We start from the raw sequence: 131,140 nt of genomic DNA on the forward strand, positions 1-131,140 counted from the left end.
CCAAGGTTTAATAGTGCCATCATCACTGAACAGAGCAAGATTCAGCCACCTGCCGCCAAACACAGATTGGTGGAGAAGGAAAAAGGTCTTTATTAAAATGTTGCCCAATTTTGGGGGTGGAGGACTCCCTAACTCTGGGCCAATTTCTTCCACCAAACACAGAAAAAAACCGAGCCACTCCCAGAACCAGAGACAATGTCCAGAAACCCCACTCCATCCATATCTGTCCTTCTGGAGCCCAAGGCTGCTATGTGGACAGCTCTCTGAGCTCAGGCTCCCTCCCTGCAGTAGCACTTGCGGGGCCAGCGATGCCATTGCCTTGCTGCAGCTTCCCTTGTCCGGGCTGCTGCCAACCACTGCAACCAGTCCTTCAGGGGCTGCACCCACGGGGCCTGGAGCCCGAGGCTGCTCACACCCCTGCGGCTGGCGAGTGCTCTGGTCCGCACGTCTGTGCTCTCATCTCAGAGGCAGAGAAGGGCACAGTCTGAAACCTTCCGAGCTGTGCAGAGCCACAGCATCCACAGGCCGCCTCCAGGGCTCTCATCCCTGTGGTGCAGCCCAGCGCACTGGACTCAGCTTTGGTGTGAGCTAGCTCCCCAACTGGGCAAGTGAAGGGAAGAAGAGGCACACTCTGCCTACCTCCAGTTTAAATATCCGGCCCCCAATTCTGGTTGCTCAGGAAGTGTCCTGCTTTCTAGCCAATCCCATGGTCTGGGCTGGCAGGTCAGCCCCTCCTGGACCGCCATGTTAACCTCCGTGGTACACAGTCGCTGTGACCTCCCCAGCCTGTGGAAACTCTGTGCAACCTTTTTCCTGCTGTGTCATGACCCATGCTATTTTGTTTGTTCTTACCAGGGCTAGGGAAATCTATCACGCTCTGCACTGTGGCTATGTTTCCTGCAATGACCCCTCCCCCATTCTGGGGTCTGGGCCCTCCTGTACTGCCTCTGGTTCCGCCCCTCTCCCCAGTGATCCCACCGTGGCATACATAAGTGGGTGTCATGAGCAAATGTGTTCTGACATAGTCTTTCCTGTAAGTCCTCCCTCAACCCCTGTTCAGGTCGTCTGACCTGGGCCTTAGGACCTGAAAGCGCCCGGCCATCCATATTGCTACTCACCCTACTGGTAGTGCTGGCACCAAGGAATGACAGTGAGTCAACACAGGTGACTACGCTATTGACTCAGCTTTTCTTAATGCAGATTCGACCCAAACCTACAATAACCTGATAACAATAATAATCACTCAGAAACAATCAGCAGTAATATCCCACAAGAGATTTGGGGGGTAACAAACCCAAATCCCAAGAGTCTGGATCAGACTCCTGGTCTGGGAAGCAGCTCGTTAGCATCTTGCAAAAGTCTGTGCTGCTTCAGAGTCAGCTAGAGCAGAGCTGAACGGAGCAGGGTGGCACTACTCTCTCCCTTTCAGCTGTCTCAGCTGTCCAGGCCATTGCACCTGCTTTCACGCTCCTCTTGGTTGCAAGGTTGTGTTGTTTTGCACAGTTTCTCGTAAACATATTCTTCTCAGTCTCAATAAGCACACATTAGTTTACTCGGTCCCCATAGGCATATGTTGTTTACATCAGCTCTGATAGGAACACGTTGTTCACATTGGTCTACTGCGCATGCTCTGAGAGGGTCGCGTTACCTTTCAGATAAGCAGTTTACCGTGCTGTACTGCGCATGCTTGAGGGATTGCATTATCCGGTCACTGCTCTATTGCACATGCGCTAAACATGGCTTGAGTACTGGTTTCCACAGTGGAGGAGACACTGGGTCCTTGAGCATCCTGAGTTCATGGTGGCCTACACAGAATGCGCCTTGTTTTCACTGGTTCTCAACTGCTCGCATCTCGGTGGAAACACTTGAAGTAATCTGACACAGTCTTTGGTTCCTCAACATACTTCTTGTCCTAACACTGAGGCCACAAGTCAACCAGGCCTCTCGGCCACTACTGAAGATATAGTGATATTTTCCTTGTTCCTCTAAAACTATAGGTGATTGGGTTGTGGCCCTGCCCTGGTGTGGTCCAGGACCTTTTGTGTGCCAGGTGACCTCCAGGTGTTTGATGGTCCCAGGAAAAATTGTAAGAATGAGTCAGAGTGAGAACGAAGCAAGTTTTATTCAGGCAAAGAAAGAAAAAGAGACCAGGGCACAAGCACTGCTGTGAAAGAAGCAAAAAGCACACGTTCAAGTGGATGTTGGCCAACTCGACTCAGTAGCACAGCATGCGGTCAGTTAGTTCTTGGGATTTGGTGTGTTTCCAAGGGGGCAGTGAGGGTTGTATCCAACCTTTGTAGTGCCAAATTGTGACTCCGCTGTCAGATTGGGAGGGGCGTCCTTATTCCTAATGTGGTCCATGCTGGAAGTGCTATGGTGGCGTTGGTCCCCCCTCTGCCAACTGAGAGCTGTATTTAAGGAAGAATAATATATTGGTAGTGTGGGTCCCATTCTACCTGTGGTGTTAATTTTAATCATATGATGATATAATAAGCTTTGGGCTTGTTCTCTGGTCATTTTTTCCTCCATTTTGGATTAGCCTGGATCTAACTGGCTTTTGTTATCCATCTCTTTGACTTTGGTGATTTAAGTCATCTGCTCTCCAGGATCTTCATTTGCGGGAGGGTAGGGTCTTGTGACTTATCAGCTGGTTGTTAATTGCTCGGCCATTCTGGTTGTTTGTTTGACCAATTGTGTGTTTCCTCATTTGACCTGCCAGGGAATTTCCCTTGTTTTTTACTTGTCTCAGGGTAAAGAGGTTATCTCAACCCATCCTTGACTAGATAAGTATCATAACCTTGGAGAGGTCTGCTCAAAGACGATTTGGTTGAACTTCCCTAAAACCTCTAGAATTTCTACCCATTACTACCATTTAAGAGGTGGGCACGAGAAATTCTCACCAGCATCTAATGCTCTTGCTTTCCTTTAAGACTCCCTTCTGTTCCAGCACAGACAACTCTTATCCACACTCTCAGAGGTGATGGTAGAGGCAATGGGGGTACAGTTTAGAAAGTGGCAAGCCATCCAATTAGGCTGAAACTTAGAATGGATATGGAAAAGCAGACAGGAAGATCAGATAGAAATGAAGTTGTGGAAAGCCTTGGATGCAGTAGGAAGCCATAGAAGTTATAGAGCAAGAAAGAGGGATAGACTGAGAGCTGTAATTAAGGAAAAATAATCTATTGGTAGTGCGGATCTCTAAAATATTTTTGCAACACACTTGGGAGGATGATAACCTAGATTTTTTTTAAAATCACATGAATAGAACACGTAGAACAATTCATTCATTTTCTTCACTTAAAAAACTTAAAAGCCATCTCCATTTGAATGTATGATCATTTTAATAACACACGACTAGGAAGTTTAAGAATATAGAAGAATTTTCTCTAAAACTGATTATCCATGATGACTGAGAAAGTAAACTAGTGGGTTATGCCAAATTGCAAGGAATTCCCTCAGTACAAGCTTCCCCGATTCACCTGTTCTTCCCTTTACCCCCACCATCATCAGAGGGAATAAGGGACACCTGTCTTTAGAAATTATTAAAATCATTTATTTGTAATACAGGTTTTTATTTTACAGTATATTAAGATTTTGAAATCTTAAGATAGGAAATCCCAGTGGGGACAGGTAAGGAATTTGGGACAGGACTCTGTTTTTCTATAGAGCACCTAGATTACAATCCTGAGATGCCGCTAGAAGTTAATAGGAGGATGGGCCCAAAGAAGGAGCTTTTAAGCAAGCTTGCCAGGTGATTCTTATGCAAACTAACACCTAAGAAATTACTACCATATAAAATCAATAGCCCTTGGGTATCATTAAGAACTTGATCTGGAGGCTTATGGAGACTGGATTTAATGACCTGATGGAAAAGAGGCTGGTAGGAGAGGTATCATTTGAGAAAGGAGTGTTTTGGGGGAGTGCTGCATGCCTAGAGTTTGTCCTCCGCGATTGCCATTTCTTCTCCCAAAATCATTTCAATTTTAACAAAACCTTTTGTGACTCCACCTCACTCTCCTCAAAGGTCCAGCACCACTTCATTTCCCTTGAAAATACCACCTCCATACAATTTTGAACAGTCCTGTGTATATACGAAAGCTTTGTTTTCCCCACCCCAATTCTATTCAAGTTCTTTAAAAGTTCAACCATTTTTTTTAGTGAAAATGTGTGTAACTTCTGATATAAGCCCGTGTGTAGGAGGAGTGGAAAAGAAAAACAATATTGAATTTATGAGTTATTTGAATGTAATTATTCAGATTTATTTTTATTTCTTATAATGATGTCATATTTATGCAATAACGACAGTTGCAAACAATCCTTGTATATTAATTTTTTGGGAAATGAATCATTTTTACTCAAAAATTAAATCATTGACTTGAAAAATTAATTTTTTTATTGGTGAAATTCTTCAAAAATCTACTTGTAAGAGAAACTTCCCTTTATTTTTCTTGCTCCATCATTAATCATAGAGATGAGTACGTTCAGTTGACAACATCCATGCTGTTTCTACACCTTTTTTTCCCACATTTTCCACTTTTTATACTCTTTCCTTGCTCTCTCGTCACTATCTCCACTTTGTCATCCCTTGACAAAGGATACTCATTCCTACAGGACTCCGTCTCTGGTAGCAAAACCAGAGTTTTGGAAGCAGTTACTTAATTAACGCATAGATGCGGTAAACTCCGCCCAATAGGAGGAGCCAACACAGGCGGATCGAATTAGGTGGTCGGTGGTTAACAAATGAACCCTTAATCTTTTCAGAGGAGCTACTCGCACACAAAGGCCCAATCAGAGGCCGCGGTTCTAGTAGCTCTGAGGGGCGGGGCTGAGCAAGCGCCCTCCCACCTCTCAGGCCTCCCGCCGCGGCCCTCGGGGCCTCGCGGGCTTCGGCAGGCCCCGCCCCCTGGCCAGGCGCGAGGGCTATTGGGCGGTGCGCTCCCAGTCGTCGTCTCAGTTGCCGGGAGAGACGGCGGGGGCGGGGGCGGGGGCGGGGACCGAGATGGGCCGGGGCCCCAGAGAAAAAGCGGGGAGGCTCGGGTGGGTTGGGCGGATTCGACGAGCGCCGCGGCGATTGGCGAGGCGGTCGGAGCGCAGCCTCCCTAGTGCGCGGAACGGTCCCCGCTGACAGATCCCCTTTTTCCGGCCGCGCTACCCGGGAGGCGGATCCCCGGTGCCTGAGGAGGCTTCCTCCGCCCGTCCGCCCTCCCTCTCCCGCGGGTCACCCCAGCCGCCTGTGAGGAGGAGGAGGAGGAGGTCGTCGGGGGCGGCGGCGGCGGGCGGAGACAGCGCTCCCCCTTCGGCGGCGGCGGCGGCGGCGGGGGCAGGACAATGGAGGTGGCTGTGGAGAAGGCGGCGACGGCGGCCGCGGCGGTTTCGGCGGCGGCCCCCGGGGGACCCTCGGCGGCGCCGAGCGGGGAGAACGAGGCCGAGAGTCGACAGGGCCCGGACTCGGAGCGCGGAGGCGAGGCGGCCCGGCTCAACCTGTTGGACACTTGCGCCGTGTGCCACCAGAACATTCAGAGCCGGGCGCCCAAGCTGCTGCCCTGCCTGCACTCCTTCTGCCAGCGCTGCCTGCCCGCGCCGCAGCGCTACCTCATGCTGCCCGCGCCCGTGCTGGGCTCGGCCGAGACCCCGCCGCCGCTCCCGGGCCCCGGCTCGCCGGTCAGCGGCTCCTCGCCGTTCGCTACCCAAGGTGAGAGGCGGGCGTTGGGGAGCCGGGGGAGGGCGTCGGGGAGTCCCGCGCCCTTGTGCGGCGCGACCCGCTGTCACGTCGCCGCCGTCGCCGGGGGTGCATGGCGGGGGAGGGGCGGAGAAGAGGGTCTGTGTTGGCGGCGGTGACACGGGGGGCCCGCGAGCAACTTCCACCGGCGCTGTGGACTTGGCCGCCCTGCTGCCGCTGCTCCTGCCCGGCAGCGGTCTCCTCCAAGGCTGGGTTGCCCGTGCGACCCGCACTTTTGAAAAATCACTGGCGAAGTCTGCTGTTGTGTGCATCTCTGGTTCTTTACCAACTGCATCGAGTTAAGGGCTACCCTCTGCCTCCCCAAAGCTTTGTCCAGGTGCATATGATCCTAATCATCCCATCTGTACCCACTTTATGTGCGCGCGTGCGTGCGTGTGTGTGTGTGTGTGTGTGAGTGTATGCTGGAGAAGGAGAGGGAGGGATAAAGATGAAGTGATGGTGACTTTGATGATTGATTACAGATCAAATGCTGTCTGTTTTCTGTCTTTCATGATTCGGGCTCTTTATCTTAATGAGAACCCAGCTCTCTTCTCTCCGCTGTGGACAAAGGGATTAAAAGACGGTGTTTTTATCTTTCGAAGATTTTATTTTGAGACGGTTAAGGGTAAAGAGAAATTGAACAAAGTGATTTGGGGGGTGTAGGATTTTGTTGTATTTTGTAAACCATAACTGGAAATGTTGAAGCTACTATTCTCTTTGTGCTTTTTTTTTCTTTAACTGTATGAGACTTTTGACAGTTTCCATTGCTAACGTTAACAGGTTTAAAACATTTGAAGTTAGTTAAAGCAAGCACAGTAATTACTGGTTTCTAGTAGACTGCTTCAAGTTTTTAAATTTTAATACTGCAAATATTTTAGCACGTCCTTTTAAAATACAGAATAACTGGAAAAGTGGAATTCATTTTTAATGTTTACTTCCTTTATAGAGGCACTAGTTGATTTAATTTGAGATGAAATGCTAATTAAATAATTGATCCAGGTCAAGGGGTCTGTGAAATTAATGTTTTAAATAGATCGTAGTGTTAGACTCCTCATTTAATTATGTTAGGAACAGTATCTGGTTGAGGGAGACGATTTTCCATGGGTCTTTCTCTTTTGCACGTCCTGCCCTCAGACTGACTGCCCTTTGTTTCTGTTTTTAAAGGAGGATGCATGTGTAAGGAACAGCCTTAGCAGATAGTGTCTTCCATCAGAGCAAAGAGCAAGCGTTTGTATGGTCCAGTACAATAAAGCTAAATGTCTCCTTCTGGAGTAAAAGGCAGGCATGCTTATTGCTCGTCCTAAAAGATTAGGGTTCCCTAAGTGTAGGTTTCTTTGCATGTTACACAGCCCATTGCTTGTGCTGGTGTCAACTGGCCTTTTTCACCTTGCTTAATGGGAACTGGGATTCTGGGAACCAGTGCAAAAATGTTGGTGCTTTGTCTTACGTTACTCTTGTAAGTAATAAACTGCCCTTTGTCTGTGACTCCTGAGTCTCGTGTCTTCTACCAGTGTCCATGGCAAGCTACTTCCTTAGCTTGTGAGTAGGGTTATATCTCAGATCATTCACACTACTTTTGCTCAGATGTGGCCCACCTGTTAGAAAGTTAGTACAGGGGAAACAAATCTTAGTTCTTAATTTTTAAGATATTTTAAGGTTTCTTTTATTTATATTTTAAATGGTTAAACAGGCCAGTGGTCAACTAGGACCTGACTTATGCATAATTTTAGAATTAAGATGTATTGTGTGTATGGCCATGACATTCAAACTGGAATGAATGAGAAAGTGGGAAATAAAAACTGATTCTCAATTTTGAGGCAAGTTTGTAATTTTAGATTTTTCAAAATGTTCTTCGTAATTCTAGTCTCTAGGTATTTTTTTCTTTGTGTTTGAATTGTAAGCAAGAGTTCAAGGAAAGCATTTAAATGGGAAGATAAATCTTTTTGTTTTATTCTAAGAAAGGGCTTTAACAAATCATACATTAGAGGTGCATACCTCTTTAAAAAAGCTAGGATTATCAATAAATTAAAGATGTTATCCTGAATCTTATTGATTTGAATATTTTCTCCCTTCCTCTCTCCTTACAAACTCATTTTAATACTCCCTAAAGCAAAAGTTTAGACAATATGTTTTAGAACTAAATAAATAGGGTTCATTTGATCATCTGTTTTTCATTTCCTTAATGAACTTGTGGGTACAGACATGAGGGATCAAACTACAATACCTACAGAAGCTAAGCGAGTAATCGAGATGGAGAACTATGAGTATGGGGTTAAAATAATAGGGAATGGAGGGGAGGGTGGTTGAAAATTCTACTTAGCTCCAGCAGATTGTCATGTGAGGGTGCAGGGCCAGTGTTGAAGGATCTTTTATTTTTTAGTTTTTTCCTTAACGAGTAGTCAGAGTCTGGGTTTTGTGTAAAATTTCTCTAATGCTAGACATTGGCAGGTAATTAAGAAAAAAATAACACACCCACACAGGCCCACTGTGTAGGCCCAGCAAAAGGGTTTGGTTGAGGCCACATAACATATTCCAGTTACACTCTTAACTTGTAAGTTTAGACAGGGCTTTTAGCTGCACTAGAATCATCTGGTGTATTTTTAAAATATATATATATTTTATTGATTATGCTATTACAGTTGTCCCATTTCCCCCCCTTCACTCCACTCTGCCCTGCACACCCACTCCCACCCACATTCCCCCCCCTTCAGTTCATGTCCGTGGGTCATACATATAAGTTCTTTGGCTTCAACATTTCTCATACTATTCTTACCCTCCGTCTATTTTCTACCTACCATCTATGCTACTTATTCTCTGTACCTTTTCTCCCTCTCCCCCTCACCCAATCCCCTGTTGATAACCCTCCATGTGATCTCCTTTTCTGTGATTCTGTTCCTGTTCTAGTTGTTTGCTTAGTTTCTTTTTGTTTGTTTAGCTGTGGTTGTTAATGATTTTGAGTTTGCTGTCATTTTACTATCCGTGTTTTTTATCTTCTTTTTCTTAGATAAGTCCCTTTAACATTTCATAAAATAAGGGCTTGGTGATGATGAACTCCTTTCACTTGACCTTATCTGAGAAGCACTTTATCTGCCCTTCCATTCTAAGTGAAAGCTTTGCTGGATAGAGCAATCTTGGATGCAGGTCCTTGCTTTCATGACTTGGAATACTTCTTTCCAGCCCCTTCTTGCCTGCACGGTCTCTTGAAAAATCAGCTGACAGTCTGATGGGAACTCCTTTGTAGGTGACTGTCCCCTTATCTCTTGCTGCTTCCAGGATTCTCTCCTTCATTTTTACCTTGGCTAATGTAACGATGATGTGCCTTGGTGTGTTCCTTCTTGGGTCCAACTTCTTTGGGGCTCTCTGAACTTCCTGGACTTCCTGGAAGTCTATTTCCTTTGCCAGATTGGGGAAGTTCTCCTTTATTATTTGTTCAGATCACTTTTCCACTTGTTGCTCTTTCTCTTCTCCTCCTGGTACCCCTATAATTCGGATGTTGGAACGTTTAAAGCTGTCCTGGAGGTTCCTAAACCTCTCCTCATTTTTTGAATTGTTTCTTCATTGTGTTCTGGTTGGATGTTTCTTTCTTCTTTCTGGTCCACACTGTTGATTTGAGTCCCCATGTCCTTCCCATCACTATTGGTTCCCTGTACATTTTCCTTTATTTCCCTTAGGGTAGCTTTCATTTTTTCATCTAACTTGTGACCAAAATCAACCAATTCTGTGAGCTTCCCGATCATCAGTGTTTTCAACTGTGCATCTGATAGTTTGGTTATCTCTCGGTCGCTTAAAAGGATGGGTTCTGCATAAGTATGACACATGGACATGGCCTAAAGGGGGGAATGTGGGTGGGAGAGGGGGTACAGGGGGGGAGGGAAGTGAAGGGGGAAATGGGACAACTGTAATAGCATAATCAATAAAATATATTAAAAAAAAAAAAAAAGGATGGGTTCTAGGGCTTTCATGTGTTCTTCTGTTTGAGCCCTCTTTTGGGGGGGTGGGGTGTTCTGTTCACACCTATTACATATGAGGGGTGGAGCCTTAGGTGTTCACCAGGGCGGGGCAACCCCAGTCGCTGGGTTGTGACGTTGTATGTGGGGATGGGGTCTGAGAGGGAACAATAGCAGTTGCTCCACTCTCTGCCGATTTCAGTCCCTTCTGCCACTTCCCCCAAGCAAACTGGACCTTTCTGGTGGCGAGTCCTGTGTGCACGGGCTTGCGCACCCCTTGGGTCTTCCCAACGACCTCTCCTGTGAGGCTGGGAGTCTCTCCCTGCGCCTCAGCCCCCACAGGTCTTTTCAATCAGTGCCCTGAGGCTCTATTTTTCAGCTCTGGGACCGCTGGTCAGCCAGCTGCCTTGTGTGCAGTGCCTTGCTTCACAATCTCGGCCTTGCTGGGTCTGCCGGGTTGCCACCCCTTGGCTAGGGTTTGCCAGCCGCTGCTTGAGCACCCAGGGTCTGCCCGCTGTGGTCTTACGCACCCGGTCCCAAAGCTCTCTGTGCCATGCAACCCCTCTCCACCCAACTTCCCGACTCCGCCCCTCCTACTGGTCTGGATGAATATGTCTTCTTTAACTCCTTGGTTGTCGGACTTCCATACAGTTCAGTTTTCTGTCACAGTTCAGGTTGTTTTCTGTTTTTAAATTGTTGTTCTTCTTTTGGTTATGGGAGGAGGCAATGTGTCTACCTACTCCACCTTGGCCAGAAATCTCAGAAAGCTGATGAATTCTTATATTTCACACTCCCTGGACAAATAATGTGACCCCTTTCAAACATTTCTGAGAATTTATAAATTATAATACTTTTCTTCTTATAAGTTAGCATTATTCCTTTTTTAAAAAATTAAGTCTTATGTTGATTTTGATTTTTAATTGAATTTATTGAGGTGACATTGGTTAATAAAATTATGTTTCAGGAGTACAGTTCTCTAATACATCACCTGTATACCATATTGTGTTTACAATCCCAAGTTACATCCACTCCCATAATCATTTATCCCCCCATATGATTTTTAAAAGTGTACTAGGAAGAACTTATTTTTTAAAAATATTTTATTTAGAGAGGGAGGGGAATAGAGGGAGAAAGAAAGAAACATCGAGTGGTGCCCCTCCACCCACATACCCCGCAACCCAGGCACATGTCCAGATAGAGATTGGAACTTGCAACCACAATCTCCCACCTCCAACCCCCACAACCCTGGTCCACAGGATGACACCCAATCCACTGAGGTACACCAGTCAGGACAGAATTTATTTTTTTATAAATTTCAATTAGGGTAACAAAAGCAGCACTAAAAAGCTGAGCAGAAAGGGAAACCAGGCCTGAGTGCTGAGAATTCCTATTCTATACTTGAATTTTGGTATTAATTTTCTAAAGAGTTCCCTTACTGTATTTTGAGCTAAGGAAATGCTATGGTTTCATTTTATACTCTAGAATTCTAAACTATGCCAAATTGAGCTCTGTGAGGAGAGGGACCTTAAAATCTAAAGCTTAAGATGTATACCAGGAAGACAATTCGAGACTTCCGGCCAGGATGGAGGCGTAGGTAGACACACTGTGCCTCTCGCACAACCAAAAGGACAACAACAATTTTAAAACAAAAAACAACCAGAGCTGACAGAAAATTGAACTGTATGGAAGTCCAACAACCAAGTATTAAAAGAAGAAACATTGATCCAGACCGGTAGGAGGGGTAGAGACGGGCAGCCGGGGTGAGGAGGACTCCTGGCAAAGTGGCAGCTGGTGGACCCAGCAAGACTGCGGATTGTGGAAGAGGGCACAGTGTGCAAGGTAGCTGGCAGACCAGGCAGTCCCACATTCACGGGCAGATAAACCAGGCAAAACTGAGGAGTGGGACAGACCAGGCAACCCAGGGTCCTAGGAGGGGGAAATAAAGCCTCAAATCACTGATTGAAAACACCTGTGTGAAAACACCTGTGGAAGGTTCCATAGTGTAATGATTAGCACTCTGGACTCTGAAAACACCTGTGGGGTTGAGGTGCAGGGAGAGACTCCCAGCCTCACAGGAGAGCTCATTGAAGAGACCCGCAGGGTCCTAGAATGTACTCAAGCCCAACCACCGGGAATCAGCACCAGAAGGGCCCAATTTGCTTGTGGGAAGCGGGAGAAGTGACTGAAATCCAGCAGAGAGTGGAGCAAGCGCCACTGTTTTTTCTTAGACCCCTTCCCCACATACAGGATCACAACACAGCGACTGGGTGGCCCCGCCCTGGTGAACACCTAAGGCTCCACCCTTCAGTATGTAATAGGCGAGTCAAGAAAAAAAAAAAAAATAGCCCAAACGGAAAAAACAGATCAAAGCTCCAGAAAAAATACAACTAGGTAGCCAACCTATCAGATGCACAGTTGAAAACACTGATGATCGGGAAGCTCACAGAATTGGTTGATTTTGGTCACAAGTTAGATGAAAAAATGAAAGCTACCCTAAGGGAAATAAAGGAAAATGTACAGGGAACCAATAGTGATGGGAAGGACATGGGGACTCAAATCAACAGTGTGGACCAGAAAGAAGAAAGAAACATCCAACCAGAACACAATGAAGAAACAATTCAAAAAAATGAGGAGAGGTTTAGGAACCTCCAGGACAGCTTTAAACGTTCCAACATCCGAATTATAGGGGTACCAGGAGGAGAAGAGAAAGAGCAACAAGTGGAAAAGTGATCTGAACAAATAATAAAGGAGAACTTCCCCAATCTGGCAAAGGAAATAGACTTCCAGGAAGTCCAGGAAGTTCAGAGAGCCCCAAAGAAGTTGGACCCAAGAAGGAACACACCAAGGCACATCATCGTTACATTAGCCAAGGTAAAAATGAAGGAGAGAATCCTGGAAGCAGCAAGAGATAAGGGGACAGTCACCTACAAAGGAGTTCCCATCAGACTGTCAGCTGATTTTTCAAGAGACCGTGCAGGCAAGAAGGGGCTGGAAAGAAGTATTCCAAGTCATGAAAGCAAGGACCTGCATCCAAGATTGCTCTATCCAGCAAAGCTTTCACTTAGAATGGAAGGGCAGATAAAGTGCTTCTCAGATAAGGTCAAGTGAAAGGAGTTCATCATCACCAAGCCCTTATTTTATGAAATGTTAAAGGGACTTATCTAAGAAAAAGAAGATAAAAAACACGGATAGTAAAATGACAGCAAACTCAAAATCATTAACAACCACAGCTAAAACAAACAAAAAGAAACTAAGCAAACAACTAGAACAGGAACAGAATCACAGAAAAGGAGATCACATGGAGGGTTATCAACAGGGGATTGGGTGGGGGGGAGAGGGAGAAAAGGTACAGAGAATAAGTAGCATAGATGGTAGGTAGAAAATAGACGGAGGGTAAGAATAGTATGGGAAATGTCGAAGCCAAAGAACTTATATGTATGACCCACGGACATGAACTGAAGTGGGGGGAATGTGGGTGGGAGTGGGTGTGCAGGGCAGAGTGGAGTGAAGGAGGGAGGAATGGGACAACTGTAATAACAATAAAACACATTAAAAAATTCATCAGTTTTCTCAGACTGCTTTACTTTCTGGCAGTCTGTAAGACATGGAACTCAGTTCTGAGAGCTGATTTATTTTGGTTCTTGGCAAAAAGTAAAAATCATTTTGAGTACAAAATAGAATGACAAAGGATTAATAGTATTTAAGGCTGGTTCATAATGTCTGTATTAGTTTTTTTATACAAGCTCTACATAAAATATTCACCTGTTGATGGAAATTACTATTTAGTTTCGGACTAGTATGAATAAAATGTTTATAAATATTTGTAGACTGGTCTTTGTGTGGATATTTTCATTTCTTTTGGTAAATTCTTGGAATTTCTTGTGTGCATTATAAATGTATATTTACTCTGGTATACCATTTTACATTCCCTCCAGCAATGTATGAGAGTTCTTGGTTCACATCCTCGCTACTTGGGTATCATTATTCTCTAATTTTAGCCTTCTAGTGTGCGTGAAGGAGTATGTCATGGTTTTAATATTTAGTTCCCTAATGAATAATGATGAACATCTTTTCCTGTGCTTATTGGCCATTTATATATCTCTTTTGGTAAAATTTCAGTTTGTTTTTTGCAGATTTTAAAAATTAGTTTGTCTTACTTAAAAGTAAAAATTCTTTGTATTTTGTATCTGTCTTGGTCCTGGTAGGTATGAGTATTCCAAGTATATTTCTCCTATTCCTTTAGCATTCCTGTTCATTTTTTTAAATGATATCTTTTGAAGAGCTGAAGTTTTAGATTTTGATTATTTGGTTTACCAGTGTATTTTTAAAGGTTTACTGATTTTGTGTTCTAACAATACTTTGCCTACCCCAAGTTCCCTAAGATTTTCTCTCATTGTTTCCAGTATTTTGATAGTTAAAATCAAAATATTTTCTACTTATATCTGTAATTTATTTTGAGTAATTTTATTGAAAAAATTCTTTGCCATTTTATTACTTTGGTATTTTATGAAAAGTCCATTGAACATATATGTATGGCTCTATTCTGTACTTGGTTCTTTTCCAATGATTTGTCTGTTCAGTACTATCTGCCCATTACTCTAGTGCAGCGATTTTCAACCTTTTCCATCTCATGGCACACAGAAACTAATTACTAAAATTCTGTGGCCCACCAAAAATATATATTTTTTGCTGATCTGACACAAATAGGTATAATTTTAATTACTGTTGTATTGGCTATTGTCATTTTTTAAAAATTTAAAATCTAAAGGAAAAGAGGTCAGTGCCCCTGACTAGATAGTCAGATAGTGCATGTTTTAAACATTCTTGGTGGCACACCAGTGCATACTGGTTGGAAATTGCTGCTCTAGCATTTTAAGCAAAATTTGAAATTGGACCGTTCTCTTTCAAAATTTTTTGGCTCTTTGAAGTCATTTGCAATTCTTTGTACATTTTAGAATAATTGCCTCAGTTACACACAAAAGCCTGCTATGATTTTGATTGGAATTGCATTGAATTTGGATACCAATTTGGGAAGGATGGTCTTAACGATAATGACTATTCTATGCGTGGACATTTTTTAAAAATTACATTTTGATTATTCTGTTACAGTTATACTGATTTTTCCCCCTTTACCCCCCTCCACCCAGCATCCCATACTCCCTCAGACAATCCTCTCACCAATGTTCATGTCTGTGGGTCATGCATATAAGTTCTTTGGCTACTCCATTTCCTATACTGTACTTTACAACCCCACGGCTATTCTGTAACTACCTATTTGTACTCTGTTTTTTGGTTTGGGTAATACATGTCTATTGTTTATTATTATAAGGTTTTGTGACTGTTACTATTTTTTTATTGTTATTCCGTTGTCTCCATTTTCCCTTCACCACTTCCCCTGCCCCACCCATTCCCACCTCCCACCCTTGATCCTGCCCCCCTTTGGCTTTGTCCATGTGTCCTTCATACATGTTCCTTGATGACCCTTCCCCCCTTTTCCCTGTTATCACCTCCCCCACTCTGGTTGCTGTCAGCTTCTCTATTTCAGTGTCTCTGGTTATATTTTGCTTGTTTGCTTGTTCTGTTGATTTAGGTTTCTCTTACAGGTAAGCTCATGGGGTATTTGTCTTTCACTGCCTGACTTATTTCACTTAGCATAATGCTCTCAAAATCCATCCATGCTGTTGCGAAGGGTAGGAGCTCCTTCCTTCTTTCTGCTGTGTAGTATTCCATTGCATAAATGTACCGTAGTTTTTTGATCCACTCACTTACTGATGAACACTTAGGTTGCTTCCAGCACTTGGCTATTGTAAATTGTGCTGCTATGAACATTGGGGTTCATAGGTTCTTTTGAATTGTTGTTTCAGCATTCTTAGGGTATAATCCCAGCAGTGCAATTGCCAGGTCAAAAGGCAGTTCCATTTTTAGTTTTCTGGGAAAATTCCATACTGTTTCCACAATGGCTGCACCAGTCTGCATTCCCACCAACAGTGGACTAGGGTTCCCTTTTCTCCACAACCTTGCCAGGACTTGTTTGTTGCTTTGTTTATGATGGCCATTCTGACCTGTGCAAAGTGGTATTTCATTGTGGTTTTAATTTGCTTCTCTCTGATGGCTAGTGATGCTGAGCATCCTTTCATATGTCTGTGGACCCTCTGTGTGTCCTCCTTGGAGAAGTGTCTGTTTAGGTCCTTTGCCTATTTTAGTTGGTTGGTTGTCTTCATGGAATGGAGTCGTGTGAGTTCTCTATATATTTTGGAGATCAAACCCTTGTCCGAGGTATCATCGGCAAATATATTTTCCCATACAGTTGGTTTCCTTTTTGTTTCGCTGTTTTTTGTTTTTTGTTTTTTTTTTTTTTAGCCATGTAGAAGCTTTATTTTCATGAGGTCCCATTTGTTTATTCTTTCTTTTATGTCCTTTGCTCTAGAGGACATAATATTGCTACTTGGAATGTGAGATTTTCCTGCCTATATTCTCTTCTAAGACTTTTATGGTGTGGTGACTTAAGTCTTTTATCCATTTTGTTTATTTTTGTGTATGCTGTAAGTTGGTGGTCAAGTTTCATTTTTTTTGCATGTAGCTGTCCAGATCTCCCAATACCATTTGTTGAAGAGGCTATTTTTACTTCACTTTATGCTTCTCCCCACTTTGTCAAATACTAATTGATAGTAGAGTCTTGGGTTTATTTCTGGGCGCTCTATTCTGATCCATTGATCTATTTGTCTGTCTTTAAGCCAGTATCAGACTGTTTTGATTATTGTTGCCTTGTAATACAGTTTGATGTCAGGTTGTTTGATTGTAATCCCTCCTACTTTACTCTCTTTCTCAAAATTGCTGCAGCTATTTGGGGTCATTTATGGTTCCATATAAATTTTTGAAATGTTTGTTTCATGTCTGTGAAATACCTCATTGTTATTTTAATAGGGATTGCGTTGAATCTATAAATTGCTTTGGGTAGTAAGGGTATTTGGATAATATTAATTCTTTCAATCCATGAACATGGTATATCCTTCCATTTGTTTGTGTCTTCCCAATGTCTTCTTAGTGTTACTAAGTTCTTAGTGTTACTAAGTTACTAAGTTACTTAGTGTTACTAAGTTCTTGTGTACTTTTCTGCATACAGGTCTTTTACCTCCTTGGTTACATTTATTCCTAGGTACTTTTTCTTGTTGCTATATCAAATGGAACTTTTCCCCTGATCTGTTTTTGATACTTAATTGTTGGTATACAAAAATACCTTTGATTTCTGAATATTGATTTTGTATTTGACTGTTTTGCCAAAGTCACTTTAGGTCAAAGAGGTTTTTTTGGTGGAGTCTATCGGATTTTCTATGCACACTATCATGTCATCTGAAAACAATGACAGTTTTGCTTCCTCCTTTCCAATATGAATGCCTTTCATATGTTTTTCTTTTCCTAGTCTGATAGCTGTGGCTTGGACTTCCAGTGAATAGAAATGGTGAAAGCGGATATCCTTCTGATCTTAGTGGGAAAACTTTTAGTGTTTTCCCATTGAATATGATGTTTTATGTTGAGAAATGCTTCCTCTACTCCCCCTTTACTGGGTGTTTTTATCATAAATGGGTGCTGCACCTTATCAAATGCTGTTTCCACATCTATTGATAGATATTGATATGATCACAATCATGTCTTTCCTTTTTGTGCTTCTTTTTTAAGGTTTTTTTTTTTTTAAGATTTTATTTTTAGAGAGGAAGGGAGAGAAACATCAATGTGTGGTTGCCTCTCAGGCGCCCCCTACTGGGGGCCTGGCCAACAACCCAGGCATGTACCCAGACTGGGAATCAAACTGGTGACCCTTTGTAGTGCAGTCCGGTGCTCAAGCCACTGAGCCACACCGCCAGAGTGCTATTTGTAGTTCTTAATACCCTCACCTCTTCACCCATTCACCCCTCCCCTCCCCCTCCTTCCATCTGGCAACCATCTGGTAACTAACTTCTTGTCACTTCTAAGAGTCTCTTTTTATCTTTTAACCTTTGGCCTTTTAATTGTGATGTGTCTTGGAGTGAGCCTGTTGCATCTATCATGATTAGGACTCTCTGGGCTTACTGGAATTGCTTGTCTATTTCCTTCACCAAATTAGGGAAGTTTTCTTTCACTGTTTTTTCAGATTTCCAATTTCTTGTTTCTTTTCTTCTCCTGCCATCCCTATGATGTGAATGTTGGAACGCTTGAAATTGTCCCAGGGGCTGTTTACACCATCCTTGCTTTTGAGGATTACTTTTACTTCTTATTGTTTTGGTTGGTTGTATTTTGCTTCTTTATGTTCTAAATCAATGATTTGATTTTCAGCTTTATTCACTCTAATGTTTCCCTGAAAATTATTCTTTATTTCAATTAGTGTATCCTCCATTTCTGATTGGATCCTTTTTATGCTGCTGACGTCCTCACTAAGTTCCTTGAGTATCCTTATAACCAGTGTTTTGAATTCTGCTTCTGATAGATTGCTTTTTTCCACTGTGTTTAGTTGTTTTTCTGGAATTTTGGTTTGTTCTTTCATTTGGAACATGTTTCTTTGTGATCTCATTTTGGCAGCCTCCCTGTGTTTGTTTCTGTGTATTAGTTAGAGCTGCTATGGTTCTTTGTCTTGGGAGCATGGCCTAATGTAGTAGGTGTCATATAGGGTCCAGTGGCACAGCATCCCCTATCACCCAAGTTGAGTATTTGAGATGTGCCTTTCAAGTGGGCTAAGTATACCCTCCTCTTGTAGTTGAACCTTGATTGCTGTAGGCAGGTCAGTGGGAGGGATTTACCCAGGCCAGTCAACTGCAAAGATTGGCTGTGACCACTGACCACCAACAGCCATTCTCTGTGGAAGGTCAGCTGTACAGGGGCAGGGTGGTGGCACTCCAGCATGGTCTGTGGCTGTGCACTGGGTGCACAGGCCCTGGGGTTTTCCAGTTGGTGCAGGCCAAGGTCAGCCCCCATCTGTGTTCTGCCCACCACCACCCTTGCCTGAGCTGTAAAGCAATCTGAGATCACTGCTGCTTGTGCAGGGCTTGGAGATTCCCAGACAAAGCCAAGCTGTAGATCTATACTGGCTGCTGCTAGTGCCTGGGGCCTGGGGCCAGTTAGCAAGAGGTATGGGCACTGGGGGCTCACTGAGGCCAGCTGTTGCTTTTATGATAGGGTTTAGAAAGTTGTGAAGCATGAACCAAGATCAGCGATTCATATGGAAAAGTCATGGTTAACAGTTTGGGTGGGCCAGTATATTGGGTGGGATGCAGTCTCACAATTTCCAGGGCGGGGCAAACAGTGTTAGTCAGATTGTTGAAGTCTCAGATTTGACACCTGCCTGCTGGCTCTGTGGCTCTGTGTCTCTATGAGAGGTTTCAGTAAAGGGACAGTGACCTCTGTCTGCCTTTGTCTGGGGAAAAAACTGCCCCCCAGCTCCTGCCTTGATGTCAGACAATTCAGTTTCTCCCTATATGCCACTGGTGCCTTTCAAGCTGTTACCCAGGCACTGGAGCTCAGATGAAGTGAATCAGATTAAGCCAATGGGTTCTTTAAGGGAAACTGTTTGGGATTCCAACAGTTTCTTCTACTGACTCAGTCCCCACTGTTTTTTGCAGCCAGAAGTTATGAGGACTTATCTTTCTGGTACTGGAACCCAGACTGAGGACTTGGTGGTGTAGAGCTGGGACCCCTTGCTCAGTGATATCCCTCCTGAATTTTTTTTTTAAAGATTTTATTTATTTTTAGAGAGAGGGGAAGGGAGGGGAAAAGAGGGAAAGAAACATCAGTGTGTGGTTGCCTCTCATGTGGCCCCCGCTGGGGGACATGGCCTGTAACCCAGGCATGTGCCCTGACTAGGAATCGAACCGGCATCCTCTTGGTTCCCAGCCCGTTCCTCCTAAATTTTTATCTACCATACGTGTATGTGGAACCAGCCCATTCAGCATCTCCATCCTTCCTACCGGTCTGGATGGATGTGGTTTCTTTAATTCTGTAGTTACCAGATTTCCATTCAACTTGATTTCTGATGGTTCAGAGTAATGGTGGTTCTATATTTTAGTTGTAATTTTGATGTGGTTGTGGGAGGAGGCAAGCTGTGTTCACCTGTGTCCCCATCTTGACTGGAAGTTGTCATTCTTTATAATTGTGATTTTGTTCCATTATTGCACTAGCTAGAAACTACAGTACAATATTGAATAGAAGTTTAATTTCTGTGTTAAATGAGAGGTAGTGTTATTATTGCCTTATTCCTGATCTTAGGAGGAGAACATTCAGTTTTTCACTTAATGTGTTAGCTGTTAGTTTTTTTAGGTGCCCATTATCAAAATTAAGAAATTCCCTTCTCTTTCTAGTGTGCTAAGGGTTTTTATAATGAATGGATGATGAATTTAGTCAAATGCATTTTCTATACAGTATCCATTAAAATGATCATTTGATTTTTCTTTTTTTTTTTCTGATAATGTGAATTACATTGATTTCCAGATGTTAAACCAATATTACAGTCTTGGGATATACCCCTACTTGCTCATGATGTATTATCCCTTTTGTATATGTCTGAATTTGATTTGCAAATATTTTAAGACTTTTTAATGTTCATGAGGAATATTGATAATAGTTTTCTTCTACCTTTATCTGACTTTCACATTAAGGTAATACTGGCCTCAAAATGTGGTGTGAGATCTTCCTTTCCCCTCTATTTTATGAAAGTTTTGTAAAATTAGTATTAATTCTTCCTTAATAGTTGATAGAATGTACCAAGGAATTCCACATCTGGGTTTGGAGTTTTCTTTATGGGAAGGTTTTTGATTAGGAATTCAATGTCTTTAATAGATACAAGGCTGTTCAGATTTTCTGTTTCTTCTTGGATTCTATTTTGGTAAATGGAAGAAAATTGCTAGTGTCACCTAAATGGTACATTTACTGGCATAAATTTGTTCACAGTCATCCCTTATCAGGTTTTCAGGAACCGAATGATGTCCCCTATGTTGTGTCTATTATTTGTAATTCATATTTACTGTTTCTTGGTTACTATTCCTAAGGACTAATCAACTAACTTCTGGCTTTGTTCTATTTGTCTCTGCTTTAAAGGTAGTTTTCTCTCTAAGCCACTTCAAATTTTGTGTTGTGTTTTTATTAACATTCCATGAAAAATATTAACATTTTTTGTGATTTTTTTTTTCTGTGACCCATGGGTTACTTAGAAGTGTGTTAATTTATATGTATATATTCTAGATAGCTTATTTTGTGTAGTAAAAAATAGTATGTAAGATTTAAATTTTTTGAAGTTTATTGACATTTTATGTCCTAGCATATCATCTGTCTTGCTGAATGTTACATGTGCATTTGAAAAGAATTTAAATTCTACCTTTGTTGGGTGTAGTTTCTGTAAATGTCAACTAAGTCAAGTTGGTTGATAGTGTTGTAAAAATCTAATTTTACTGGGCTTTTTCCCCGAAGAGGAATGTTAAAATTTTCAGTCATGATTATTGATTCATCCCTATTTAATCTGGTTAGTTTTTGCTGAAGATATTTTGAAGCTTTGTCTTACTGCTGAATTGCCTTCTCTTTTTAACACTGAAATGTCCTTTATCTCTCATACTACTTTTTCATAAAGTCTACATAGTCTTATATTATTCATATAGCTACACTAGTTTTCTTTCTTTGTGTTTGAATGATACATTTTTCCATCCTTTTAGTTTTCAACTTTTATATTTAAAAGTGTCTGTTGTAGATAGTACATAGTTGTGTCCAGCTTTTTTATCCAAGCTGTAAATTTTTGCTTTGAATTGTTTAAACCATTTACATTTTAAGTAATTAGTAGTATGTTCAAGTTTAAAACTATCATCTTTTTGTTTTCTCTTTATTCTTGTTGGGCTTCTATTATCTTTGTGTTTCTCTCAATTCCTTAGCAGCTGCTCTCTGGTAAGCTTTCCCAAGTCTTTCCCTGAACATGCCTGGTAGCCTTCAGCCAAGGGCGTGGGGAAACCCTGCATGTATATATATACTACTGGTGCCTTTTCTCTGTGCAGCTTGGTCTCTCCAGTGCTTATATTGTTTCATAGTCCCAGATTCTCTGCCTTGTTAGCTGTGTTCTGCTTAGGCTGTAGCTCCCTGTACTGCAGTCAGGAAATAGTCCAGAGGCAGAGAAATCAAGAAGATGTTTTAGGGGCCCCTAAGTTTCCCCTTTTTCAGGGATCAAGAGAAATGGCATTGCCTATTGGCCAATGCCTGAAAACAGTTGCTTCATATATTCTTCCCAGTTACATACAGTTGTTCATGGCAGGCCAGCTTTTCTGGGTAGTTGTTACTCTGTCCTGATAGAAAGCTGATGTTACAAGACCACTGTTAAATTGCATTGCACCTTTTTTAGATATTCAGATGTTTCTAAGATCTCATCAAGTTAAACTATCACCTAGATGCATGCATCTCTAATTTCTTCCTTGTGACCTTGACCCTTTCCTCAAATTTTACTCCTGCATTTTCAAGTACACAATATATACAAGGGTCTCCAAAGTGGGATGTGTGCCACATTCTGAGGTAAAATATGCTCCATTGATTCTAATGAAAATGTTAGAACTTTTTTGCATAAATTAAGCTTTTTAAAAATCTTATCCGAGGACATTTATTCATTACTTTTTTGGGGGGGGGGGGGGAACATTGATCTGAGAAAGAAGTATGGATTGGTTGCTTCCCGTATTTGCCCAGACCAGGGACTGAACCTGCAACTTAGGTATCTGCCCTGACCAGTAATTGAACCTGCAACCTCTTGGTTACTGGAGGACACTTCAACCAACAGAGCCACACTGGCCAGAGCATAAATTAAACTTAAAAGTACTTGATATGTAGATTATCATGGTCACATGAATAAGCGTGTCAGATGGCTACATTTCACATATGGTATGCAAAGTATTCTGAGGGAGTAGTCCAGATGCCTTTGGGTGAGTTAGGAATAAGCACCCCCTTGGCATATGCAGCACTAAGAGATACATGCCTTAGGAAGTGGAATGCACATTAATCTGCATTTGCCCTCTTAAATTAGGCAGTCCCTTGTGCTGTACAACCTGTGATATTGTGCATAGTTGCCCTGGAGATAATGGGATTTCTGTTCTGCAGGATTGCAGACCCCATTGTGTCGTGTGCCTCCCCCACCACTCCCCATACTATAATAGTTTCTATGTGTTGATAAGTAGGTTATGGATTTTAGTATGTTTTTATCTAAAATGACTGTCAAACAATTGAAGATCATTCAATTGAAGATCATGGTAGGCTATTACCAGCACCCAGGCATAACTCTCTCTCAGTTCCTAGGGAAGTCCCATATGGAGGCCACTCAAAAAAGCCCCTCAGTATCAGTAGTCTGGAAAGTCCCTAAGTTGTAGGGGACATGTGCAATAGATATAAAAAGTGTACCCAATTCCAGTTAATAGCATAGAGACAGTTCCATTTAAGTGTATAATTCAAGGTTAGGAGCTGATGACTTGGCTTTTCCCTAATTTAGAAATACAGGGCTGAGACCAGACAGATCAGAGCTGCTCATATTTGATGACTTCTTCAGTTTTGTGTGGAGGAACAGATACTTGCCTTTCCTGGCACCTGACTATGTGACCAGTGGTGGATTAGCTGGCAAGGAGATCCATGTTCTATAGAAAGCTGTAACCGTTGCCCCATTTTATCGTGTGTATGGAGTTGATGGAGTTGATTTTCCATCAGTCTTAGTAATAATCAGAATCTTGCAAGACTTCATTTTCAGCTGTGATAAAGATAGTACTACATAATTTACAAGCATGACACCAGAGTGGCAGAATTTATACTTTGTATTTGCAGGCCCTTTATCATTCTTACTGTGAGGTTAACAGCAGTGATTATCTAACAAGAACTAGACCAAAAGTTTTAAGTTAACAAGAAGTCTTTTTGTGATTGATTGACATCCTCTATGTTAACAATGAACCATACTTTAAGTATATGTTACATCCTGGGCCATTAGCTGATAGTTGTTGAAGTTATCATATGAACAAGACATTTAAAAGTATTTTATCTCAGTTTTTTAAAAATTTATTGATTATGCTATTACAGTTGTCCCATTACCCCCCTTCATTCCCCTCCACCCTGTACACCCTCTCCCACCCACATTCCCCACCTTTAGGTCATGTCCATGGGTCATAAGTTCTTTAGCTTCTACATTTCCCATACTATTCTTGCCCTCCCCCTATTTTATACCTACCATTTATGCTACTTATTCTCCATACCTTTTCCCCACCTTTTCTCCTCCCACTTCCCTGTTGCTAACCCTCCATGTGATCTCCATTTCTGTGATTCTGTTCCTGTTCTAGTTGTTTGCTTAGTTTCTTTTTGTTTCTGTTTTTAGGTGTGGTTGTTAATAATTGTGAGTTTGCTGTCATTTTCGTATATGTGTTTTTTATCTACTTTTTCTTAGATAAGTCCCTTTAACATTTCATAAAATAAGGGCTTGGTGTGATGATGAACTCCTTTCACTTGACCTTATCTGAGAAGCACTTTATCTGCCCTTCCATTCTAAGTGAAAGCTTTGCTGGATAGAGCAATCTTGGATGCAGGTCCTTGCTTTCATGACTTGGAATACTTCTTTCCAGCCCCTTCTTGCCTGCACGGTCTCTTGAAAAATCAGCTGACAGTCTGATGGGAACTCCTTTGTAGGTGACTGTCCCCTTATCTCTTGCTGCTTCCAGGATTCTCTCCTTCATTTTTACCTTGGCTAATGTAACGATGATGTGCCTTGGTGTGTTCCTTCTTGGGTCCAACTTCTTTGGGGCTCTCTGAACTTCCTGGACTTCCTGGAAGTCTATTTCCTTTGCCAGATTGGGGAAGTTCTCCTTCATTGTTTGTTCAGATCACTTGTTGCTCTTTCTCTTCTCCTCCTGGTACCCCTATAATTCGGATGTTGGAACGTTTAAAGCTGTCCTGGAGGTTCCTAAACCTCTCCTCATTTTTTTGAATTCTTGTTTCTTCATTCTTTTCTGGTTGTATGGTTTTTTCCTTCCTTCTGGTCCACTCCATTGATGTGGGACCCAGCTTTCATTCCATCACTATTTGTTCCTTGTGCATTGTTCTTCATTTATTTCACTTAGTGTAGCCTTCATTTTTTCATCTAATTTGCGACCAAAATCAACCAATTCTGTGAGCATCCTGATCACCAGTGCTTTGAACTGTGCACCTGATAGGTTGGCTGGCTCTCGGTCACTTAAAAGTACTGGTTGTGGGGCTTTCAATTTTGTTTGAGCCATCTTCCCCCCCCCCCTTGGTCTGGTTGCACCTGCTACATATGAGTGGTGGAGCCTTAGGTGTTCACCAGGGCGGGGCACCCCAGTAGCTGGGTTGTGAGGCTGTATGTGGGGGTGGGGTCTGAGAGGGAACAATGGCACTTGTTCTGCTCTCTGTTGGACCTCAGTCCCTTCCGCTGCTTCCCCCGAGCAAACTGGCCCCTCTGGGTGCCAACTCCCATGTGGGTGAGCTTGTACACCCTGTGGGACTTTCCAACGACCTCTCCTGTGAGACTGGGAGTCCTGCACCTCAACTCCCACAGGTGTTTTCAATCAGTGCCCTGAGGCTCTATTTTCCAGCGCTGGGACCCTGGGTTGCGCACAGTGCCTTGCTCCACAATTGTGGCCTTGCTGGGTCTGCGGGTTGCCACCCCTCGGCTGGGGTCTGCCAGCTGCTGCTTGTGTGCCCAGGGTCCACCTGCTGTAGTCTTGCTTGCCCCAGATACCTCAGGCACACCCGGTCCCAACGCTCTCTGCTCTGTGCACCTCGACCCGCGCCTGGCTGCCTGACTCCGCCCCTCATACCGGTCTGGATGAACATGTCTATTTTAACTCCTTGGTTGTCCGACTTCCATACAGTTCAGGTTTTTGTCAGTTCTGGTTGTTATTCTGTTTCTAAATTTTTGTCCTTATCTTGGTTGTGGGAGGAGGCACAGTGTGTCTACCTATGCCTCCATCTTGGCCAGAAGTCCTTTATCTCAGTTTTATTCCTTAACAACATCTTACATTTATGTGATTGAGATACACTAGTATTGTTGTATATGTACATGATAAATCTATAGGGTACATGTTCAAATATTTGTGTTTAAGACAACACGCAAACAAATAACTATCAGCTGAATTGCCTAAATGTTTTTGTACATTCATCTAGCCTCTTGTAACATTTTTCAGATCCTCCTTTTTTTAGTCTCGTCGAGAGTCCGTGGATGCAGGTGGCCAACTTGTTTGCTTTGTTGTATGCAATTTTATACAGGTAACTTGAGCACCTGCAGACTTGGGTATCTGCGAGGGTCCTGGAACCAATCTCCCATGGATGTATAGGGACATCTTAAGTTTGGGGGGAGTCAATTATATGTGAATTTCCAACTGTGTGTGTGGTGGGTGCCCCTAACTCCCACGTTGTTCAGAGGTCAACTGTATAAATAGTCCATAGGTGTACAATAACAAAATGTCTTAAATGGTAATTAGGAGACCTGACTACCAGAAATTCATCTTTATTTTACTTTGCTTATTTGGATAGTCTCCCTGGGATCTCTGGATTGTCTGTATTCAACATTAAGCATAATCAGGAAGAGAGCCTATAGTGCATGCAACTCTTACTGTCTGTCTCTGTAATGGTGCATAATTTATGTTTCTTCCTGTCCTCCTCATCTTCTAAACTTGTTTGTCGTGTGTCTTGCTTTTACTAATCTTCTCAACTCAGCTTTCCCACCCGTCTTTTGCTATAAAGTTCTCCTCCCACTTCTGTGACCCTTCTATTTTGGTTTCCTTGTTGTCTTTCCCCTATTCCCTTCCACTGTGAAGGGTAAAGTGAGGAGATCACCCAGGACAAACCTTCAGGAATTCTGATATACAATGACTACTAGGTAAGGATGAACCTACAAAGGAGACTGAGAAGTGGCAGGAGAAAACCAGGAAAAAGTAGTATCATGAAAGCCAAAGAAAGAAAGTATTAACAAAGGCAGCAGTGCTGTCAAAACACCAAAGTGTGAGCTATGGCTGTGCCTTTTCCACCAAGGTCTGATAACAGGCGTGGAGGAAAAATTCTTCCTTGTGCGTTCTGTCTCGGCCTTAGAGATATTATAATCATACATTGATTCAGGTCTGCTATATACCTATATTCTTGAGAGTTCTCTACTTACTAGCCAGTTCTTGTTAACCCAGTTTCTTGATGTAGTTGATAATTACTTATGTTAAACTTCCATTTTTCAAACTCAATGTGTGGCTTCTCTCTCCTTATTATATCCAGATGGTGCGTCATTTTGAGCCAAAGTGGTGTGTCCTTTTCAGCACTTTACATTAACAAACACGATCTCACCCTGGCCTGTGTGGCTTGGTTGGCTGGAGCATGGTTCTGTACACCAGAAGGTTGTGGGTTCGATTCCTTGTCAGGGCACATACCTAGGTGGCGAGTTTGATCCCTGCTAGGGGTGTGTATGGAAGGCAAACAATTTTTCTCTAGAAGAAATGAGAAAATGTCCTCAGGTAAGGATTAAAAAAAAGGATCTCATTCTGTCACATTATTGTTAGTGTTGGTTTTGTTCACTTGTTTAAGGTAATGAATTGCCATATTTCTCCACTCTAAGGATAGCCCCTCACCACCTTTGTAATTAATAAGAAATCTCCTGGGAGATACTTTGGGAGTCCTTGTGAATATTCTGTTTCCCAAAAGACCTTAAATTGTCATCCACTGATGATTCTTGCCTTTGTCCATTATTGCTGTGATGTTGTAAAATGGTGCTTTTTCTATGCTTATTAGTTGTTGTTAGCCTGCCATATGGGTGACATTTTCTTTTCTATTTGTCATTATGGGCTTGTGAAATTTTTTAATATAATGTTCTAATTCATTTCTTTATTTTGATAATCAAATTGTTCCCATTTGGACAGTAGGAACCCTTTCAAGTTAACATCTTGTTCTTTGACATGCCATTGCTCTTTTTGAGCACCTCTTATTTTCTGCCAAACAGAGTTTCTAGTTTTCATTTTTGTACTTGTTCTGCACCAGTCTTGGTCATTTCTCCAAGGAATCTCCCCTTATTTTAACAAAGTCCAATGTATCTATGATGAATTTTTCTTTCATGCTGTATCTAAGAAATCTTAACACAGGTAGTTTCTCCTTGAAGTTTCACAGTTTCAAATTTTACATTTAGGTCTGTGACCCATTTTGAGTTAATTAAAATTTTCTTTTTTAAATATCAATTTTAGAGAGAGAGTGAGACACAAGAGAGAAACATCAGTTTGTTGTTCCACTTATCTATGCATTCACTGTTTGATTCTTGTTTCTGTGCTGACAGGGGATCAAACCTACAACCTTGGTGTATCAGGATGACACTAACCAACTGAGTTACCTGTTCAGAGCTAGTTAATTTTTTATGTGGTATGTAGTATGGATTCAAGTTCATTTTACATTTCAAAAGGCTATCTTTTACTGCATTGCCTTTGTCAAATACGAGTTATCCATGTATGTCTGGGTTTGTTTCTCAGTTCTCTGTCCAATTCTATTCATTTGTTTGTCTTTATGCCAATACCACGCTGTTGAGTCTGTATACCAATGCTAAAAGATCTTATGCCAGGAAAACAACAGGAAAGATGTTTTGCAGGGAATTCTTACATTTAACTGTAGAAATGAATTTAATGATGGGGATAAGAGGTGATACAACAGTACGTACTTATTATATGCTCTGACAATGTAGGTATGATACCGTTGTTCAGGAACTTAAGGAATATAGTTCACCTGAGTCTTAACTGAGGAGGCTATTAGAGAATTTCAGACAACCAAGAAATGGCTTAATAGAATTATTGATTGCCTTATAGGAATTCACCAGGAAATCAAAATATATTATTTATTTTATTTTTAAAAGGTTTTATTTATTTTTAGAGAGGGGAAGGGAAGGAGGAGAGGGAGAGAAACTTCAATGTGAGATTGCCTCTCATGCACCCCTCTTGGGGACCTGGCTTGCAACCCAGGCATGTGCCCTGACTGGGAATCCAACTGGTAACCCCTTGGTCCACAGGCTGGCACTCAATCTAGTGAGCAACACCAGCCAGAGGAAGATATTATTACTTTAAATAGATTCTGTAGGATGCAGTGCAGGAATGGTATGAAAGGAAATAAAGAGCTAATTTCTGTGTTGCTCATACTAGGGAATTATTAGTATCTAATAAAAAGAGGACTATGGTCACGGAAAGGTATTAGTATAAAGATAACCATTAGGAACAAAACCTAAACCTTTCTATCCCCAAAGAAATATTGGGGGTAAAGGGAGGAAATAAAGGAAAGAAACAGTGAAATAATTTATATATTTTCTTTAACAGAATTGAGATTATATCAATAAATGGGGTTAACTGGCCTATAAGAGGAAAAAAATATTTTCAGGTGAACATAGCAAAATCCAACTTTGTGTTCTGTGCAAAAGATTTAACTACAAAACTGAAAGACTCAGGTTAAGAATAAGAGGTTAGGCGAAGTATAATGCTGGACAAACATATAAATAAGAACCCAGAAAGTACTCTTTGGATCATGCATAAGGTAGAACTCAGGCCAGAAATCACTAAGAGCCCAACACATTATGAGGCTATAAGCTGTATATCTCAATGAAGATGTATTTTTGGATACATGGATATTAATGACAACTTTGATTTTTTAGAAAATGTTCAGGAGAGGCAATAAAACTTGGAAACATTGATAATAGAAGAATTAAAATCTCTGTTGCAAATAGAGCGAGTGGATATAAATTTTTTAAGGCTATCATAGATCTAAATAATACAACCAACAGGTGGATCTCATGGTTGTGTATTGCATATGAAAGAATATACCTTCTTTGCAAATGTACATGGAACACTGAAGAAAACTGATTATCTGTTGACATATAAGAAAATTCCTCTGATCTGGCCAGGTGTCTCAGATGGTTGGAGTGATGTAGGTACACCAAAAAGGTTGCTGGGTCAATCCTCTGTGAGGGTGCGTGTGGGAGGCAACTAATTGATGTTTCTCTCTCACCTCTCTCCCTTCCTCTCTAAAAAAAAAAATGAATAAATACATCCTTTGTTGGGGATTTAAAAAAAGAAACTGCCAAAAGCACCCCCCAAAATAGATACTTTTTGGGGACTAAAAGTTAGTTTCCACAATTCAAAAACACACTTTAACACGTTGCCAAACAACTTTGACTAAAGTGAAAACAGGAACAAAATTGCTAGGTTTCTTGACACGATAGGTCAGAATCAATTGGTTATACAGCAGGGGTCAGAAAACTTTTTTTATAGAAGGGTAGATAGTGAATGTTTTTAAAGTTTGTGGACCATACATTGTCTTTTGCAGTTTTGAACTCTTCTGTTGTAGCATGAAAGCAGTCATAGACAATATATAAATAAGTGGGTATGGCTGTATTCCAATAAATCTTGATTTACAGGAACAGGTGGCATGTTGGATATGGCACATGGACTATATATAGTTTGCCAACCTCTGTGTTATAGCCAAAGCAATCGTGATAAGAAAGTTCTTAGCATCAAATGCTTCTATTAGTGAAAATGAAAATAAATGAATACTCAAAAAGGTAGAAAAACAACAAAGTAACCAAAGAATGCAGAAGGAAAGGTAATAATGGGTTTTAGATAGCAAAAAAATAATAGAACAAATATGACAATACTTTGGTCCTTTGAAGTTTTTTTGTTTGCTTGTTTTTTGGTCAGCCAATCCATTAACTAAATGTTTATTTTTATTTTGTTTTTTTTTTAAGATTTTATTTATTTTTAGAGAGAGGGGAGGGGAAGGAGAAAGAGAAAGAGAGAAACATCAATGTGTGATTGTCTCTCGTGTCCCCCTACTGGGGACCTGGCCTGCAACCCAGGTGTGTGCCCTGACTGGGAATTGAACTAGTGATGTTTTGATTCGCAGGCCCAAGCTCAGTCCACTGAGCTACACCGGCCAGGGCCCATTAACTAAATTTTTAAAAAGAAACCTTAAATACAGTGGGACTGTAACCAAAACAGGAAATTCAAACATTCACAAATATAACTTTATGAAAATGTATGCAAATAGACTTGAAAATTGGTATGGATCGTTTTATAGGAAAACAGTTTGTCGGTTGACCCCAGTAGAGTTGATTTAAGCAGGTCAAATTCCGTAGGGCAAATAGAGAATACTACACACTGTCCTGCACCAATTTCAAGCCCAGATGGTTTCATTGTGGAGGTTCAGTAAATCTGATAACCTCAGTGCTACTTCACTTGTTTCAAGATACAGAAAAACTTCTAAACTTTCAAATTATTTTTTCTGAAGCATTTATAGTATCAGTATTAAAGCCTGGAAAGTATTTCACAAATACACAAAACTACAGAGCAGTTTCACTAATGAATATGAATATAAGATGTAAGTAAAATATATGTAGTATCACAGAGTATATTGAAAATCATGTCAAAAGTCTTTTTTTCTAGGAATGTAATATCTGGATTACATTCAATATCTGGATTTCAGAGCTAAGGAGACAATCATATGATTGTAAAAAAGTCATTTGGCACATTTCAATTCTCCATGTTAACACACTGTATGCGGGAAACATATTTATACGTTTTACGTTGACTGGTAGTAGAGCGCACGATAAAAACTACCCGCAAACAATGTGTTAATCAGTAAAACAGGAATTGATAGATCCTTTTAAAAAATACATATATTTATTTCAAAAGCCAGCATCTTTATGGAGGAAACTCTAGAGGCTTAACCCATAAAATTAGGGATGGGGGAAGGGATGCCCATTATCTCTATTTTCAGGGATATGAGCATATATGAAACTACTACAAATAACATGAAAATTTAAGTTGCAAGATACAAAATTATACAGAAGTCAGTAGCCTTCACATATATAATAGTAACCAGTTGGAAGATAAAATGGAAGAGAAGATTTCATTGTAATTGTAAGAATTCAAAATAAAAAAAAATCTAGAAATCTAACATGTATATAATCTACATGGTAGAAACTGTCAGTTACTTATAAAACACTTAGAAGCAGACTTGAGCCAAATGAAAAGGTACTCCTTGTTTTTAATAGTAAGGATTGGGGCGGGTATTAAAGTATAAAAGCTGTGTAATTGAAGTTGCATAGTACTGGTGAATGAGTAGATGGACCCAAGGAGCAAGAGAAAATCCAGAAATAGACATAATGTGTATGAAAATTTAGTATGTGATGTGCCATCTCTAATAAGGGGGCAGGAGTACTTTTAATAACAGTCCTATTATTAAGACAACTGCTTAGTCATCAGGAAAAATAACATTGGATCCAATTTTCCTACCGTATACCAGTATAAATTCCAAATTGATCAGAGGTCTAAAATGTGGAAAATGAAGTACTAAAAATAAATAATGAATTTCTTTATAAACTGGAAGTAGAGCAAAAATTTCCCAGCCATTCTGGCAAAGCTAGGAACAAAAAAGGGCAAAAATTGACAAAATGGGAAAGTTATAATATAGTAAACACCATAAGCAAACAAAAGGCAAGAAACAAACTAAGAGAAATATTGCAACTTATGTTTAAAATGTTTCAAAGATAGCTAAGAAAAAAAACTACAACCTGATAGAATAGGGTAAACTATATGTAGAAGGTCCACAAATAGAAGTGAGAATGGTCCTTAAACATGAAATGTGACAATATGCTCACAACAGTAGAAATACAAATTAAAACTGTAGTTAAATACCATGTTTTCACCAACCAGACTGGCAAAAATACTAGAAGTTTGGCATTGTATTTTTGGGTAAAACTGGGGGGAAAGTAAGACAGCATATTGCCAGTGGGATGCCAAATGGTGTGATTCCTGTGGAACAGAATTTGGCAACATGGAACAAAATTGCAGTTGCATTACCTCATTGACCCCACAGTCTTCCCTGTATTCCTAAAGATAGATTTGCGAAAGTATCAAATGAGGTATGTGCAAAGTTGTTGCAGGATTGTTTGCAATAATGAAAGATTGGAGTGAACAGCAATAGACAACTAGTGGAATAAATCATGGTATATCACTGGGCGGATGTACAATAGGAATGAGGGAGGTCTCTATAGACTGCTGTGGAGTGCATTCCAAGATGTATTGTTGAGTAAAAAAATGGCAAGATGCAGAAGAATGTGTATTTGTATTATATGCTAACTCTTGTGGGGAAAGGGATGAAATTGTGTGTTTTAGCTTTGTCTACTGAAAAGGCCTCAAAGCGGAAATATCTCAGTGACAATGAGGGATAAGAGAAACAGAACAAGTTTATATTTTAAAAAGAAACAATTAAAAACAACAACTAAAAATGGCTACCAGTGGAGGCAAAGGAGAATAGGGAAGGAATTAGGGCTGTAAACTGACCCAGGTAATGTAACTTTGTATTCATTCCAGTATTGACTTCGGAGCAATGTAAGTATGTCATTTAGCCCTGGCCAGTGTGGCATCCTTCTGCAAACTGGAAGGTTGCGAGTTTGGTACTGGCGGATTGTCAAAGGCAGCTGCCTTTGCTCGATGTTTGTCTCCCTCTTTCTCCTTCACTTCCCCTCCCCTGTCTCTGAAATCGATGAGCATGTCCTGGGTGAGGTTAAAAAGTAAATAAGTAAATAAAGAAGCAACTCTACCCGCGGTGGAAGGCGGTCACCGGAACCCCCTGCGTGGCGGAAGTAGATACGGGGTCCTTCTCTGTCAAATCACCGCCCTAGTCCGAGGCATGCGCCCTACGGCCTTCCTGCTGTGTTGCTCTGATTGGCGGTGCAGCACACGCTAGTTCCTGTAGACGCCCTGAGTGGCTGCTCACGTGCGGACCTCTGCGCTTCCCAAATTTAAGGAAATGGTGCTGCTTTTACAGCAGCATTTAGTAAAGCTCAGCTTATTAATTTAAAATAACATCGGAGCCCTGAGTTTAATTTTAACTGAAAAGTAGAATTCTTAGTCAAGAGACTATGTGAATCTTAAACTTTTACCAAGTGGGTAGTAATGTGTGTTACTGCTGGCCAAGATGAGGACACTCACCAGCACTTGGTGTTATCATTTTTTTTTAGTTTTTGGCATTCTGGTGGGTGTTTCTTGTTCCTTTATTTGGATCTTATGTGCTTTTCCCAAGTACCAGTTAGGTTGAGCAATTTTCATATGCATATTGAACACAATTGTGAAGTACTTGTTCAAATCTCTTTTCTATCTTTCTGTTGGATCTATTCATGTCAATAGGACTTCTTTAATATTCTCCCATTTTGTCTTACTTTTTTTCATAGGTTCTTTGAACCAAGCTTTAGTTTTGTGAATCTTCCCTTGTGGTTAGTGCTTTAACTTCAGAATTTTTCTGTACCCCAAAGTAACAATTATTTTTCTCTATTTTCTTTCAAAAGCTCTATAGTTTTGCCCTTTACATATAGGTTTATTTTTCTAAGATTTTATGTCTTTTTAGAGAGGGGGCCCAGCAGGAGAGAGAGGGAGAGAAACATTGATGTGAGAGAAACTTCTATCAGTTAGTTACCTCTCGTTCACCTGCAGGGACCAAACCCACAACTCAGGCACGTGAGCCAGCGAATCAAACCAGCGACCTTAATGTATTGTGGGCCTGTGCCCAACCAACTGAGCCACACCGGTCAGGGCCACATTTAGGTTTTTGTTTCAAGTGCAGTTTATATATAGATAGCTATAGATGCACTATATAGAGATAGATATAGCTATATATAGATACATATATACGTAGATAGAGAGCAGTAGGCTGGTGTCATTTCATTTTTTACCAGCTATCCCAGCCTATTACTCAAAATGCCATTCTTTTTTCAATGCACTGCTATCCCTATCAGTTATTAGGTATTTTTATATGCATGAGTCTATTACTCAGCACTTAATCTGTTTCTTAGGCAGTTCTAATTTATTGATCTATTTGTCACTCCCTGAATCAATGCCACCCTCTCTTAATCGCTGTGTCTTTACAACTGGGTTTGATAGTTGCTAACACAGGTCCTTGTGGAAATTCCGTCCCTTCGCTTACTGTTCTTCACTTACTCTTGCTTATTTTTAGCTGTTTGAGGTACATAAATTTTGGAATCCATTTTCAAGTTCTACAAAAAAACCTGACAGATTCTTGAGAAATTGTTAGGTTAATGTGGGGAGAATTTATATAGTTGTAATGTTGACTTTTGTAATCCAGAGGCATGCTATTATTTCTCTTATGTTTTCTTTAGCGACTCATTAATTTATAATTTCCATAGGGATTTTGAATATTTTCCCTTAGGATTTTTCCTAGGACATAGTTTTGTTGTTACAAATGTCCTATTTTAACTTCCTTTTTACCTTTTTGATCCTGGTAAAAACAAATGTGTTTTAAATATTTCTTTTCAGGAACTTTGTTGAATTTTACTAATTCTGGTACTGCCTCTGTAGCTTTGATTGGCTTTTCTACATATAGACTCATGTCATCTGTTGGGTTGGTCAAAAAGTTCATTTAGTGTTTTCCATCAAAAACACATTTTTCACTTTCATCAATAACTTTATTGACTTAGTTTTTTCTTGTAAGATGGCTCTAGTAGTACTTAGTTGTCTTTAACTTTATTTGAAACAATTGTATTGTGACAGCTGTCCTATCAGCTTGCATTAAAAAAAATCAAAATTTCTAAATTTTTGTGTAGCCATTTTAATATTGAAGATAGAAGAAAATATGCAACTTTTTCAGCATATTATGCTTTATTTCAAGAAAGGTAAAAATGCAACTGAATTGCAAAAAAAGATTTATGCAATGTTTGGAGAAAGTGCTGTGAGTGATCAAATGTGTCAAAAATGGTTTGCCAAGTTGTGTGTTGGAGATTTCTCCCTGAACGATGCTCCACTGTCGGGTAGACCAGTTGAAGTTGATAGTGATCAAATCAAGACATTGAGAATGATCAACATTCTACCACTCGGGAGATAGCCAACATACTCAAAATATTGAAATCAGTGAAGTTATTGGTGAAAATGAAAATGTCTTTTATTTTACAGAAAAAACTTAAGCCTTTCGGCCAAACCAATACTTTTATGAAAGTGGGCTGCCCCCTGATTCCCACAAGATGTGATTGGTTTATTTGAATAATTCTGTACGCTGACAGGGAACTGAAACCCACTATTCAAGTAAAAACAGAAACTGAGTCATGCTTAGTTAGGGGACCTTATCTGTGGGAGTAGAGTGGGGTCAGGAACTTTTGGTTAGGCTCTTTTTGGCCCCCCCAGGTTTATTAGAATTGAGGCAGCAGATTATATTAAGCTTTAATTTTAGGCCTAACACCACTTGTTTTATTCCTAAAAGCCACAAAAGGTTTTGGTGTTTTCACTTGAGGAATAGATTTTTTAAAAAAAAATACCAAATCTTTTTGTATCTACTGAGACAGGATAATGTTTTCTTTTAATCTGTTATGTGGTGAGTTCTATTATTGATTTTCTAACAATAAAATGATCCTGCATTCCTAAGCAGAATTCTACTTAGTTATGATGGTATAGTCTCATTTTTACATGCTGCCGAATTTGGTTTGCTAATATTTTATGATTTTTGCTTCTATGTTTAGGAGTTACGTGGCCTATGATTTTCCATTTTTATACTGAGTTTTTCTATAGTTGTGCAAGCTTCATAAAATGATTTGTAGAGTGCTACTTTTTTTCAGTTCTCTGAAATAATTTGTAAAAGTTTGGAATTAGATCATTTCTTGATATATGATACCAATCAGCACTTGGGCTTTTCTTCGTGGAAAGATTTTGACTCCTGATTCAATTTTCTTAGAGGTTTATAAGATTCAGTTTCACTTGAGACACTGTAGTAGTTTCATTTCTTTCATTCGTACATTTATATAAATTTTCTGTTTTATTGATACAAGTACATAATAATCACTTACTAATTGTTTCGATCTGTGTCATCTAAGGTTATGATATCCTCTTTCATTCCTGGTACTGGTTTTAGAGTTGTGTGCTCTCTCACTCCTCTGCATGGTCTCCATCTCCCTCTCCCTCCCTCTCCCTCCTTTCTTCCCCTTCCTCCCTTTCCTCCACCAGAGGTTTTCAGTTTTATTAGTTTGTTTGAAGAACTACATAGCTCCTGTTCCATTTAATGGATTTGTAAAAAATTTCTTCGGGTTGCCCTGGCTGAGGGGGTGGGGAGGTTCAGTTGGTTGGAGCAATGTTCTGTACGCCAGAAAGTTGCAGGTTTGATCCCTGGTTGGGGTGCATACATTGGAGGCAGCCAATCAATGTTTCTAACATCGATGCCTCACATCGATGCCCCTGTCTCTGTCTTTCCCCCTCTCCCCCTTTCTCTCCCCCTCTCTCTAAAATCAATAAAAAACATCCTCAGGTGATTATTTTTTTAAAATTTCTTTTAAGTTTATTTTATTATTTCTTTTTATTGTAATGAAGTATGTGCAACAAGAAATTAACCACTTAAACCGTTTAAGTTCATAGTTCCATGGCATTAAGTACATTCACAATGCTAGGTAATCATTACCACTGTATTCAGAACTTTTTTACCATCCTAAACAAATTCTCTACCATTAAGCAATAAATAACTCACCATTTCACCTTCCCCACCCCCTGGTAAGTTTCTGTCCTTGTGAATTTGCCTGTTCTAGAGACCTCACATAGGTGTAATTATACAGCATTTATTCTTTATTTTTGTCTGGCTTATTGTAGTTAGTATAATATTTTCAAGGTTTACCCATATTGTTGCATCTAAAAGGAATTTCACTTTTTATGGCTGAATAATATTCTGTTTTATGTATATAGTCCATTTTATTTATCCATTCATCTTTTGATGGACACTTGGGTTGTTTCCACCTGCTGACGATTGTGGATAATGCTGCCATGAACATTGGCATATATGTATTTGTTTTAGTCCCTTTTTTCAGATTTCTGGGGAATACACTTAGGAGTAGAATTGCAAGATCATATGGTTATTCTATGTTTAACTCTTTGATAAACTATCAAACTGTTTTCACACTGGCTACACCATTATTTATCCCTTCATCAATGCACAGAAGTCTGACTTCACATCATCAGCGCTTGTTTTCATTTAAAAAAAATGGATAATATCCATCCTTCTGGATGTGAAGTGGTATCTTATTAAAGTTTTGATTGATTTTCTTAATGGTAAGACTCATTTCATATGCTTATTGGCGTATATCTTTTTTTTTTTTTTTTTTTTTTTGAGAAATCTGTTCAAGTCCTTTGCCCTTTTTGAAGTTAAGTTATAGGGGTTCTTTATGTATTCTAGATATTAAATCTTTATCAGACACATTTGCAAATATTTTCTTTCTGTGGGTTGTTTTTTCATCCTCTCAACAATAACCTTTGATGTATAGTAGTGTTAAATTTTGATAAAGTTAAGATGGCATCATTCAAAATGGCACAGTCCCTTTACTGAAACAACCAATAAACTGGAAAAAATGACCAGAACTATTTCAGACTCCGTACTTTGATCAAACACTTAGAAGAACCAGAGGGTGCTTGATTAAAGGAGAGGCTGCTGCATTTTTGGTAAGAGGGCTCCAAACATGGCGTTGTGTGTTTTGGTGGTTCTTAGGGATGCCTGAGGACTGAATGCTGACCTTGCCAAGAGTTAAGGAGACTGCCTTGCTTCCTTCTGAAGCCAGACGTTTTAAGAAAATCTTTGTCGGGTTACTGGCTGGCCACCAGACAGCATGGAACTGGAGCTTAAGTGACCATACTCAACAAGGAATACATATACAGTTTGCAAAATAATTTGGCAGAGTAACAAATGAATGGATCTAACCATCAACAATCAAAAACGGCAATCCCCAAGGAGTGGGAAAATTTGAGTCCTAGAGTCACTATAATAATAAAATCTGCCTTGGCTGGTGTGGCTCAGAGGACTGAGTGCTGGCCTGCAAACCAAAGGGTCACTGGTTCTATTCCCAGTCAGGGCACATGCCTGGGTTGTGGGCCAGGTCCCCAGTATGAGGTGCACGAGAGGCAACCACACATTGATGTTTCTCTCTCCCTCCCTTTCTCTCACACTTCCCCTCTGTCTAACAATAAATAAATAAAATCTTTTTAAAAAGTCTCAGTTTATCTTGATCCAGGTTTGTTGAGCTTATTAGAAGTATAGATTCATGACTTTCATCAAATTTAGGAAACCATTATTTTTTCAAATATTTTTCTGCCTCTTCTGTGCTTCTCCTGGTATGTTTGACAGCATCCCATAAGCCCCTGAAGTTCTGTTCATATTTCATTATTCTTTGTTTATTCTACTCAAACTGGTAATTTCAACTGCCTTGTCTTCGGGTTTACTGATTCTTCCTCTTGTTTAAAATCTGCCATTTCTGTCAAATTCTTTTTTTATGAATGAACCATATTTCCTGTTTTTTTATGCTTTGCTGTTTTGTTTTTTTAAGAACTGGACATTTTGAGTATTTTTCCTTAGGGATTGATTTCATTGCTTGTTGAGGTCTTCAGCTTGTTATATAGTGACTTTTCCAAACTATTTTTACAAAGCCTTCCTTGTGTATGTTACTGACATGTTATCTTGGCATTCAGCCTGTAACATCTAGAGGTTTCTTTAAATGTGTAGATTAAAAAAGTGTATGTGCCTCTTTAAATGTTCCGATATATGTCACCAGAAAAGCTGCTGCTGGAGGAAACTGAATAAAGCCAAGCGTCTCAGCTGGCCCTCAGGGAACCCCCATACTAACCAAACCACACAATACCCAAATTTAGAGTCAAGGTCTTTACTGTGCACCCTGATACCAGCCAGCCACTTTGGAATGTGGGCTGCTGTTGCCACATTGCAGCAGGGGGTTCAGTGAGTTGAACACTGGCCTGCCAGCTGAAAGGTCACTAGTTCGGTTCCTGGTCAGGGCACATGCCTGGGCTGCAGGTCAGATCCCCAGTTGTGGGTGTGCAAGAGGCAACCAATCACTGTTTCTCGGGCACATTGATGTTTCTCTCCTTTTTCCTTCCCTTCCCCTCTCTCTGAAAAATAAATCTTTAAAGAAAACATTGAGCATGGTAGCTGGTCCATACAAGCAGCTCTTAACCAAAATTCAGTAAGCTATCCTGTCATTTAGCATTTCCCTGGTTGCTGTAAGTGTCCGACCAAATTTCAGAGTGCTGTAATAGTATATTTTGATTGTTATCCCCCCTCCCCAACTTAATGGTTGTATTGGTGGAGGGACTAACCTCTGAAGATGCCATTTAAAAAAAAATGATATCCTTTGCTGGCCTTTTTGCTGTTGTCATAGTTTCTTTTCTTTTTAAAAAGATTTTTAATTGTTTTAGAGAGTGGGAAAGAAAGAAAGAGAAAGAGAGAGGAGAGGAGAGAGGGGGGAGAAAGGGGAGACAAACATCAATGTTGGACAGAAACACCAATTGGCTGCCTCCTGCATTCACCCCAACAGGGATGTGCAACCCAGGGATGTGTAACCCAGCTGGGGGACAGACCCGCAGCCCGAGCATGCGCCCTGACTAGGAATGGAACCGGCTACCCCTCGCTCCACGGCTTGATGCCCAACTGAGCCACACCAGTCAGGGCAGTACTAACTTCTAATGTAATTGCAGGACAAATGTCTAATTCTTTTAAATTAGTTTTCAGAGATGCAGAGTAGGGTTATTGTTCCTGCCATTTTTGGCAAAGGATTTGTTTTGCTGAGTATCAGATTTTTTTATATTGAATGCACTTTAGTCATTATTCCTTTTGCCATTTAAATTGTCTCAATTTGATGCCACTCTTTCTTAACTGTTTCTTTGCCTTCTAGCACAAAAAGATATCCCAGTTTTACCCTGTACCACAGGTTAAAAAAAAAAATCTGCCACAGATTTGGAATCAATGATATTCTCCCTTTAGTGGGGTAATGGTATTTAGGATCAGATAACCAGGATGCTCCTGAGATATCACTTCTAAGCCTTTTGAAACTGGATAGAACTAAGAAATATTTTTAAAAATTCAATTGTGCATATTAATATTTCTAAGTCAATTTTATAATTCAAGATTTTTACTTCTTTGATTTCACATTGTACTTCTTTATTCTACTGATAATCTTTGCTCTAATAACATTAACAAAATGTTTACCTTGACCACTGATTCAAATTTCCTTTATCTACAGAAAATTTATTACTTTTATAATACTACCAATATTCTTAATAATAAATTCTAATGAATGTAGTTTAACATTGCTTTGTAGTATTTTTTAAAAGAAAAATAAATTCCTGAAAGTATACCTAATATAGCTGCAGTAGCCCTCACAAAAACATGTTAAACCTTAATAAGAAGTATACAAATGAAAACTGTAGCAAGATAACTATTTTTTGCTTATCAGACAAAAATCCAAAAGTTTGTTAACATCTGTTTATGAGGCCGTGAGGAACTAGATTGTCATACATGTATACATTAGAAAATGAGGGTACATTTGGCAATTTCTTTTAAAATTGTAGATTCTTTTATCCTTTAACCCACAGACCCACTTCCAGAAATCTGTTTTAAGGGTATAGCTGCCATGACTGTAAAGCAATGTGTAATCAATGTTATTATTCATTGTTATCATTTGTAATAGCAAAAGATTGGAAATGGCATTTACTGATAAGGAGTGACTGCCAGGATATACTGTTAACAAAAGCAAGCTACAGTATTGTGTATGTACTTTGCTATTCTTTGTGCATGAAAACTGTAAATATTTTTTAAAAAAAGAACTTCTGGGGAGAGAAAAAGAAAAAAGTCACTGAAAGGATTAACATAGTTTAATGAAAATGGCTATCTATAAGGAAGTGTGATAGAGGGAATGAAATGGGTAGAAAGATAGGGACAGAAGTGAAATCTGGTAAACTTTTTAAATACGGTTTTTTGACTTGTGAACCATGTAAATATTTTACATATTTAAAAATAAGTTTATGCCAAAATAAAAACATAAACTCTAAAACTAAAACTAAATGAACTAGTGAACCTGAAAAAAAATATTAAACTGCAATATAACATCATATTGTTGAGTTTTATTATTCAGTATGACAGTTTATCTTTCACCTAGTGCATCTTACCTGATCTTTAAAGACATTTCGGCTGGATTTAGAGTTCTGGCTGTACAATTTACTGTGTTTTATCTCTTGGAAGATGTCTTTCCGTTGTCTGTTGATTTCCATTGTTGCTGATGAGAAGTAGGCTATCAGTCTTTCTTTTGTCTTTTTATATGATCCATCCTTTTTTTTTCTTTGCTTTTATGATTATTCTTTGGTTTCTGCAGTTTTAGTGTGATATCTAGATGTCACATTGAATTATTTATTCTGCTTGGGATTCATTTCATTTTGGCAAATTTGTAGGATTTATTTCACTTCAACAGAATTCTCACCCTTTATACTTCATCTCAATCCATCCAGTTGAGACAATGATTAAATACTTGTTATTGGGTTGGCCAAAAAGCCTGTTTAGTTTTTTCTGTAAAATAAAAGAGACTTTTTTTTATTCTCACCAATAACTTTATTTGGATATTTCGAGTATGTTGGCTATCTCCTACTATTGGTTTTCAGTGGGTAGAGGGCAGGGGTGCTGCTATCTCTTCTAATGCATGGCAGCTGCAGAGCAAAGGATTATTTGGCCAAAATGTCAACAGGAGCAAGAAACTTTGGAAACTACTTTTGACACATTTGACCAGTCACAGAAGCTTCTCCAAATATAGCACAGATTTTTTTTTTTTTTTTTTGCATTTCAGTTGCATTTTTACCTTTCTTGAAATAATAAAGCATAATACACTGAAAATGTTGTATATCTTCTTCTTCCAATCTTCCATAGTAAAATGGCTTTACAAAAATTCACCATTTTTGGTAAGTTTTTTTTAAATGTATGCTGATATGACAGCTGTCACAATACAATCTAACAAAATTGTTTTGAATGAAATTAAGACAACTAGAACATCATATGGAAAAAATCAAACGACCTTTTTGGACAACCCAATACATTTTTTACATGTATATGTCTATTTCTGGACTCTGTTCTGTTCCATTGTTGTATTTCTATTCTTACATGAATCTCACCCTGTCTTGATTACTGTAGGTCTATAGGAAGTCTTGAAATCAGATAGTGTAAGTCCTCCAAATTTGTTATTTTACAAATTGTTATTCTTGTTTCTTTGCATTTTTGTATGAATTTTAAGATTAGTTTATCTGTTTCTACAAAGAACCTGTTGTGATTTTAATTGAGGTTGCACTGAATCTTTAGCTCAGCTTGGGGAGAAGAAACATTTCAGTCATATTGAGTGTTTCAACTCAAGAATAAATATGTTAAACGTCTCCTTTATTTAGGTGGTCTTAATTTTTTTTTAAAGATTTTATTTATTTATTTTTAGGGAGGGAAGAGAGGGAGAGAGAGAGAAACATCAATGTGCGGTTGCTGGGGGTTATGGCCTGCAACCCAGGAATGTACCCTGGCTGGAGGTGGTCTTAATTTTTGTTTTGTTGTTTTTACTATTCAGGTTTTACACACATTTGTCAAAATTATCTCTCAGTATTTTGTGTGGCTTTTTGTATGGATGCCTTGTGATGTTTTACATTCAAGATTATGCTCACTGTGAATAAAAACAGTTTTATCCGTTCCTTTCCGACCTGTTTGCCTTTTATTTATCTTGCTTTTTTGTGAGAATGAATATCCTTGCCTTCTTCTCAATCAGGTGTAGGATTTTCATACATGGCCTTTATCATGTTGAGGAAGTTTTCTATTCTTGGGTTACTGAAAGTTTTTTCTTGCATCGGTGTTGAATTTATTAAAATGATAATAGCTTTTATATGAATGCTCAACCAATCTTGCATTGCTGTAATAAACCCTACTTAATCATGAAGTATTCCTTTTTATGTATTTCTGCATTTGATTTTCTGGTATACTGTTATTTTTTGTTAATCTTTGTTCATAAGTGATGTTGGCCTATACTTTCATTGTAATGACTGCATCTGATTTTAATATCAGGGCCTTATAAAATGAAATGGGGAGGGTTCCCTCCTCTGTTTTCCAAAAGAGTTTAGAGTTGGTGTTACCTTTTTTTTTTTATTAACTAAAATGATGGTTTTAATGGGACGAGAGATATGGTTACAATTAATTACATAGTCTGACACAAAAAAATCCTGTGGGTCATAAGCAGCCTGGCTATGGTGGACAACAGCCTGGCTTTGGATAGCAGCAAAGCTCCCAAAACTCCCCTCAGGGCCGTGGGCAGCAGAACCAGTACAACAGTAGCAGTGGAGGTGGTAGACTGGGTAGTGGAGGTACCTGAGGCCAAGATCTGTCCGCTGTGAGTGGTGGCAGCAGTGGTGATGGTTATGGCAAGCAGGGCCAGAGCAGTGGTGGTGATGGTGGCTACAGGGGAGACCAGCAGGACCTTGGGGGCTGGGGCAGTGGCTATGAACCCAGGGATCATGAAGGTGGCTGTGGAGGCCGAGGCAGCATAGGTGAAAGTGGCCATGGTGGCTTCAATAAATTTGGTGATCCATGGAACCAAGGATCACATCATGACTCTGAATAGGATAATTCATACCACACCATCTTCATGCAAGGCCTGGGTAATGATGTTACAGTTGAGTCTGCAGCTGATTACTTCAAGCAGATTGGTATTATTAAGACAAATAAAATAGGACAGCCCATGATTAATCTTAGACAGGGAAACGGGCAAGCTAAAGGGAGAGGCAACAGTATCCTCTGATAATCCACCTTCTGCTAAGGCAGCTATTGAGTAGTTTGATGGTAAAGAATTCTCTGGGGATGCTATCAAGGTCTCATTTGCTACTTGGCAAGCAGATTTCAACTGGGTGGTGGCAAAGGTTGAGGAGAGTGAGAAGGACCCAGGGGCCATGGAGGCTATGGAGTGGTTGCAGTGGTGGCATTGGCCAGGGAGGATTCCCCAGGGGAGGTGCTAGCAGTGGAGGACAGCAGCGAGCTGGGGGACTGAACGTGTCCTACTCTAACATGTGAGAACATGAACTTCTCTTGAAGGACTGAATGCAACCAGTGTAAGGCCTCTAAAGCAGATGGCACAGGAGGCTGTGATCGAATGGCTGCTGAGCTGAAGACTGTGGGCGCTTCCGAAGGGGCCAGGGTGGTGGGGGCAAAGGTAACTTAGGCCCTGGCGAGATGGACTCTGGGGTGACCAGAGACAGGATCACAGGGACAGGCCATACTAGCCTGCCTTCAGAGATTCTGGAACAGCTTTCCTTCCATATCCAGTGCTACCCTCATTATTTGGTAACCTTCCACCTCCTGATCGGTGCTGCTAGGTGCTGGCTGTTGACCATAGCCACAGTAGGACTGCTGTTCATAAAATGACTTAGAACTCTGGCCACCGCCATAGCTACCAGTTGAGCTATGTCCCTGAGAAGTTGACTGAGTGCCATAGCTTGTCAGTAAGAACCGTGGATGCTCTGGCCATATAGTGTGAAGTGTCCTGTGACTGGCTGTAGCTACCACAACTCTGTTGTCAGTAGGGTGATTGCTCTGCTGCATTGTTACTGGGTATAGTCATTTGAGGCCATGTCAGCCCATGTGTGCACAGGCCAGCATGCGATAGGAGGTCAGCACCACAGGGAACGAATGCCTCAAAGACAGGTTTTCTCTTTCTTCTTAAGAAAATTTTGATAATTGTGTTTTTCAAAGAATCAACATGTTGATCATATTTCCAATACTACTTTTTTATAAAGTCCATGGAATCTCTACAAGTGACCTCTTTTTATTTCTGACTTTGGTTGTTTTTAAAATGCATCATTCTGTCTAGACATTTATTAATTTTTACTCACCCACCACCTCTCAGAACTCGCTTTGGTTTCATTTTTCTTCCCATTTTCTTTCTCCACCCGCCCCCTACCACCGCTTTCTGTTCTGTATCATTTCCCTTCTTCTATTTTCTGTAGGATTAATTCATTCTTTTATTCCCCCTAGCTTCTTGAGGTACAGGCTTAGATTATTGAATTTTAGACCTTTCTTCCTTACACATGGGTTACTTGAAAGTAAGTTGTTCAGTTTCCAAATATTGGATATTTTCCAGATGTCTGTTATTGATTTTTGAGTTTATCTCACTGTGGTCATGAAGCATATTTGTGTGTTTTTAGTTCTTTTATTTGTACTTGTTTTATTGCCCAGCACGTTATATATCTTGCTGAACATTCCATTCACACTTAAAGAATTGGCACTCTGCTTAACACTGGTGGTTATTTAAACATCATTTGGATCAAGTTACTACTTTTGTTGTTTTTTTTAAAAAATATCCTTATTGTTTTCTGTTGCTGTTGATTACTGAGAGAAGAGTTGAAATCTTCCACCTATCACAAAATATTGTTTCTCTTCAGTTGTATCAATTTTTACTTTGTGTTCTAAAGATCTGTTACTTCAATATATGTGCATTTGGCATTTAATATATTTTCATGAGGAATTGACCCCTTTATCATTTATGCTGTTCTCACATTACGTCTGGTAATAGTTCTTGTTCTGTAGTCTACTCTGTCTAGTATTATAAAGTCCACTATTTCATATGCTTATTGAATGTGAATCCGTTTGCATCCTTTAATTTTTTTTAACCTATGTGCGTATTTAAATTGGGTTTCTTAGAGCATTTTAATGTGTCCTTTGTTACATACACGAGTGTTTGAGTAGCAGGCGATCAGTGGTGTCGACAGGACCATGGACAGAGCACTCTGGCATTACATAGAGCCTTTCCTTTTTCTCCCATGGATGTTGAAATACACTTGCCTGACTGGCAGCCGTCCATCTCCTGGTCCTGTCATTTAACTCACTTGTGTCTGTGATCCATGGAGTCTAATAAGATGCTTTAAATCCATATTCTTTTTTCTTTTTCTTTCTTTTTTTTTTTTTTTTTTGCGCGTGTGTGGAGATGTGCGGTCAAAGAGTTGTCATTTTTGATACTTAATGTCAAAGCTTAAGCCCCACATTATGCTTATGTTGGAAACTGAAACTTCACAGTAACAACAAATCATATTCACATCTCAAAGCCTAAAGTCATTAAACATTTTGTATAAAAAAGAATAAAACTAGAGCTTAGTAAGTCTAGTTACTTTTGCATATAATTATGTTCTATCATTAATTTGTATGTCATATTTTGTGACCCTAATTATCTAAATATGTTTCATGAGTCCATTTAGTGAATATGGAAACATATCTAGATGAGGAACAAACATATAATTTCAACATTTCTTTTCCTTTGAAATGTAGAAAAATATAATACTGAAGTGTTAAGTTATTTCAACTTGAGTAATAAATAGGTGATTTCCTTGTTTAGCTTCTTCCCAGTATATCTTCTGTAACTTTACCCTTTTTGATAGCAGCAAAGAGAAATAATTTATAGCATTTGTACTGATCTGTTTGTTTTACTGTTTCTCTTTAATTAAAGTTTGACTTTCAGATTTCGAATATGCCCCTTTTAAAAAATGAGTTGAGTTACGTTTCTGTGGTATTCACAGTCTTCCCAGAATAGTGTGTCAGGAAAGAATCCTTTCTTCATACAGGCATTGAGGTATTTACTATATAATATGCAGGTCCTGGTTTTTCTTGTACATCTTGGGAATGACATTTGGGTAGAGACATAAAATTCACCAACATTTAGTTGGTCACTTGTTGGGCAGAGGTACATCTATGACTCCGACTTTGTGTGTAGCCCTAGTAGATCATAGTTGAAGGGATTCAGATAGGTGAGGCCATGCTGGTCCTGTCAGAGGAGTCAGCTGGTGTCTGGTTTTAATTGGAAGGCACAGAGTTTTAATGCACAGGTTTACAAGGTACTAGCTTGGCATCATTAGGCCCTTATTATACATTTATTCATAGAGTTTTTATAACAGTCTTGCCTCAAATTTGTTCTAATGAGTATGAAATACTTAGCACAGTAACACAGCAAGTTCTCAACATGGTAATCATTATTGTCATGATTATCATGTACTGTTGTTTTACAAAAGAGGAAATAGCAGCTCAAAAAGATTACTTAGAGGCTATAGAGCAATCAGTAAAGAGAAATAATCTAGATCTGTATGGTCTTAAAGTCCATGCTCTTATCCCTTTTATTTAATGAGGGTTACTAGTCCTCAGGCTCTCTTCCAGCCCTAGGAGAGAACACCCAACAGCTGTTTGGCTGGGCCTGAGGACTCATTTGCGCTTATTCATCTCCATATTCTCTTAGGCCTGGCAAGTGGTTTGGTTCAGGAAAGATAGATGGGTTGAACTTAGTATTTGGGTGGGAACCGCCACTTCTTTCCCCCTTGCTAGACATAGCCATTATCCAGAATTTTGTCTTCATCATTCCTTTGCTTCTCAAAAATAGTTTATCAGCTCTATATGCTTTCCTACATATTAATATATTATTTGGATTGGACTATTTTTGAACTTTAATAGAGTATAAAATGTATTCTTCTGAAACTTATTTTTTTCATTCAGTGTATTTTGGGGATTCCATCATATTGATATCTGTACTTTAAGTGCATTAATTTCATTGCTGTATAGTAGTCTCTCTTTTTTTTTTTTAGATTTTGTTTCTTTATTTTTAGTGAGAGGGGAAGAGAGGGAGAGAAGCATCAATGTGTGGTTGCCCCTCACATGCCCCATGCTGGGGACCTGGCCCACAACTGAGGCATATGCCGTGATTGGGAATCGAACCGGCAACCTTTTTGTTCACAAGCCAGGGCTCATTGCTGTATAGTATTCCATTATTTGAATATCTCACATTATTTTGTTTCTACTGTTGGTGGACATTTGGGTTGTTTTCAGTTGTGGGCTTTTATGCAAAATGCTGCTCTGAACATTATTGAACATGTTTCCTGATGCTGAAGTGTAAGAGTTTCTCTGTGTGGAATTGTGGATCACAGGTATATGCATTAATAGGAGAGTTTATTCATTGATTCACTGAATATTTATTGAGCACTACTGTGTGCCAAGTACATTTTTAGGTGCTTTGGAACCTTGGTGAACTAAAACAAATCTCTGCCATCGTTGAATTTATGTTCTTCATAATATGGCCAGACAGCAAACAATAAACATAAATAAATGAAACGGAAGGGAGAAAAGTGCCAGGAAGGAAAGAATTAGAGCAGGATAAAGGGGATCAATTGTGCAGGGAGGTGGGTGAGGATGCAGGTGTGTCATCAAAGATAACATTTAATGAAAACAGACTTAAAGTTGTGCACTAATTTTAAAAATTTCAACTTAAGTAACAAAAAGAAACAACCATGGCCATTAAGCACACAGTAATGAATGATTAAAGTAAGAATCTCCACATTTCTTGGAATTATTTTTATTGGTTGGATTTTAATTACTTCAGTTTCTGGGAGAATATTGTTGTAGATACTGATCTGTCCCAATTTGCACAGAGGAATTATACATATGCTCAGATTGGTCAAATAGAAATTACATTTTTCTACTAACTTTACAGGTAAAAAGGTATTGTTGAGTTAGCATTTATTTGGATTTAAATTTATTTAGGTGAAATTCACCCCCATACACAAATGGGAGTTTTAATTTATGGACTAATATCCTACCTATCAAAATGTTGCGATTTATTAACTGATGGTGTTTGAAGATGTCTTACAGAGAGTAGTAGTTTGAAGTCTGCACTCTGGGGTCAGTCAGGAATGGGTTCAAATCACAGCTTTGCTGCTGTGACCTTGGTGAAATAAAACAGATTCTCTGATTTCCGATTCCTCATCTGCCTGAGGATGAGGCGCAGTACATACAAGGAGAGCACTAAACAGATGTTAGTTTGTATAGGATGTGTGTGTGTGTGTGTGTTTACTTTTTATTTTGAAATAATTGCCTGTGGGGTTATAGAACAATAACCCCACAGGAAATCTGTGTTGCCCAGTTTTGCCCAATGATTACAACTATATAATAATATCAAAACTAGGAAATTAACATTAGTACAATAGTCTGTATAGTTCTGTGCCACTGTATCACATGTGAGATTCACACAACCACCATCACAATCAAGATACAGAACTACTCCATTACTACCAAAGTTCTCCCTCATGTTACTGCTTTATAGTCATACCTATCCTTTTCTCCCCCTGATTTCAGGCAAAGCACTAGTCTGTTTTCCATCTTTATAATCTTGTCCCTTTGTAAAAGTTATATAAATAGAATCATTCATAAATGACCTTTTGAAATTGACTTTTTCACTCAAAATGATACCCTTAAGATCCATCCAATTTGTTGCATATATCAGTAGCTGGTTCCCTTCTATTGCTGACTAGTATTCCATGTACCACAGTTTATTTAACCATTAACTTACTTGAGGAGATTTTTAAGTTCTGGGCTCTCATGAATAACACTGAATTAAGATGCTTGTATTCAGATTTGTGGACCTAAGTTTATTCTGTGGGATATCCAGGGGTGATATTGCTGATTCATATGATGAATATGTTTAGTTTTTTAAGAAACTGCCCATCTGTTTTCCAGTGTGGGCCTATCATTTTGTATTTCCACCAGGAATGTATGGGATATCCAATTTCTCCACATTTTTACCAGCTTTCGGTATTGTCACTACTTTTTTTTTTTTCAGTTGTTTTAATATTATGTACTGGTATCCATCATGATCTTGATTTTCATTTACTTGATAGCTAGTGATGTGGAATATCTTACCATGTGCTTATTTGCCATGAGTATATCATCATCAATGAGATGTCTTTTATGTCTTTTGCCCATTTTCTACTTGGGTTTGTTTTTAATGTTGAGTTTGAGAGTTTTCTCTATATTGTAAATATGAATCCTTTGTCAGATTGGTGTCTTGCAAATATTTCCTACCAGTGTGTAACTTGTTTTTTCATCCTCTTTACAGGTCTTTTGCAGAGCACAAGTTTTTCATTTTGACAAAATCAAATTCATCTGTATTTTCTATTTTGGATTGTGTTTTTGATATGCCTAAGAATTCTTCAATAAGTCCTATGTCCTTGAGATTTTTCTCCTGTTTTCTTTTAAAGATTTTTATAATTTTGTTTTATATTTAAATCTGATCTACTTTGAATTAATTTTTACATAAAATCTTAAGTTTAGGTTCAGGTTTAATTTTTTGCCCATTCTTCTAGCACAACTTGTTGAAAGACTTTACTTCTCCCACTGTATTGTTTTCATATGTTTGTCAGAAATCATTTGGGCTTACTTGTGTGGATGTACCATTACCATGTATAATGCGCACTTTTTTTGGCCCAAATTTTTGAGGGAAATAAAAGGATGCACATTATACTTGGGTAGTACTAATTCTGAATCTATATAAAATGTTTTAATTCTTTTATTTATGCTTATGCATTAAAAGTATAACTCTAGAAAACAATAATATGCAAAATAATACCCTGAAATACAATAACCTGTTTATTGAACTTACAAGGAACTTGCAAGAAAGCAGTTTCCACTTGATAACATAGATGATGCCGACTTTATTAGTATAGGGTGAACAATGTGACATACTTCTTTATACACATTATGCAGGAGAAATTATTGGAAAATCCCTTGGGAAAATGTCAAAACGATTTTTGTTCACTGCAAGCTTTAAGCTAAAAGTTATTAAATGTGCTCAAAACCATGGCGACAGAGCTGCAGAGATGCTTTGGACCCCCTCCCACAGAGTATCATCAGATTCTGGAGGCTTGTGTTTTGTAATTATTACATAAAATTTCTTGTACCGTAATATGGTCAAAAATAAATGCTAAAATTCCTTTATAATACATAAATCAACTACCTAAATATAAGTAAATAAAAAATTGAATTAAATTAAAACGCAAGATTTTTTCCCTGAAAGTTTGGGCCAAAAACATGTGTGTACATTATACACAGCAAAATGTGGTATTTCTGGTTGCTCCATTCTGTTCCTTTTTTTCTGTTTCTGTTCTTCTGCCGATACTGTCTCAATTACTTACTCATTTATAAGTCTTAAAATTGCATGATTCCTCTCACTTTTTCCTTTTCAAATCACTTGAGCTCTTTGAATTTCTTTACTTTTCCCAAAATTTGGAATAATCTTGTCTGTATCTATAATATAATTTTGTTTAGGCTATAGATCAGTTTGGGAAGAATTAACATCTTTGCTGCACTGAGTCTTCCAGCCCACGAACATAGCATATTATCAGCATTTTGTGCTTGTCAGCATTAAGATGTTTTACATCTCTATGAAAAATCTGCCCTGGCCTGATGTTTCCATTGGTTGGAGTGTTGTCCCATGCACCTGAAGGTTTCTGGTTCGCTCTCCAGTCAGGACACATACCTAGGTCATTGGTTTGAACCCCAGTCCAGGTGCCTACGGGAGGCAACCGGTCAGTGTTTCTTTATCTTTCTCTCTCCATCTTCTTTTCTCTCCCTTCCTCTGTCTGTCTCTCTCCACCTCTTTCTTTCCTCCTCCCTCTCTAAAATCAATAAACATATGCTTGGGTGAGGATTAAAAAAAAAAATTAGGTGACCCAACTTGGCTGTGTCTGTTTCAGGTCTGTTTTATTGGTCTATGTGTTACCCCTTCCCTTGGTCAATATCAGACATTTCTGATTATGGTAGCTATATAAATTTTGAAATTGAATAGAATGATTTTTCTACTTTATTCTTCTTTTCACTTGATTTAGCTATTCTGCAGTTGTCATTCTATATAAGACTTAAAATAATGTCTAAGTTTACAAAAAAGTTTCTGGGATTATATTAGGAATTATGTTAAACCTATAGATTGCATTAGGCAGAATTGACATTTTTACTGCATTGATTATTCCTATTCATGAACAGTCTGTTGATTTCTTTTATCAGTATTTTGTAGTTTTCAGCATACAAATCCTATACATGTTTTGTTAGGTTTACACTTAAATAAAGTTGTTGAGAGTCAACTTCCATATATTTGTAGGGGCATTCAGGTTATTTTATATTGGGTAACTTGTGGTAGCTTGTGCTTTTTGAGCACAACAGATTGTATGACATGGATATAACCTGGCAACCAAGGAGAATGGACTGGAATGCACATGTGTGAACAATGATGACTTCACTGTACTAGTCAGTGGGGGTGGTAGACACCATTGAGTGAGCATGTGCACTGTGTGGCCATCACCCATCACATTCAAAATGAGTGAGTGAGTAGAGCAGAGAATTTGCATCAAATTTTGTGTTAAGCTTGAACATTCCACCATGGAAACTATTTGGATGATTCAGAAGGCTGCAGCTATGGGCAACTTGTGATTGGCAGCTTCATCACGACAACATGCCCACCCATGCATCACATCTCATGCAGAGTTTTTTGACAAAACATCAAATCACCTAGGTGACTCAGCACTTCTGCAGCCCAGATTTGGTGCACTGTGACTTCTGGCTTTTTCCAAAACTTTTAAAATGACCCTTGAAAGGGAAGAGATTTCAGACCATTGATGAAATTCAGTAAAATACTACAGGCCAGCTGATGGCATTTAGGAGAACTGTGTGAAGTCCCAAGATGCCTACTTTGAAGGGGACAGAGCCATCATTGTCCTGTGTACAGTGTTTCTTGTATCTTCTAATTTTCTAGACTAATTTTCAAGATTGAGGGTTTAGGGATCACAGGTGAAACTGATTGGTTAGTTCTTGTCCAAGTTTCTGTGGTTTTCTCCAGTGTGATTAATTTAGTTACTGGCGCCATCTTGTCTGTAGCCTTGAGCTTTCCAACTGTGGTCAGGTGATCTAAACAGGTCATTGATGTTATCTTGAAAGCAAAGCAAGAAACTAAACATTTTGTGACCTTTGTTATTTTTAAGCTATCATTGCGTTGTGCTTAAGTAGCTACATTCTTTTGTTATCTCAAGCAAAGTATACTTTTAAATATTTTTTCTGAAACTTGCTATACAAGCAGACCTCTAAGACATGACTAACATACTTCCTTAATCTTTGACTGTAAACTATGTGACAACCAAAGCAATCGAAACATTTAATTAAATCCTGTATCTACATCTCTAGACTCTGTGATCTAATACCTAAACATGTTTACACCTGTTAATTGTCCAATTCACTCCTCACTCCTCACATGGTCTCCAATGATATTGCAGGGGCCCTCATTACAACCTGATGGAGACTAAAGCCTCACCTCTCACCAGCCTTCTCTGACAGTAGCCAGCAGGTGATAGTTATGGCACCGGATTTCTACTTGCCCAAAGTGGAAGGCTAGGGTTCCTACCAGCCTCTGCTAGTGGGAAAGGGAGCCCTCATGGTGTTTGGAGTAGAGCAGTTGCTGTCGAAAAGTTTTCTGTCTTGCTAGCCTGCCCTTTTCCTGGTCCTCTGGATAGAGGGGGCATACTTTTGTGTGCTTTTTGTTGTTATTTACACCTGGTGACCTCATGAACGCCCACTTTATAATATTGACTATAAGGCTAAAAGAAAACCTATGTTCCATGGGTTCTGAGATCTCTAGCTGGTCTGCCACCTTGTCTCTATCTTTACCTGTCTTCTTATGATTGTTTTATGCAGAATGTCTGGAGAAATAAGAAAAAAACATGTTTACGCAATCTTCTGTAAAATGCATTGTCACATTTACAGATTTTAATTATTAACCCTCTGTTAGTACCATGTGTTGGGTAGATCTTCCAGTTTGGAGCTTGTTTTCTCACTTTCTTCATAGCAATCTTTTGACTAACTGGAGTTCTTTGTTAGCTTCAATGAAAAATTCCATTGTGCCCTGGCTGGTGTGACTCAGTGGGTTGAGCACCAGCCTGTGACCTGAAAGGTCACAGGTTCGATTCCATCAGGGCACATACCTGGATTGTGGGCTAGGCCCCCAGTTGTGGGCATGCAAGAGGCAACTGATAAATGTTTATCTCACACATCTATGTTTCTCTCCCTTTCTTTCTTCCTCCCTTCTCCTCTCTTAAATAAACAAATAAATAAATCTTTAAAAATTTCATTGAAATTCTTATTGGGATTATTATTAAAACTGCATTGAATCTATAGGTATGTTTGGAGAGATTTGCCATTTTAACCATCATGAACATGACTTTTATTAGATATATTTTAGGTTTCTAAATATAGTTTGATTTTTTTCCACATGGCCTTACATGATTTAAAAAAATGTATTTTTAAGTACTTAATACACTCTTTTTGCTATTGTAAAATGGATTTTTCATACTGTACACTAACCACTTGTGCCACTGGAGCCCCTAAAATGGATTTTTAAAATAAAAACATTTGTTTATTGCTTGGATATGCAAATAAAATGAACCTGTGGTTTATTTTGTGTTATTTTTATGCACTTTATTTCATAAAACAATTGAGAACTTTTTGCGATCTCCTTGGTACAAATTACAGCATCAAGTTTTTATTAGATTTTTAAAACCTTAATTAAAATTTAGATTGTAACTCATTCATTATTATTTATTATTTTACCAAGCGCTATAAAAGATGATTCACTTTTTTCCCAAAGGAATATTATTCAAACTTGTTAAAGGGAAACAATAGTTCCTTAATCTCTCAAGGAGATTTTAAACAAAACAATATTGTCTGTGTACCATTTTGCCAAATCCTGATTCTGTAGGTTCAGAGAGAACCAGAGCTCTCTGTTCTTTTAGAAAAATCTCCCATGTGGTTCTGATATCCCTGTTTGAAAACCACTGATAGGGAATGTTTGAGTAATACACAGGGATGTTCATTTGGAAACGTAGCTCACTTAAAATTATGAGGACTCATTCATTTAATATAGTAATAGCTGTGGGGATTTGTACACACACACGTAATCCATATACGCACATAAACTGAATTGCTTTGTGTTAGTAATGGCAGGTAGGAATTTGAAGAGAGTTAACATTATAAAAGAATCTATCCGCAGATTGTATGAGATATATTGGTTTAGTGCTCGGTAGATTTATAAAAACCTTAAAATGCAAGGTCGTCATGGATGTAGAGAACAGATGGGTGTTTGCCTTAGGAGGAGTTTGGGGTGAATGAAATGGGTGAAAAGATTCATAAGGTATAAATTTCCTTTTCTGAAATAAGTTATGGGAGTATAACGTACAGCATGGTGACTATAGTTAATAATACTATATTGAGTATTTGAAAGTAGGAGAGTGGATCTGAAAGTTCCTACCCAAATAAAAAAAATTTTTGTTACTATATAGCGATGGATGTTAACTTATTGTGATGACTATTTTGCAATATATACAGATATCGAATCATGTTGTACATCTGAAAGTAATATAATATGTTTGTTGTACCTCATTTTAATAAAAATCTTAACATGCAAATTTGTCTTTGCAGTTGGAGTCGTTCGATGTCCAGTTTGTAGCCAAGAATGTGCAGAGCGACACATCATAGATAATTTTTTTGTGAAAGACACTACTGAGGTTCCCAGTAGTACAGTAGAAAAGTCTAATCAGGTGAGTGTATCAAGTCTTGAATCTTTTGCCTCAATGTCCAAAAAAAAGGTGTCAAATTAAAGCACTATATTTATGAAATGATGTACTACTTTAAAAGAGTATACATCTATAAAGAATAATGAATAATTCATCTCAGTAATGGAAATAAAACAGTACTGACATAAAAGCCCTGATGGCACCCCTACCTTCCCTGTCCTCTCAGAGGAAACCATTATTCTATATTTGACATCATTTCATTTCTTTATGATTTTACTCTTTGTTGATAATTAGATTTTTAAGGCTCCCCCTTTTAAATTTTTTTTCTATTTTGAAGATAAACTCTATAAAGACACACATGAAAATTTGATTCAGTATAGCTTCTGCATTTTAAGAAAGTCTTATATTCTGCATAGTATCTTTTTTAAAGCCTCATTTGGTAGCATTGTCCAAGGTGTTGCATCTAGAGATCCAGTGGTGTTTTTCTTTCTTTCTTTCTTTTTAAGGTTTTATTTATTTATTTTTTAGAGGAAGGTAAAGAGAGGGAGAGAAACATCAATGTGCAAGAGAAACATTGATCAGTTGCCTTTTGCACTCCCCCAACCAGGGACCTGCCTGCAACCAGGCATGTGCCCGGACCAGGAATTGAACTGATGGCCTTTTGCTTTGTTGGGGGATGCCCAACCAACTGAGCCACACCAGTCAGGGCCAGTGGTGTTTTTCTTTTTTTCCCCTACTTTCATAAACACATGCACAACATTTCTGTTGGTGTCTTACATCTAAATGCCAGATTAAGTAGTGTATTAGCCTGCTTTTGGATCATTCATTGATAGTTTCTTTTGGCATTTCCTTTAATTTGGAACAGATCTGTGATGGAAGTGAATCTGATTCTGGAAAAATGATTATTAATCTAAAGTATAAAATGTAAAAAGTAATGTTTAGGATTCTTGAGTAATCAGTCACACAGCTAAGTTTCTGTACTTTTCATTTTCAGCTTGTTTTCTCTTGGAACTGTAGGAATTTAGGGTTCACTTTAAATGAATATGACCACTACTAACTAAAATAACCTCTTTTTTGTTTCAAAAGTATCCACAACTCTTCGTAATGGGAACCTTCATCAAAAACCAAAACTGAGTTTGGTGCAGGGAATAAACTTTTCTAATTGTTGTGAAACTGTCTTTAAGGAATGGAATAACCATTATTTATGTGAGCTGCAGTGTCAAATAAATCCTCCAAAAGTTCCTTCTGAACACTACTGATTTTGGTTCTGTATTCTAGAGTGTCATATCGCTTTGGCTTATATATGATAATTGTTTACATTAGGTGTGTTTTGTTAGCTTTATCAAAACATCAATTATAGTTTATAAGGTGAACTCTAGTAGCACATGGGAATGATCAATCCAGAAAATTCAAAAGCAAAGCAGCATAAATCAACAGGGTAGAGCAATGCTACAACATGAACTTAAGATAATAAGAGATGAGAGTAGAAGGGATTCAGATCTAAAGAACAAATTTAAGAGATTGGTTTATGCCTCTTTAAAATCAATTAATTTTCAGTAAGCTTGTTTATTTACTCTGCTTCTGTCACAAAAACATAAAAAGTTATAATCAATTAATTTAGATATAGAGTCCAGTAGATATCTCTCATGTTAAATTGAGGATGGTGAGAATATTAGAATTGGTTCAAATAATAAGGTTCTTGTAGGGTTATTTAGGGAAGAAGGACTAGAGAGGTGATAATGGAGGATGAATTAGAATTAGGAAGCACTAATGAGAGGTAGTGAGAGCTGAACTGGCATGGTGGTGATACGGAAAGGAAGGGGTGAGTTACAGTCCACTTAGGATGTGATGTACCTGATTGTACCTGGAAGATGAAAGAGGCCTCACTGCCAGGATGGTGGTTCCTTTCAATACAGATAAAGAGAGCAGGGAAGTAGACAGAGGGAGAGAATCAGGTTTGAATGTGATTGAGTTTGTCTATAAGACTAATGTTAAGATGTCATCTGTGGTCACAATGGAGCTCTGAAGAGTTTGTAGCTGAAGATAAAAATTTTACATTTTTCAGTGATGGATAATTTCAAGCATTCCCCGAAATGTGACAGTTTAACGTAATGGATTGCCATGCACCCATTACCTAAGTCAATAATCATTTTATGTAGGGTAACCTGACACTTCCCACCACCACTAGATTATGTTGAAGTTAATCCCAGGCTTTATATAATCTAATCCATAAATATTTCAGTATTTCTTTCTATGAAAAAAAGTTTTTTCAATAAACATAACCACCATATTAACTTATATATAAAAATTTATATTCCTTAATATCATCAAACATCCAGAAAGTGATCAGATGTCTCTTTGTTGTAGTTTCTTTTTTTTTTTAAACAGTGGCTTGTTTCTTTCAGGATCTAATAAGGCCAGAAATACCTTTTGTTGCCCTGTCTGGGGTGGCTTGGTTGGAGCATCATCTAGTATACCAAAAAGGTACAGGTTCAATTCCCAGTCAGGGCACATGCCTGGCTGGCAGGTTTGATCCACAGTCGGGGCGCGTACAGGAGGCAACCAGTCCATGTTTCTCTCTCACACTGGTCTGTCCCCAGCCTTTATCACTTCTCCCCCTCCCCCCTCCCCTTCTCTAGTTCTCTCTCCTTCCCTTCTTTTTCTAAAAGCAATAAACATATCCTTGGGTGAGGATTAAAAATGTATATATATTTTAAAAAATCTTCCAGTCTCACATTTATCCCTTTGTATCACTTGCTTTCTTTTTCCTCTCTTTTAACATATTTATTGGATAATCTTGGTTGTTAGTTCAATAGAGTTAGCCTTCTTTTGAATTTTGCTGACTGTTTTCATTGAGTCATTCAATGTGCTTCTCCCTCTTCTGTATTTTGTGTAAACTGGTGATAAAAATGTAGAGGCTGATATAGATGCAGGTCCCCTTGGGTACAAGTAAGGGCGGGGAGGTGGCATGGCAATATTTTCTCTTATATATGTCCATATGTATTTCAGTTGGGAGGCATAGGATTGATGTTTGGTTGTCTTTCTCTTTTCTGATGTTTGATGCAGATTCTGTCCAGCAGGGTCTGTATGTTGTGGATGCAACGAACAAACTCACACGGACTACCGAAGTCCTGTGGAGAAAAAGGGACTGTGAGGCCACTCTCAAGGGGGGAACGCCTTGACCCTGGCCTTGACAGGCTTTTATTGGCTTTCTAATAGCATACATCAAAGAAGGTTCTCATTTATTATGCTTAGGTTTGCTTTAGGTGATTACTTTTTACAGATAACAAAGGAAAGGATGTTACTGATTACTTCTTACAGATTAACAAGGAAAAAATGTTGCAAATGCAAGGGAACGATAAGAGTAATTGGTCTGGTAACACTTCAGTTCTGGGGAGAATTAGCACAGACTTCAGGAAATTACTTATTAAGCATTTAAATGCTTAATATGCAGTAAGCATTTGCTGCTCCAACTCAGGGTGAGGGAGTTTTAGCAAGAGCAAGCCTCAACCTGGCTAGCGTAGCTCAGTGGATTTAAGCATTGAGCACGGGCTGCGAACCAAAGCATCACAAGTTTGATTCCCAGTCAGGGCACATGCCTGGGTTGCAGGCCTCGGCCCCCAGCAACCGCACATTGATGTTTCTCTTTCTCTCTTTCTCCCTCCCTTCCCTCTCTAAAAATAAGTAAATAAATAAAATCTTTAAAAAATTGCTTCCATTATTTAAAAAAAAAAAAAAAAAAAAGCAAGCCTCAAAGCAGCCTAGGTATATTGCAGGCCTGATTTCCCATGGGAAAACTGATCCATGAGTCTGGCATCCTGCGTGCTGACATGCACCTGTGGGCTTTCTAGTAGGGCTGGGCTACATTTGCCATTCCACACCGATCGGTTCCCGATAGATGTTAGTGTCCATTAATGATCACTGCCAAACTTCCATATTTTGTTAGGACTTTGTAAAATGATATTTTTCATTCTATCATTCCTCTTTATTTCATCACTGGAATAGAAAGAGAACTTTCTTCTTTGGTTAAACAGGGAAGGTAAGTTAAACATTGGTTCTTTCTCTTTTGTTGCTAATTGTTAGAATAGTGACCTTAGTTTCTTAGTATTTTTCTGAGGTGACTTATGAGTGGTAGGTATTATAAAATCATGGATTATTAACATAAAATGTGTTGTAGTTATTCTTATTGATGTTCAAATTGTGCCATTTGGCAATGGGAACCTCACATTGATTCCTGAGTCCTTCTGATATGATCATCGTAAGTTGTTGTCTCCTTTGCTTTCTGTTTTGACAAGATACTGTTCGCTTTCTGTTCTAGACCTGGAACTAGCCATTTCTCCTAGGATCCTTGGTTCCTTTTAATCAGAAATGGGTTTTGGAGACCACAGTTAGGGGCTAGGGATGCTCATCACCATTGGGTTGGTCATTTTTCTATTTCTTTTAGGAGAATGATTTAACCGGTACATTTTACTTTAAAAAGAGAAAGAGAAAATACTATGAAAGTATATATTGGTATTGTTAAGTCTAATTTATAATTGTAGGGTTTTATGTTTTTGATTTTATATGTATTTCACTTCTCTAGTACTTGGAATATTGGCTCTTAATTACATTGACATAATTTTTTCCAAATATATAAAAATAAATATATATTTAGTGATATATTTATTAAAATAAATATTAATGTAATATTAAAATATATAGTCCTGCTACACGAGAAACACCCAGAAATTCAGTTCTTCTTACCAACACCATAAATAATTACAGATCAGTAAGCCTACTAACATGCAAGCAGAGCCTATCAGTGCTAAGTTCTAATGGGAAAGCAAAAGCAACGGCAGCCAGAAGCCCAGTGGCCAAAAGAGGTGGCAGGGGCCTGGTGGCCAGAGAGTACCCCTCCTAAGCTAGAGGCTGGGTGGCCAAGGCCCTTCATGTGGCAGAAAGAGCTAGGAGGGCCAAGACCAGTGAGTCCTTTGCTGTGAGGACTTAATAGTTGATGGCATGGGGGTGAAGATGGTACCAGCTTTACTGGGGAGATGTGACTACCCAAATGTAGGTATGGAGGTCTGTTAGCCTGAATTCTTATCTTGCTCCAGACTCTATTTGTTTATTTTATATATATAACAGGAGGCAGGCAGTTAATCAAAGTTGTTTCATGGATTTTTCTTTGGGCACTGTAGGTCCCCCTCCCTTCCCCCTTCCAGGCCTTGGGATGAATACACAGTCTCAAGGTTTTCCTTTTCCCAGCCAGTGGAGATAATATGCAGACTTTCAAGGCCTTCCCCGCTCCTACATTATCATAGTTTACTTGTGTTTTCTGGAAAGCCTGGCAGTTTTATTGAACCAGGCTTAGGACTGCTGGGTAGACATGTCTCCCTTTGCTTTTAGCCTCCTGTATTAAGTTCTTTGTTAGAGTGCAGTGGTGAGGGCCCTGCTGTTATTTCCCCTCTGGCTGCTCATTCTACTGCAACAGTATATACATTATATATTATAGGGTATATTAGGACAGTTTTGGTACAATCAAGAACCTTTTTTTTTTTTTATTTAAATGTTTAATTTCATTTTTTTTTTTAGAGAGGGAGAAGGAGGGAGAAAGAGAGGGAAAGGAATATCAGTATGTGGTTGCCTCTCTCACGCCTCCAACTGGGGACCTGGCCTGCAACCCAGGCATGTGCCCTGACTGGGAATTGAACTGCCGGTGACCCTTTGGGTCATGGGCTGGCACTCAATCCACTGAACCATACCAGCCAGGGCCAATTTTTAAAAAAATACATTTATTTATTTTTTAGAGAGAGGGGAAAGGAAGGAAAGGGACACTAATGCAAGAGAGGAACATTAATGTGAGAGAGAAACATCAGTCAGTTACTTCTCAGAAACACCCTGACCTGGATTGAATCCATAGCCCAGGCATGTGCCCTGTCCAGGATTCAGACTGGCAAGCTTTCGCTTATGCAGGACAGTGCTCAACTAACTGAACCACATTAGCCAGGGCCAATCAGAAACCATTTTAATTCATTTTATAATGTTAATTATTTTTAATTTTTAAAAAATAAAAACATGGCCCTGGCTGGCGTAGCTCAGTGGATTGAGCTCAGGCTGTGAACCAAAGCATCGCAGGTTCGATTTCCAATCAGGGCACATGCCTGGGTTGCAGGCCACAGCCCCGGCAACCACACATTAATGTTTCTCTCTCTCTCTTTCTCCCTCCAATCCCTCTTTGGAAATAAATAAATAAAATCTCAAAAAAAAATTAAAAAATTAAAAAATGAGTTGACATACAATATTGTATTAGCTTCAGATGTGTACCATAGTAGTTAGACATTTATACAATTTATGAAGTGATCAGCCTGTTAATTCTGGTACCCATCTGACACCATACATAGTAGTTAAAATATTATTGACTATATTCTTTGTATAATACTTCACATCCCCCATGACTATTTTTATAAATCGCAATTTGTAATTTTTAATCCCTTCATCTTTTATACCCAGTTCCCTTAATTCCCCCTCCCATTGGCAACCAAAAATTTGTTCTCTATATGTATGAATTAGTTTGTCAGTTTATTTTGGTTTTTATTCCACATGTAAGTGAAGTCATGTAGTATTTGTCTTTTTCAATCTGACTTATTTCACTTAGCATAGTAACCTGTAGGTTATCCATATTGTAGCAAATGGCAAGATTTCATTCTTTGTTATGGCTGAGAACTATTTTTTTGTATATATGTATCCATTTGTCTATGGATGGATACTTAGGTTGCCTCCATATCTTGACTATAATAAATTATGCTGCAGTGAACATAGAGGTGCATACATAATGTATTTTTGAACTAGTGTTTTGGATTTCTTTGGATAAATATCCAGAAGTGGGATTCCTGGGTTATATGGTAGTTCTAATTTTAATTTTTTGAATAGCCTTTATACGGTTTTTCATAGTGGCTGCATCAGTTTGCAATCCCACTAACAGTGCAAGAGGGTTCCTTTTTCTCCACATCCTCACCAATACTTGTTTATAATTTATTGATACTAGCCATTCTGACAGGCATGAGGTGATAGCTCATTATGGTTTTAATTTGCATTTCTCTGTGTTGTTGAGTGATGTTTAACATCTTTTCACATGTCTGTTGGCCATCTGTATGTCCTCTGTGGAGAAGTGTTTATTCAGGTTCTCTGCCCATTTTTTTAATTGGATTGTTTGTTTGTTTTGGTGGTGTTGTACGAGTTCCTTATGTATTTTGGATATTAACCCCTTACTGGATTATCACTTGTGAGTACTTCTCCCTTTCAGTGGGTTGTCTTTTTGTTTTGCTACTTTCCTTCAGTATGCAAAATCTTTTGAGTTTGATGCAGTCCTATTGTTTGGTTTTTCTTTTGTTTCCCTTGCCCAAGAAGACATAGCCAAAAAAAAATATTGCTAACAGCAATGTCAGTGTTTACTGCCTATGTTTTCTTCTAGGAGTTTTATAGTTTCAGGTCTTATTTTTAATTTAAGTCTTTAATCCATTTTGAGTTTATTCTTACATGTGGTGTGAGAAAGTGGTACAGTTTCATTCTTTGCATGCATCGGTCCAGTTTTCCCAACAACATTCATTGAAGAGAATGTCTTTACCCCATTCTTGCCTCCTTTGTCATGTATTAGTTGACCATATAGGCGTGGGTTTATTTGGGGGTTCTCTTTTCTGTTCCATTGCTCTTTGTTGTTTTCAAGACTGCTTTGCAAACAAAGACAAAAGGTTGGAATTATTATAAGTTGGGATGGGCCTTATAGAATGTGAATTTGGAATATCCAAAGAGGAGGAGCTCCTTGTCTTGTGCTGGTCTCTGAGCCTGTGGCCTTGGGAACTCAGACCTCAGAGGGGTGGGTGTAGGCCGATGGTGTTGGTATTTCTAAAGGCTGTGTCCCTAAAGCCGGTTTTACAAGTGTGTATTGGAAGAACTGCAAGCTAGAGCTAACTGTTGCTGTGGGAAGGAGCTGCTGCTGCTAGAGTGAAGCAGCTTTGATTGACGCGATGTACACAGACATAGGTAGCAAATTATAAGCCCACCAAGACGGTCAAGTCCCTTCTTCCCCAGGCATTGCAGCACCACCTATTCTTGGAATCTAATGTGAGACCAGCCTATAAAACATAAATATGGCTTGCAGAATAAGTATAGAAGGATAGAGTTGGTGCTGTAAGTAGAAATTATAGAGTCATTCCTGTCAAAACAAAGTAAGAAAGACAGCAAGGCTACATGTATGCACTGAAGATACTTAATCATCATTTTTTAAAGTTACTTGAAGTAAATGATTATTCTCTGTGTGGTTAAGCTACCCACTTGATAGGCAGGTTCATTTGTTTCATTTTGCTTTTGATGTTTAGGGATTTAATTTTTTAATTTAAATTTGTATAACTACATATAAAATATTTATATAGTTCTAAAATAAAACCTATAACACAGGGCGTATTCAAAGAACTTAGACTTCTATTCTATCTCATCTACCTATCTACCTTATTTATTCTCTACCTTATAGGTAACCATTTAGTTTCTTTATCCTTGTATTTTTAATATTTTATATAAAAATTTAAGTAATTCCATGTTTTAAAAACTTAAGCAAGGAAGTCCTCCCACCCCAGCCGCATCTTTTCTTAGATAAGCAATGGCATGCTGTGCCTTTGCCCTTGGCTTTTTAAATTTTACTTTATGTAGACCTAGAGAGCCCTCCCTAGCAGTGTATGTAGAGATATCCCTTATTCCTTTTTGTAGCCCAGGGTGCAGATTTGGTTTTAGGGGAATGTCCTTATAGGGGTGACAGTTGAAGCTGAGGGAATGGGTGAGACAAGTCTCCACATGTAACAGAAATTTGCAGAATTAAAGGAAAAAGAGTGGTAGAGGGATTCAGAGGGGCATTCAGAGAGAGAAGAGGATCTGGAGGTTTCAAGAAATCCAAATGTTTTCTGGGAAGTTGGAGTCAGTGGCATTAAATGCTGTTGGAAAGTTTGATGGTAAAAGCTGAGAAAAGGCAGCTTGGGTTAATAGAAATGTTACCCCAGTATTTGGAATTTGGCTGTTGTAAACCACTGACTGAGGAGAAAATTTTTCCCCCAATCACTAATGATGTTGTGAAGACCACTGATATGTTGGGTAACTTGGGGAATACCGTGTACACAGTTATACAAGCTGGAGACACAGGAGCTATCTCTTTTCTACCTCCCGTGCACTGTCCATTCTGCACAGCGGTCTGTTTTACTTTCTAAATCTCCTTATTCATCTCTGCTTCCACCCACTCTCACCTAAACCACTGAAAAAGCCTACTTCTCTCTGTGCGGAAACACTTGCTCCTTTTCTGATCTCATCTCTCCATTGCAGTGGCAGTGAATTTTTAAACGAAAGTTTTGCCATGTCATTCATTTACTTAAAAGCTTTTGGGAGACATCGTTAGACAGAGACCAAATTGTCTTGTGATCCTGCTTGATCTGGCTCCTGCCTGCCTTGCCACCAGCTGCGTCTCTTGCCAGTCTTCCCCTGGACCTCTCCATCTCAGTCATACTGGCTTTCTGTCCCTTCTTGGAACATGCTATATGCTCTTCTTGCTGGAGGCTTTTGTACCTGTTGTTCCCTCTGCCCAAAAGGCCTGTCATCAGTAATTGGCGACTCAGCTCTTCATATCTTGGTGTTGATATGATCTCCTTAGAGAAATCCTTGCCTGGGTAATCTCTCCTCTCACTTTGCCCATCCCTCCAACCCCACTAAAATGAGATCATTTTATTCCATCATGTGTTGTTAACAGCTTGTTATACTTTTTCTTTAGACACTTCTCAGTTTGTAGTTATGTACATGTGTTAGTGTGATTATTCCTATGTTTGTCTCACATTTAATCTTCACAACTATTCAGTAAATTCCACATTACTACCCTCATTTTAAACATGAACAATCTAAGTAAACTGACCAAGACTACCCAGCTGGTAAGTGGGGGAACTGGGATTTGAACCCGTGTCCCATCTGTGAGACTAGGTATCATAAGGGCAGGGACTGTTTGCTTTTCCTTGTTGTTGTATCCTCAACACTTAACCTAGTGCCTGGAATATTTGCTGTATTGAACTAAGGACTGTCTTTATATTTCCATTTCATGTGTTTATAATTTAAAGCATATGTCACTTTAAATTTGCAAACCCTGTTAAGAAGATAAATGATAGAGTCAGGTATGGTTGTTGTATCATTTACATATGACTAGTGGTGTGACCAACCTTTAATTTTTCTCAAAAATTGATGTGATATCTTTCTTTTATTAGGTATGTACAAGCTGTGAGGACAATGCCGAAGCTAATGGGTTTTGTGTAGAGTGTGTTGAATGGCTCTGCAAGACATGCATCAGAGCTCATCAAAGGGTGAAGTTCACAAAAGACCACACTGTAAGACAGAAAGAGGAAGTATCTCCAGGTAATGAATTCATTCTGTTAATCCCTTTTTTCTCTCTCCCTCCTACCTTCTTTTCTTCCCTCCTACACTGACATGTTTTGATATACTTTTAAGCATTAAATAAACTCTTGTTTTTGTAAAACAAAGAGGTCTGAATTGTTGAAATTTGAATACTTACAGATATTGGTAAGTGTGAACAGAAATACAATCCTTTTGCTTTAGAGTCATACTTCCAATCCACCTTTCCTATAAGTGCCATAATTTGGTGTGAATGTGTAGCAGATGAAAAAATAAAGTTGCTTTTTAAACTCACTTTCTCTCATACTCTATTTCTAAGATGACTAGCTTTAAAAAGTTTTATAACTCTTTCCTTCTAATATGCTTATATTAAACCTGTTTTATGATATTTGACAGGTAGATAACCAGAGCTTTGCTTTCTATAATAAATATGGTTCCAGGGTTTTTAGTGTGATTATATTGTAAAGTTCACAAATACTTTTTTTATTGTAAAATGTGTAACTTAAAATTTGCCATTTTAATCATTTTTAAGTATACAATTCAGTGGCATTAGTTGCATTCAGAGTTATGTAGCCATCACCACTACCCACTGCCGATGCATCTCTGCCCCGGCCCCTGCTAAGCTCTAATCTGTCTATGAATTTGCTTGTTCTACATATTTTATGCAAGTGAAATCATACAGTATTTGGCCTTTGGTGTCTGGCTTATTTGACTTTTCACAATATTTTCAGGGTTCATTCATGTTGTAGCATTTATCAGGATTTTGTTCACTTTTATTCATCATTAATGTATTTTGTTTAAAAAGTTATTTTACTGTTCTCTATTCATTGAATCAACCAGTGTTTGTATGCTTATTCTATATTCCTGGAACTTTGCTAGGTACTAGAGATGAAAAGGTACATAAAACATAACTTCCTATCTGTAAGGAGTTATTTAGTCTGATGAAGATTGTGAACAAATTAGCAAATACAGTTTGGCCTTGTAAGTTCTATGGGAGCACATGAAAGGAGTGAGTACCAAACTCAGATCTGAGAATTTAGATTGGAGGCCAAGTCTGAGGCTTCAAGGGTAAATAGTTCATCACATGAAGGAGAGGGGTGGGGGGAACCAAGGCACATGCGCGGATGTCCTGAGGAGGAAGGTTGAGTGTAGCTAGAGAGTAAGATGCAAAAGGACGAGTAGTAAGAGATGAGGTTAGGAGTCTGGAGACACAGGGAAAGGGACTATAGTTTCTGAGGACACCGATAGAGAAAAGACACAAAAGAGAAAAATCCAGGTATTGATTCAGGTCTATTTAGTAGATTAGTGCTAGAAAGACTTCTGTTTGTTTTGTTTTGTTCTGTTTTTGTTTTCCTACTTGAAGCCAACCATCTATTGAAAAAGAGAGCAGGAAATGGGAATAAGAGATAACAAACATGGAGTATATTTGAAGTAACTCCAGTTGAGAGCTCCAGCTTCGGAAACGGGAGGATGGCTTGGTAGCATCAAGATAACATTTGCTGTGTAGACCTTAAAAATGTCCTCCCTCGGACCACAGCAGTCTGGTTGTGGGTATAAGAAGAATCAAACTTGTCCAGGGTTGAAGTTTAGGTGGACATGTGTTCCAAAAGTTCAACAGGGGTAAGAGATGTAGATAGATACATGTATCGGAATGAAGAATTTGGGGACTTTTAACTCTATAAAGGAAGTGAGGTTGGTAGTATCACTTGATGGGTAAAAGAAATGTTTACAGACTAGAGATATTGATGGAGTACAGGGTAGAGTAGTTAACCAAGAATTGATGTTTAGAAGTTATTAGAGTAGGGTGTTTGAATTATGATTCTAAAAATGGAACCGTTCTAGACAATCAAATCTAGCGTGGGATCGTGATATACATAGTAAATGGAATAAGTAGCCTAAATGAAGTACAGGCCTCAGGAGATGAGCAAGTCTGAGAGGCTTGTCTTTACGTGATAATGTGTCTGGATTTCTGACTCATCCACAATGATAAAAAGACTTAGTCTAGGAAGATGACTATGAATCAGGATCTAAATTCTTCAGTAAATAAAGGAAGCCTATAATTGGGTGATATGATGTCCTAGTTATTAAATCAAAGCCTTTATAAATAATTATTTCTGGATAGAAGGTACAAACCAGGATGTGTCCAGCCACTGAAGGATGTCTGGTCACCCTATCAACTGATGCCCAGATCACATGACCATCAAGAAGGATGCAGGGAAGATTTTCAGATTAGGAATCTGGAACCATCTTTGGGTTGCTAGAATTCTTGTAGGACATTTGGTCCTATCAGAAATGTCTGTGAGCATATTTGGTCCTGTCAAAAACACCCACACTTAGAAAACATCCTGAGTTCAAATATTCCATAACACTTATTTATGCTTTTGATTTATAAAATTAATATATTAAAACTCATGTTTTATTGATTCAGTAGGTGTATTGCCTGTAATAATCCTTCAGTAGCCTGGTTGGGAATGTCATGTGGCAAGGACCAGAAATCACGGACCTTTGGAGTAGACAGAATGTCTCGGTGGGCATTTTGGACAGGACCTAATGTCCGCCTATCACTGGGATTAATTCCATTGAGTCTTGATGTGCTGTGCTTTTAGTTTACTTTTACAGTGTTGCTAGTTTTCTCTACCTGTTTATTTTCCTTTTTTCATTCTGAATTTTATGTATTTTTATCTTTTTAATCTGACTAGATAGTAGGTTATCTTTTTTGTTGTTTTAATAGCCACAGAAACAGTTCTTAAATTTCATTATCTAATTTTCCATTATATGTTTTAGCTCATTAATTTTATCTTTAAATTCCTTTCACTTTACCTTAGTTTTATTTTGAAGTTCTATTATTAACTTCTTTGAGATAAATACTTGATATTTACTTTCATTTTTTTAAAGAATTATGAGTGTTTAAAGCGTGACTTATGACTTGCCACTTCAATTTCTCACTATTTTTTTAAGATAGTGTACATTTATGGTTACACAACAGTTGGGGATTTATGAATTTTTGTGTTTGCTTTTTTCTCCTTTGGTAGAATATAAAGCAATGATACAGAAAGATGTTCGTGATGTATATTAAATGCAAAAAGGAAGTTGCTGGACAGTGTGATTATTTTGAACCCAAGAATTCATTAAAAGGAAAAGGAAATTTTTTCCAGTGCTTTTGTTTCTGGTTTCAACTTTACAGTTTTATTTTGTTATGATCAGTAAATGTCCTGATCAGCAAATGTTAACTCATTCTACTTGCTGACATACATTTAAGGATTTTGTAAGTGTGGATAATCTGTTAAAATAAATTTCAGATAAATAAAATTATATAAAGAGCAGAAGCCAGAAGAGCTTACCATATTGGTGGGGGGGGGGCTAAAAATTGGGGAAAGACTTTTTAGATGCGGTTTTTAAAAATTAAAGCCATAAAATATACAAATGAATATATTTTTCTATTAAAAATTCTAAGGAATGTGCTTGGAAAAAATATTAAATGTGTTTATAATTTGATACAAAGAGAATTGGACAGAAAAATAATAGAGGTTATAAACAAGCAAGTCTTAAAAAAATGCAAATGGTGGGTGAATGTATCAAGTTGTTTCATCTCAAGTTATGAAAGAAATGTATCTAAAGTTTGTGAAATCTCTCCTTTTTCTTATAAAATTGATGATTAAAGATACTGAGAAAGCCTCATTAGGAAGCTAACAGCCAGTTTACACTGGTAAGGAGTACGGATCGGTATTTTGGAGGACCGCTTCATTATGTATATATAAATTTCCATTTGGTCCAACAGTTTTCTTACTAGGAATTTGTCTTATGGAGACATTCAATGATTTATGCATTTCATTTGTTTTAGCATTTTTACACAATATTGAAAAATAAGAAATAGTCAAATGTCCACTGACAAGGTGGTATATTCATTTGATGGAATACTATACAGTTAATAAATATGTGCATGTACTTACTAAAACAAAAAGGCATATAAGATAGAGTTAAGTGAAAAAAGTTTACAAGACAGCATGTGTAGTGCCATTTTTTAAATTTTATAAAATATCCATTAGTATATGTACCGTATTTTTTGGACCATAAGACACACCTAGGTTTTAGAGGGGGAAAGTAGGGGAAAAATTTTTGAAGCAAAAATATGTAAAATATTTAACATAAATAACATATTTCACCAATGTAAATGTAAAACTACATTCAGACTATAAGATGCATCCCCCTTTCCTCCCAAATTTTGGGGGAAGGTGCGTCTTATAGTCCAAAAAATAGAGTAGTTACATTGAAAAACATCCAGAGGAATACATACCAGGTTATTAATAGTGCTTATCTCTGGAGGTGGGGTTATTTCTCAAATGTTTGGATTTTATACTTAATTATTAGTGAGATAACTAATGTTTACTGTTTAATTAATCATTATATTCTTATATTTTCTGTTTAACATTATAACATAAGCATTGCCTAGTTTTATCCCCCTGGTCTGGTTAACTGAGAAGTTACATAGGTGGCTATAATATAATAATGAAAACTTTATGCTTATTTCTGTGTTAATGGGTATCCTTTGCCTAGGATTTTTGCAAAAGGGAGGAAATAATGTTTTGCTTTACTACATCCCTATTAGATTTTCTGAATTGCATTTAAAAAATTTCTTATATTTGGAATAAAAATATCAAATTGGTTCACACTTATCTGGGCTATTAAGACTTTTTAATTTTATAAAGTATATTTTTAACTACATATTTTCTTTTTTGCCTGAATTAATTTGAATTTCTATATTGGAAAGTAAAAAGCTCATTTATCGTTTTCTTCTGAAATGCTGAAAATATGTAACATTTTAGTATCTGTGAAACCTAGTGGTAGTAATATTGTGGATGAAACAATTTGTAGCTCTTTTATAGCTCAGTGAATTTAAATTTAAATAGTCATAATTATTTACTATTCAATTATGTTAATTTTGTTCTTTTTGACTCCTGTTGTTTCTACAGAGGCAGTTGGTGTGACCAGTCAGAGACCAGTGTTTTGTCCTTTTCATAAGAAGGAGCAGCTAAAACTTTACTGTGAAACATGTGACAAACTGACATGTCGGGACTGCCAGTTACTAGAACATAAGGAGCATAGGTATCAGCTCTTTCGTCATATACATGGATTTATAATGCAGCTTTATGAGACTAGAGGGTTGCTGGTACCCAGCCAAATAACAGTCTGCAGATGATGTTTTATTCAGCCAGTAGAATGTTGGCCTGTTCAGGAATATTTCAGCTTTGGCTCTATTTACATTTTAGGCCAGATAATTGTTTGTGGGGGCTGTCCAGTGTTTGGTATTTAGCTTCATCTTTGACCTCTAGTCACCAGATTCCAGTAGCGTCCTCCTAGTTGTCACAACTAAAAATGTATTCAGACATGGCCTCGGGAGCAAAATCACCCTAAGCTAAGAACCGCTAGCCTATGTACTGTTTTAAAATATGTGGACCGTAGCTCCATCTAGCGTGGCTCAGTTGGTTGAGTATCGTCCTGCAAAGTGAAAAGTTTCCAGTTCAGTTCCCGGTCACGACACACACCTGGGTTGCAGGCCTGGTCCCTGGCCTGGGTGCATCAAGAGGCAACAAATCAATGTCTCTCTCACACATTGATGTTTCTTTCCCTCTTTCTCCCTCCCTTCCCCTCTTTAAAAATAAATAAGTAAAATCTTAAAATATATGCAATGTAAAATAAGATTTTACACTTACAAAAGCTGGACCTTTGTATTTTGAGAAAATGGAAACTGTCGTATCCCTGGACACCTTGTACTTTCATGTGAGCATTTGGCTGGAACTGACTTTAGTGCTCTTGAGAATCAAGCATGCCTTTTCTAGTTCATCATATTTCCTACTAAACCTTACTTTTTTTGTTTTAGTAAAAAAGGCGAAAGATTTATTTGCTCTGAAGAAAAACCAGAACGTTAAAACTTACTTTTAAATCAGACCTTCAAAGGCATTTGAATTAGTAACCACTGATTTAAACAGTCAGATTCTGATTAACTTATACACACATAATTGCTTAAAATGATCCAGGCTCCTAATAATGGAAGACTGGGTAATTTGGATCAACCATCCCAGTGAGGATAGAAAACTTGGACTAAATACAGTATCATTGATAAGAAATTTTAGAGCTCAATTGTAAAGAACTGTTGGACCAGGACTGGGTTGGAGTGGGGACAGAGAATGGTAAGGGCTTTTTTCCCCTTTGAGGCATTTGCCTAGAGATTGAAGAGCACTTTATAATACGCTCACAGGGCTGGGAAGACAGTAATTGGAGTTCAAGGGGTTGTAGGGGTTGAAGTCTTCTCCTTGCCTTGAGTTGGGACCCTGAAAGTCTACACTATTACAGTAAACATGAACTATCTAGTTAAGTAGCTTCCTCACAGGGTGTAAAGCTCAGCATGAAGATTTTCTCTGTACTCAAAGTTGAATTAAATTAAAAACATATTTCTGGTGCCCCACGGTACCTGGTAGAATCAAATACAGATCTTCCCTGGAGAAAGAAAACATCATTCTAGGCCTCAAACTTAGTTAATAAAGAATTTTGCAAAATGGTCCAGCCAGTACATAATTAAAGATAACCAAGTATGCTAGGAGATAACACAATATGAACAAAACCTGGTAGATAACAAGAAACGGTATGAAAATGCCTTCAGGGCTGCATCTTATTTTGAAGATAAGAGACAAAATGGAAAATTTGGGTAGAGAACTGAAAATGAAAAGGAAAAGTCTAGAACTGAAAAATTAGAATAACTGAAACTAACTCAATGGAGAGTTTAATAGCAGATTTGACATAGCAGGAAATGAAAATTAACAAGAAGGAATTTAAGGAAAATTCCAGACTGAAGCATGATGAACAGAAGAATGGAGAGTAGAAGAGGGATAGACATGATGTAACACAGGGTGTAATTGGATTCTAAGAAGGAGGGAATGGGAAGGAAGCAACATTTGATAATAGAATATAATGGCTTAGAACTTTGTAATACTGAAGAAAGACATCTAGTCCATATTTAAGAAGCTCTATCACCCCACTGCAAGATAATTTAAAAAGTAATTTTTTAAAGAGCAAAAAGAAAGTAACAGTAAGACTAAAATTCTGTGTACCCAGCAAACATACTCAAATAAGAAGGTTCATGAGAAAAAACATTTTCAGACAAAATAAACTGGGAGAATATGTATCTGGTAAGCACTCACTCCAGTGTACACTTTGGGCAGAAGAAAAATGGTAGGTGATGCATGGCAGAATGAGAGCAGTTAAAATAAGTATGAGTGAATCTAAATGTTGGCTTACAAAGCAGTGAAAATGTCTTGTTGGCACATCATGTGTGTTGTGTATCAGACAGCAGACATGTTAGGAGGCTTATGCATAATTTAGGATGAGGGTAAAAAAGTACAAATCCGTATTAGACAAGTCAAGATCTGCATTTTGTAGTATCTAGAGTAGTCACTGAAAGAATAGTAAAGGTGTAAAAGGAGAGAATGGAATAATTAATAATCAGTTTAAATGCAGGTGGAAGAAAGAAAAAGCAACAAAGAACTGGTAGAATTTAGTAAGGACCTTATATGTTGGTAGATTTATAAATGTATTTGTAATTATAATAAATGTAAATGGATAAAGTGTTCCAAATTAAAAGATTTCAGGCTGGTTAAGAAAGAATATAGAAAGTCTGCTATTTGCTTTTTATAAGAGAAACATCTAAAACCTACATGTGTAAAAAGAATGATGGGAAAAGATGTACCATACAAACCCTAACCTAGGACAAGCTGGCATAGCACACAAAGCTCATTACTTGAAATAACTTTTTAACGATAAATGGTGTCCTTCATCTAAAAGACATAGCAGTTCTAAATTTGTGTCCCATAACCTTAAAAATACATAAGAAAAGCCCTCTAGCTGCTTGCTATCTTGTGTCCCTGCGTGTGTGCTTGTTAGCTGCTCTGCCCAAGGCCCCTTGCATGCTGGCCCTGGTGCCCCGCTCGGCCCCATTTCCTCTCCTGCAAGATGAAAGAAACCATCATAAACCAGGGGAAACTTGCCAAGCTGCAGGCGAGTGCACAATGTTGGGAAAGAGTTTCTTAGAATGTTGTTTAGAGAGGCTTCTCTGGAAGCCAGGTACCTATGTAACCACTTCAAGGGAGCTACTTGGAGAAAGAAGAAGGTGGTACACAGAACACCTACGGCAGATGATAAAAACCATCTTCAGTTCTCCCTAAAGAAGTTAGGGATAAACCGTATCTCTGGCATTGAAGAGGTAAACATGTTCACAAACCAAGGAAGAGTGATCCCTTGAAAACCCTACAGTTTGGGCATCTCTAGCAGCCACCACTTTGACTTGCACAAGCCATGCTGAGACAAAGTAGCTGACAGAAATGCTACCCAGCATCTTAAACCAGCGCGGTGCAGACAGTCTGACTCATTGAAGGAGACTGGCTGAAGCCCTGCCCAAACAATCCGTGGATGGAAAAGCACCACTTGCTATTGGAGAGGAGGAGGATGGTGAAGTTCTAGATCTTGTGGAGAATTTTTGATTCGTGTAACTCATATATCTAAAGAATAAAGGAAAAATTATATCACCATCTCAATAGAAGCAAAAGAGACGTGAAATTAAAAATATCACCCATGATGAAAAATCTTAGCTAACTAGGAATAAAAGGAAATTTCCTAAACTTGGTAAAGATCATAAAAGAACTAATAAACATTATAGCAGAACATTGAAAGTTTTTACTTTGAGTTTAGGAAGAAGTTAAAGGTAACCATTTTGACCATTTCATTTAGCATCATAGTGTACTGAGATCCCAAACAATGTATAATGGAAAAAAATTTGAGGTGAAAACCTTGTTACCCAAGAAGGAATTTAGAAGGCCATTGTTCACAAATATGATTATTTACGTAGGAAATCAAATAGAATTATTATGTGTGTCTTTTTCCCCTAACTCTAACAGCCCTGTTTATAATACTTATGTTACACTTACACTTTTAAATTACATTATGTAAAGTACTGTAGTTTGTACATTTTATGAAAAGCTTAGGTGGAACTCTTCATGTGTGTCTTCTACATCGTTGTCTACGTCTCTGGGGATGCTCTTGAGTCATCTTACATTTTTTGTCAGGTTATCATCCTCACTTCTAAGTTAAATATTTTAAAGTGCCTATTTAAAAGTGATCTTAAAAAGGTTTATAGCATCAAACTTTCATAGTTAAGAAATTGTAAAATAGTTAATCTGCTTAAATACCTGTGATTACTTCTTGGCAGGTCTGCCAAGTGAGCTCTGTAAGCCTCTGAAACTATGATGATGGATATGTACCTTTCCCAGATTTTCAAAATAATACAAAGAGTGTTTTTGAATAATACCTGTGGAAACTCCCTCTTTCTTAAGGCATAGTTCTGAGAGGAGCGTAAAACCTGCCTTATAGAGATGTGTTTGGTATTTTAACTGATTGATTTATATCCTTTATAACTTACTATCTTAAGTAGTTTTCTATTAGTTTTTTCTTTGCTTTGGAGCTTTTCCTCATTTTACATAGATATATTTATGTGAAATGATTTGTTTGCTTATTTCTTCAGATATCAATTTATAGAAGAAGCTTTTCAGAATCAGAAAGTGATTATAGATACACTAATCACCAAATTGATGGAAAAAACAAAATACATCAAATTCACAGGAAATCAGATCCAGAACAGGTAAATATACATTTATGGTATTATAACAAGTCATCTTTGTATAATATATTAAGTATACTCACCTTTAGAACACTTTATTTAACTCGTGGTGAAGTAGATCTAAGCAAGCTGGTAGATGGCTCTAGTAATAAATACTTGATCACACTTCCAGAAACTTTAGGTTTCTGGGAAGTTTCAGTTTGAAAGCATCTTTTCAGCCATGAAATTTTAAAACTATTATGATAATAAACTACATTTTATAGCAGTTCATTTAAGGTATTGATAATTCATCATTATCAGTGTTTTTTAATTTTAAAGGAGTATTAGTATTTAAAAATAAAATGAACTTTTCCCATGTTGTAAAATATCTTAACACCTGATTATATACATAAATGTTACTTTAAGAATTGCTAATCTGTGAGATGCCTGCTCTGGGCTGTCATCTTTTAACTGCAATGAATTGCAGGTGTTAGGACTGGGATACAGGGACTATTAAACCGTTTCACACACCTTTTATTCTTCGTCAGATACAATACATACACAGTTTCTACATATTACCCATTATACTTTGTCCTCCAAAGGAAGATATCCTCAGCTATCCAAGGCTCGTGTCTCACAATTCAGCGTGATCAGGCGAGCAAACCACTGACCTCTGTGAGGGAGAGGGAGCTAGTCTGGCTCCCTTTTTTTTTTTTTTTTTATCGCATTTAGGGCACATACTGACATTTTGCAGCCTGTACAACACCTATGAAATTCCATGTCCCCTTCCTTTTGTTATTGTACATACAGAAATAATATGCCTCTGACTAAACAAATCAAGAAATGCTTATTAGAAAGAGCCTGAATAAGAGAGGCCTCACGGGGGATTTGAGCGTTGTTCTCAGGGAAACTTGTGTAAGCCTTTTGTGGTTCATCTTCCCTGAGAGTGATCATACACTATTATTCTTATACTTTTGGAACATGACTAGAGTTGGGCATTTGGGAATTTTTCCAAAAAATTCTTTGGTTTGCCTGACTAAACAAAAAAGATTCTTAAATTAACTTTTTCTTGATAATAATATTATTGTTAATATAGCTGTTCATTATTCTATATTGTGGTAATAACAGTTTTAGTGTGCATCTTTTAGTTGTTGTTCTTCCTTGTCAGTTCACAGTTCATTTTACCTTTCTCTTGCATGTAACAACTATAGTTAGCCAAAAACTATTTCCTTTACCGTGTTTTAATCACTTTCCCAAATAGAGGAATTGGTGGGTGTAAAAATTTTTGTAACCAAGTGATTGAAAACTTGTAATGAGTATTTATAGAAAAAGGAAAGATAATTACAGTCACGTCTACCATCTAGTGGCAAATGGTGGCAATTGTAAAATTGCTAATTTTATGTGAAGGATTTACCCTTGATGAAATTTGCCCTTTTGACTTTTTTCTTACTTGTTCACAATGTGTATAGTATGAGCTCTGGGCCAGATTTCACGTTTTTTATTAACATGTGGTTGTCCATTTGTTTCCACACCACTTGTTGGTGTCAAGTTGCCTTGGCACCTTCGTAGAACGTCAGCTGAGGGTATATATGTGAGGATATTTCTGGACTCGATTCTGTTCCATTGTGTTTTTCTTTTTTGCCAATACCCCACTTTCTTCATGACTGTGGCTCCTTTAATAGTAAGTCGTAAAATCAGATACTGAGAATTCTTCAAATTTATCTTTTTACCTTTTTGTTAGTGGTTTAAGCTGTTTTTACACAGTAGTGCACTATCGTGTGGAAGGATTTTGGTTTTTGAAGCGGGGATAAAAATGAAAGAATCTTTGGATTAGGTGCTAATTTCTTACATCTTTATAGCCTGCCTGATTATAGAAGGATTAAATTTACTGGGCTGACTTGATAAGTGATACGTTTGTACACATGTGCACAAACGTGGCACTGGCTGTTCTTTTTTCTTTCTATTCTACCACCATCAGGGTTTAAATTAGTTTCCTTAACTCTATAGCCAGTATTGATGTCAAATAATTATCTTGAAGAATTCACAGCAGAGAATAAAATTTCTGCCCCTTTGGTCTTAAGTTTTGGAGGGTGACGATGGGAGAAGTGGACGAAAGAAAAGTTTTTTATTTACCTCATAATATTTGGTGGGTGCCCTATTATTCTTTCCTGCTTCTGTTATATTCTGCTGTGATGCTGTTTATTTTCTTTCCATCTCAATCTCTGAAAACAGCATTTCCATTTTTTCTAAGCAAAGGAAAAAACATAGTTGGTGGTTGATTAAACATAAAGTAGTTGTTTGGCTGCCTAAAGACGAGTGTGTTATTAAAAGTAACAAACTATTGTCTTTTCGCCTCTATTCAGGTACAATGGACAGTGTAGTAGTTCAGATGACTAAATAAGAGTGACACATGTACCCTCTTCTTCTTAGTTTAAGTGAATACAATAGAACTCTTTCAGAGTCACTGTTTTCTTTATCTTGTTTATTAATCTTTTTTTTTGTCTTTCCTTTTAGGCTGAGTATTGATTTTCCTGGGTGTCATCGTAATCTTTCCAAACCGTATTTTCTTAAAATGTGTTTATTCTCTTACAGTTTTATCCACTTTGACTTTAAGATTGAATTAAGTGGCTATGTCTCTCAGAAGAATTGTATTTCTGTTGTCTGATCTTCAAGAAAGTCAATTTACTCAGGAGGATCCTTAGAAATAGCGGAGCTTTTAAGTGTTGAAAACATGTTAGTCTAATGTAAACCTTAAAAAATCAATTTAAAATATTATAAAACATACTTTCTGCCTTAGATCTTGCCCCCCTTTTGTTTAATTTTCAGGATAATTGAAGTAAATCAAAATCAAAAGCAGGTGGAACAGGATATTAAAGTTGCTATATTTACTCTGATGGTAGAAATAAATAAAAAAGGAAAAGCTCTACTGCATCAGCTTGAGGTAAGTTACTGTTAATGGGACAGTCAGTTGTAGTGATTTAATATAATTTCACATGCATTTGTAAATTTGAAATCTCAGGCTCTTTCATATAATTGTTTTATGATTTAATAGTATTTCTTCTCCATTCTCATGTTTTCCTTTGCCAGGCTCTACATTGTCAAGCTGATGATTTATGACTTTATAAAAACAGTAGGATTGCTTTTTTCTTGAATGTTAATCTTTATAGCACTATAGCCTGAAAAATTAGAGCAAAGCTACATTAAGACAGTTTAACTAAGGGCCCATAGGATGGGTGCTGTCTAGCAAAAAACAAACTTATTTAATAGCATCCATGAAGTTGGACTATTTATGGAAAGGATGGAAAAGACATTTGTTTTGGTATATCCAGTAACGATTTTTTAAAACCAGATCTTACAATGATGTCTTATAGATTGTAATTCTTTATTCTTTTTCAGTAGATTTCTAAATATAGTAATTTTGAGTGAGGGAATTTAAGTATTTTTTGAACTTTTGACATACCCCATAAAGTAAATGTAGATAACTGAATTATTAGAAATCTTTGTGTGAAGTGTTAATGATCAAAAACTCAGCTGAGTAAATTTGAAGATCTATTTATTAAGCAATACATGAATCTGGCAGCATCCCATCTAGCAAGTAGGGAGATTTTCCCTCTAGGAATGTCTCTGTTCACTTCATAATCAAACACAGTGCCTTGCTTGCAGGAGGAGCTCTGTAAATGCTGGTGAGATGAATCACTTTAGAGATTCTTTGAAGTGACAGTTTTGCATCACTAAAGGGGAAGGGCAAAGCTGAGGAAAAGTTCTAGAAAAATACTCTTACACTAAGTTACCTTTATATAGTTCTCAATTATATACATTTAACCTTATGAGATAATAGGTGAAAGGAGGTACCACCTGCCCTCAATATTTTATAGTCTTAATTGCTAAAGCCAATACTTAGGGAGAAATGCTCAGAGCATTTTGCATAGTTTCTCACTGCAGATAAGAAAAATGTTACTACCTTCATCAGCTGTTTTACATACCTGAAAGTCAAGGTCCAAAGTCAGTGTTTGACTTCAAATAATATTGAAGTTATGACTTCTACATGACATATTAACATATTAATTGCATAATACTTTAGAATTCTTTTAGTATAGTGGTGCTGAAGGAATTCACAGTAAAGAAGCAATTTAAAATGAGAAAAGAGCCCTTGCCTGGTTAGCTCAGTTGGTTAGAGCATCCTCCTGATATGCCAAGTTCGCCGATTCAGTATCCAATCAGGGAAAATACAAGAATCAACCAGTGATTGCATGAATAAGTGGAACAACAAATTGATGTTTCTCTCGCTCTCCCTCCTTTTCTTCCCATCCCCTCTCAAAAACACAATAAATAAAAAGAATGAGAAAAAAGTAAAAGAACTATAATATTTGAAGATCTTTGACCGACTCCTAGAAATAATTTAGTTAAACATCATTATAGTTGAGAAAATTATAAGTTCTTTTCTGTCCCTCCTGCAAAAGTATGGCCTCTTCCATGGTTTATCAGCCATACCAAAAACAAAGACTAAAATAATTCTGTGTTCTTTTAGAAACAAATGGTTATTTAGTGAAGAAGTATTCAAGAATCAGACCCCATTTACAGTAACTATTTTTTCAAGGTTCTGTGATTTTTCTTTAATAGAAGGCTTTAAACAATTTTAAGAGTTTTCAAAGCTCTGCTAAAATTCAATGACCTCAAATTGCTTTCTCAGAGTTTAGTACTGGCTGTGGTTGTTTCCAAACTTCACTGTAAATCAGAATTACTTGCAGATTTTTTTTTAAATTAAGATAATAAACAAAAGATGGAGCTTTGGCCAAAGCTCCAGTCTCGACCAATGAACTTGGTCATCAGTATTATTTTTAATCAACTTAATTGGCTTACAATTTTTATAACACCTTTTAAATATGGCTCTAGTCTTCCTACCCATTCTCCTGGTTCTCAGAATCCTCCTTTAAGATAAATAAATGCAGTCAGTTTTATCTAGGACTCGAGAAATGAGCTCAAGTAGGTGTTGTGATGGAAGACCGAGAAACCAGACCTTCTGATTCTCAATTTGCAACCTAATTAAAAGTTAGGTTGCAAAAGCTAGGTTCTAGGCACAATTTCTATTCTTTCTAGAATGTGTGTGTCTAAACAAACAGTTTTTAAGGAGGTCAGAAATAGCTTAGTGAGTAAGTTACCTCTGAACTTTAAATTCCACATGGGGAAGCCATTGGCAGTCACTGCACTATTTCCTTTAATTCCCTTAAATGTCTGTTTTCCACATTTGAAACTGACTATAGCTAAGATCTAGATTCATTTTTTTATTGAGACTATAAGTCCATATTGAAATGTAGCAATTTTACTTTTAAACTTTTTTTTCCTGAAACAAGTGGAAAGCCCTATGCTCTTCCACTTACCTTGCCAGGTGAAGGAGATTTTTGTATAGAGACCTTTAAAATAACCCCACTTCAGTGCTTTTCACTCTTTACTAACCCGTGTTCTTCCTTGTGTACTTCCCTTAGAGAAAGGTAAATCTGCTTGTATGTAGCTTTTCTGATGGTGCATTGGTGCCATCAGTCATTATATCAATGGGTTTTCATGTAATTGTAGACAAAAGTAATATCTTTTTTACCACATACAAATCAAACATGTTGTCTGCCACATGGCATGACTAGGCACAAACTGGTTGCAATCAGGACTAGAATGCCTGAAAGGTGAAAGCATGTCCTTGAGTAAACCATGTGATCTGGTAACTTGACTAGATTGTGGGGATGGGGGGGTACATCTATTTCATTTTGGGTATTGAATTTAACAGGCACCCACTGTGTTATAGCTAATCCTACAGTTTTTGCTCCTTCTGGACATTGGAAGATACATGAACACTAACTGAAATCCCAGAATATATAAAGCCAAACTGAGGGCAGGGCATGGAGGCTGTGGAGGCAGCAGCAGTAGTGGTGGTGGTGCTGGTGGTGGTGCTGGTGCTGGTTGTGGTGGTGGTGCTGGTGGTGGTGCTGGTGGCTATAGTTCTAAGTAGTAGTTTGGGTCACAGCGTTTTGCTGCACTAAAACTGATTCTTTATACTAAGGGGGGAAAGCACTAGTATTTTCAGTTTTTTAGAGGTGGTGGTTATTCTAATTTGATAATCTGAAAAATGACCGTTAAGATATGTTTTAGGCAGAATTAATTTTGAAATTTTCTTCTTTTCAGAGCCTTGCAAAAGACCATCGCATGAAACTTATGCAACAACAACAGGAAGTGGCTGGACTTTCTAAACAGTTGGAACATGTCATGCATTTTTCTAAATGGGCAGTTTCCAGTGGCAGCAGTACAGCCTTACTTTATAGCAAGCGACTGGTAAGATGGACCAAATGTGACGTTTAATATAACATCAAAATACAAAGAGAAACAGCGGAGTTACTAGAATGCTTAAAATCCAGAAATGATCATTAGTCTCTTTGTGCTTAAATGCCTATTACCTATTGTGGGGGTGCACCACCGGCAACTACAGGTGAGAATAAGTCTACCAAGACATGATCTGCTTGGGGAGGAAAAGTGGCTGATCTCTCAAAGGAGAAGGGCCAGTAGCCTGTTCCTCAATGGGCTTTTATTGGGTTTATTTGCATAGGAATACAGGGTGTATAGGTAAAGCTCATCAGTCACTGTCAGGCAGTAAGGATCAAACAATAGATAACATTCAAAGAACTCTGAGGGCTTATTTTGAGTCAGAGTCAGATAGCTAAAGGGCCTTGAAACTTTAGGGAAACAAACTCATTTCATGCTTGGACCTTTATCATTTAAATTGAGGGTATTAGCAAAGTAGGTTTGACAGAATTTTACATATTCTTTCTTAGGCCTGATTGCCCCAGGGAACCTGCCCTTTCCAACACAGGGCTGCACCACTCTGTCATTGTTTCAGGCTTAAGTCAGGCATGGGAAGTAAGGCAGCCAAGAGATTAGGAGACTTCTTGCAGACAGAATGAGGATTCAAGCTATGTCAAAGCCAAGGCACAAGGGTCCATCACCTCCTTTTTCTATAGCCCCCAAGACCTTCCCTGAGAGTCCCCTCATGACCATGCCTGTCTTAGGTCATCCCTCCTTTGAGGAATCTTACCCGTCATTGGCTAACTGGTCATCCGCTCAGGGCCAAGCAGGTTGAAGTAAAGAGGGCAGAGGCAGTGCCCCTGCCAGGAAAATAAGCTTTGTCTCCATAATGGCTTATTGTCCCAAAGTCTTTTTACTCAGTCTTAGCCTTCACGGGGGTTACAGCTTCTGGAGCCAGTCAGAGTGGTTCCCAACAACCTATTTCTAATTTTAGCTGAAAAAATACAGAGGTGGTATTTCCAGTCAAGATGGCCGCCTAGGTAAACACTGCTCTCCACTTTGCACAACCACACCAAAATTACAACTAAACTAGAGAACAACTGTCATTCAGGACCATAAGAAATTGAGCTGAATGGAAGTCCTACAACTACAGAATTAAAGAAGAAACTACATTGAGACTGGTAGGAGGGGCAGAGACATGGAATGGGCTGGTCCCACATGACATATCGGATAACATTTGGGAGGGATATCTTAGGAGCAAAGGATCCCAGCCCCCGTACCAGGCCCTCCCCAGCCCAGGATTCAAGTGTCATGAAGAGAAGTTGCTATAACTTCTGATGGTAAAAACCAGCAGGGATTGAGGCTGTGGAAAACAGAAACTACTGGACTCTGACAGGTCCTCTTAAAGGGCCCATGAACAGCCTCAGACTCACTTCCTCTGAGCTCCAGCATGGAGGCAGCGGATTGAAAGGCACCAGAAACATACGGGGAGAAACTGAATTGTCGGGCATCAGGGTGAGAGCTCAGGCAGCTTCACCTTGACAGCAGTGCTGGCAAAGGCCACTATTCCTTTTCTGAGCCTTCGCATCACAGAGCCACAAAGCTGGCAGGTGGGCACCATATCTGACACTCCATCAACCTGGCTCACACTGTTTGCCCAACCCTGGCAATTCCCTGATGCCGTGCCCCATCCAACTTTTGGACCCACCCAAGCTGACTCCAGTGGCTTTTCCAGGTGAATGGCTTGTCTTGGCCCATGCCTTAGGTTTTCCTAAATTCTCTCAAACAAGCAGCATCTGGCTTCAGTGAGCCCTGTACCTCTTGCTAAGTTGCCTCAGGCCTGGCACTAGCAGCAGCCAGCCTTACTTCACAGTTTGACCTCACCTGGACACCACCAAGCCCAGTGCAAGTAGCAGCTATCTGCAGATCACTTTGTAGCTTATGCTGTGTGACCCTGGACAGAACACAAGCAGTGGCTGACTTTGGATGTGCCAACAGTAATCAAGCCTCAACTACAATCAAGCCCACACAGTGGGCACACCTCTAGTACCCAGCTTGGGTAACAGGGGAGGCTGTGCCACTGGACCCTACAACATACCTACTCTACTAGGCCACTTTACCAATCCTGTGAGACATTAGCAACTCTACCTAATACATAGAAACAAACACAGGGAGGCTGCCAAAGTGAGGAGACAAAGAAACATGGCCCAAATGAAAGAACAGATCAAAACTCCAGAAAAAGAACTAAACAAAATGGAGAAAAGCAATCTATCAGATGCAGAGTTCAAAACACTGGCTATAAGGATGCTCAGGGAACTTAGAACCTCAACAACATAAAAAAGATCCAGTCGGGAATGAAGGATACATTAATTAAAATAAAGAGCAATTTACAGAGAATCAACAATAAAGTGGATGAAGCCAAGAATCAAATCAATGATTTGGAACATAAGGAAGCAAAAAATCAGAACAGCAAGAAGGAAATAGAATCCAAAAGAATGAAGATAGTGTGTAAAGAATGTCTGGGACAACTTCAAGTGCCATACTGGAGGCAACTAGTCGATGTTTCTCTTTCTCTCTGTCTCTCTTTCCTCCTCCTCCTCTCTTTCTCATTCCCTTTGTCTCCCTGCCCCCCAGTATCAATAAACATATCTTTAAGTGAGGATTTTTTTAAAAAATGCTTTGCTGGCCTGAAATTTTTATCTTGGTTTGCAATTCTTAGTTCATATTTATTTGTTTGTTTGTTTGTTTTTAGAGAGGGAAGGGAGGGAGAAAGAGAGAGAAACATCAATGTGCGGTTGTTGGGAGCCGTGGCCTGCAACCCAGGCATGTGCCGTGACTGGGAATCGAACCTGTGATGCTTTGGCTCACAGCCCATGCTCAATCCACTGAGCTATGCCAGCCAGGTCTTAGTTCATCTTTTTGCTATAGGAACAGTGGTTGGTAAAAGACCAAACCCTTTTGGAATAGTATAATCCTTTCAGAAGTCCAGTTTTAAATATATTTTAAAACACTTTCACAGTATTTCCTTAGGATTTTGTTATCCTTAGATTACTTAAAAGGAAGATAAGAAATATTGACAAAAGAAAGACCAGGAGAATAAACACAGTCATTATTTTTACTAACAGTAGTATTTTTATAATATTATTGATTAGGAAACTATTATGGTTTAAGTAGTAAAAAGGAATTCCACAGTCCCTTTATTCCATTTCCCCACCCCCATCTAATTGATCTTCAAAGACCTTAATGTTTACTGAATGTCTTGTGCCAGTTCCTTCTAATCTTCAGAACATATCATGATCTCTTGCCTGGGCCCTTGGTACCCTTTTTAAAATGCCTTTTCTTTCTTCTGAGTATATAATGCTCATTTTTTTTGTGACTCCTAGGTTCACTTTAGTTTCATCTTCCTTTCCTCTGAGCAGCGTTCAGTGACCAAAATTGGGTTTGATTCCCTTTCCCTGTTTACAAAGCTCTTGTGCATATGTGCATCATACTATTACTGATTTCTAGCTACTGTTGTAATAGATGTGTATTTTTCTATGAATCTCATTTGATTACTCTTCTAAAGTTAGGAATTTTGTGTTACCCAGTGCTTGATGAGTATAATGTGCACCCATGTTTGGGGCCCAAACTTTCAGGGAAAAAATCTTCGTTCTAATTTTTAATTCAGTTATTTATTTATGTTTAGAAACAAAACTGATTATCTCCCTGGCTGGTGTGGCTCAGTGGATTGAGTGCCCGCCTGAGAACCAAAAGGTCATTGGTTTGATTCCCAGTCAGGGGACATGCCAGGGTTGCAGGCCAGGTCCCCAGTTGGGGGTGTGTGAGTGGGCAGCCCATCATAGAAACAAAACTGATTATCGTATTCCAGAGTATTAGTTTGCATATGGATATCATTATTGCTTTCTGGAGTTACACTTTTAACACATAAGCATAAATAAAAGAATTAAAAACATTTATATCAATACAGAATTAGTACTGCCCATGTATACTGCACATCCTTACTTTTCCATCAAAAATTTGGGCAAAAAGTATGCATTATATGTGGCAAAATACGGTGTCTAAAAAGATTGAAATAAAGCTAGAAAGAGTCCTAAGGCATGTTGGATTGGAATTAGGTATCTAAGTATGAACTGAAGACTTTTATACAGATATACTGAGATCTGGCAATACTTACAGATGTTTATATACATATGGGTATATATGTGTGTGTTACACCCCAGTAGCAGTGAGCCCACTGTCCTTCCAGATAGTCATTTCTAAATTCTAGGCAAAGTGAGGAAAAGCACAAAATGTACCCAGAGCATCTTTTACCAGAGAGATAATGGGCACATGTATAAAGGACCAGGGTCCAGCCTAAAGGGCTCTGTCTGGGCAAATCAACCAATTTGAAGCTTAAACTAAATAACCGTAATAATGGATCACAACATGTTGAATTAAGTAGGAACATATTAGTCCATGATGATAGAAACAACTAAATGATAAAGCTTGTCAGAATGAAAAAGGAGATAACTGTACTGGACAATTTTAAAAAAGTTAAAAAAATACAAATTAAAAATAAAAAATAATAAATGTAGAAAAAGTAGTGGACATAGAGAAGCACATTTGGTCTCTCATAGAGGTAATTCTTCCAGAAGGAGTTTTCAGTGGATACTAATGTGGGTAGAGGATTGATGAGGAGCAGGATTTTAGTTTAATCCTAAATACTAGATAGTTTTTGCAAAATATTAATCAGTTACAGAGGGAGAAAATGGTGAAGTTAATGTGGAGAAACTGGGCAGCAAAATTGCCGGGTCCTGGGGGTTAGTATCGGCAGTGGTGGGACAAGTGGACACGCCGAGAAGTGCACATTAGCGTTCGCGTGGTATTTCTGCCACAAATGCTTTGCTAAGGCCAGTCAGGAGGAAATAACCCTCAGACCCAGGTGGAAGGTCATCTCCTGCGGAACGTAAGTCCAGAAGTCTTTAAAGCCAACAGGGGACGTGAATGAGAGGGAAATGTTAAGAAATTGAAGAGACATGGCAACTAAATGCAACCTATGTTCCTTGATAGCATGCTAGAAAGAGACATGTTACGACATTTGGCATTTGAATGCGGATAGGATGGTAGTGTTGTAACAAACTCTCTGAATTTGGAATTTTGCTGCTTACATGAGAGGGTCTTTTTTTAGAATATACCCACTAGAGTGTTCAGGGGAGGCAGAACCCCATGTCTGTAGCTTGCTATGAAAAGGTTCAGAAAAAGACTAGTAATAGTGTATTTGCACAGGAACAGTTTGGGGGCGGTGCTGGAACAGATGTGCTAATGTAGGAACAGTGGGAAGTCTGGGTGAAGGGTACCTTTCACTTTTCTACAATTTTTAGACTTTCAAAATAAATAATTAAGTTTTAGAAAATAGGATATTTACAAAATAAAGTTCTTGAAATCTTTAGTGTAACATGATGAACATGTTTCATCGTGAGAATTGTTAGAGGATGCAAAAAAAAACAGAAAGGAGAAAACATTGTATTGCGTGCTGTTTGCTAGATATTGTGGTGGTCCCAAAATAAGTCCCTTTTTTACTCAGAGTAGGATTTGTTCTAGCTGTTGGTGATAATGTAGCAATTGAAGCAAATGTACTTATTTATTGAATACCTGCTATAATATATATCAGGCAGCATTCAAAGTACTTAGAGAACAGAAACCAAAATAAAAATGTCTGCCCTCAAGAAGTTGTATTTTAGTGGAGAGAGATAGTCAATATCAAAATAAGTAAAATATATAAACTTACATCGTATTAAATACTCCACAGAAAAGTAAATTAAGGGAAGAGTCTGGGAGCATCGCAGTAGGGTTTGTAATTTTAGATAGGGAAGTCTATCGAAAGAGGGTGATATTTGAACAAGAACGTGAAACAGATGAGGAAGAGTGAACACGTATTCAGGAAGAGTTTTCTGGCAGAGCACACAGCAAGTGCAAAGACTGAGGTGGGAGTTTTTGTGATGTGGACACCCAGGGAGTCTGAGGGGCTAGGGTGGAGCGAATGAGTCGAGCGGTACAAGTCAAGTCAGAAGTAACAGGAAGCCAGATAGAACAGCCTTTAGTTCGTTATGAGGACTTTGGTTTTTAATCTGAATGAAAAGGGAAGCCATTGGAGGGGCTTGAGGAGAGGAGTGACAGAAATGATTTATATTTTAACACAATCACTGTAGCTGCAGAGAATAGCCTGTAGGTAGTTGAGGGTAAGGGAAGAATAAGGTAGACCACTTAGAACCTTACAGCGATAAGTTGGCTTTTTCAGGGTGGTAGCAATAGATAGAATTGTTAGGATTATCCATATCTTAAGGATAAAGCCAGCAGGATTTGCTGACAGGCTGAGTATAGGACAGGAGACAAAGAAAGAAACCAAGGACTGACTAAGCAGTAGGGAAAACAGTGTTATGCATAGTATAGGTGGGGATGACTGGAGGATGAGAAGACCTGAGGAGAAAGACCAGGAGTTCCCTTTTAGACTACTGAATTTGAGGTGCCTATTTGACAGTCAGGTGGGGATGCTGAGTAAGCATTTGGAAATGCAAGTTCAGCAGAGGTTGAGACTTGAGATATAAATTAAGGAATCATTTAAACTGTGAGACTGGAAACGATCACTAAAAGTATGTGGGTGTAAGAGAAGAGAGCACCTGGGACATTCCAGGATACACAGTCGTGGAAAGGAGAAAGAACCAGTAATGAAGACTGAGATGGTGCGTTGGAACCCAGACCTATTCTCAGTGACCCCGAAGCAGCAGCTAGTGAAATAAGAGGGAACTGTGATTATACTGTGCTGGAATCCATGCGAAGAAAACCGTTTCCATGAGGGCCAGGTGACCACCTAGCTGTGTGTGGAGAGCTGCTGAAAGCCTGGGTGGAGGGTTTCAAAAAAGAGTTGAGGAAGAGGAATGGATGAGTTTTTTGAAGAGTTGTGCTGTAAAAGGGGACAGCTGATGGAGGAGAAAAGGAGCCAAGAGTTTCGTTTTTAGTTGGGAAAAGTTAAAGTATGTTTATATGTTGGTGGGCGTGGTCCAGTAAAATGGAAAGCTTAGAGATACTGGAAAGGGAAGAAAATTGCTGAGCACTGTCTACGAGGAGCCAAGACACTGCTCACCCTCCACCCAGATCCCTCCACCCATTATCCCCACCCTCAACAGTTGAGCACTATTGTGCAAGTGGAAGAATTGGCTTTAGCTGGAAACTTGGCCGTTTAACTCATTGTGATAGAAGGAAACACTGATATTGATGGGTGGTGTGTGTCTGTGGAAGGTCCTTGATTGTTCCTGTGTTCTTAATGAAATAGTAAGCATGATCATCAGCTAAGATTGAGAACTGGGAAGCAGATTCTGGAGAGGTAGAAAGAGAAAAGGAGGTTTGAAACAGTCATTTAGGAGAGTAGGGAAGGTAAAGGAACAGAGAAATTTCGTATGAGAGCCAGTCAACCTTAGAGACCAATCTGAAGTAAGTTTTGTTTTACCTGGGGAAAAGGTTGAGAAGAGGGAAGGGATTGTGTGTGATTGGGTGTGTGAGAGAGAGGTGTTGAGGGTATCTGCAAGGAAATGATTTTGATGATTGGCCCTGGGTTTCAAGCTGGAAAAGAAGGATCTGGGGGGGTAAGAGGGTGGGGATAATGGTAAGGTGAGAGCAAAGGCTTATGGGACCTTCAGGGGTTGTGGAAGTATTCATGTAAGTGCAGAGGAAATAAGCTGTTAGAAAGAATCATCTAGTTGGAGAGGAGTACTGGTAAAGATGGTGATAGTGAACTAGGAGCTAAACTCTTCAAGGACTGAGGGACAGTGACCCGAGTGCTCACTGAGGACTGCATGTGGGTGGGGGTAGCGGGCGGCTGATGACCAGAGACTCGAGGCATAGGAGCCAGGAGAACCATCCCACTAAGTAGCGGGCCTAGTTATGGGCTGTATTTATATTTCCTCAGCAGAGGTCAATTTGTCTTTTCTGTAACTCATTAGCCACCCAATCTAAATTCTCAGTCTTTCTTTAAAACAGTAAGGAAAATAAATAAAAGCAAAATGTGTTAATTTTTTTCATTTTACAGATAGTTGGTGCTTCTGTGAAGTTTTATTAATTAAAAAACCAACTTTAACTTATCACTTTAAGATACTTTTAGTTTTGTATTCAACAGTATAGCCAACTGAGTTATACCTCAAAATTTTTTATATGTTTTGGAAAGAAAACTTTGATGTCTACTTTTTTTAAAAGATTTTATTTATTTGTAGAGAGAGGGGAAGGGAAGGAGAAGGAGAGAAATATCAGTGTGTGGTTGCCTCTCATGCACCCACTGGGGACCTAGCCCACAACCCAGGCATGTGTCCTGACTGGGAATCAAACTGGCGACCCTTTGGTTTGCAGGTGGGAACTCAATCCACTGAGCCACACCAGCCAGGGCTATGTCTACTTTTTATAATTTATATTTTGTTGTTGACTTTGTGTTCACATACATACAAGAGACGTTTTTGTGTGTGTATTTACTGGGAATATAATAAATTATTTGCCTGATAAAGATATTGACGTTTAACTGTCTCCTTTTTTCTAGATTACATGCCGCTTACGGCACCTTCTTCGAGCAAGGTGTGATGCTTCCCCAGTGACCAACAATACCATCCAGTTTCACTGTGATCCTAGTTTCTGGGCTCAAAATATTATCAATTTAGGTGGGTCGTTGTGTACCTTTTCTCAAGGGCTTTTGTTTCTGGAACTCTTAATGATTATATGTTATTGAAAATGTATTTCCTTCTACCCCCAAAGTATTTTTATTACTTTGTTTTAAAGACATGGAATTTTTGCTAGTATTTTAATAATATGTGTATATATGTGACACATGGATACATATAAACACATGTAAATATATGGGTGATATGAACATCCTCTGGTGACTCAGGACTAAGGAGTTCTGTTTTTCATATAATCTTTACTTGAACTTTTTATCAGAATGGGTTGATAAAACTCTTGTATCTCATAATAGGATTTTTGATATTGAGAATATTTTCTAATAAAATAGTATTTCTCATACTATTGCTGGCTTACCTTCTCTTTAAACCCAGTCATCAAACATCTAATATTGTTTTATTTGCTTTATCTTGCTAAGAGAAACTTTTAATTTTTTTTTCTTTTGCCTTTTATGTAGTAACTGTATATATTTCAATTTCCTAATGGAAGTATAACCAAAAATGCATACAGAAAAGGGCCCAAATTTTAAATACTAGAGTGCAGTGAATTTTATCAGAAAGGAACATTAGGAGCTCAGACATCCTTGCTGGTAGTTCAGTAAGAAGTTGTTACTTTAGCTTTCTGGTTACGTTATTTGCCAGAAGAAAAAGTCTTCACTTTCTTGCCTCTTTTCTTTCTTTTGTGCAGGGAAATTATAGAAACAGAAATTTAAGAATTCCCTAAATATTCTTCATCAACTACAGATATCCTCTTTGATGACAGCATTTGGGTTCATTAACTTTGTTTCAAAATTATCAAAGATGATTGCTCTCTCATTCTGTAAGCTAGATTCTAGATAGGATAGGAAAGGAAGGAAGGGCAGGAAAGAGAGCCAGTACTCTCCGAACACACCAGGAAAGGAGGAACTAGGCTTACACAAAGCTCATCCATACAAGGGAAGAATGAAAAGAATGGTGATAGGGTGACCCCTTAACGAAAAAGTGATAAGGTGACCCCCCGCAGTTCAGTTTAGAAGTACACACAGCCATATGTTTATTGATTCATAGCAGGCAACTGGAATCACGCACTCTCTCACCTATATTACTAAAAAGAAGCGTCTTAATTAATGCTAGGCATGTGTGCAAGTGACTATCTCTTAACCCTTTCCCGTCCTACCAGGCCATGTTCAATTCTGCAGAGAACCTGTCGCAAGTTATGTATCCATACAGGTGGTCATCTATGTAGAGACGTATTACTAGTAAGCATGTCACTTACAGTATAGATGCAGGCATAGGTAAAATTAAAAATATATGTGTAACTGTACACACATAAGTGGATATGGTTTTAGGCAAATCAGCATCAGCAAAAACAAAAACAGCAGATCTGTTTGTGAAAGTCTTATATAATAAAGTTAAATAATATCCTTTACTGGGAGACTTCTCAGACCTGTCGTTTATAGCTCTGTAAATTGTCATTTACGATGAGATTTACGTTTTGAATCCTCCAAGGAGACAAGTTTCCCAAGCTATTTATCCATGGCTTCTGAGAAGTATGCTTCATAGTGCAAGGGGAAAATACTGATATGAATATTCAGTTAATGTTTTGGTGATTTGGGTAAGTTGTCCAGTCTCTCTGAACCTTAGATCCCTTATCTGCAAAAAGGAATTTAACAGGAATATACATAGACCTACTGTCACAGTGCCTAACACACAGTAAATATTTAGTGAGTAATAACCATATTTTTTAGGATGCCTGTACTTTGTAAATTTAAAACACTTAATTGAGTCTCTACTATCAAAAATATTAAGATTTGCCTTATGCTTGGATCAGACCTATTAGAGACTTTAAACTCTAGAACCTTTAAACCAGAACCTTTAAACTCTACAACTGTAGTTGTAAGCCACTCAAAGTATTCTCTATCAAAGAACTGACATAGTATGCACTGTGAAGGTGTAAGGAACTAGAGGGATTACAAATTATTGACACTGAAAAATCAAATACTTTGTGGGATTGTTTTTAGAACCAGTGTCAGGTTTGCTTGTTTTGTTTTATTATACTCAAAATACAATCTAAGGCTCTTCCAGGGAACCAAAGAGGCCTCCCTTTTCCAACTACATATCTCTTTGTGGCTGAATTTTCTTCATATATTTCAACCTAAATATTAGGACAGATGATGCAGAAATAGACATGAGCGTTCAGCTATTAAGTTAGACATTTAAAGAGAATTTCCAAAATGTAAAACAATGTCACTCTTCACTAAGTTTTTGTGGGAAGTTATTTTTCATAAAAGTATGCTATTATGGGTTTATTACTTTTAAGTGAACTAGTACAATTTTCTTTCTCATTTTTAGTTCCTAGTATGGTAAATTTTGATAGAACCTCCATTAACAAAAGCTCTTTGGGGCATTCTGTTTTTAAGAATGTAAAGGTTTCTTGAGATTGAAAAGTTCCTTGGCACTTTGGAAGTTCAGCAAGAGGTACGGCCTTACAAAATGTGATATTTCTCTATCAGAAAAACTTTAGAACTTAACCTTTTCTCTTTAATTAGGTTCTTTAGTAATCGAAGATAAAGAGAGTCAACCACAAATGCCTAAGCAGAATCCTGTTGTGGAACAGAATTCACAGCCACAAGGTGGTTTATCTTCAAACCAGTTATCCAAGTTTCCAACCCAGATCAGCCTAGCTCAGTTACGACTCCAGCATATGCAGCAACAGGTAATGGCTCAGAGGCAGCAGGTGCAACGGAGGCCAGCACCTGTGGGTTTACCAAACCCTAGAATGCAGGGGCCCATCCAGCAACCTTCCATCTCTCATCAGGTAAATTTGGAAGTAGGCCTGTCCTAACTTAGATAATTATAGTGCAATTGTATTCAGCTCTTGAAAGAACCAAGACCCCCATCATCCGTGATTTAAAGATATGAATGTAATGAAAATGTATTGCACTGGGGATCCCTGATTTAACTCCTAGAGTTAACGCCCTTCTCAAAAAAAAAAGAATTGGTGGTTTATTTAGCTGGTACATCTATTTTCATCTATTCTTCATTGACTTAATATTATAAACAATGTGAGGGTGCAGTGTTTAGAAAACCACATTGTGTCTTAGAAACTAGGGAAAAATGGAATAGAAAAGGGCAGAGATGTGGTTCATTAGAAAATACCAGTTTCAGACTTCATTTCTGAGCAAATATTCCACAAACCATCTTTATTTTCACTAATATGAAATATTCTTTACTTTTAATCCAATTTTTAAGATAAAATATTTATATACTTTGTTAAGTGTTTTAACCATCCTGCTCAGTTGAGATGTGGGCCTACTTGGATTTAATAAAGGTTTAGTAAGGAATACAAAGTCTAATTCATGCAAATTATGTTATTTTTAGTTATATTTATAAATTTATGAATTTTTATTCCTATTTCTGAGAAGGATTTGAATTGACTTAAAGTAAATGATACAAATCAAATGGAATGGGTTTTAATAAGAGTGTTTGAGAGCAAGACTTATCTCAGAACTTTTTGTCAACCTATGCAAAGAGAAGTGGAAATAATATCTACATTATTTGGTAAAAGGACGCATGCCAGTTAATTAGAAGAGAAACATTTTAGAGGAAGGTAGAATGTGGGTCTTTATTAAAAAGTAATTAAGTGGCATAATAGTATTTTTGTAGCAATTTTACAAAACACAGAAGTTGTCTTCATAAGACTCTTATTTTAACCCTGAATAAAAGCTGTGGGCATATTTCAATGTTGATTTTGTTAAATTGCTTCTTTGAAGGCCTGAGGTGATGTATTTGAGGTTATGGCTTTCTAGTAATTTGATTAGGAAGGCATGTCAAATCCAGGGGAATATTAGTATAACCAATTGATTATTCCTCTCAAACTTTGTTTTAACCCAGGATTTTACAGGAAGTAAATAACTTCTTTCGTGAGGGTTCCATCAGAAAAGAATTGTATACTTTAGATACCAGGAGTGAAACTGGCAAAGTTGAAATTTTGTTAAGAAAATTGGTGAATAATTTTGTTACTACCTCTGCACACTGCAGTGATGTATTGCAGACAGACTGCAATAAGAGCCAAAAACAAAAATTCTGGAATAAATGTGAAGAGGAGAAAATAAGTACTTGCTGAGCACCTAGTGCTAAGAATTTGCATGATTGATATTTATCTTAAGTGTCTGAGAGGTGGCAAAGTTATTTTTACTTAATAGTTTATTAACTGAGAAAGGATAAATTGCCTTTTCAGTAGGAAGTGAGGAACTGAGGCAGTAAATAGCTCCTGTGTGACTTGGTTCCATTCCCATAGTGACTTGTATAAGCAGCGACAAAACAGAAGTGACCTCTGAGCCTTTAGCACGTGTATCTCAGAAATGGGCTTTTGATCTTATTTTTCCTCTCTAGGATTACTGCTGTGTAATCTATATAATATATAATTTCTTTTATACGACCTATTTTTCTCACTTAGAAATAAAGTAATTTTTACATCTTTTGGTCATTACCTCATACACTATTTTTTTTCTCTTGACTCTGAGTGACTCCTAAAGCTTCTTTCATTTTTAGCTGCTCTGCCACTCATACATTTTCCACCTACCAATTTGCACTCTTCTGTACATTTTTATAATGCCCTGCTTCCCTACATTCTTAGTGTTCTACCCGTTTATTTGCCTGTACGTGCGGGAAAATCGACCATCAATAAGCAGGTGTTTATGTGTGCTGTGTAGGTGTGTTCAAATTGTATTCTACATCTGTCAGGTAAATTTAAAGGATGGTTTCTAAAAATCACTTGCACGATAGTTCCCTATTTCTTCTTCCTCTGAAGATTAACCATGTACGTACTCTGCATGGTTCAAGAGCTGGCTGATAAGAATGTTGCGTACATAGTTACATGACTGAATGGCACAAACTTGATAGATGTGCATCTCTGTTTATTTAGCAGTACGCAGTGTACTCTGTTATACTCCAGTGGACAGATCTACGTTTGTTAGCACCGTCACATGTTATTTACTTATACATAACTCACAGCAGTGTTTCTCAGTCCTGAGCCAGATTTACTGCTGTGGAAATGTTTTTACACACGCACACGCACACGCAGAGACACACACATTAATTTCCCTAAACAGTGAATGGTTGTTAGAGAACATCTGCTATCCTTCATGGTTTCACACAGTTGGGAGCTACTGACCTAGAATGAAACCCAAGCGGTGGTAATGAAGGTGCTTAGAATGCAGACGGGTATAATGATGATGTGTCAGTCACTATTCCTTCCTTTTTTCCTGCTGTATCTTACAAGTTAATTGACTCCATTTAATTAAAATAACATTGATTTTTTTATATATTTTTATGCTCATAACTAGTTCCTAATCTTATTCTTTCAAGTTGCTTCCACTGTCACAGGGTTGTTAGAAATTAACTTAATCAATGGTAACAGTTTAGGAGAGACAAAATAATCGCCCCACGTCTCACGAGACCGCAGGGTCAGCCTCCATTCCCACACTCGCGCAGAGTTCATTACTGCGGCGTCAGGTGTCTCTTCCTGGCGGAATCAGCATGCATCTGGGTGAGGGTGCGATAGTAGGTAGCGGAAGTTTCTGCAACTGCCTCTGTTCTCCCTTAATGATTATTTTGGATGCTTTTCCACTTTTTAAATAATTATAAACTTAGAAGATTTTCACTGTAATTCCCCAACTATTTTCTGTTCATGTTTCTGTGATATAAAACCCTTCAAATCACAAAACTTTAGTAGAAGAATCAAAAACAATTGTTACTGATTCAGGCATTTACTTCTATAAAGATTTGACATTTTCTCTATTTTTCTTTAATATTTTTTGTATTCTTCCACAATATTTTCCTTGGTCTTGAAACAATATTTAAATATATTTTTCATTCGTTCTATACGTACATGGCTACCCTTAAAAGTTACTGAGGCTGAACCCAGTGCTAACTAATTTGTAAGCAAGGGGAGAAAGAAGCAATGTTATCCAATAAAGGAAAGTAAATTCCAAAAATGGGTGAGAAAAAAGAAGATAGAGCTGTACACTTCATAGCTATCTGCCTTCACAGTGTCCAAGTTTAAAGCATTGCTACTACAACTTGATAAATTCCGCGTTTATTGTCCCCTTGTGAATGTGGGAGTTAATAGTTCTCTCCCTGAGAAGTGTTGATCATAATAATAAACAGGATAGCCTGAAAGTAAGTTGCCAGACATAAAGAGAATTGGATAGTCAAGATGAGACTCACATATAAGGTTACCGTTTTCTAGAACACTGGTCTCAATTTACAGGGCTAGCATTGATGAGCAAAATCAGCTTGCCTTCCCAGCGCTTTCCCTATCCTGTAACCAACCAAAGTTGTCCTCGGAGGGTTTCCTTTCAAATCTGTTTTCTTTTACGGAAACTCGTCCTCTAAGCTGTAATTAGTGTCTTAACCCCAGCTAAAGCCTAGCACACGTGTTGGTGATGATACGCACACCAGATTTGGAGAAAAGCCTTAGTGCTGCCTTTTACTAGCTGTGTGGCTTTTTTCTGGTTGTCTAAGCTTTCCAGTGTTTAGTGTCCTAATTTGTAAAATGAGAGAGGGTAAATAATAAGGTAACACATATAAAATGCTGATCACAATGCCTGGCATAGAGTTTAATCTCAGTGAGAGCTAAAACTCATTTATTTTTAAGTGTTATTTAATGTCAGCTGTTTTTATTATTAATGACTTACTGTTTGAGTGCGCATCCCTTGGAGCCAGAGTACTTGAGTTCAGGTCCCAGCTCTATCCCTTACTGTCTTTGCTAATCTTCGACAAGGTACTTAAATTCTCCGTGCCTCCGGGACTGTGGTGAGGGTTAAATGAGTTAACGCGTGTAAAGAATGTCAAGCTGTGCCTGGCATGTAATGACTGCTAGTAAACGTTGGCAATTATTATTTTACCACCACATTATTTAGGTGGTTTGAAGAAGGCAGTTCTTCGCAAAAGATTAATCATCGAGGACCAGACAGGCTTCCCCTGCTTCCCCACGTGGCCTAGGCCCAATTTTAGTATAACCTGCTTACAACTGGAGCCACCTCTACCAAAGCTCTTGATAAAACTCCTTTTCTTTGAATTGCTTCTCCATATTCTGGAAGAGTGCCTCCTTCCCCTGTACATTTGTTGTGTTAATAAAGGATTCATTTGTGGCAGAGTTGCTGTCTTTTTGTAAACGTTAAAAAAGTTTTCTCTAATATGTGTTTCAGGAGATGATTGTCACTGAATTGATTTTTTTTTCCAGCAACCCCCTCCACGTTTGATAAACTTTCAAAATCACAATCCCAAACCCAATGGACCAGTTCTTCCTCCTCATCCTCAACAGCTGAGATATCCACCAACCCCAAGTATGCCACGACAAGCAATAAAGCCCAACCCCCTACAGATGGCTTTCTTGGCTCAACAAGCCATAAAACAGGTATATATGTTCTTATTTACCTGTTGTTTATTCGGCTTCTCTGTACCTTGAAATTATATTGAATGTGTGGATAAAGTAACGGTTATGAAGAGAAAGTAAGCTTTTAAAATTTTTTCCTATTTTTTAAAAATATATTTTATTGATGATGCTATTACAGTTGTCCCAATTTTTCCCCTTGCCCCATTCCACCTGGTACCCCCATTCCCTCTAGCAATTCCCCCTACCTTAGTTCATAACCATGGGTTGTGCGTATAAGTTCTTTGGCTTCTCCATTTCCTACACTATTCTTAACATCCCCCTGTCTATTCTGTACCTACCAGTTATGCTTAGTCCTTGCACCTTTTCCCCCATTCTCTCCTGTCCCTGTCCCAGCTGATAACCCTCCAAATGATCTCCAGATCTATGGTTCTCTTCCTGTTCAGGTTGTTTGCTTAGTTTTTTTGTAGTTTTGGTTTTTGGGGGTTTTCTTAGATTCAATTGTTGATAGTTGTGAATTTGTTGCCATTTTAATGTTCATAGTTTTGATCTTCTTAAATAAGTACCTTTACCATTTCATGTAATAATGGCTTGGGGATGATGAACTCCTTTAGCTTTACCTTATCTGGGAAGCACTTTATCTGACCTTCAATTCTGAATGAGAGCTTTGCCAGTTGGAGTTGTCTTGGTTGTAGGTCCTTGTTTTTCAACACTTTGAATACTTCTTGACTGTGACTTCTACCCTACAAAGTTTCTTTTGAGAAATCAGCTGACAGTCTTATGGGAACTCTCTTGTAGGTAACTCATTTTTTCCCTTGCTGCTTTTAAAATTCTCTCTTTATCTTTAACCTTTGGCATTTTAATTACAATGTGTCTTGGTATGGTTCTCTTTGGGTCTAATTTATTTGGGTCTCTCTGTGCTTTTTGGACTTCCATGTCTATTTCCTTCACCTAAGTAGGGAAGGGGGTTTTTTGTTTGTTCGTTTGTTTTTTTCATCTTTTTTTTCAAATAAGTTTTCAATTTATATTGCTCTTCCTCTTCTTCTGGCACCCCTATGATTCAGATGTTGGTACATTTGGAGATGTCCCAGAGGCACTTAATACTATCCTCATTTTTTAAAATTCTTTTTCCCTCTTAGTGTTGTGGTTGAATGTTTATTTCTTCCTTATGTTCCAAGTCATTGATTCAAATCCTGTCTTCATGCCCTCCACTGTTGGCTCCTTATAGACTTTTCTTTATTTCACTTAGTGTAAACTTCATATCTTCTTAGGTCTTTATTATGTTGTTGCCATACTCAATGAGTTTTTTGAGCATCCTGATCACCAGTGTTTTGAACTCTGCATCTGATATGTTGGCTATCTTTGTTTCATTTAATTATTTTTCTGTTGTTTTGTTCTGTTCTTTCATTTGGGTCATATTTGATTGTCTCCTCAATTTGGCAGCCTCCTTGTCTTTGTTTCTGTGTATTAGGTAGAGCTGCTTTGACTCCCTCTCTTAGTAGTGTGGCCTCTTGTAGAAAAGGCACCTGTAAATTGTGTGGGCAGAGCCTTAGGTAATCGCCAAGGTGGGGCAACCCGCCTCACTGCACTGTGGCTCTGTGTGGGGGGAGGGTTTGGAGAGGGGACTGTGCTGCTGCCTGGCTTCTGGAGGTTTACCCCAACTCATCCTGTTTCCAGTCACTTCATTACTCCCTGTGTGTGACTGGTGCCCTTCCTGCTGTTGCCCTGATGCTGAATCCCAGAGGGGCTGGGTCTGTGTACATTCTAAGTCCATGCAGACCCTTTAAGTGTCCTGAAAATCCGGTGTTTCTTCCACCACCCCAACCATCGCTGGTTTTTACAGCCAGAAGTTATGGGGATTTATCTTCCTGGTGCTGGAACCCTGGCTCTGCGGTCTGGCCTGAGGCTGGGATCACTGGCTCCCAAGGTATCCCTCCTGATTTTTATCCACCGCACGTGAATGTGAGACCACCTGTTCCTCCACCACTGCCTCTCCCTGCCACACCCCGTCTCCGCCCCTCCTACCCGGCTGGATGAGTGTGGCTTCTTTAAATCCTTGGTTGTCAAACTTCCATACAGCTTGGTTTTCTGACGGTTCTGGGTGTTGTTTAGAGGTCTAGTTGTAATTCTTTCTGTGGTTGCGCAAGAAGGTGGAGCTTATTTGGTGTGTCTCCATCTTGACCAGAAGTCTTACAAGATTTCTGTTTTTAATAAATGTAAATTACAAAATTTATTACAGACTGACCTATAGAGACAGAGCTAAGAGAATCTTGATGCTTTGTAATTAACAAAAGAAATCAAGCCACTTTATATACATGAAGGCCCATAATAATCAGTGAGTCATAGATACCAGTTTTTGCAATAGTGATGTATGTAGCCTTTAGGAGAATACATTAAATTTCCTAAAACAGAAATATTCTAATAAATACAGATTACTTCCTGCAAAAGAGAACAATACGTTAATCTTGAAGTGTTTCGAAGAGACTTCCTGATAACAAACTTAGTATGATGGTTTTAATATGGAGTGCATACATTTCTGATAAAGTTTATTACTTAAGGTTACATTTTAAAAACTGATAAGGTTTAATATTTATATTCTTAATGTCTTCAGTTAAAAATATATTATAGGTATTACGTTATTTTTGAAAAAGTAAATGCTCTCTCTGCAATGCCTTGTCTTCTCAAAGGACTGTGTCAACAGTCCTTCCAGCTTACCACTTGTGGATCAATTTCAGTTTATTTTGCCAGGACTGAGTAAAGACCATGATACTATTTCCACAATTGTGTGATTATTCATTTCAACCAAATGATTTGAAAATTTTACTTAAAAAATTTACACACCGCATGTGCGTAAAATTCATACCTGTCTCTATTTCATCATTATTTAGTTTCCTCAGTTTTTTCACCCTTGCAAGCCTATTTTAAATCTCATTTTCCCCAACTGTAAAATAAGTACTTTGTAAAGTTGCACTGACACTTAGTGCTAATGTGTATTAAAACACATAGCATATTCTGTGCGTTCAAATTTTACTTTTCCTCTTCCCCACTTATTATTTGTAATGGGTAGGCATATACTCGAAGAATGTCTCTTACATCGAAAATCTAAGCATGAATGAATAAATGAACAAACTAGGAAAAAATATAGTGGAAAATTGGTTTTAATAGGTAGGTTATTTTAACTGATTATAGTATACTTGTATAATAGGAGTACTTTTTAGCTATTAAGAAAATGCAGTAATCTATACATGATCTCCTAAGTATATTATATGGGAAGAAACATGCTACCAAATTTTTGTGAGGTATTATCTCATTTTCCTGTTTGTTTTAATCTCATATGCATAGGAAAAGACTGGAAGGATATACGTCAACTGTAACTGATTATTCTAGGATGCAAAGGAGGAAGTGGGTCCAAAGAAAGGGCATTGGGCAGGGATGTGGCTAGGACATTCACATTAAGAAAGATGACATTCATATTTCTTTACATAGTTGTTTCAGTGGAGCATATAAATTAGGATGTTTCAGACACTATCATTCCATATAATATAGTCCATGCATTAATGGTACTGTGTTTGCGAACTTTTTCCCCTGTACAGTCTTGAAATAACTCTCAGTTGCTCTTCTTTTCTCCACTATTTTATTATGAAAATTTTCCAACACAACAATTTGAAAGAGTTGTATAGGGGACGAATGACTTTATTTGCCTTCTCAGTTACTATTTATATACCCCTTCATCCATCCATCCATCCATCAGGCCTTTTTTTTAATATGTATGTAGGTTTTGACGTAGATCATAGCGGCGTGGCTCATCCCTGTACACTGAAGCATGCCTAGTGTTAACTTAGTATATTTATCTCTGCCTCCAACATAAGTGGCAAAGTTTCCTTAGATGTTTGTAGATGTCTAATTACCTGTCCATATATGAGAAATGAGTGAAAAAAAATCTGGAAGCTTGGGTCTGGGACTAATGTTTGAAGATCTAGGTTTCACTCTTGTATTAAGTCTACTATCAGTGTTTATTGGGAGAATTCCTAGTCTCACCATGTTTAGATTTTACCTCTTATGCTGATCCAGTTCCCTAACGATCTTTCCACCTTCTGCCTAAAATGCAGGCCCTGGCTCCTAGTTAAAGCCGTGTGGGGGAAGAAGGTGGGCAGAGAGCCATCAGCAGAGTGGGCAGCGAGCTCAGCAATCAGTGCATGTGTGGTTTCTGACCCTTCATTTCCCGTGCATCACTCCTCCCCTCCCCTGAGTCTGGGGCCCTTTAGTCTAAAGACACTATTTTACCTGTTTTGGGGAATAGACTTCCAGTCTTTTTCTGTGTAGGTGGAGGAAGTCCCCATGATCATGGAGTAGCTACAGGTAGAGTAATAGGAAAGGACTATGAGACTGAATACTTCTTAAACAGCGACTCTCCACATGTCATTCTGGTTTTAGCCCCAGCGTCACTTCACCTCTCGTGCTTCTAATTCCCAGGTTCTTAAGAGTTCCGCTTCTCTGTTTTCCCCACTGCCAGCTGAGGTTTCAGTTTTGTCAAATTAAGTAATTTGCTATTTGTCCACCTGGTCTCTAGCTTCCAAAATGTGTTTTCTGTCTGCTCATATTTTCTGTCTTTATGAGTCAGTGCCTTTGTAGAAATCCTTTTAACTATATTATTTTATCAGGTAAGGACAGATGAAAATGAATGTTTCATCCCTCTGTCTTAACCCTGAAGTTGCTTTCCATGTGTTTATATTCCTTTTCCAGTATATATAAGCTTTCCAAGGTTGATACTGTAATTTTCTGATGTACGAGGTCTGTCCAGAAAGATGGTGAGACATGGCTATCCAGCCATGCGATTTGAAAAATGGAGGCATTTATTGAAGAAGATACAAGAAACACTGTTCGTAGGACAATGACACCTCACTCCCCTTCAAAGTAGGCACCTTGGGACCTCACACAATTCTCCCTATCACCATCAGCTGCTCCATTATATTTTCCTGAATCTCATCAACAGTCTGAAATCTCTCCCCTTTCAAAGATGATTTTAGTTTGGGGGAAAGCCAGAAGTCACAGGGTGCCAAATCTGGGCAGTTGGGGGGCTGAGTCACCTGGGTGATTTGACATTTTGTCAAAAAACTCTGCAGGAGATATGGTGCATGAGCAGATGCATTGTGGTAATGAAGCTGCCTAGTCACCAGTTGCCTATAGCTGCAGCCTTCTGAATCATCTGAATAGTTCCCACGGAGGAATGTTCAAGCTTAATGCAAAATTTGATGCAGATTCATTGCCCTACTCACTCATTCATTTTGAATGTGACAGCCCCATGGTATACATTCTTACTCAACGGAGTCTACCACCCCCACTGACTCATACAGTGAAGTCATCGTTGTTCACAAATGTGCATCCCAGTCCTCTCTCCTTGGCTGCCAAGTTACATCAGTGTTGTACAAACCATTCTCGTTATATTAACAAAGGTTGGACTTGCTCTGGACAGACCTCGTATATTAACCATTGTCTTCTGGTAAAAATCAGTGCTTTACATTTTTGGACAGGATTAATGATAGCTATGTATACCTGTGTCCTCTCCTCTCTCCATTGAAATTACGACTGGATTCAAATAGCAGGATGTGTCTTCTACTTCGTTTTGTGTCTGGAACAGGGATTAGGTGGGCCTGTTAACGTTTGCGATAGGACTGCTGATAGACGGCCTTTCTTCTTTCTACCGTAGTGGCAGATCAGCAGTGGGCAGGCTCCCCCATCGACCGCCAATAGCACGTCCTCTACCCCTTCCAGTCCCACCATTACTAGTGCAGCAGGATATGATGGAAAGGCTTTTGGCTCACCTATGATTGATTTGAGCTCACCAGTGGGAGGTTCTTATAATCTTCCTTCCCTTCCAGATGTAAGTATACACAAAATTCATGTTAAGACTCTATTTTGAAAATTTTATGTGAACTTGAATTTGGTAGAAAGCCTGGGTTTGTTGGATTATAGGTTGTGTGTGTGTTTTAGAAGTTATTTGTATCCTTTAGAAATATCATAACAGGAAAAACGAAAAGATTATAGACACTTGACCATACTACAGAATGTCTGCAGGGCACCGGAGTTGAAGGTGTTTGTAAATAGGTGGTTATGGTGTGGGATTATGGAATCCTAAGTTGGGAAAGCAGGGAAGTGAGACATGGGAAAGAGATGCCGGAAAGCTGAACTGCTGGAGTGTGATATAAGAATAAGTTTAGAGAGGGAGGCTAGAAGTACAGAGATCAGAAGAGATGAGGATGAGTCTAATAATAGAAATGAAAACATTTTCTGTTATGTCATACCAGTGAGAAGCTACCTCTGATTTATATTTAAATGAAATACATTTACCCTCTAAATTCCAACTTTGTTAGTATGACTTTTTTAAAAAGTCTTTCTAAAGGCAGAAAATACAATATCCTATGCACAGATCTCCATACTTAAGTTGATGCTTGTTTTACTTTTTTATTATCCTCCAGTTAGATCACACACACAAACATTAAAAACTTTTAAGAAATATCTTGTAAGATTGTGAAAGAATTTTTAATTTTTCTTTATTTAGTTTTTTAAGTTACTGAATCAATATTTTCTAATAGTGGCATCATTAACCTTAACAGAGTTATTTTGTTTTTTAAATAAATGTTTATACTTTAAATAGAGTACATGTATTTCTCATACATAGGTAAAATATAGGAAAGCTTTTTGTCCCATTCTTATTTTATTTTAGCTTTTAGGATTACTCTACAGTGTAAATAACTTTTCTTACATTGAGATCTATCAAATACAATCATTTCAATACTCGTTTATTTATTTATTTATTTATTTATATTTAAGATTTATTTATTTTTAGAGAGGGGAACGGGAAGAGAAAAAGAGGGAGAGAAACAAAATGTGGTTGTCTCTCCCGCACCCCCTACTCGCCAGTGCCCTGACTGGGAATTGAACCAGCAACTCCTTGGTTCCCAGGCCAGCACTCAGTCCACTGAGCCACACAAGCCAGGGCTTTCAGTACTCTTTTATTCTCTAAAAAGTATTTGTCAAGGTATTGCTAAACGCATATTAAACATAAATGACCATGTGTGCCTCCCTGCTTGCCCAAGATGATCCAGAACATTAAAATTGTCCTGTTCTTTCCTCTAGAGTCCTCAGATACTAGTGACTCTTTGTTCACCAGCCTTTTCCAACAAGGCTTCTCATCTGAACCACAGAACAAGAGACTAATTTCAGTGACTGTTTTCTCAGTCCTCCCAAGGATGGTTCATAACTAGCACCATTCTAGAAGTGAATTTGCTATATACAGTCTGTGCTCTAGGAATGTGGGACCTAATTCTCTTGTAGAATCCTGGTTGAGAAAGGCTACAACCATGTTAGAGAATTGAACTGGATTTTAATCACAAAGATATTCTTGGAAAATAAATGGTTTTTATCAGCATGAAAAATATCTGCATCTAAAGCATTAAAGTCTTATTTAATAGAAATTTATCATTTTAACCTGGCAGTCAATTAGTAAACAAGTGTTATTTGTATGCCTATTATGTTTAAGCAAGAATCTATGAGGGATCAGTTTGTCCTGCCAGACAGTAGTTGTGTACTTAGGTGATGATGGCATCCTGGAAATGTGTTATGTATGGACTGGCTTCATTTATCTGGGGCATACCAAAACCTCAGTTCTCAAGTGTGGGCCAAGGACACAGATGTCTTTACAACCCTTTCAGAGACTCTACAAGGTCCTCCCTGTGTAAGGCCGGATTTTCTTCATATTCTTCAACCAAAACCACACATCAAAACAGATTTGGTACTCTGGCTGGTGTGGCATGAGGGGTTAAATGCCCACTGGTGAACTGAAAGGTCGCCAGTTCAATTCCCAGTCAGTGCACATGCCTGGGTTGCAAGCCAGGTTCCTTGTTGGGGGGCTATGCAAGAGGCAACCAACCACACATTGATGTTTCTCTCTCTCTCTTGCTCCCCACCTTCATCTCTTTCTAGAAAATAAATTTAAAAGAAAACATATTTAGTGCAGAAGCAGATATAGTAAGTCCAGCTGGCTGTTACTAAGCAAGATGCTAAAGAGATTTGCAAAAAAAAATGTGAAACTGTGCTACTTTTCCCACCAAGGCTTTTTTAAAAAATTGGCTACTTTTTGTTATTTGTAAATAAAGTATTAAAAAATGTTGTTGCTTTAATTTTATGGGTGTGAATGACCCACAATATTCCTTTCTCTTGGCTCCTGATTTCTGAAATAGTGTGTCCTAGTATATTCACTGACATGGAACATTAAGAGTGAAAACTTTTTTTTAAGATTGTTTATGGAGACGGTATGCATCAAAACTTCTCAAATATGATACTGGCATGTTTTATTATTTGATGATAATGAAACTATTAAAGTTTTCTTATAAATTTAAAATAGCTTTCAACTGGCAAAGTCTGGATATCATGAAATAATTTCTTTTTTTTATAAGATTGACTGTTCAAGTACAATTATGCTGGACAATATTGCGAGGAAGGATAATAGTGTAGATCATGGCCAGCCGAGACCACCCTCAAACAGAACCGTCCAGTCTCCAAATTCATCAGTGCCATCTCCAGGCCTTGCAGGTAAAGTGGGCTGCTTTGGATTTTGTGTTTTTCTAGTTTTTTCCTCAAGTCATAACTTAAAAATTCTCCCTCTTTTTTGTTGAATGATTTAAAAGGGTCTGCATATATGGCCCTATTTAAAATTAATGTATGGTATTTTCAAAATGGAAATCAAAGGTTAAACCCCTGTACATTTTAAATTTCAACATTATTTATAGGCATTATGTACTCCCAGGAAGAAATTAGTATCATGCTTTCCTCTCTTTGACAAGTCTAGTTGCCTGTGATGTGGTGTCTTTCAGGATGTAATTTGCCTAGGGTCATAATTTATCAGTGCCAATCACTCTTTTAGTGGTTTGCTTGGTATTTGTGTTTAAGGATTTTTAACATATCTACTCCTTTCCTTCAAGAGGGAAGCAGGCTAATACTACTCTCACCAACTTTGTCAAAATAGGTATCTTAGACCAAAATAAGGAAAGGGGAGACTTCCTTAAGTCATTCACTAGTCACGTAAACATAAGGCAGATTACACAATTTAAAAGGAAATGGTTATTTAAAACACAGACTTAAAAATGGGAAGGAAATTATGGACAAAATAGAGCAAAGGCTGTTTAATTACATAACAAGTTAATTTAAATAAATAAGGAAAGTACTGAGGACACAAGCAAATAATTCCCTAAAAAGAAAATACCCATAGCCAATAAAATGGGGCCAGTTTTGTGGGGGCGGGAGGTGTTTAGTTGCACTACTAGTGGTCATTAAAAAAAATCAAAACAAGATATAATTTCTAACTGTTGAATTAGCAAAGATGTAAAAAGTGAAAATACTTATGAGAATGTGATGTGTGAGATACTCTAACGTGTCGCCATGGAGAGTGCATGTTGATGAAACACTTCCGGAAGCCAGGTTGGCAGTATGACTAACGGTAGCCTTTATTCAGTACTGACTCTTTGCCAGGCACTAGACAAAGAACCTTATATGCGTGCCTAGCAGAACATTTGCTTCAGTGTGGCTTTCTTTCCTAGACTGCTTCTATATCAGCCCCTACCACTTTTCATTGTATTCTGTAGCTTTCACTGGCTACAGTGTCCTCACTGAGATCCTATTCTGGTTACTCTCACACAGGGGACATGTGTCAGTGTTTGGGAACATATTTGATTGTTACACCCCTGGGTGGGAAGTTTGGAGAGATGCTAATAACTGGTGGGGGCCTGGGATGCCACTAAACATCCTACAGTGCGCAGACAGCCCTCCACAACAAAGAATGACCTGGCCCGAAATGTCAGTTGTGTTGACTTTGAACAGCCCTGCTAGTATACGGGGACTCAGACTAGGAGTTAAGCAACTACTTAGTGTTTTATATACTTGCATTATGTGTTCCAGTTTCAATGTAGTACTAAGTGAGCACATTTGATATGAATTAAATACATAATTATTCATTTCGTGAATGTGTATGATTCCTTCTCTTCAGGACCAGTTACTATGACTAGTGTACACCCGCCAATACGTTCACCTAGTGCCTCCAGTGTTGGGAGCCGAGGAAGGTAAGCTGATTTTACTTTATTTTCTAGCTAGGAAATCTCATTAAATTTCTTTTGTCCTAGTGCCCAAATGCTTTGGTAAGTATACTTGGAGCAATGTTTTGAAATTTTTTACTTTTAAATTAAAATGATTTAATAATTATATTATGTTAATTTAGTAAATTAATGGTTTAGGTAAATTATACTTTTATCTTTAAAGATACAGGTATTTGTGTATATGTTGAAAATAAAATGTTTTATTTTTATCACATGGCAAGGAAAAGTGAAGTAGGGCAGAACACATTGAACTGTATGGGAAGACACACAAAAGCAAACTTAGGGAAAAGAACAATAATTTTATTCTAACAAGTTCATTGTTCTCTCAATTTTCTAATGACCAAATGCTGACTTTGCTTTAAAATAAATTTGTATTTGTTGAAATTCTATTTGAATTTACTGCTTTGCCTGTGTATTTATTCCCTATGCTTGCAAATTTCTCCGAGAGAGTGAACCCAGTTCTTACTTTTTCATCATATGGAAGCAGCATTTCTGAAGAAAGTTTTGATTCAATCCCACGAGAACAGTGGCTATCTGTAAAAGTTTTTTGTCCCATTATGTTTTTTTCAATATTGGAACATCAATAAATGATGTCCCTAGTTAACTGTCTTCTCACTGCTTGACAATAAATCGTTAACATGAGCCTAGAGTGCTCTCTGTCACTGACTAGAGAAGGAAATGGCAAAGCCTAAAAAGAGATGCTAGTTCTAAGATACTAACTCTGGCTGCCCAATTTTAGAGCCTCAGAATATTGAAACAGTTTTCTTTTAATTCAGGCATAGTTAATTTACTTAAGTATCTTCAGGTGTATAGTGTAACTATTTAGATAGGTTGACATATAGACATTTTTTATATGTAAGAAAGCGTGTATATAACAGTTGCATTTAAGTTATGTGTCATTTATTAATGATGTAACACAGTTCCCATTGTTGTAAAGATGTGGCATTATTCTGGAAGCTGTTATACTTTATTTTGAGATACTTAAGGTAGCATTCTTATATTTTTTTTTCTTTCTTTTTTATACTTAAAGCTCTGGCTCTTCCAGCAAACCAGCAGGAGCTGATTCTACACACAAAGTCCCAGTGGTCATGTTGGAGCCAATCCGAATAAAACAAGAAAACAGTGGACCACCTGAAAATTATGATTTTCCTGTTGTTATAGTGAAACAAGAATCAGATGAAGAATCTAGGCCTCAAAATGTAATTATATTAATGATTGCAGTATTATTCCTCTTCAGGTGATAGGGTCAGAAAAACTTTTACATAGCTCATAGGAGGTAAAAAATCTTTTAAAGTGGGAATAGTTGACTTATTTGAGGACAGTCTCTCAGTAAATTAAAACAAAAAAAATAGATGGAAAACAAGGAGAAGAGTTGCAAAAATCGTAGGTTCAAATGAGGGGGTTGGGCATTTGAAAGAGAACAGAGTAAAATACATGGAAGGTAACCGCCACAGAATTAATGTAAGAAACTTCATGTAACTGAAAGACATGAGCATCTGAACTGAAAGGATCTAACAAGCACCAGAACATTAAGTGAAAAAATTAACAATCGTGTAAAGATCAAATACACATTTTCAGTCATGCACACAGTATCACAAAAAATTTAATTTCCATGTACTTATCCTCAGGAAGATATTTGAAAATATGATTCATCAAAAATGGAGTAGACCAAGAAGGAGGAAAGCATAAGAGCCCAGAAATGGGACCTCACACAGAGAGAGGCGGAGGACAGGAGGCCCCACAGGAGTATGTATGGAAGGGCAGAGAGATGTTTTAACAGCATTGAGAAGCATTTTATACCACCATTGGAGACTTAGTCATGAGAACAACTTAGTTGTCTGAAATTTTCACCATCTTAGGCTCCAACATAAAATTTTGATTCATCTTAAAGTTATGAATGGCTCTATGAATGATTTAAAAAAATCTACACAAGACTTGCTTTGTACGTAGGTATAATTTGAATTAACAGTTCCAATAAAATGTACTTTTAAGTTCCTAAGGTTTACTTTTACACTCCCCACCTATTCTCCCATTCCTGTAACCAGCAACAAATTCAGAGACTTTTCCTTTATTATCCACACACCCCCTTACTGATGATATTCTGTTTGAATGATGTTTTTCAGTAGAGGTCCATGTCTTCTGCACCATTAGAGACTCTAATACAGTCAGCAGTAAATCGATTCTGTTCTCGGGCGTGTTCACAGACTCCTTTGGAGTGACCAGTGCTCATGAGAGAGCAGCCTTTGGTCTGAAACTGCAGTAGTGCTAATAGAGAACGCCAGTTTTAAGAAAACATACGTTTGCTTCCTTCCATTGCAGACCAACTACCCAAGGAGCATACTCACCTCCCTGCTCTTAAATAGTAATCAGAGCTCTGCTTCCGAGGAGTCTGTGCCCAGGTCAGATGCCCCTGACAGCACAGGAGATCAACCCGGACTTCACCAGGAAAATACCTCCAACGGAAAGTCTGAGTGGCTGGATGCCTCCCAGAAGTCACCCCTTCACGTTGGAGAGGCAAGGAAAGAGGATGACCCCAATGAGGACTGGTGTGCGGTTTGTCAGAACGGAGGGGAGCTCCTGTGCTGTGAGAAGTGTCCCAAAGTATTCCACCTTTCTTGTCATGTGCCCACATTGGCAAATTTCCCAAGGTAAGGTACTACTTGCTTCTCTTTCCCACATTCTTTCACTGTCAACAATAATAGCAATAAATTTTTGACAATTAGTATAACATAAAAACTTTCCTTCCCATACCCTGCCTTCAATTCCTTGTGCTTCTCTCCAAAACCTAGTCTGTTTGGAAAAGAAAAATAATAAACTTTGGATCATTACGAGGGGTTGCCATGGAGATCAGTGGGCCTTGTGCACCACTGCCACAGTTGCATCTTGCTCGCAGGCACTGACGTTTGCAGACATCCCCGGTTCCCACAGTGCCTTTGAGATGATGATGGCCATTGAGTTAATCTCCCAGTTCTTCAAGGCTATACTGTGTAAAATTTAATTTCAAATGAAGTTGCAATAATAGTAGTAAGAGCATTTCATTTTCTTCTATCATTTGGGGCAAAACACCAGTTATGCATCACAGCAGCCATAGACTAATGTGTCTGTTTATTGAAGTGTTTATTTTTTATATGTATTTCTCACCTTCTTGGCTAGATTAATATTTAGCATTCAGGCCCCTGCATTGCATTTCTACTGTTCAGCTCTCTTAGCATGGTGCCATGTACACAGTAGTTACATGGTAAATTCTCAGTGATTAAAATTCATGCCAGATAAATAATTGTGTATCATAGATGGCATGGAGGAAGTAGGAAAGGGATATGGTATAGAGAAAAATGATGCATTAAGAACTCAAATATTTTATCCCCCAACAGTGGAGAGTGGATTTGCACTTTCTGCCGAGACCTATCTAAACCAGAAGTTGAATATGATTGTGATGCTCCCAGTCACAACTCAGAAAAAAAGAAAAGTGAAGGCCTTGGAAAATTAGCACCAATAGATAGAAGGGTAAGTTTTTTAGCCTTTCCAACCTAGACTCTTAAGCAGGGGTTTTGTTGTTGGATGCATTATTGTAATTTGGGTGTGCTTTTCATCAAAGAAGCGTATGTTCAATCATTCTATATCAACTTCTTTTTTTTTTTTTAGTATTTATTTCCACAAAAATGTAAGAATCTTAAATAATCTTAAGAATCTTAAAAGCAGACTTTTTTAATTTAAAAAAATCACAGTACTACTTATGTATGTAGTAGCATTTTGTAGAAGCTTAAAATACCTTACTTGAACAATTAGAATATGTATCCTTTATGTGGCCTGGACTCTTAAATTTAGTCTGTCTTTAGTACATTTCTGTTTTGTTTTATTTATATTATAGATAGGTTTTCTTCCTCAGAATTTGTTGAGAGATGGGTTTTTCTATTTACTTGGAAATAATTGCATTCTTTCACCCAGTGGTACTAGGTTTATACCTCAAAGCTAGCTAAAATGTTTAACTGGAATTAACATTTAAACCTACTGAATCAATATTTCTGTATTAATAAAGAAGCTGCTTAGCTCAATTATTAAGTAGAACAGTGAGTATGAAAGTTGACATGCAGCAGGGGGCCCAACCATGCGCCGCCAGCACTAGGGTGTTTATTGGGGTGAACGCATAAGCAGAGAAGCAGCAAAACGCCATCAGGGAGAGAGAGAGAAGGCCTTAGGACCCGACAAACCAGGAAAGGGCCCTGTATTTGGATCTCTTCCTTTATTGACTAATAATAATTCAGTACCCAAATTGGAGAGATAACTGGGGATTAATTTTTAAAGAGCTTCAAACGAGTTTCTAGTGACACTGTCTTTTGTTCCTGTAATTACAAAGGTTGCTCTCACAGCACAGAAACCCCAGGCGGACAAATAGCACAGTTCAGTAAGCGATTGAGAAGGGGATAAAAATTCCAAGTATTAGTACTTTTCTTCTATTCATCTGGTTTTAATTTTTATTCAGGTACTTTGAGACACACAACATTGTAATAAAAAATAAGCTGTGACTTCATTTTATTTTATTTTTTGCTTAGAAGTGTGAACGTCTACTTTTATTTCTTTATTGCCATGAAATGAGCCTGGCTTTTCAAGACCCAGTTCCTCTAACTGTAAGTATTAATGTCATTTTGTGCATTTTTACACAATGGAATGATTTTTCTGAAACTTGATTTATGAGAATCTAGTTTCTGTACCATTTTTCAGTAGTTAGTTTCTTGTATCTGATTCAGTCTTAAAGCTTATTCATACATACTGAAAGCTTTGATCTGAAATACATTTTACTGTTAACAGATTGGCCTAAAACTTCTTTTCATTTCTCATACATTCTTCCTTCTCATCTCATGTATTTTACCAACTGTTCTCTGTAATGATTTGTATCAGTTGTCTCTCTTAGGAGATTTAGGCATATCTCCTAAACTGTTGGGAGGAAAACTTTCCATTTGAGATAAAGAACCCCAGAATTCTTTGTACATATTTTAATTTTACGTGTCCAGACTTCAAATGTTAAGTAGACTTTTAACAGAGGAAGTTGTGTGTGCGTGTGCCTGAGTGTCCACCATTGACTTCAAAAAGGTTCATGCTGAAAGTTTGATTAAGACTTTAATGTATAATATTACAGTGCTAGAAGTACTACTTGAAATATGTTCTGTTCTCTGATATCCAGAATTTCTTTAGAAATTTAGTACTCTACAGTTTGATAAATTTTAAAAAGTTAATGCACAGCTAGAAAAGAAAATGAGCTTAGTAAATATATTCAGCTGATAAACAATGAACTTCTTTCTTGAGACCAGGTTTTGAGAAGTTGAGATAGGAAAAGGAAATAAATACCTTCAGGGGAAGGAACTTTTGTGCCTAAAAGAGGCAGGGCAAACAAAGGGAAAGAAAAGAGGGTTGTAACCAGTAAAAACTTTCTCCACTGAAAAATTTAACCTAAAACTTGGTGCTTTTTAGATCTTGGCTTATAGTTACACTTGGTATTAATAACAACAGCAGCAGCAAAAAAATAGCCCCCTTTTTCTTAATATATGTCATCTCATTCAGTGTCAACAAAAACTGTGAGGGTGGTAAGATTATTCCCGTTTGATATGTGAAGTTCAGTGAGATAAGGAACTTTCCCAGGAGGATGCTACTGGGTAGCATAGCTGGGGTTCAAACCCAGATTCAAACCCCATTCACTCTACTGCATGCGGCAGAAACACGTCAGACACGTCAACACATAGTGTTTTTAATCATTGCTTTTTATTTAATAATGAAGAAGAAAGAGGAAGTTTAGAAGGGAAAATGAGATGTTTTTAATTAAAAATAATTGGTGAAAATTTTTGAAAAAAGTGTGGGCACGTGTAAAAGTTGCTGCATAAGTTTCCTTAGCAATGACAAAACAGTACAATCTGAATTTTATGCTACTAGTTGTAGAATTCATTTAGGACCAGGTAGAATTTAGTTATTTGCATTATGGTATCTCATTTATTTTGAAAGGTGCCTGATTATTACAAAATAATTAAAAACCCAATGGACTTGTCAACTATCAAGAAAAGACTACAGGAAGATAATTTCATGTACGCAAAGCCTGAAGACTTCGTGGCTGATTTTAGATTGATCTTTGAAAACTGTGCTGAATTCAACGAGGTGAGGTGGGAAAGGGGAGGCTAATAGCAGTACTGAAAGCAATATTAAACCAAACACCTTATCAACAAACAAGGAGATTAGTTATGCTAGTGTAACTTCCAGAAGTTCAAGTGTGTCAGGGAATGACTATATCCACATTTATATTCCAAGGTTTATTATATGGCGAGTGGAAATGCAAAGTATAGCTGACAGCTTAAAGATTTAGAAAATATTTTTATCTAACCTAGAAGAATTCTTTTTCATTCCCATCTTTATTTCTTGGAATATAACACTTCCATACTTAAGTCGTTTTAATGTTGATCTTGAACTACTAAGGATGTGGCCTAAATAGTTCTAATTTAAAAATTTTTTCATCTGTCAGTTTATCTAAATATCTGCCTAATTTAGAGCCTTTTGTTCCTGGTTTGTTCTAGATGTCCATTACTCATTCCAGAGTTCCACATTTCCTTTGTTCTAAAAATACCTATTATATAATGCTTACAATATGGCATCTTTTTTCTCTCTCTTTGGTAATCCAGTCCTACCACTGCCACGTCCTTATAGAATAATCCAGACGAGTCAAAGCCTTTTATTTACCTTTTATCTGATCATCTCTATATTTTGTTTAGCCCCAGACTATTACTTACTTAAGTGACATTGCACAAATATTTTTCCAAAACAGTCCACTGGTACTCCTAACCTCAAGCTGAAAGGGAGCAAAAATATGAGAAATTTACTACTTTTGGTGCCTGAAATGTTGGTGCTTGTTTTTTAATTCATATTTTTATTTTTATCCAACAGCCTGATTCAGAAGTAGCCAATGCTGGTATAAAACTTGAAAGCTATTTTGAAGAACTTCTAAAGAACCTTTATCCAGAAAAGAGGTTTCCTAAACTTGAATTCAGAAATGAATCAGAAGATAACAAATTTAGTGACGACTCAGACGATGACTTTGTACAGCCCCGGAAGAAACGCCTCAAGAGCCTAGAGGAGCGCCAGTTGCTTAAATGAGCAGCACCACTGCCGTGTGCTGGTTTTTAGATATTTTTGTTTTCAAAAATTATTTTGTTGGTAATTTAACATCACTATAAAGAAGAGTCTGTGACCACTCTGATCTATAAGTTTTTGATGTTTACTAGACTTTAATTTTCTTAACAACCCACTTCTTTTAACCTTATTATTAAGAAAGGAAGAAAAAAAAGGAAGGAGGAAGGAAGAAAGAAGCATCAACAACAAAATAAAAAGACATCGTTTCCATTTCTGGATTTCAAAACTGTAATCTGGAACTGTAGCTACTATAGAAAGGAAATAGATTTTGTATGAACTCTTAAGTTGAAATTTTAATGTGGTTTGGATGTGTGCATTAATCCATTTTTAGAAAAATACCACTACCCATTAATTATGGCCCAACCATGAGTTAGATATAGTGTCCTTAAGAACAGTACATAGTGAAGAACAGTTAGGCCATAATTAATGAACATGGATGGTAATAAGAGTTCTATGCTAGGATGCCAACTGGTGCACCGAATAAGTAGATTAGATGCTATTGAGAAGGCACCTCATGTAAGATGGCAACTGTATTAAAAAGCAGGAAAACAAAAGTGATTTTTTTTGTTTTTTTCTTGTCTATAGAGGTGTTTGGTATAGCAGATTTCGAAGGCCATTTTTCATACATTTCTTAATTGAACTTCTTCCACCGCGGAAGTAAGTGAACACATTTGGTTTTGCTGGATGTCTGTGTGGTTTTGCTGTTCATTTGAACTGTGCAGGTGATCCTTTTATAACAAGACTCATTGTTTGCAGTATGGCTTTTAGTGGAACACCCAATATATGAAATACAGCTCTGTGCGGTATTTGGTGTGAGGATTTTTTTTTTAATATACCCTATTGGGCATTAAATATATGTTCCCCTGAAAGGGACTGGTTTTTGTGGTTTCCATCTGTCTTTATAATTTGGAATGAAAATGTATTGTGGAATTTGGGAGCTGGCAGTTGGAGGGAATTACAGTAAAAATTTTTTCTGAAGCATCTCTTATTTTTAAGAAGTAGGCCTTCAAATTGAATCTTTGATCTCAATTCTTAATTTCATTTTTATTCTCATAGAGATACACAAGATGTCTTCTGAGGGCAAACATACACTTAATGGGCCAGACCTCACTTAGTTTAACTGACATTGGTTTAATCCTTGTTCAGTGTCAAAGAAGGAAACTGGATTAAGAAAATTGCTGAGCCATTTGCTAATCTAATCTTTGACAAAATATTTACATAAGAATTTTTTTAGTTTGCCAAAGTAAACCTTTCTAAAACACTGATTGGCTAAGGAAATTTTTCTGTTTAGGCTGATAGAGTAAAAATATGGCTGACTTGAAAGAACATTCTCTTTGGATGGTATCATCTTCCATGGATTCGACCTAGAGGACTTGCTTTCATCCACATGGCATTACTTCTTAACGTGGACAATATTAAAATACTCTGTGGCTGATTCACTGGGTTTTCAGATATTGCTAAAGATAAAACATGAGAAAATAACTTAATAGCAATAGCATCTCACTTTCTGTATAGATTTAGGCCTTGTCTGTAATGTAAATTATATACTAATGGTTAAAAGGGTCTTAGTCACTTTTTCACATTTGTGTTCAGAGTGACTGTTGTGATGGTGGTATCAGTTTGAATATGCATTTGACATTTATTCTCTGAAGACTGAACACATTTTGATACCAGTGCATATACCATTTAATTGTCTTATTTTGCTCCAGCATTTATAGCACACCAGCTGTTGAGCTTTTTGTAATAAGTTCGTTGGTATCTTAGAATACTGTTCTTCTGACAGTTTGTTCTTCCGTATTTTTCTTCTGAGTTAAAACAGGGCAACACAGATAAATTTTGAAGGAGGATCATGGAGGGAAGTGTAGTACTAAAGAGAAAAATATATAATTTTCTAAAAGCATTCAAGCCAGAATTTCTAACTAATGTCCCCAAAACTTTCACTGATATATTCAGTGCCACATTAATCCTTTTTTTTTTTTAATTGATTTTAGAGAGAGAGGGTGGCGGGGGGGGGGGGTGCGTGGAGAAACCGATTTGTTGTTCCACTTACTTGTGGATTCATTGGTTGCTTCTTGTATGTGCCCTGACCAGGGATTGAACCCACAGCCTTGGTATATGAGGATGACACTAACCAACTGAGTTACTCAGCCAGGGTGATATTAATCTTTTAAAGCAGTATTTAAAAGTGGTTTTCTCTCCACGAAGTCTTCAGTTAATAGTCTTTAAGATTATAGTCCTGTGACCTTACTAACAAGCACCTATGTGCTCAGGCAGATCCCAGCTAAGTAGTTCTTAAATTCTGACAGACAGCTGTAAGATGATCCTAATGATATATATATTCCATCCTCCCAAAAGTTAAGTGTAATTCAAGCAACCTTGACCTAACACTCCAGTGTTTATCTCCAAACAAAAACTCCAGATTTCCCTCTGGATTTAGAACCAAGAGCCAAGAGTCATAGCTGCAAGACCCCCAATAACTAGACATGACCACACCTTTAGCCAGGGTTTATGGATGAGCAGAGTATGTGGGAGCTAGGATTTACTCAGTTCCAACTCATCAAAAGCTTTCCTTGGTGCCAGGCATCTGATCTTTCCAGCAATAAGGAAACCCAAGTACACAGTCTGTGGCTTATATGGCTTTGGCAGAAGTATAAATGGACTGAGATATACCATATTGCATTCAAAATATATATGTACATCAGCATCTGGCAATGCAATCATTTTTCCTTTGAATTAACAGGCCCTGCTTATCTTTTCTGAATGGAAGGTAGGAAATTGGAAAGTGCTAAAAGGAAAATGTCCTCTCGCCGTAGTAGTTTGGCTTTCTTTTCCAAGCTAAAGAAGCAGCACTAAATTTTACTACACGTAGTAGTGCAGTTGAAACGTAGCTTAGGAATGCCTTCAGAAAGTTGCACTCCAGAGTCAAAAAGGTAAGTGTACAGATTATTGCTCCATTTATGAATCTGCATTTCAAAGTCCTGTTATTGCAGTGTTTAAATGTTTAAATTTGGGTTTCAAGGAGGGACTAGTTAGACATTGAAAGGAGGAAGTCTTCCTCTTGGCTGAGCCCTGATCCACAAATAATGTGAATTCCAAAAATAAGTTGTTTCATGTGAACAAAACACTTTTAGATTTAAACTGAATATATATGCATTTTCTGTTTATCTGTATTTGTTTTGAATGGGAGAAATCAGGGGATTTGGTTAGCCATTGAAATTCTGGACATGGCCATGAGTTCAGGATTCTAATTTCTTATTGAAATAGAGCACCTCCTTTTAAATAATCATGTACATATTTTTAAAGTATTTTATAACCTCATGTAAATTAATAGTTGATGTCTTTTTACAAACATATTGCCCCTTCATTTTGGGTGTGAATTTACTAAGTCATAATTCACATGTTGGTGGCTCACGCTCCTGAGTGAGAATAATGCTAGCCAATCCAATCACAGATCTCTGTCTCCATGAAGGTTTTGCTTATTGTGAAGGACATCTGAGACAATAGTCTTGTTTGTTTGTTTAATTTTAGGGGGCCAACTGGTGCTTTGATTTTAATAAAAATTAGCTTCGATGGATTTTTCCTGTGAATATTTTACCACAACAAGGAATTTTTCATGGAAAAGTCAATGGTGTCATTCAGTAGAATTTAAACTACTTGTATCTGCCTTCATTACTGTGTGCTGTCTTCTGTAAAGCTGATACATAGGGACAAGCTACTCGTCCATACATAATAGGAAACTTTAAAAATTCTAACACATGTGTTTCACTATGTACAGGGAGAAGGGGAGTGATAAATGTCTTCAGACACTGATTTCCACCTTTCCCCTCTAAAAACAGAAACCCAAACTCCTGAAAGTGGGAGAACAAAAGATGCCAGAAAAGATTTTACTTGCATGGAACCTGTTGGGGGAGGAGGGTATTATTGTACAACATCTGGGGGCTTCTACGAGTCACTGAAAGTTTCTGTCAATTATCTTAAAGGTTAGAAAGTTTTGACTCTTGGAAATAACTATTTGAAAAACTCACTATTGGATACTTAATAGATCTTACTTTGATGGGGTTGGCAACAGCCTTCTGTTTGAGTCTTAAATGAGGTTTTAAATAGAGTAAGTCCTAATCTGAATCCTTAAAAAATCCTTTAGAAGTTAAACATTTAGCAAAATTTTGTCTTTCGTGTAGAAGAAAGGCTATTTTAAAGTCCTCAGTGAAAGAATGTCCAAACCTGTAGAAAACTGGATAAAAATTTATTTCAGCCAAGATTTGAGGTCATGCCCTGAAGCAAGATCTCAACAGATTGAGAAAATGCTCTGTATGATATGTTTGTATGAATTCTTTGCCCATGTTCTCTAAAGCCTTTAACCCCAAGTGAAAAGTTGGGAGTGACAGTTTTGCAGCTTATGTTATACATTTAGAGTCAAAGGAGAAAACGTTGAGGAAGGTTACATAAGTATCTTGGTGGTAGATTAATGAGGCAGGAGAAAGCAAAATGTGGAAATTCCTGGGATTGGATTAAAATGGAGAATGAAGTAATTCTTGCTTCCTTTTTGCATGGGTGGGTACAAGATAGTTGATAATGAACATTTATGGCACATAGAGATGGTATGCGGGGAAGAAGATAACCATGAAGTGCTACGTAGTCTCCAGAGTGGGTGGTTGTGCCTTCACAGGGGGTCAGGAAAGGAAAATTACTCTGACATTTCAAAGGTATGTTATCCCAGATGCATAAGAACAATGGACAGGGCTCACTTACGGTACAGGTTGACCTTTGCTAAGGAGGGTGTGCCTGGGATGGGACTGACTACCTGCCATAACCTGCCCAGTTAGGAATTTGTCATCAGACCGTCCTGTGTGGCTGCTTTCGGTCCTTGGGCTTGTCCGGCCTGCCAAGTAGCCCCTTAGCTGTGGGACCTGCTGTGTTGCCCCTTCTGTTCACGAAGCCCTCTGCCATGTATCAGGATACGTGTGAGTATGAATTCTTTGCCCATGTTCTCTAATGCCTTTAACCCCAAGTGAAAAAGAAAATTTAGTCAGGAATCTTTCCATTGCAAAATGACTGATGCCCAGTTTTGATTGTTTTTTTTAGGGGACAGGATAAAATAATGGGTTGGCCAAATAGTTCTTACGGTTTTTCTGTAAGATGGCTCTAGTAGCGCTTAGTTGTCTTTAACTTCATTTGAGATAATTTTGTTAGATTGTATTGTGACAGCTGTCACACCCAGCAGGCATTAACAAAAAAAACATCAAAATAGGTGAATTTTTGTGTAGTCATTTTAATGTTGAAGATGGAAGAAAACAGGCAACATTTTTGGCATATGCTTTGTTATTTCAAGAAAGGTAAAAACAAACACAAAAGATTTGCACAGTGTATGAAGAAGGTGCTGTGACGGATGGAATGTGTCAAAAGTGGTTTGCAAAGTTTTGTGCTGGAGATTTCTCACTGGATGATGCTACAAAGTCAGGTAAGACTAGTTCAAGTTTAGTAAACAAATAGAGACATAAATTGAGAACAATAAATATTATGCCAAGTGGGAGAGAGCCAAAATACTCAAAATATCCAAATCAATGAAGTTATTGGTGAAAATGAAAAATGTGTCTTTTATTTTACAGAAAAAAACTAAACAGGCCTTTTGGCCAACCCAACGTATGGATTAACCAGGTTAAGCACTTTTCACACTTGGAATGGCAGTGTACTGACCCGATAAGTGGCATGTCCCCAAAGAAAACGTTCTTAAGACAGAGGAGGAGGGGCAATAAGATGGCCAGAACCACAGCTCAGTGGGCCGCCGCATGCCAACACGTGCCAACACTTTGACAATGATGCAGGTTCTCTAATCTGATTGTATTGGGGACTCACTAATGATGGTGTGTGTGTGTGTGTGTGTGTGTGTGTGTGTGTGTGTGTGTTAAGAAAAATCAACATACAGAAAGTCCAAAATAAAGGCTGGTGTTCATATTATGAAAGGAATTTTTGCTATTATAGACTGTGTTTTAAAGAGAGTTAATAGAAATTCCCCTCTACATATAAAATTATTTTATTCTGAGAAATCAACCTGTATTATATTACGTAAATTACAATATGCTTGTACAGAGATACCAGTTATATTACTACTGTTTCCAGTACTTCAACGAGTATTGTCTTAGTTTTTCCATAGGCTGTGAGACCAATATGAAAATGTTCTCACAGGTAAGTGGTATGAAGTTTATTTCCATTTCTACTAATGACTAAAAGTAGAAATGTAAAGCAAAGCACACACATTTTCAGAGATTTCTCAAATTTAGTGTTCAATTAAATTTACATGATTAGAGTTCGCTACACACTAATTTAGTGTCTTGTTGGAATCCTGGGTGCTAGACAGAGTTGGACAATATCACAAAGTTAGATAATCCTGGATACACTGAGCTATCGAGGGTTCCTGAAACTGGGGAAGGTGTGTAAGTATCGAGCTTTTCATTGGTTGACAGATTTTTAGTCACTGCTAGACTTTGGTTTTAATTATAAATTTTTACTGTCCTCTTTGGGATTCTTTTAAAATTAGTTTCCAATTACATTTGACATACAATATTAGTTTCAGATGCACAACATCTAGATCAGACATTTATATACCTTATGAAGTGATAACCCCAATAAGTCCAGTACCTGTCTGGCACCGTATCGTTACAATATTATTGACTATATTTCTTATACTGTATATCCCCATAACTTTTTATAACTGGCTGTTTGTATTTCTTAATCGCATCCCACCTACTTCTTTATCAATTTTTCTGTATGAGTTTTTTTTTTTAGATTCCTCATATAAATGAAATCGTATCATGTCTTTCTCTGTATGACTCATTTCACTGAGCATAATACTCTCTAGGTCCATCCATGTTGTCGCAAATGGAGAAAGACTTCATTCTTTTTTATGGCTGAGTAATGTTTTATGTATACAATGTATACATAATGTTCCATTGTATACATGCACCACATCTTTATCTAATTGTCTAAGTGTCATAGGCACTTAGGTTGCTTACATATCTTGGTTATTGTAAATAATCCTGTAATGAATGTAGAGATGCATATATCTTTTTGAATTAGTGTTTTGGACTTCTTTGGGTAAATACCCAGAAGTGGGATTGTTGGGTCATATGGTAGTTCTATTTTTAACTTTCTAAGAAACCCCTGTACTGTTTTCCATAGAGGCTGTGCCAATTTGCATTCCCACCAACAGTGCACAAAGGTTCCCATTTCTCCACATCCTCACCAGCACTTGTTGATTTATTGATGATCGCCATTCTGACAGATGTAAGGCGATGCCTCATTGTGTTTTAATTTGTGTTTCTCTGATGATTAGTGAGCTGGATCATCTTTTCATATGTCTCTTGGCCATCTGTATGTCCTCTGTAGAAATGCCTGTTGGGTCCTCTGCCCATTTTTTTTATTATTATTTTTGGTATGAGTTCCTATATACAGGGTATGGCAAAAGTAGGTTTACAGTTGATCATATGGAAAATAGTGTGGTGATAAAACAGTTTTTTTGTGTGTTATGTACTCACAACTGTAAACTTTTAACGTTTGTCCCACCTGGTATTTTGGGTAGTAACCCGTTACTGGATGTGTCATTGGCGGATATCTTCTTCCATTTAATTGGTTTTCTTACCCTTTTGTTGGCTTCTTTTGTTGTGTAAAACCTTTTTACATTGATTTAGTCCCATTTCGTTAGTTTTATTTCCCTTGGTTGAGGAGCCTTACTCAAAAAATATTACTAAGGGCAATGTTAAAGAATTTACTGTCTGTGTTTTAGGAGTTTTATAAAAACTCACATGTAAGTCTCTAGTCCATTTTTTTTAGTTTACTCTTGTATATGGTGCTAGAAAATGGTCTGATTTCATCTTTTTTTTTTTTTTTTTATGTTATCTGTTCGGTTTTCCCATCACGGTTTATTGTAGAGAATGTCTTTACCCCATTGTATGTTCTTGCCTTCTTTGTCATAGATTAATTGACCATATAAGCATGGGTTTATTTCTGGGCTCTCTATTCTGTCCCATTGAGCTATACATCTGTTTTTATGCCAGTGCCATGTTAAGTTTCTTTTTTTAAATGAAGAAGTTGAATATTTTATTATCAAACTCTCTATTTTCTTGAAAGGCTGTTGCTTCACCATGTTAAAAATAGCACCAGCAAGCCCAGTATATTACAAAATCAAGATAGTACTTACTGCTCATCATCTGACACCATACAAGTAACAAAAACTTTTCTCCACTGCTGATTATTTCCAATGGAGAGATCATTAAGTATCCTGACCCAATTTCAGAGATAGATGTAAGCAAGTTACAGTATTACATAAAGTTTGAGATGATAATATTTTTTTTTAGTTCAGTAAATTTTGTTACTATTTTTTTTTTTACCACAAATAATGTCAGGAATTCTGAACATTGCAACTATAGCCTAGTTTAAAAGTCATAGGGTGCTGTGAAAAAGGTATATACTGTGTTTATCTACAATCCTGAGAAAGGGGTATTTTCTCTCAAAAGCATTGTTGTGAGTAGTTTTTTTTTTCATTGGTCTTGCTAGTAGTTGCTATTTTCAATCTTCTGTCCACCGCTATTTAAGATAACTATGCTAGATTAAGTTGTTTCATACTAATTTATTTGGGGGATGGTTCCATTTTCACTCCTCAATAGATTTTATGCATTTCTCATCTACTCTTTCACTCATGAGTTCATCTAGCTATGAAGGGTACTCAGTGTCGTCTTGATCACTCAACTCTCTTCATAACAAGATGTGTTGATGAGTCCTGGATTTTCTACCAGCACCTCATCAGTCTCAGTTACTTCTGAAACAAGAGAATAGAGTTCACGAGCAGCTTTCACCCTTTCCAAAGCACCAAACTCATCTAGTTTGTTCAATTTTGTCCCAACTTTATACAGACTGCAGTAAACAACATCTGCAAAATTGCTGATTCCGCTGTTCTAGTGGAATAGCTATTTTGTACTATTTTCTGTTCTCATCCAGGCATGTGTCTCTGAATTTCTGCACCAAAAGCAGATTGGGGTTGGTAGGCAGTATATAGAGGGCACCACCCTTAGGCTGTAGGCCTGCGGTAGGCAGGGCATGCAGGCTACAGGGTACGGCCCACGTGATCTGCTTGTCTTGTGGCACCATCAGTACCATGCTGTTTTTATTATGGTTGCCTTGTAGTCTAGTTAGATATCAGATATCATGATACCTCAAACTTTGTTTTTCTTTGTCAAGGGTGTTTTGGCTATTTGGGATCTTTTTTTTTCCCCATATAAATTTTAGGATTATTTGTTCTAATTCTATGAAAGATGCCATTGGTATTTTGATAGGGATTGTATTGAATCTATAGATTACTTTGGTTCATATGGACATTTTATGGATGTTAATTGTTCCTGTTCATGGTGTATCCTTCCATTTATTTTTGTCTTCAATTTCTTTCCTCAGTGTCTTATAATTTTCTGACTACAGGTCTTTTACCTCCTTAATTACCAGTAAACTTAGTCATAGGTATTTTTTTATGCCATGTAAATGGGACTGTTCTCTTAATTTCTCTGATAGTTCATTAATGGTATATAAAAATGCAACTGGTTTCTGGATATTAATTTTGTATTCTACTTTACTAAATTCATTTATTCTAATAGTTTCTAGTGGAATCTCCAGGGTTCTTGCTACATAGTATCATGTCACCAGCAAATAAGTATAACTTCCTTTCCAACTTGGATGCCTTTTCTTTTTTCTTATCTGACTGCTGTGGCTAAAATTTTCAATACTGTGCTAAGTAAAAGTGGTAAAAGTGCACATCTTTGTTTTGTTTCTCATTCCAAAACCCTTTTAGCTTTTCACCGTCGACTCTGATGTTAGCCGTGGGTTTGTCATATAGGCCTTTGTTATGTTGAGGTATGTGCCATCTATTTCCATTTTGCTGAGAATTTTTAATCGTCAGTAGATGCTGGATTTTGTCATGCTTTTTCTACCTTTTTTGATATGATCATATGATTTTTTTATCCTTAATTTATATACAGGGTTTATCACTTTAACTGATTTGTGGATTGAGCCAGGCTTACACCACAGGAATAAATCCCATTCGATCGTGTTATATGATCTTTTTAATGTGTTGCTGAATTTTGTTAATATTTTGAGGATTTTTGTATCTATGTTCACCAAGGATACTAGCCCATAATTTTCTTTTTTTGTAGTGTATTTGTGTGGCTTCGTTATCAACATGCTGACCTTGTAAAATGAGTTTGGGAGCATTCCCTCCTTCAGTCTTTTGGAATAATTTGAAAAGAAAGATAAGTATTGATTCTTCTTTGAATATTTGCTAAAATTCACCTGTGAAGCCATCTGGTCCAGGGCTTTTGTTCATTGGGAGTTTTTTGATTACTGATTTGATTCAATTAATAGTTATCATTTTGTTCAAATTTCCTGGTTTTTCCTAACTCACCGTGAAAGCTTGTATGTTTCTAGGAATTTATTTCTGCCACGTTGTCCAATTTCTTGGCATAAAGTTGTTCATAGTATTTTCTTTTGTATTTCTATGATGTGAGTTGTCAGTTTTTTCATTTCTAATTCTATTTATTTGGGCCCTCTTTGTTCCTTGATGAATCTGGCTAAAAGTGTATCAATTTTGTTTCATTAATTCTTTTTCTGTTGTCTTTTTAGATCCTGTTTCATTTATTTCTGATCTGATCTTTATTATTTCCTTTTTTCTACTCACTTTGGACTCAATTGTTCTTTTTCTGGTTCCTTTAGGTATATATTTAGATTGCTTTTGAGATTTTTCTTGTTTCTTCTTATAGGCCTATAGGCCTATGAATTTTTCTCTTAGAACTGCTTTAGCTGTTTCCCCCCGATTTGGGGTCATTGTGTTTTCAATTTCCTCCAGGTATTGTTTCATTTCTTGTTTAATCTTGTGTAGTAGCATGGTATTTAGCCTCCAAGTGTTTTGTTTCAGTTTCTTTCTTGTAATTGATTTCTAGTTTCATACTATTGTGATTGGAGAAGAAATGATTTCAGTCTTCTTAAATTTATTGAGAACTCGTTTTGTGACCTAAAGTGTGGTCTGTTCTGGAGAATGTTCCATGTGCAACTGAAAAGAATATATATTCTGCTTTTGGGTGAAGTGTCATAAATATGAGTTAAGCCCACTTGGTCTAATGTGTTTGAGGCCACTTTCTCTTTCTGAATGATCTGTTCATTGAAGTCAGTGTTACCGTGTCCCCCTTTGTGTCAGTACGTGTTCTGTATGTTTAGTTGCTCCTGCATTGGGTGTATAGATGTTCATGAAAGTAATATGCTTTGGTTGGATGATCCCGTTATCAGTTACAATTAACTGTTTTGTCTTTTGTTACAGCCTTTGTTTCAAGTCCATGTTGTCTGTTATAACCCCAGCTTTTTTTATTTAACCTCCATTTGCATGAAATACCTTTTCTATGCCTTGACTTTCAGTTTGTGTATTTCCTTCCATCCGAAGTGGGTCTCTGGTAGGCAACATATGTACGGGTCTTGTTTTCTTATCCCTTCAGCTACCCTACATCTTTTAATTGGAGCGGTTGGTCCATTTACATTTCATGTAATTGGGTTTTGGTTGTTTTTGTAGTTTTTCTCTATTCCTTTTTCACTCCCTTGTAGGTTGATGATTTTGTATAACATTGTTTGGATCCTCTTTATTTCTTGTATCTCTTTTGTGGAGTTTTGGTTTGCAGCTACCATGTGCTTTCATGTATACCAACATGTATTTATAGCAATCTGTTTTGTGTTAATAGTCACTTAGGTTGAAACATCCTAAAATCACTAGTTTTTTCTCATTCCCCTCTGCTTTATTAATGTTTTTATGTATCCATTCATTTATTGTTTTAATTACATGTGATCTTCCTATTTTAACACTTGTACTAGCTTTATAGTTGGTTGATCCAGTGCTTTTACTGTTTGCCTTTTGCGATGAGAAGTAAGTTTGGGGCCCAGAGTTGATGTGGCATTTTAGGACCGGCTGGCTGGTTACAGTGTATTTCTGGTCAAGCAGAGGATTCCAGGGACACGTAAGTTAACTTTCAGTTTGCTAATGTGGCACCCCAGGCAGGAGGGACTGTATCTTGGGCCTCCCTCCCTTTTGGCCGTCCTCTTGAGCATTCGAGAGGTTCCATTTAAGGTATATTTTAGTGTGACCCTCGGTTATTATTGCCTCATCAGGTCTCAGGGTAGTGTTCAAGAGACAGTGTCAGGTTAGTATTCTTGGAGATGGTTGTGTTCTTCAGTTGTCTTTTGTCATTCCAGCTGGAAAGAGGTCTGTTGGCTGGTCAATGGCTGCCCACACTATTTAAAACTTTTGATAAAATGTAGTGTATTATGTAGACAATAATTATTAATATCCATGGTTTGGAGAGTACCCCAGCACCAGGGCTCCCAAACAAACTAGAATCAAGTCCAGAAATGATCCCAAAGAGAAAGATATTTATTTAAGCCAGTTGTCCTTTGTATTTTGTATAACTATGTCTCTGCTTCCCCAGAAATATTCCATAAACTTGTTCCAGAGAAACCAAGGCACTGGAAATCAGAAAAGTGTGTGTCGGTGGTTGAATTACCCTCCTTTGTAATGGCCTGAGATATGGGAACAATGGCATTATCTTGTCAGGTTAGGGGAAGGCAAAAAATTGACAGATGAATCAAGTATCTGCGTGGTGTAAAAATTAAGAAAAGGATGATCAGAGAGGAAATGGAGAAATCTTTCCTGATCCTATGTCTTGGGAGAAAACAGCTCATGGAGACAACGTGAAGCACACTAAACTAATTCTGGTGAGAGACTGACTTTCCAGGCAGATCACTTAAAAGGTAGGGGAAAACCCTTGTAATTTCTAAAGATTAGACCAATAATCTAAGTAAATTTTGTCCTCTTAACAGGGAAAAAAAATTTTAATTTTGCACCAGTATACTTTTGATACTAAAACTCATTTTTAAAAACTTAAATCTATTCTAATCTTATTCAGCTTGACCACACAGAAAATCCCTTTTCCACAAATATTCTACAACTTTTTTAAATATCCATTCGAGTTTGATGTTTCCTTTCTTGACCAGGCACTGCACAGATCCGGGAGGGCTGACTTGGGTAAGAATCCTCACTTTTCCCCAGATCCCATTTGCAGGCACCATAGTGTGGGTAGGGTTTCAAGTAGAAGGTGTAGCTCCGTTATCAACCAGAATTCGGCAGGGTTTTCCTTTCAGTCTCCCCTTGGCTGTTTAAAGGAGTCACACCAACCTTGGGAAGAGCCCATAGTGCGGCCTCCTTTGAGAGCAGATACAGGAGCGGTGAAGGATGTGACAGACCCTTCAAGGACGTTCTTTTCCTGGTGTCTTGTTTATGGTTTCATGTGGTCTCTCCAGAGCGGCAAGGCGGTGCGGACGGAGTACTAGGAGAGTGAGTACTCGGGTGGAGGGGAGCTGGGGCAGTTGCATCAGTCTGGTTTTCAGTACCTGTGTCCTTTTCATTTACACTTTTGTAATGAGTCTTTCAATGAGGCTGTTTTGGACTTTTGAAGCTTTTGGCGTGGGGGGAGTCATCTGCGTACCAGTTGAAGTAGGCATCCCATTCTGGTTGTTGCTTCGGGAGCCCTTAGTTTCGTGTGTGCTTCTTAAGTAAATAATCGTGTCTAACTGGAACATTCTCCATAATGGCCATTTGTAATTTTACATTGTTTTAACAAGAGTTTGCCATTTTGCTGGGTGTCTGCTGCCTCTAGGACCACAGTTCTGAGACATAAAATCAGCAGATAAGCCAGAAAGTAGAACACTCGGTTCTTTAAAACTTGAGGATCCCATTTCTTATGTGCTCCTAGGTTGGAGACGGCGTGGTGTTTCACAGCACACCTCACTGGCATGCAATCTTTCTTGAGGTGAATTAACAGGTGAACTAACTTCAGCCTAATCTGTTCCACGAGTGACCTCTCCTAGCGTGGAAGTCACAGATGTAGGTGGTGATTGCTCTGATGTGTGACAGGTGTTTGACCCGTGCCCACCAACTGTTCAGCTTTGGCTTCTGAGATTCCCTATTAGCAGTAGATCCCTTGTTCCACTCCTGAGATTTCTTCATAGTTCCAAACTCCTGAGGGCTTTTGACTGTCTGGTTTATGCCTACTTACAGTCTGTTTTGCCTTTGGTTAAAGCCATCTTGATAATTCTTATCTCCCCACAGTTTGGTTTATACTGTGGACTTACCTCACGGCTTTGAGTTAGTTCCCTAACAGCTACCACTTATTGCGGACTCGCAATATAACTGTCCTGGAACTGCAATATATATATTTTAAAATAAAGTGTTTAGACTGGAGAGCTACACGCCAGGGGGCGGAGCTCAAGAGTGACTTACCCACGGCCCCCGGTTCTGACGGGAGGAACAGTGAACTCAAAGGGTTCAGTGGGCTTCTCGCCTGTGTGTCCTCCCGCAGGCCGCTGGCAGTCAGCTTCCATCCTTGTCACCGAAACTGTTTACATGATTAAAGAAGACAGGTGAAGTGATTCAAACAAACTTTATTTAACACTTGCCGAAGCAGGCAGTCTACAGTCCTGAGGCTCCTATGGACTGGAGCACGGGGCAGAAGGCAGGAAGCTTTTATAGCATCAAGAATAAGGAACGAGAAGGTAGACAGAGAGCCCAGCGTTGGCGGGGTGGTGGGGCGGCTGGTTACACTATGTTTGTGGTCACGCAAGCAGATTTGGCTCGCTGCAATTAATTTCAACCTATGAAAATGAAAATGTTTTTTACGTATTGAAAGGCTTGTGGAGGGGAAACAGCGACAGATCATATGTAGCTTTGCAAAGCCTACAGTATTTACTGCCTGGCCCTTCAGAGAAAAGGCTTCCTTGCTTAAAGCCACTTGTACCACAGGTTCACGTAGGGATGAGCTGCACCCTTACTGAAGCGGGGGTGCGAACTCTCACGCACACAGTTCTCTAGTGCGGGGCAGTTCGGGTGTTTGCAGCCAGTCGTTTTCCAATGCCGAGTGGGGGTGAGGGGAGCAGGTGAGCCAAGCCTTGGGGTCCCCAGTTTCCAAGGTCTCCACAGGACTAAGACTCAATGTGAATGTAAAAACCTTAGGTGTTTCCTTTTCACAGCACGCCTAGCCTGGTAGAGTGAGGCATGCATAAGTATGAGATCATGCAGCTCAACCAACGAAGGGCAGACAAACATTACATGATGTAGGTAAGCTTACTGCATTTTAAAAATTGATTTTTAGAAAGAAACATCAGTTTGTTGTTCCACTTATTGTATGCATTCATGAGTCGTTTCTCGTATGTGCCCTGACCCGGGATCAAACCCACAGCCTTGGCAAGTTGGGACAACACTGACCAAGTGAGCTACCCAACCAGGGCCAAGCTCGTTACATTAATTTTTGTTACATCATGGGAATCAAAGATTCCCCTGTAAATTAGAGTAGAAACAAGGTATGGGGAAAATTAGTTCATTCCCAGCTTCTTGGTAATTATATACAAGATTCACACTAACTTAAGCATATCATTTCATGAATAAGCAA

The 131,140-nt window shown here is 38.2% G+C and overlaps 1 protein-coding gene and 1 pseudogene across 2 annotated transcripts; both read left to right on the plus strand.

Moving 5' to 3' along the window:
- The first annotated feature begins 5,125 nt into the window (after positions 1–5,125).
- TRIM24 (tripartite motif containing 24) lies at positions 5,126–116,447 on the plus strand. 2 transcript variants are annotated; one of them, XM_028525322.2, is made up of 19 exons: positions 5,126–5,692; positions 55,804–55,922; positions 66,164–66,311; positions 71,279–71,411; positions 75,877–75,993; positions 78,778–78,892; positions 82,123–82,269; positions 90,797–90,914; positions 93,458–93,624; positions 98,158–98,331; positions 104,015–104,188; positions 106,764–106,899; positions 108,350–108,422; positions 109,486–109,654; positions 110,775–111,103; positions 111,827–111,959; positions 113,006–113,080; positions 114,447–114,596; positions 115,377–116,447. In XM_028525322.2, the coding sequence occupies exons 1-19, from the start codon at positions 5,329–5,331 to the stop codon at positions 115,584–115,586; spliced, it is 3,051 nt and encodes a 1,016-aa protein (XP_028381123.1). In that variant the 5' UTR covers positions 5,126–5,328; the 3' UTR covers positions 115,587–116,447. The 2 variants fall into 2 exon arrangements, with proteins under 2 accessions (XP_028381123.1, XP_028381122.1); XM_028525321.2 differs by having other exon boundaries at positions 5,127–5,692; positions 93,458–93,726.
- LOC118497017 lies at positions 39,618–46,409 on the plus strand (annotated as a pseudogene).
- Positions 116,448–131,140: the final 14,693 nt, after the last annotated feature.

Source organism: Phyllostomus discolor, chromosome 10, assembly GCF_004126475.2.
Source record: "Phyllostomus discolor isolate MPI-MPIP mPhyDis1 chromosome 10, mPhyDis1.pri.v3, whole genome shotgun sequence".
NCBI classification, from domain to species: Eukaryota; Metazoa; Chordata; class Mammalia; order Chiroptera; family Phyllostomidae; genus Phyllostomus; species Phyllostomus discolor.

Bases quoted from the DNA above. Each gene is read 5' to 3' on its own strand.
- TRIM24 (XM_028525321.2), top strand. From the start codon at position 5,329: ATGGAGGTGGCTGTGGAGAAGGCGGCGACGGCGGCCGCGGCGGTTTCG. The intron at 109,655-110,774 runs GTAATTATATTA...CTTCCATTGCAG, and splicing joins AAGAATCTAGGCCTCAAAAT to ACCAACTACCCAAGGAGCAT. The intron at 111,104-111,826 runs GTAAGGTACTAC...ATCCCCCAACAG, and splicing joins ACATTGGCAAATTTCCCAAG to TGGAGAGTGGATTTGCACTT.